Here is a 144,179-nt window from a genome sequence, read left to right as displayed (position 1 = left end):
TCAAACTTTCTTTGTCTACCAATCAGCAACTTTTAAATTAATAAATCAAAAACTTAAACACCCTTACTTAACACTAAGTAAGAGAGTTCCCAAATCACTTACTAAAGTGGGTGACAACTCCAGAGACCACTGACCTGCCCCTGAGCAGTGTTAGGCAAATTGAAAGACAACAATTGATTCCCATAAAGTGGAGGAAGGGACAGGAAATGACATGGAAAAAGGACTATAAAAAGTCCTGAACTTCCTGTTGAGGGGAGCTTCAACCTGACTTTTGGACTGCTTCTTGGAGGACTGCTCCTGGATCTTCTCCTTTGGACTTTGGTGTTGGAGGACTTCACCTTGGGACTTGGTTTTTGGTCTTCTCCTTTGGTGATTGTCTTGAGTGGGTAGCAGGCCTTCCTTTCCTGGCTTCTGGAGAGATTAGTTCTGGAGATTCCTGCATTAGTTTTGGAGGAGGCTGTGTTGGTGGACTGAAGACACCACCAGATGTGGGGAAGCATCTTTGGGGCTGAGCCTTACTTCACCGGAGAAGGACTAGTAGGCTTGTTAAAACCTGTCTCTTTGGCTACCTTTTTCCATTTTCACTCTTTCTACCTCTTTGTAAATAAAGCTACTAAAAGTCATTTTTGACTTAACTTATAATATCTTTAAATTGGCAACCACAATATTTCTATAGAATTCTCATTTTTAACATAAAACCTAAATTTAATTTCTTACAATATGAAACCTCGAATGTCTCTTTGACACTGACTGATTTTATAAAATATATTTTTATAGTGCTCTGCCTCCCTTTTCTGTACCTGTCTCTCACTTCTTAGCTCCCTTACCTTCCTTCAGATAGGAAAAATCATAAATAAGCTCTCAATCCTTCCTATATTTTACCTGCCTCTCTCCCAGGATATGTCCCCTAAGAAAGGTGGCCTCAGCTTGAAAGAAAAGATATAATTAAATTAATTCATAGTAGAGTGGTAATGACTGACAGTTTAATGTGTTAATCTTTCTAGGGTAGTTGAATTTTAAAAGCAGACCACGTTAATTTAGAGGAATACCTTTAATAGTTTAATTCCAGACTTTGCAATAGGCTTATTTGGGGACATATTTTAGGTAAAAGGGAGGCCTTCTTAGTTTCCCTCAAATTATACTACATAGCCTATTGCCTACTCTACTGCATGTGTGATTGTTTAAATACTTGAAGATCAATCAATCAATTAATAAATATTTATTAAGTACTTAATGTATTTTAGATACTGGGGTTACAAAGACAAAAAAAGTCTTTGCCTTCAATAAACTTGTAATAATTTTTTTTATATTTTAAAAATTCTGAAATTAATATAAAATAAAATAAACAATAAGGTTTTTCCCCCCTCTATCTCTAATTTTTTTTGCAGTATAAGTCTAATAGTAGTATTTCTTGGTTGAGGAGTATACATAATTTACTAACATTTTTGTCCATAGTTCCAAATTATTTTCCAGAATTGCTGAACCATCCACTGCTCCCACAGTTCTCAAATGTACCTGTTTTTAATAGTTGTCATTTAAGAAACTTACAATTCAATAAGAGGAGACAAAAGAACTATATAAAAGTATTGATCCTTTCTCTGCTATGGCTAATTAAATCTGCTTTTGTTAAATATAGAATGATCTATTGAGTATCTCATTTTGTTCCAATGCTGAATGTCAACTAATAGGACTAGCCTGAGCCAAGCCTGCCCTGGCAGTTGGATTACATCTACTCTAGTTCTTCATGCCTCTCATACAGAGTACGAGGTTGCGTACTTTCTGGGATAACTTGTTCCTGCTAATGTGCACATTACAACTATATTCAAATTCAACTGTTGTTGAGGGAATAAATTTCTTTACACACTATTTGGGGCTTTTGAGCCCCAACAAATGTGCTTCCATTTATACAAAATCAATTATATAATGACACTTTTAGATTTCAAACATAACCATTTGCTCTAATAATAAGGAAAAAGAAATAATAATATCACAGTTCCTCATATATTAAAGTAAATTCAGGAACAATACATCATAATCTATCCATAATCTTAGTTCTACTTTCCCACCAGTGTACTCGGAATCAGTGAGAGAAAATAGGCAATAGGAACCTGGAAGGAGAAATTAGTAAGGAAAACCCCTTTACTTAGGTAATATAACTCTGGAACTATCCACTTTTGTGCCCTATTTCTGTTTCAGAAACTGTGTATAAAAGTTCCTCAAATGAACTAGTGTGTCACTTCTTTGATTCTCTGTTTCATAACTTTCTTTGCTCAGCTGGACTCAACATCAATTGTATATCTGTCACCACTGGTTTATCTGATACAGTTTGAATCTGTCCTCTCTCTCTTTCTCTCTCTCTCTTTCTCTCTCACTCTCTCTCTCTCTCTCTGTCTCTCTCTCTCTCTCTCTGTCTCTCTCTCTCTGTCTCTCTGTCTCTGTCTCTCTCTCTCTCTTATTCCTTTATCTTTGTGTCATTCATACTTTAGTGGTGAACCTATGGCACGCATGCCAAAAAGGGCACTCAGAGCCCTCTCTGTGGGCACACCTGCAGTCACACACGAGAATTCATTACTAGAAAGCCAGAGGGACTTGGGGTGGAGCTGCTCCCCTCCCCCTCTCCATGCACCTGAAGACATTCCTCACTCCATGCCCCCTTTGCCCAGCAGCCCAATGGGAGCACCTCCTCCCTCCTCTGTCTAGGGTGAGGGGCAGTGGGCTGGGGTGTGGCACTCAGTTTCTGGAGGGGCGGGGCCCAGCACTCCATCTCTAAAAGGTTTGCCATCACTGCTTTAGATGTTCTCTACAAAAATGTCCCTACCTTAGCTTATGATTTATGACCAAATTCTCAATTTCTATCTATAATCAAATAAATTACATTTATGCCATAGTCATAGAAGAGTCCACCTGTCACTCTAAGATCCTGCAGATTGTCACATTGAAAACAACTGTCTCAGAGGTCTGAATTAGAATAATTTTTTTTCTTTTAGAACTCTGAGCAAAGCAGAATAAACTCAGCAATAAACTGCTTTATATGAAAGGGAAATTGCAAAGAGCCCATTCTTCGCTTGGTTGGGTCTCTGGAGGTGGGATGGCGTGGTGAAAATGAAATGAAAACAAGCCAGAGTGCAAGTCAAATTGCAGAGGCCGTTCCTAAATGCCATCTGCTGGTTTTCATTTTTATACCTTTTTTTTTCTTTATGCTCTCATACATTCAAAATCACATGTTAACTTTTGAAACATCATATGATTGGCATTTACTAATTATCTTACTATGGTTAAACAAAGAAGCAAGCTTGTCAAGAATTATTCATTACAGCATGGCTTAGTTAGAACTTACTCTTTTCAGCCATCCGTAAGGTACTAGAACATCAGTTTCTAGCTAAGCATAATAGTTAATTATATTTTAACTAATTAAATCATGTATATAGTTATGTTATACTATTCATTCCCATCATCAATCAAGGGAGATAGTTATGGTAGTTGATTACATCCAATAAGATGCAATAATATCAGTCTGGTCCAAATTTTGTTCCCATGCTGTTCCTTCTGCTATAGGGTCAATAAGAATGCAGTTCTGGTAGGGTGATTCTGTGCTAATTTGTCTTTCCCCTGTTTTCCTTGTGTTTCACTGTTTCTTTGGTCTGTGGGAGTTTGGGAACAAACTTGGGCGCCAGGTATTTTCTTGCTGGGACTTTAGAAACTTGCATAAACTCACTAACTGCTGGTTTTTTTTGCTGGGCTGATTCTAGGAGAAATTTCTATACTCTGGGGGTTTGTACAGGGGTTTATTTTGGGATAGTGGGTAGTCTGTGACTGTGATTGTTCTTGCCTTGAACCTGTATTGTTTTTCTGTGTCTCCTTGGAGCTGAATAAGGATATTAATTGTAATATTTTCAATGCAAGTGAGAATGTCACTGTAAAAAGAATCACGTAGGGGAAACAGTGATTACTTACTTGCTCTTTCAAAATGTTATTTCTCAACACAGAGGTATTCTCTCACATACTTTTTCCTCGTTCCAAGATTTAAAATGTTAAAACTGTACTTGAACATTTAGATATTTGATTTGTTTAAGCAGTTCTAGGTAAATTATTTAGTAGCATCTCTTTACCACTAGTCACTTATACCTGGGTGGAGCAAATAACCAGAACATTTTTTTCACTATCTTAAAGTTTAATCAAAGAAATGAACTTCTTATTTTTATGGGTTTATTATTTTTCTAGGCCTCATATATTTATTGATCCCCTGTTTTGTGCTAGGCATTGTCTTTTTTTTTTTTAAACCCTTACCTTCCATTTTGGAGTCAATACTGTGTATTGGCTCCAAGGCAGAAGAGTGGTAAGGGTAGGCAATGGGGGTCAAGTGACTTTCCCAGGGTCACACAGCTGGGAAGTGACTGAGGCCAGATTTGAACCTAGGACTTCCCGTCTCTAGGCCTGGCTCTCAATACACTGAGCTACCCAGCTGCCCCCGATACCACAACCTTTACTTGGTCTAAATATTAAATAATCATGTCACCCAAAATACAGAAAGTATCTTGAGAGAAGAATAGATATTCTATAATGCAGAGGTTGACAATCATGCCAATCATAACAATCTCTCATTTGTTCTTTGCTTTTGCCCTATTACAATATATTATAGATTATATATACCTAGTTAAGTGGGTTTATGGATTATGCTACCTAGTTTTAACTAAAGGAATCTTCACAAAATTGACAAATGTCTTGAAAAAGATTTCTTCAAAGAAGCAATTGCAGGTGACATGAGCATAAGCAAACAGGAGAATGGTGTGGCTGACACTTCCACTCCTTAAAGTCTTTATCAGCTACATTTACAAAGTAAAAATGATGATCTAATGAGATTGGACAAGAGTTCAAACAAAAAAATTATTACTAAGATGACTTAAAATATGGATTTATATCCACTCTCATTAACTATAGACCTTGCCATAAGTATGTGTATTGTGTTTTGAGGTACTAGGTAATGATAATATGAAGCCATCATGACTGATAAGACATTTTTTAAAATTCAATTTTATTTAATTTTTCATTCCACTCTGAATAATATTTTGAAATTAAGCTTTTTTTGCCCCAAACAATTCAAATATCTCATTTTAAAATCTCATATCCGCATACTTTGAAAAAATATTCACTCGATCCATCCATCTCCACTAATTATCACCTTATATTTCTCCTTCATATATAAACTAAACTTGAGAAGACAGTCTACAAGAATTGCCTCTATTTTCTTTCTGCTTACTCTTATCTTTACTCTTGTCAGTCTAGCTTCCAACCTCATAAATTAATGGAAATTTCAGTCTTCAGTGTTCCTGATGATCTTTTAATTGCCAAATCCAATAGCCTTTTTACAAACATCATACTTCTTGATTTCTCTGTGACCTTAGAAACTATCGCCCTCTTCTCCCTGACATCCTCTTTTCTCAAAGGTTCCATGGCAATGTTCTCTCCTGGTCTTGCTCCTATTTATCCATCTTTTTTGCTGGATCTTCATCCAGGTCATACCGAACAACAGTAGGTATCCTCCAAGGCTCTGTTCTTTTCTCTTTTCCCTCTATAGTATTCCACTTGGTAATCTTATTAGCTTCCATAGTTTCAATAACCATCTCTATTCAGGTGACTCTCAGATCAACTTGATCAGCCCTAATATTTCTCTCAACCTCCAGTCTCATATCTCCACATGCTTTTTAGACATCTTGACCTGCATGTTCTATAGACTTCTTAAATTCAACATGTCCAAAAATGAATGCATTATCTTTTTTTCTAAACCCACCTTCTAACTCCCCTATTACTGTTGAGTGTATCACTATCCTTCTAGTCCCCTAGGAACATAACCTACGTGTCATCCTCAATTCCTCACTCTCTCTCTCATCTCTCATCCTATCAGTGAAACCCTATTATTTCTATCTTCCATATCTCTCCTGTAAGGCCTCCTAATACTATTAAACTACCTAAGAGGTTGGTGTGAAGTTTTCAGGGGACAAAGAGGTGAGAGTGAAAGCAACTTTCTCAGTCTTCTTCAAATGAATAGGAAACATTAGAAAACTAAGGGAACTGTGGTAATTTGAAACCTAAAGAGCTAGTCTTGCTGGTGGGGAAAACAATGAAGTTATGGGATGCAGGATGAAAAGAATTAGAGGTAAAGTAGAAGAAATTGGTTGTATCTCATAGCAAAAAAAGCACCTTATAGGCCTCCTGTAATTTCCAGAATGTGAGGATCACCAGGAGAATCACTTTTTATTTCCAAGGTAATTTCCTGGCTTCATTGTTGGTCATTACCTTGTTGTGGGACCTTTTGGATATGAATTATGGCATTGTAGTTAGAGCAGTCATTCTTTAAGACTTCTACCCAAGTGAAAAGCAAAATAGAATAATGTTTTCCAAAGAAAATCTTATCGCTGGGGAAGTTGCTCTGAGCAGAAGGAAAGCTGCCCTTTAAAAGAAACATTCTTTTGTGTGGATGAACTGAAAAAATGAGAATGTTAGCAGTCAGCTTTCATTTGAGAAGGGTCCTTCAAGTTATTCTTGAGGCTGAGAGTCCAGATCTAGTGTCTCCTGTCGACATGCAATCTAGAGACCCCAAATTTGTGGCCTAGTGAAATCTGATGAACCCCAAGTTTTAAGAATAGCTTGTAAGTTGGAGATCCCCAAAGCTTGCGCTTGTTCCCTGTTCCCATGAGAATCCACCCTGAAGGGAATCTCAGGCTAGCAGTTGCAGACTGAATAATGGACCCTGGGGTAAATGAGTTTGGAGACTCTAGATTCCATGTCGTCACTCCCCACCTTCACATCTCACTTGAGGCTGCTGGAATTGGCAGTCAATTTATTGTCAGGTTTTCAGTTAGGTGATATGGGTTGAATTTCCTTTAAGGAACAAAATGTTGTTTAGCATCACTTAGCCCCATAAAGAGCTTCTGTGATCTCTCCCCTTCAATTTTAAATAATAATACCATACATCTGTATAGCATTCCTTTTTACTACAAAGCATTTTTTGGATATATGATCTCATTCAATAATCATATTCTGTAAAGTAGGCACACCAAGTATTATTAATTTCCATTGTACAGATAAGGAAACTGAAGCCCATAAAAGTTACATAGGTAATAAGTCTTGGAGATAAGACCAGAATCCAAATCTTCCATTTTCAAGTTCACTATTACTTCTACTAGACACTTTATTTAAAAAAATTTTTTTTTATTCTTACCTTCTGCTTTAGCATAAATTCTGAGACAGAAGAGAAGTAAGAGCTAGGCCAATGATGGGCAACCTTTTGAGCTTGGTATGTCAAAATTCACCAAAAAGGGGGCAGCTGGGTAGCTCAGTGGATTGAGAGCCAGGCCTAGAGACGGGAGGTCCTATGTTCAAATCCGGCCTCAGACACTTCCCAGCTGTGTGACCCTGGGCAAGTCACTTGACCCCCATTGCCCACCCTTACCACTCTTCCACCAAGGAGCCAATACACAGAAGTTAAGGGTTTAAAAAAAAAACTAAAAAAAAAAAAATTCACCAAAAATCCAAGCATAACTCGGGTGGTGTGTCACTTCGAGAAAAAAAAACGTAATTTTGTGATATTTATAGTTTAAATAACAAAAATGTATAATTGTAATATCTAACTGTATTTAATAAACCAAAATAGGTAAATTAATATAGGTAGATAATAATAAATAAATTGTCATCTATAGTGCACAGAGTGTCTACACTATACTACAGCAAATGTTTCATCCTTAGCATGTGGGCATGTGTCATCAAAAATGGCTACGCATGTCAGTGCTGACATGTGTGTCATAGGTTTGCCATCAACAAGCTAGGCAAATGGATTTCATTGACTTGCCCAAAGTCATATAGTTAGGAAGTATCTGAGGCTAAATTTGAACCCAGATCCTCCTGACTCCAGGCCTGGCACTCTATCCATTGTGCTACTTAGTTTATTAGACATGTTGTAGACTGCCTAGTCCAGGGGTCGGCAACCTTTTTGGCCGTGAGAGCCATAAATGCCACATTTTTTAAAATGCAATTTTGTGAGAGCCGTACAGTGCTCACAGTGCGCGTTCCTGTAACAGCGCCTGAAAAAAAAAATTGATTTTATGGCTCCTGCAGAAAGAGTCATATCTGGCCCTCAAAAGAGCCAGATATGGCTGGAGAGCCATACGTTGCCAACCCCTGATCTAGTCTAATCCTAATATTTTATATATGAGGTAAAATGAGGCAGTTACACAATTTTTTTAAGGTCACATAAGTAGTAAACGATGAACTTGGGACTAGAATAATGACCTCAGCTTTCAGTCCAATATTATTTCTATTATATTAAGCCACTGCTCTTTGGTCCAAATTTGGTCTATATTGGTCTAAAATAAAAGAATTGCCTGGATTGTCTAGGGCAGGAGATGAGGTAGATCCATTACTATAATGCAGAATGAATTAATGGATTTCTCTGATTTGCTGAATAACTAAATTTGCAGCTATTGCTTCAAAAGACTGAAATAGAGTTTTGCTCATTTACTTATACAAATATGTGTAATAATCTCTATCAAGAGAAATGGTTTGTATTAGTGGATGGCTTGTTTTGTTTGTATGCAGTGACTTGAGCTACAGAAAACACTGAAGTACAAAGGATTACCTACTTCCATTATTCCATTTGAGGAGTGGTTGTATTTTAAGGCTCTGGATCACTTAACTTCCTTTTTTTTCTTTCTCTCCCTTTGTTTCTTTTCTCCTTCCTTCTCTTTCTTTTTCTTCCCTCTTTCCTTCCTCCTTTTTTTTTTGGAGATGAAGTGAATGGACACGTATTTTCATACACATATTATAAATGCACATCCACATCACATATTTATGGCTGGGACAGCTAAGACAGTAGACACGGTACTTGGCAATTCCTTCCTTATTAATCGTGAGCTCCTTGAGGGCAGGGACTATATTGTCTTTCTTTGTGTGTCCATAACTTAGCACAATCTCTAGCACATAGTAAGTGCTTAATAAATGCTGGTTGGCTTGACACTAGGCTTTTAGACCTAGGAAGAGATCGTGAAGAAATGGAGCAAGAAACATAAAATGATTATACACGTTTATGTGTCAGAGCCGTGAAGCTGTGAGTCAGGGAGACAGGTGCTTTGAATATCTATCCTCACTAGCATTGAGACACTGGGTTAAAGTGACATTTACCTTGACCCTGTCCAATAATTACCAGGAACCCGTTCAGACAATTGTATTCAAGGCAGGCTTTGTTCCTCCCTGGCCACCTCTCCCTATTTATCCATGAGCCAGCTTTCTTGGCCCCTTAGGAGCTGAGAGTCTGGATGCTTAAGGAATGAGGAGGAGCCACAGTTAAACATCTCCAAGAACTGGCATTTCCAGACCAGCGGCCTTGCAGCCACTCCCTGTCCCTCAGGGAATAGGTCCTTTGTCTGTCTTTCTGTTCTAGCCCTTTTATCACAGGGTTGGCTTCTATCTCAGGAAAAACAGGGTACTTCATGTGTCCATGATAAGCATGCTCCCACATTCCTAGGGGCTACCCCCTCAGGTACATTCTAGGCTTAGAATCAAATATAGATGAGAAATAAGGATAATCAGAAACAAGCATCCATACTGTGCTTCTTGATCATCTTTCTCTGGTCCTGATACCTGGAGGAACTTATTCCTCCTAGACCAGAAGCCCTAAACCTTACTTTCCAGGCAACCCTTAATGGGTTCAACATACCACTCTGCCCCTGGCTTAAACTCACATCAAACAGCTGCTTTACAGCAGAGTTTATCTTTTTTAAAGGCATGTGATTAAGAGCCAAGAGATTTTCAAGTGGAAACTCACACAGCATCTTAGAGAGCTGGCTCATCCAATTCACACATTTGAAAGGATAAGGAAATAGATCGACAGAGGTTAAGTGACTTGTGTAGGGTCACACAGCTATTTAGTGACAGATATAGGAGTAGAACCCAAGTCTCTTGTATCTTAAAAGGAATAGGTCAGGAGCCAAGGCAGGAGCTCATTTACTTGAAAGAACATCCAGCACAGCTCCACAGAAGAAGGAAGGGCAAAGGCAAGGCTTAACAGAATCTATGAAGAAAGGGTGGAGGGAGGCTTTTGAATTTTGCACAAATCAATTCAGTTTCTTCTCCCTTTCAAGGATTCTTCAACAATACCTTTGAAAGAAGCAAAAGCAGTAACAAAATAGCAACAAGCCCAAAGGCCAGACTTCACTTTATCTTCTTTCCCAAACTCAATAGACTCAGTAAGCCCAAGGATGCCATACCTATCATAAAGGGATCTTTTCCTCATTCTTTCTCACCTTGCCCTGGTTCAGCCAGATCACATCTAAAATATGTCCTCAAAGAAAGGAGAAGCAGTCTGTTCCTCCCTGCCCCAGCCTGCCTTCCAAAAACTAGTCAGAGATTATGCTGAAAAATTTCCAAACTGGGTATTCCTTTTGACTTATTGATATCACCAATAGGCCTATATCCCAAAGAAATCAAAGAAAGAGGGAAAAGATCTATATGTACAAGGATATTTATAGCAACTTTTCTGTGTTAACTAAAAAACTAAGGGGGCATCCCCCTACTGAAATGGCTAAACAAATTGTGATCTATAAATGTAATAGAATAATATTGGGCCAAAAGAAATAACAAAATGGACAGTTTCACAGGAAATGGGGAAGACCTCTGACCTAATACAGAGTAGAGTGAGCAGAACTAGGAGTACAATCTAGACAATAGTTGTTTTTTTTAAAACCCTTAACTTCTGTGTATTGACTCATAGGTGGTAGACAATAGTTTTTTTTAATAAAGATATTTTAATTTTACAATTACATGTAATAAATTTCCACATATGTTTCCCAAAGTTATATGATCCAGATCATCTCTCTTCCTCCCTTCCCTCCCCCTTCACAGAGCTAGAAAGCAATTTGAACTGGGTTATACATGTATCATCATGTGAAACATATTTCCATATTTGTTCATTTTTATAAAATAATGTTATGGAGGAAAAAAAATTGGAAAGACTTTAGAACTCTGATCAATGAAATGACAAAACAGGAGTCCAAAAGACTAAAGATGAAACAGGCCACACACCTCCTGCCAGAGAGGTAATAAATGCAGAGAGAGGCATAGATTTTCAGACTTGGCTAATGTGAGATTTTTTCTTTTTTGCTCGATTACATAGCTATATTTTGAGGGCTTTCTTTAACAAATAAAATGGATATAAAAGGATAGATTTAAAAATATTTAAAAAATTAAAAGATTTATTGGTAGCCATAGAAAAATGAAGCCACATGCCATGTTAGCTTGGGCTGTTTGAAAGACCCTCCATTACCTCTGCTACCATGCTGCTTCACCCAGAAAAAGAGACAGTGCAAGCCCAGCCACTCATTTTTAACCTCTGGTCTATGCCATTACGTAAGTGCCTATGTCATTATGTAAGCCAGGAATCATGGAAAATGTAGTTCAGAGATCTCAAAATTTCAATAACACATTACCCCCCTGTGATCCTCTTGGGGAGGCCAGTCTCCCTAAAAGGATCATGAGAACGTAACTAACTTATAGATTACAGAAATTTGGGAATAAAAGAAAAGAGAACAAAATCAATGATCCAATGATTGCTAGGTGCATTGACAAAAAGCCAGTTGGGGGCAGTCCCCTTTGGCATAAGAGTGTACATTCAAAACAAATGCATTCAACTCCCCATAGTTCAATCAATTGCACCCCAAAGTTCATTCTGGATCTTCTTGATGCAGTGTAGGTTCTTCGAGCATCTTCATGGTGCCTTCTCTAAACTGGTTCGTTGTCTGGATTCTGGGGAGATGGCAAATTTCTTATCCTGAAATTACTCTCAAAAGAATTTAAACTTTACATTATAGATTATAATACATACATTCTGATTATAAAACATGCATACCCCACTGAGGAGAATTAATAACACATTCTCCCCTGAAGAGGATTAAGTCCAATGCCCAGATCAGCTAAGGATACACGGCTGAGTTATGGGGTTGTGTGAATCAATTGGCAAAAGGAATTTTAAAAAGATTTTTAAAAATCTAAATAAAAGAGAAAAAAACTCATGAATGAAATGTAAAATATCAAAGTCTTATGTGCAAAAATGTAGGGAAAAATAAATTTATAACAGGTCCTTGAATCAAGGTCCAATTAAAATGATTTAAGCAATTGTGTAATTACCCATTCAGTAGCCATGACTACAGAAAGTTGCCACACTTACAAGAGAAAGAAAAGGACCAAAATTTCGTGTGAAAAGGGAATTGTCTTTCCCTGGTCTGATTTGCCTGCACTTCTCAGGGATAGGGTGAGCCAGGTTGATGGCCAGCCTTCGGTACTTGACAGGCAGTGTAGTACAAAGCGTCCTGTGTCTTAACATATGTCAAGCATTGCAACTTCAAGTCTCACACTAAGTTCAAGCCCTTTAGTATTGGCATGGAAGTTCCTCAATCCTACCCGGATTGGTACAGTCTCTTTGACCTTGTGCTCCTTGGCACTGTGCAGTTTCTCATCAATCCCAATGGGATTGGCTGGTCTCCATGACCTTGTGCTTTTTAGCACTCTTATCTCTAACTATTGTAGTTAGAAGACCTTTGTGGGTACAAGATGATTATGTAAAGTGATCACTTGGAGTGACTAGGCACCCAATGAGCATCAGGGGGGATTGTATAAATGGAATTAGCTCACCCTTACTCATTCTTTACTTTACCTACCAGGAATATGTTACTCCACCCAACTTAGAATTAAGTGGGGAAGGGGGAGGTCTATGCCCCACATATGCTAATAAGTGACAAATTAGAAACAAGTGACTGCCCACTGGGCAGTCCGAAGCAAGGTTGAGACTGTCATTTGTCCATGTAGAACTGGAAGGTGGACACAGGAAGTGACAAAACGAACTATCTTTTAAATATGATGGTAACTTCCTGTGAGGGAGATTTAACATTTTGAACCTGGCCTTGAAGGAGCTCGGGTGAGACTTCAGACTGCTTCCTTTTGAATTGTCAGGTGGGTAAGTTAGGCTGACTCCCTCTTTCTTTTCCTTGGCGTTTCTGGAGGCTCTACCCTCAAAAAAGGCCTCTCTTGTTAGAGGAGGCCTCGTGGCTAGAAGCCTTGTTAACCTCTGTGCCCCCTTTGTTGGAGCCCCTAAAGCCTTGCCTGGTTTGGGCCTCTGGACCAGGCTAGAGTTTCTCTCTCTCTCTCTCTCTCTCTCTCTCTCTCTCTCTCTCTCATTTTTTCTACCTTCCCTATTCCTATTTGTAAATAAACCACCATAAAAGTCATCCTGACTTGGGTCTTTTCTTTTGGAATTGCATAATTCAATTCCTTTGCGACCATACCTTTAAATATTAATATCCAGTCCAACCATAACCCCTTTCCCCTTCTTACATTTCTTAGTTTTCTTTTTCTTCCTTCCTTCCTTCCTTCCTTCCTTCCTTTCTTTCTTTTTTTTTTGTTTAATTGGGAGGATTCTAGGAGGGCTAGAATAATTTTTAAAGTGTTTGTTAATTAGAAAAAGAAATATAATAAACTATTTAAAAAGATGTTACATCATTATCTAATAGCAGACTCCTTTACTAAAGAGAACTATCAAAGACTGCAAGTGATACCCCTAAAAGTCTTCATTGTTAGCAAAAGCAAGAACCTCACCTTCCTCTTTCAACAGCCCTCAACTACAAATGTGGTCAAAGTCAGATTCCCCTGATTTGCTTGCTTATGTGATAACTGTGAAGGTCTGAATAGCCAGGTGATCGGCATAGTCCAGCTCTGATCCTGAGAAATCTATCGATAGGCATTTGAGAAGGAAAGGATGTGGGGGTACCCCACCAGCTTGCTGGTGAGCTGTGTGTACTTTCTCTGAACCAGGTCTAGTTGCTTGGGGATGTGGGCTCCTGTCACCAAAGTCTTGCCTATCTCTGCAGATTTGCCTATTCTTTACTTTACCACATAGAATCTCCAAAGTCAGAATGGTTTTTGCCCCTTCTGGACCCTCTTCAAGAGGGAATCTGGACTACCAGGATTTTGCCCTGGCCTCATACTTGGTCCTTAGTTTTGCTTCCTCAACTGTCTCAGAGATAATGCCTGTTTTTTTTTTCCTGCCTGTCTTGCTTTTCCTTTCTAGGGGTCTCAGTTCCTTGTTTCTGGGACTTGGCAGGGCCTAGGAAGCAGGGGTATGAGGTATGGAGGTAGGGATGGGAGAAAGAGATAGAAGGGGGCTAAGTCAGAGGGAAAATTGGAAAGAGTTACAGCTGCCCCCCTCCTCTTGTCACTGTAAAAATGCTTCCACCCTCCCCCACCTCTGGATGAAATTTTGAGATTCTTTGGTTCTTGCCTATAGAGAGACTTAATAAAATAAAGGGAAATAGTTCCCAAACTTAGGGGAGAAAAAAAGTAACAGTCTCAACATAAAAGCATTAGATATGATATCTCTTTACCATCCACATATAAAAGTACTACTTCTATATATGCATGTTAGGAAGCTTTTCACCCCCTAGATTCTGCCTCCTCCACTCTTCCTTTTCTTGGATTCTCCTCTCTTATGGTTTCCTTTCCATTCTGGAAACTTGTACCATCTTAGCATAGTTGTTTGCTATTTTACTTGACTATAACTTGAACTTTCCTCCTATTTATTCTTTTCTTCCCCGTTCTGATGCTTTATTGCATTTGAATAGGCTGTGGCTAATTACTTGTTAAAATAGAAATAAATCTTTCACCATTAATGCAACAATTTGAGTAAAAATGTCACAAATCAGTTTTGTTGTTACTTTGTGGGTTTATCCATTCCATCTCTAAGCAAAAAGGTTCTCCCAGTGATGCTTTATTGGCTAATTAAAAATCTGGGACCATGACAGTATCTGAAGACTAAATGTTAAAGTGAATCAAAAGTCAATAGAGAAGTGTTTGGTACAAGTTGTGAGTGTGAATTTGGGGTAAATCAAGGATCACTAAGCACCCATCTTTGAATTGGACTGGAAGTTAACCCCATGGAACTCTGAGAGAATTCCCTTTGGGACAGGCCAGTGAAGGAGGGAGTTTGGTGAAAATTCTGAAGATTCTAAACTGCCAACGACCAACTGCCAAAAACTCCTGAGAGGACATTCAAGCTCTCTGCTGGGCTTGGGCTGGATGGTTTTGGGTGGCCGGGAGGATCTGGACAGGAATTTAGCTCTTCTGAACAAAAAATTCAGGGGTAACCTGGAGATTTCAACAGCAAAACCTTTCTACTGACTTCATTGCCAATGAAAAAGATACTGAGAGTTGTGCTCCATAATTGGCCTTAGTGCCCAGACTCCAGAGGGAGGGGGCCCTTGGGGGACCCTTCCTTGATCCCTCTTATACCCCTTCCTTGCAGTTTATTCCCCTATTTGTTAGATAGTGTTAAGGATCAGATATTGTGAAGAGAGGGAGAGTGAGCTTGTCAAAGCTACAGAAGAAACCAGAACTGCTCTCTTGTTGTGGGGTTCACAGTTGATAGAGAAGTTATCCCTGTACCCTCCTTCTTCAAAAAACCCTCAAACATCCCTCACCCTGTTATCCTGAATTCCCTCATCCTTAAAATAAATCTTTATTAGTTTATTAGTGGTAGTTTGGGGCTGTGACTTGGAGGGGAGGAAGACTGATCTTGTGGCTGAGGGGAAGACAAATACCAAACAACATTTTGAAGGGCAAAGCTACTAGAACTTAGGAGTGGGGGAGGCTTGTCTCCATAGTGCTGGCTCTGGGGGGTGGGATCCCATCCATTGGGGTCACAACTGATCCCCAACACCTCCCTTCAACATCCCCACTATAGCTTTGCCAGTTGGGAACCTTTTTGACTTTATTCCCTCCTAGGTCTTCCTTGGGGTGGGGGTGAACGATTAGCTGATTTGGCCCATTGAAAGCTAACAAGGGAGGAGTCTAGATACCTCCCCCCCCCCCCATTTACCATTAATACTCACCCACATACATTTGTGGCGAGCCAAGACAAAACAAAGAACCTGATTTTTAAAAAGCCGTTTTTTTGGAACAAAATACTGAAAAACAGTCGGACAGCAGCCATTTTGGATGAGTCCCTCCTTTTAGCTACAAAAGCCTCAAAAAGACAAAAAGCAAAGAACAGCAGAGCAGAAAACCTGACTAGCTAAGCAGATACAGTGAAGCAGATACAGTGAAACATAGCGTGGGAAATGGGTAGAGTTTTGTTTGTGGTACTGAGTAGCTCTATTGTGCTATATTCTTTGATGTATGGACTATGATGTATGGACTTTGGACAGAGACTGTACTGAATTACATATTAAGCTTCATTCATTTAATAGATTCTTACAACTGGTTAAAGATGGAGATAGAACAACTGATAGCATTTACTCCATCATTTATGGCAGTTATTGCTTCATTCCTGCAACTGTATTGGATGATAAAAAAACTGATGGGAGAGTTATTGGGACACAAGGCTGAGGAACAAGTAACTTTGGCAACTCCAAAAGCTGAGTTAGCTAAAATGATACAGGAAGAAATAGCCAAAATGCGGGGAGAAGATGGGGGGAAAGACCAATGGCCAGGACAATATATTAATTAATTATCTAATTTGTAATTAGACTCTAATGACAAAGAGAATACAGACAAGCAGGGCAATGACACTGAAAGCAAAGACACCACAGTAAAAGGGGCAGAAGCAACCATTCCTCTCATTCCTTTACATGATAAAGCAAGTTTAAAGCCAGACCAGGGTATCATCCATTTAAAAACACATACCCCATTTACCAGTAGTGACCTAGACAGTCTAAAAAAGAGATTTGGTGATTAGAATGAACAACCACAACAATGCTTAAGAGAGTTTAGGTGTGTGGTAAAGATTTACAATCCTTCTTACCATGACGTTGAAATTCTTTTAGGAGAATTATTTAGCCCAGCTCAAACCCAACAATTTATTAGGAAGACCCAGGAAAATAATCACTTAACATCATGGCCTAAAGTGTATGATGACATGGAGTTGTCTAATCCACACAACCATGTTTATCTAAAATGCTGTAGACAGGCTTTAATGGAGGGAATGGCAAAATTAGCTAAAAGACCAAATGTCTGGACTCAGTTTGAGGCACTTAGGCAGAAAATTGGATAACACCCCAATACCTTTCTTGACTGAGTTCTCGAAGCTGGGGAACTCATTCTTGGGTTCACTGATCTGGGGGACCAAAATTTGCAGCACATTCAGAGACATCAAGGGAAGTAGTTTACCCCTCAAGTCTTACTTGCAAACTCAATGTTTTGGTGGGAGGAATTGCCTTTGGAGGAATTGAGGAAAATAGTAAACTATATCCAGTCAGGATCACAGGGAATGGAAGAAAATAAACAGAGAAGTCTAAGGATGAAATCATTAGTGACCTTAAAAAGCAACTGAAAACGGCAAAATCTACACTTTAACAAAAAGAGAAGAAATAAAAAATTTAGTCTGTACAAGCTAAGAACAACATGAATAGGTCACAATACCAACCTAGACAGAGCACTGACATAAAAAAATGCTACCTTTGTGATAGAAGGGGCCATTTTGTGAAAGATTGTTGGTATAAACAACAAATTAACCTCAAAAACCCAAACAGTTCTAATAACCAAAGGAAAACTTACTCTAATAGCTATTCCAACTCAAAATACAATCAAAATAATTCTTATGCCAGGAAAAATGACAGATGCTGCAATCATGAGTGTGGGGGTTTGAGAAATGCACATAGTAAAAGTCCAAGTGTTCAAGAAATGGAAAAGTACCTATCACAGGAAGCCAGACCTAGATATTCAAGTACACAAGCTAGTGCATGATGCCAGGCCTCTGTGTTAGCACTCAAAATCATAGGGGAAAAGTGCAAAGGCAAAGAAGGGACAAAAAGCCAATTAGACAAAAGTTGGGATTCTAAAATAAGGGATGGGGATGGTGGAACAATGACTGAAAGCAAAGTTAAGTTTGCAGCATTTTTTTTTCTCCTTCCCTTTTTCCCTCACCCCTCCCAGAGCTGGCAAGCAATTTAATCTGGATTATACATGTATTATCATGCAAAACATATTTCCATATTATTCATTTTGTAAGCAAATGATCTTATAAAACCAAAACCAAAAAAAAAAATAGTGAAAAATCATATGCTTTCATCTGTATTCTGACTCTTAATACTTCTTTCTCTGAAGGTGGATAACTTCTTTGTCATATGTCCTTCAGAATTGTCCTGAATCATTATATTGCTGAGAGTAGCTAAGTTTATCACATTAGATTGTCCCACAATGTTTCAGTTGCTATGTATAATGAATGCCTGGTTCTCCTTATTTTACTCTACATCAGTTCATGGAGGTCTCTCCATCTCTTTCTGAAATCATCCTGTTCATCATTGCTTATAGCATCCATCACCATCATATACCACAATTTGTTCAGCCATTCCCCAAGTGACGGACATCCCCATAATTTCCAATTCTTTGTCACCCCAAAAAAAGCAGCTATAAATATTTTTGTATAAGCAGCTCCTTTCCCATTTTGCAGCATATTTTTTAACAATGAACTAACCTAAACCCTCTGAAGGGGCAGCAAGGCGGCACAGTGGATAAAGTACAGGCCTCTGAGATCACAAAGACTCAACTTCCTAAGTGCAAATCCATCCTCAGATACTATAACTGTGACCTTTGGCAAGTCTCTTAACTCTGTTTGCCTCAGTTTCCTCATCTGTAAAATGAGCTGGAGAAGGAAATGGCCAACCACATCTTTGACAAGAAAACTCTAAATGGGATTACAAGGAGCTGGACGTGACTGAGAAACAACTGAACCATAACAACAGCAAAACTCTCTGAAATGAGACTGAGTGTTCCTCTCTTTGCTCAGGTGGCAGCAGCAATCATCGCTGGGGTAAGAGGTGGAGTGTGGCAGTCCAACCTCTCCTCCCACTCATACCAGGAACTGTTTCTGCCTTTGAGGTCACCTTTACTAGGGATGTCACATCCTTCTTCCAGATCCACCTTCCCTCCCCCGTCTCCCCAGAGTGTAATGGGAGCCTCTGGTCAGTCTATGCCACTGAAGTGCTGATTTCTCCCTTTTGTTGTGGCACCCATCAGCTCCCAAAGCTCCTCATGACCACCCCCAGTTTTTCTGAATTCTTCATATTAATAGTCGCTGTTCCATAATTTTCCAAAAGCATATAACCAGAAAACAAGTTAGTCTCTGGTCACATACATGTCTGCCTTTGTGGACTATGGGATTAGCTAAGCAATGACGAGTTCAAGTGGTAGAAAGTTACAGGAGGAATGAATAAAGTTACAAAAAGCCAGAGAAAACAGTTGAGCTATGAGACTAGGAAATGAGTAATATCCCTCTAAGAAGGGCACAGCTTACTTCTCACTCTGAAGCTGCCTATTAATAGGGGAGGGAGCTCAGGTCTAATCAGATCCTTACATTATCAGGGTAGAATCCAGTATGCCAACTGGTAAGAGAGTGACCAAGAGAGCCTGGCAAAATTTCTTTTTGATAGAACCCTTCACCTCTTGGGAATGGTCTCCTGAATGGTTTTTCCCTCGTGTCTTTGATTATATTCTCTTTGGGGGAAGGAGGTGAAAGTGTCTGTGTGTGTGTTTAATTGGGGAATTTCGTACATCCGGCTATGTGGCAATCTGCTTGAGGACTAAATTACAAAGTGCACTGAAGGGTTGGGTCATGATGTTTCTCTAACAAGATCAATGATAGCCTTGTCCTTAACAATATATTCTGAATCCTTCTGTGTTTCCTGGGCTGTGTCTATGCCAAAGGAAGCGGGACCTCGGCAATCTACCAGAGTTCTTAGGAGCATGAATTACTGAGCAATGCTAACTTAATACTTTTTCAATTGGCAACAATAGCATAAAAAATAAATAGAAAAAAATTCAATGTTGGTGGGACTGAAAACTTTTTGGAAAGCAATATGATTTGTTGGAAAGCAACATGCTTCTTGTCCAAAGGCAAAGAGATGATAGGCAATGGATGAGGATGTATATTCGGACATGGCTCATGGGTTGATTTATTTTGCTTTGACTCTATTTGTTATAAGGCAGAGTTCTAAGAGGAAGAGTCATTGGGAAATAATGACATGTAAAAAAGAAAAAGAAAACCATTAAAACATTTTGTTTTTAAAAGAAAGCAATCTGGTGCTACAAAAGTAGGGTCATAAGAGTTCTCAGAGTTTTTGTCCCATTACTAATGTTATCACAAATATATAATTAAATTTTAAAAGGATTTATCTGTACAAAGCTCTTCATACTTTATTTTTTTTTAAACTATTACTTTCTGTCTCAGAATTGATACTAAATATCAGTTCTAAGGCAGAAGAGCAGTAAGGCTGAAGCAATTGGGTTTAAGTGGTTTGCCCAGGGTCACAAAGCTTGGAATTGTCTGAGGAGAGATTTGAACTAAGGACCTTCCATTTCTAGGTCTGGCTCTCTATTCATGGAGCTACCCAGTTACTGCTGCTACTTTATTTTTTACAGTGAAAAGCAGGCTAGAACTGATGTGTATAACAGTTAGGGAATGGCTGAATTAGGGTATTTTAATGTAACCAAATAATTTTTCACCAGAAATAGCCTATGTTTATATAAGTTGGGTTTTTTTGAGTTCTTTTAAAATCCTTACTTTTCTCGTAGTAACAACTGTAAGACATAAGGGCAAAGATTAAGCAAAGTTAAATGACTTATCCAGGGTCATGGAGCTAGGAAGTATCTGAAGTCAAATTTGAACTCACATCCTCCAGGTTCCAGGCCTGGTGCTTTATCCATTGTGCTACCTACCTGCCCTTATATAAGGGTTTTTTTTTTTAACATTTATTAATATTTATTTTTTAGAAAAGTTAACACGGTTACATGATTCATGCTCCTACTTTCCCCTTCACCCCCGAGCTCCGCTCCCCCCTCCCCCATGGCTGATGGGTATTTCCACTGGTTTTTACATGTGTCATAGATCAAGACCTATTTCCAAATTGCTGATAGTTGCATTGGTGTGGTAGTTTCGAGTCTACATCCCCAATCATGTCCGCATCAACCCATGTGTTCAAGCAGTTGTTTTTCTTCTGTGTTTCCACTCCTGTAGTTCTTCCTCTGAATGTGGGTAGCATCTTTACCATAAATCCCTCAGAATAGTCCTGGGTCATTGCATTGCTGGTAGTAAAGAAGTCCATTACATTCGATTTTACCACAGTATATCAGTCTCTGTGTACAATGTTCTTCTGGCTCTGCTCCTTTCACTCTGCATCAATTCCTGGAGGTCTTTCCAGTTCACATGGAATTCCTCCAGTTTATTATTCCTTTTAGCACAATAGTATTCCATCACCAGCATATACCACAATTTGTTCAGCCATTCCCCAATAGAAGAGCATACCCTCATTTTCCAGTTTTTTGCCACCACAAAAAGCGTGGCCCTTATATAAGGTTTTAAAGTTTACCATAGTCAAGTTATTTACTTTCTTTAAGCCTCAGGGCACTGTCTAAAACTATAAATGATAAATGATTATAATCTCCATCAGTGGAGAGATTTCTTGAACTCTGAAGTTTTAGATCCATGATGTATTGGTGGATTAAAATTTACAAAACTCTTTCCTCATGACACACCTGAAGGGAAGGAGCACAAACATTATTAGCTCCAATTTACAGATGAGGAGCAGTGACTTTCAGTCACACAGTGGGGATTTAAATCTAGATTTCCTAACTTGTCTTCTAATGTGCTACACCACATCAAACTGGTAAAAAAAGAACCATAGAAAGATATATGAAGTTATACAGAATGAAATTAGTAAAATACAAACAGTATGTAGATTTATAATGACTTTTAAAAAGTTTCATAATTACAATTATATGTAAATTACAAATATATACCATTATTGTTACATATCATATCATACATATTATACTAAAATATTATTACAAATTACATATATTATAATTATATATTAATAGTAAATTAAATTTATAATCAAATTTGGAAGGAGCCATAAGCAAAATTTTGGTGGTGGTTGTTGAAAATCTATCCCTTTTTTTGGTAACCTAAGTTTGAAATGAGAAAATTGGAATTTGAATCCAAGATTTATTATTTACTCAATGTTCAAGCAAGGTCAATTTTCTTACAATAAGGTCAACTCCTCTGTACCTTAATTTCTTCATCTGTAAAGATGAGATGACTTTATCAGATGATTGTCAAGGACCCTTTAATTCTGATCAGATGAAAAGATTACAATCAAAATGTCAGAATGTAAAAGTTCAAATTTTAGAATTTTTGCAGAGATTTGCCTCATTTATTTTATTTGCTTATTAATATTTTTGTAAATATTAAATTTGTAATAATAATTTTTAAAATTATTGAGTGACAGGAAAAAATCCTGAAATTATGCATGAAATTAAGAAAAATTCATCCAAGTTGCATGAATGCATTTGAGAATCCAGTTTCATTTAGACCTTCTCTATGAAATTTATCAGTGATATAATTAAGTAAGATAAGGGAAGGTAGTTGATTGTAAATATCCTAAGGGGTCATTAGCTGGATTCCCCAGTAAAAAGTAAATGGCATTCCAGTAAATATCCTGCATATATTTCTTGGCAAATTTGTCATTAACAAAAAGTAAATATGCTCAGTCTTTACCCAGTCATCATCTCCTATTCTTCACCCCAGGAAAGTAGCAATTCAGCAAGCACTTATGAATATCCTACTATGTTTGTTTGTCTCTCTGAGATATTAATCTAGATGATGAGAATAGAGCAAAAACTATAATTAAGTAAGATAAAGGAAGGTAGTTGATTGTAAATATCCTAAGGGATCATTAGCTAGATTCCCCGGTAAAAAGCAAATGGCATTCCAGTAAATGTCCTGCATATGTTTCTTGGCAAACTTGTCATTAAAAAAAAAAAAGTAAATATGCTCAGTCTTTACCCAGTCATCATCTCTTGTTATTCACCCCAGGAAAGTAACAATTCAGCAAGTACTTATGAATATCCTTCTCTATGTTTGTGTCTCTCTAAGATATCTCTCTAGATGATGAGACTAGAACAACAAAAACCAGCATAATCTCTATCCTCAAGGAACTTATACTGTAAAAGGATGAACACCTGAGACACAAATACGTTTGATACAAAAGAGATGTGATAGGGTTACGGAAAGATCTCAACAGAATGGTATAAGAAAACTGGAAGAAGAAAAAGCCACTTTCAGTTAGGAAGATCAGGAAAATTTTGTGGAGGGGGTAACCAAAAGGTGGACCTTAAAAGGAAAGGATTTCAATATATATATAAAAGGAGTGCCTTCTAGAAGCAGGGCACAACCTGCATCCTGCATAAATACTTTGAGGTGGGAAAAGTGACAATAAGCCTAGGAACCAACCGATAATTGAATTTGGCTTGAACCTAGGGTAAGAGAAGTAGTTAGTCTTAAAGGTAGAAGTGTGAGGAGAAGTCAGATCATGACTGCTTCTTACTGGGAATCCAGCTGATGACCCCTTAGGATATTCCCTTATCTTACTTGACAGACTTGAATGCCAGGCTAAGGATTCTTGTATTTTACCTTAGAGACATCTGAGGATTTATGAGAAGGGGTTAGAGGCAAACATTGGTGAGATCAATTTGGCAGCTGTGTAAGAGGACAGATGACAAAGTGGAGAGACCGAAGGTAGAGAAACCAGTTAGGAGGCTAGATGGGGCAAGATTGTATTGGCCCCAATGGGGCTATGATGGCCATTACACATCCCTTAATGTCTAATTTGTAGTCTTTTTCCCAATGTATATTAGAATCTCTGCTTTTTAAAACTTTTAAACTATAGGAGCTATCCTTTTCTGTGAATATAACTGAAATAACAGTGATAGAGAATGTATACATGCATACCTGCATCTAGCTGAAGCTGTAATGGTAAGTTCAGGTCCCATTTCCCCTTTATTAGGGTTACTGTGAAACAAGTTAAAAGAGAATAGTCCCATGAAAGGGGAATCCCATCAGTAGGGGATTTCAAAAAGCCCTGAACCTTGCTGCAAGAGAAAAGACAATCCTAAACAGCATTCCATAGAAGATGAGTCATTATAAGAGAAAGGATAATGCACATTCACATAATGTAGCCTAGAAGGAGCTGCCTCGTCCTCTTATCTCCACAGAGATCTTCTGGGCAAAGGAAATAACTCACTGAGGGAGGCTGGTGGAACAAATTGGGGTTGTTGTTGTTTTTAACAATCCTTACCTTCCATCTTAGAATCACTACTGTATATGGTTCTAAGGCAGAAGAGTGGTACGGGCTAGGCAATGGGGGTTAAGTGACTTGCCCAGGGTCACACAGCTAGGACATGTCTGAGGTCAAATTTGAACCCAGGACCTCCTGTCTCTAGGCTTGGCTCTTGGTCTACTGAGCCACTCAGCTGCACCCTCAATTTGGGGTTTTTGGCAGAAGATAAAGCTTCCCTTTCGTACCTCTAAGGTCAGGTAGAAATGGGAATGACTCAACAAGTTAAAAGGGTCCTAGTAAAGAACATGAATCACATAACCATGGGAAAATATTCTAAATTAATCAAATAAAGAAAATTTTTCAACTCAAAAAAATTTTAAAAGGAATAAAAGGGTCCTAGCTATCCTTTTCATTTTCTCAAGAAGCTTTTCTTTTCTCTTGAAATACAGACATTCAGAAAGAAGAAGGCAGTGCTGGAGTCAAGAGACAAGTAGAAGCAGCATGAATTATGACCAGGAACACAGGAAATCAGGAACTTTTAAAAGCAGACCAGAAGAGCAGAAGCTGTGAAGCAACTAGTTTCATCCCAAATCATCTGAGTATTATAAAAGATAACTTAGTTAAGCTGTTTTAATTAGGATATATTCATTGTTTTATTAATATTTTTTGCATGTATAACTTCTGCACATAATCCTCTCAGATGGCCAAGAGTTTAAAAACAAGTTGTGATCCTAGTAGAATTAATGATAAGGAAAACCCCCAATTATTATTTGAGTAATTGTGTGTGAGAATCACTAATCCTATTGTCAGTAAAAATCACAAAGAAAACCCTCTGAAATGCCTCTTGGTAAGAAATCCTTGCCAAGGGGAGCTGTGCACATGCATCCAGGATCCTGGAAGGCGTCCAAATAAGATGTGAACTCAATTGGCTTTGAAGCTCTTGGAAGTGACTTTGGCTTTTGACGTATGTGGAATCGATGATTACTTTATGGAATAGACCTTCCTGAAAAAAAATGGACCTTCTCTGGTCACCTCCTCTGAGAGAAGGTGCTCAGAGGGCGCTCCCCTTTTAAGGGGGGGGGGTAGGTCTGTGTAATTTGGCTCTCAATATACCAGTGACCCCAAAGCACTGTGCCTTTTGGTCGAGCTGGGATGGGCTGGACTCTGACATTTTGTAATTTACAACTATATTACTATAATAAATGTCTATATGGCTCAGATAACTGCTTCCCAGTATTTATTTTCCATTTTTTACAATATCTCTTGCAATTATGTATCTTGACTTAGGAGGAGATTTCATTTTTGCCATTTTCCTTTAATTTATCATCTGGGTGGATAGAATTTGCTTGCCAGGACTCATTTACCCAGCATCCCATTTGCATGCTTACGCTGCATGAACATATGGAGGATATAATTTTGGTGTGACCCTGTCCTGCTCTCTCTTTTCCCTTAATGAAACTGCTGAAGCTGGTTTCAGTCAGGCAGAAGAATTTATACATGTAGTTATACATTAGTTAGATTATTAGGCTTTGAACTTCTATTTCTTTTTTTTTATTTCTTCTACTTCAACTGATTATTAATACTTTATAAAAATAATACTTGGAGTTATTGATATTAATTTAAATCTTCCACATCCTAAAACAAGAGTGAATGACTCTCTTTACATTCTTATTTTATTTTTTAAAACCCTTAGTCTGTCTTAGAATCAAAGAACTAAGTATCAGTTCCAAGGCAGAAGAGTAGCAAGACTAGGCAGCTGGGATTAAATGACTTGCCCAGGGTCACACAGCTAGAAAGTATCTGAGGCCAAATTTGAACCCGGGACTTATATCTTGAGTCTTGGCTCTCTATCCAGTGAGCTACCTAGCTTTCACCCTCTGTGTTAAAAAAAAAAATAAAAAATGCTTCAGATGTGCACAGTCAGGAAAAAAGGAGCATATCTGATGACAGGAATCTATATTGTCTTGTGTTTTAATTTCATGTTGTTAAAACAGGCTCATGACATCCTGAATATCTGACTTAATGAGTATTAAACCAGCTCATATTGGCTTCCAATCCAAGAGGACTCCAAATCCAAGAGGATTTGCTATTTTGTCGATTGTTCTGATTTAAGAAATTGATGGAGAAAATCTTATAATCCAGATTATACTTAAAAGTATATCTATGTGCTTTTTTTGAGAGCTAGTAATTACACTTTTACCAGTAATTAATGTTTACTCTTGGTCCCAAGGGAAGAGACCAGAGAGAGAATGAAGAGCCCCTAAAAATGGGGGCCATGAACCAAAAATACAAATCCTAAATTTCCCAGGCTAGGAATATCTTTCTTTTTGCTTGTATTTGTATCTCTGGTGTTTAATATGATGACTTGCACATAGTAAGTGTTTAATAAATGCTTCTTTTCCTCTTGCTAGAAGGTGTCTATCCAGGGTAATATTAGTTTGCCACAAAGGTTAGCCAAGAGAAATTTTACAATACGAGGTTAAGAATGAAAGATCTAATTCGAAATAAAGCAACCTACAGAAAGTGTTTAATGTGGGTATTTTTGCACTGGTATACATTGTGCACAAATTGCACACACACACACACACACACACACACATATATATATATATATATAATATATTTTGTGGGGGTAGGGAGGGAATTGATCCTTAACCAAACTGATTTCCCCCATATAATAATGGAATATAATTATAGATAATGAAAATGTTAAACTGAGTATAAGAATGGATATAATTATAAAAAGTAAAGGGCAAAATAAAAAGTGGTAATGTGTTAACAAAGCATTAACACTCTGATATCATTTTATGACATATGTGAAGTTCTCTTTGCTGGAATTAGGGGGCTGTGGCCAATAAAAGAAAGATCATGTCCTTGATTGCATTTTAAAAATTATCTAGTCATGCAAGGTAGGCAGGAGGTTCAAGGAGCAGATCTCTGGGATATTAATGCACTGTTGGGGGAGTTGAGAATTGATAACTACTATTCTGGAGAGTGTAAGAAATAAAATGAATATAAAAAGATAGCTTTAGAAACATTAAGGTTTTTGTAGATTTATTAGTAGCCATTAGAAAATGAAGCCATGTGCCATTCTGGTTTACTCAGTTTAAAAAGCACACTGTTACCTGCCACCACCATGCTGCTGGATTGGAAGCAAAAGAGAGAGAGCAAGTCCAGCCACTCAATTTTATCCTCCTGTCTACGTCATCACGTAACTGTCCTCGTCAATTCGTATTTATGCTCAAAGAGTTATAAAATTATATGTACCCTTTGACCTAGCAATACCATTATTAGGTCTGTATCACAGAGATTAAAAACAAAAAGGAAAAGGACCTATATGCACAAAAATATTTATAACCCTTTTTTTGTGGTGGCAACGAATTAGAAAGTGAAGGGATACCCATCCATTGGGAAATGGCTAAGTTTTAATATATAAATGTAATGAAATACTGTTGAGCTATAAGAAATGATGAGCAGGAGGATTTCAGAAAAATCTAGAAAGACTCACTGTATACAGTAACAATTACTGTACAATTAACAACTGTGAATAACATGGCTATTCTCAGCAATACAATGATTCAGGACAATCCCCAAGGGCTCTTGACAAAAAATACCATCTGTTTTCAGACAAGGAACAGATGAGGGGCAGCTGGGTGGCTCAGTGGAGTGAGTCAGGCCTAGAGATGGGAGGTCCTAGGTTCAAACCCGGCCTCAGCCACTTCCCGGCAGTGTGACCCTGGGCAAGTCACTTGACCCCCATTGCCTACCCTTACCACTCTTCTGCCTTGGAGCCAATACACAGTATTGATTCTAAGATGGAAGGTAATATATATATATGTGTGTGTGTGTGTGTGTGTGTGTGTGTGTGTGTGTGTGTGTGTGTATAATTGGAGGGAAAATAGTAATTGGGCAATGTTTAACAAAATAAATAAAAATATACTGCTACATAGATAATGTTAATTTGTGATTTTCTAAGTCAATTTGAATCCACAGGAATCTGTTTCTATTCTAACACTACTTCTAGAACAGGGGACAACTAGTCACACCCTATTGGCCCAACTTGGAAGCATCAATGAACACTTGAGGGGAATAATCCACAAGTGCCATATCTCTGTATCTTCTTTATATATGTTGTTTCCCCCAGTAGAATACAAGCTCCTTGAGGGTCGGGATGGTTTCATTTTTGTCTTTGTCACCTCTTGTCAAAATGGCCTTCTGACTTGAGTGCTTTCTTGTATTTCTGTATTAGAAGTTGAAAAGACCACAAAGGCATCTGCTGTAAAGGGGATCAATCATCCAAAGTCATTCTCTGGCCAGATTTTGTTAAGACTTGGACAAAAAGGCTGAATCTGGTGCTTTGGGGGACTTGCTCTCTGACCATCTGCTACCTATGGGGAACTGACATGGAGAACAAGCCTGTTGGACGCAGGGTACAGAACTTCAGGGTTTCTTCGCAGTCAGATTGCTGAGGTATTAAACTTCTGGATCTGCCTGTTGGGCAGCCAAGAGTTGGGTTTCAGCCTCTGCAGAAGCAGCACCATGCCTGGAGATTGTGCCCAGCCACTGGCTAGGAAAGGAGACGCTGAGAGCTGCCCTCTGCTAGGCTGAGGTTCCCTCCAGGAAAGCCTGGGCACTCACCCCTTTCTCTGGGACTGAGAATGTCTGATGATAGTAGTCATTTAGAGAGAGGTCTTGGCAAGGTAGCAGACAAGGGGCAGCCCCCGGGGAAGCTGGATCTCCGGGGGGAGGCCAGCTTGTACCAGCAGAGTGGAGGTGGAGATGACACCTGTTGCTGTGGCCCTTGCAGGAGGCAAGAACATGAGAAGGAAAGCTTGCATCATTCGGTCCTTGGAGGAGGAGGGCTGGTGCTCCATCATGGGCTGAGCCAGGCACCACAGCTGGGAGAAGGCTCCCAGAGCCAGAACAGATAGGGCTTAATAGGCTGTCCACAGCTTTGCCACTATACCAATCACTGCCACGAGATCCCTTCTCACTTACAAACTCAACAAGGGGCAAGCTAACTTTTCCTGTGGTCTGTAGGAGGGATGAGGCTCAGGCTGGAACTCTGGGATGCAGATTCTTGTGAGCCTCCGATCATACCTGGCTTCCTTGTGTCAAAGATTGCAGGAAGACACGAAGCCTTCGATAGGACTGTCCTGGCGACCAAAACATTTATTTAAGACAGCATGGTGGGAAGGCCAGGAGACCTCCATAGGATTCTCAGGCAAGGGAGACCTTTCTAAAGAAGCAGGGCCAGAATGGGGGCTTACAGAGCACTGCTTTTCAACAGAAAGTTTGCGTTTGCCAGGATGGCCAATGGAGAGCTGCTTCATTTATCTCTCAGAAGCCTGTGTGGACATGCTGGAGGATCTAGATCCGTCCTTAGGGCTTCGTGCTTTCACTGCATGTTAGCTGTTTAAAGGAGGGTGTCTTCCTTAGGGGTCCTTCATTACAATATCCCAATGGGCCTTGTCTGGGATGGAAGCCAGGGACCTCTGCTGCTAGGCTAAGCAGGGATTCTTGACAATCCCGCTCTATACAGTGGCAATTTAAATATCCATAGTTAGGCCATGTGATATTGTAAATATTCACAGCTGGGCCATGTGATATTGTAAATATCCACAGCTAGGCCATGAGATATTGTAAATATCCACAGCTGGGCCATGTGATATTGTAAATATCCACAGCTGGGCCATGTGATATTGTAAATATCCACAGTGAATGCTGGTCTTCTAAGGATATAAAAAGATCCATTCATAAAGGTTGGGGCCTTCCAGATTTATCCCAAGACCACATAAGTCACCAAAATGGGTTTTGGCATATCAGACTGAGCTGAATACTACTTTATACTTGTTAAATATTTTTTCTATATCAGGGCTAAATAAACCTTCTTTTGTTTATTGTAGGATGACAACGAATGGCTGACCCTAACATCAAACCTGAACTTACAGGGTGCTAGCCTCAGTCAGGCTTGCTCTTAACCCCAATCCTCTCTGCCTATTCACATCTTAGCATCCTTCAAGGTTCAAGTAATTCCCACTTCTTCCACAAAGCTCCCCCTTCACCCCCCCAATTATCTTTCATCACAGGGATCTCTTCCTTTGCTGACTATAGCATATTTAAATATAGTATAATTCACTCAGCACTTTATCACACACTGCCTCACAGGGGTATATTTCTTGGAAGCAAAGACTTTATTTTCAGTTTCTTTTCATCTGACAATCCCTCAAAAGCTACCCTGGTACTTAACAGAATTAAGGGCTTAAGAAATATTCTATAAATACTTGTTGAATTGAATTTCACTTAATGGCAGGGAAAGTCCTAAGAGGGAACTCAAAATATTTAAAAACTACAGCTTTACTATGTCATCTCTCTCTTGTATAGCAAGATTTTTGCTTCTGTCTACTTTGGTGAATACTCATGAGGAAAGAACTTGAATTTGGAAAAATATGTTACTTAACACTAACTTATAGTGTTAACATACTGTCTACTACGAACATTTTCAACTGATATTGGAAGGTTTTCAGGTTTAATTATTATGATTTTACTTATCCCATGTTGGTTTAATACAACTTGGACAAAGAAGGAAGTGGTTGGGGGAGAATATTAAAAATCTTCTTTTCAGCTTATCAAGAAATATTTTAAAATGCACATGTGTCAAAATGCAGTTTGCCATTGATTCTACTTCCACAGATAAAATAGGCATTTTATAACTACTCAGTTCCTTCCTAACTACTCTTTTCAAGGACTGAAAGAATGTGCTTTTCTGTGATCAGTATTATAAAAAAATTTCTAAATAAGGAAAAGGACAGTTTCCTTAAATGGACAGAAGGCAATCACTTTGGGAAATGGGAAAAGCAATAATTTAAAAACACATACCTTTTCACTCAAGGTTTGGTTTTGACTGCATTTATTTCCCTAAGAAAGGTCTTTTGTTCTTATCCTTCCACATTCTTTAAAACAGGGAAAGGTCAAGAAAGGACTTTAAACTAAAGAAATATGCATTTTACACTAGAGATAATTTCATGGAGGAAATAAAGTAAAGAATGATATCTTCCAATCAGCATTCAGATTGTCTGTTCCTTTTTTTGCTATCAGTCCCTTAGAGTTATCCTGGATCCTTGCTTTGTTGATAATAGTCAACTTATTCACAGTTAATCATCATACATTATTGTTGTTACTGTGTATAACATTCTGGTTCTTGCTCACTTCACTTTACATCACTTTATATAAGTCTTTCCAGGTTTTCTGTGATCATCGTCTGTCATTTGTTTTGGAACAACAGATTTCCATTATAATCATATACCGTAACTTGTTCAGCCATTCCCCAACTGATGGACATTCCTTCAGTTTCTAGTTCTTTGCCACCACAAAAAGAACTGCTATCAATATTTTAGAATACATAGGTTCTTTTCCTTTTTCCTTGATCACCTTAGGAAATAAACTTAATAGTGGAATTGCTGAGTCAAAAGTTATACACAGTTTTATAACTCTTTGAACATTTCAGATTGCTTTCCAAAATGTTAAATCAGTTCACAGTTCTACTATTAGTGTCCCTATTTTTCCACATCCATCCCAACATTTGTCATTTTGCCCTTATATCATTTTAGTCAATATGATAGGCATAAGATATCTCAGAGTTGTTTTGATTTGCATTTCTCTAATCAATAATGATTTAGAGCAATTTTTCATATAGCTATATGTAGCTTTGATTGTTTCATCTAAAAATTCCCTGTTCATATCTTCTGACCATTTATCAATTGAGAAATGGCTCATATTCTTATACATTTGACAAAGTTCTCTGTATATTTTAGATATGAGACCTCTGAGAAAACAAAAGTTTCCCCCAAGTTATTGCTTTTCTTCTAACCTTGGCTACATTAGTTGTATTTGTTCAAAACCTTTTTAATTTATTAAAATTATATTTTACATTCACAATGCTATCTCCTTTATTCATAAATTTGACAGTTAATATGTCCCTGTTCATTTGTTTATAATATCTCCTTTTATACCTAGGTGATATATCAATTCTGATCTTATCTTGGTAAATGGTATAAGATATTGATCTGTATCTAGTTTCTGCCTAACAGCTTTACAGGTTTTCCAACCATTTTTACCAAATAGTGAATTCCTATTCCAAAAACTTGGAACTTTACCATTATCAAACACAAAGTTACTATAATCTTGTATGATTGTTTGTTTTATATCTAATCTGTTCCATTGAACAGTACCAGATAGTTTTGGTAATCACTGCTTTATAATATAGCCTGGCACTACTAGACCTCCTTCTTTAGCATTTTTTTCATTATTTCCTTTGCTATTGTCTATTTGTTTTTCCAATGAATTTTATTATTTTTTTCTAGTTCATCAAACATTATCTATAATGGAGATAAATTAGAAGCCTTCCCTATAATATCAGGAATAAAACAAGGATGCCTATTATCACCAATATTATTGAATACTGTACTTGAAATGCTAACAATAGTAGTAAGATAAGTAAAAGTAGTAAGTAATCCTATTTGGTCAGAACATATAATCTCTTTGTAGTTTCCTAGCTAATACTTTATTCAGAATTTTTGCATCTATAGAAATGAAATTGACTTATCATTTTCTTTCTGTTTTTGCTCTTCCTGATTTCTATACCTCCTGGTTCCATATTTATTTCATAAAAAGGGTTTGGCAGAATTCCTTCTTTACCAGTTGTTCTGAATAACTTATTTAATATTGGAATTAGATGATCTTCAAGCATTCAGTAAAATTCACTTCTAAATCTATCTGGTTCTTATGTTATCTTTACTAATCAGGTTTTATTAAGGGAGAACATTCTTCAGAGTTCCTAAGAAAAAAGGTAATGTAAAAGTCAACAGACTAATTGGAACCTCTAATTAAAAATCCAGATTATAGTAAAAATTCAGTACATATAAAAAATAAATACTCTCGGGCCATTACTCATGTACAAAAAGAACAGGATCTTCCCTCCTTCACAATCCCCCCCCCCAATGGATTTTCTGTCCTTTTCAGTTGTCAAACCATTCCCATGAAAATGGGGCAATAACATTTGTTGGTTTTTCTTGCTTAGCCAATTTGGTTAATCTACTTTTCTGTTGTTTTTGTTTTTTAAAAGTACCAGAGTTTTGATAACTATCATTTTGTAGTATGGTATAATGGTTAGAAGGCTGGAGTTGGGAAGACCTGGGTTCAATTCAAATTTCTGGTCCATACTAGCATTTTGACCTTAAGTGGGTCATTTATTTGCTCCATGACCAAAGGAATTTTTCTAAGTTTCAAGGGAGGGGACAGCTTGGCTCTGTGGAAGGAGTCTTCATACCAGAAATTCCTCATACTGATAAAATCACAAACTTTCCTCCCTACTCCCTCTTCCTCAATCCTCCCCTTACAATTTGAGATCCAATAGAGAAAAGCCCTACTCTTCTTATGTTTCATAACCTTTCATATTCTTACTTTTTGTAAATTCAAATGAATGCATTTGGTTGTTTCAATAACTGAATTTCTTTACTTATCTCCTTCTATTAGGTTTTGTTAGTAAAACAGAGAAAAGCTGGTGATTTTTGTTGGTTAAATTAGATTCTGCAGGTGACTATCATGATTCATTTCTTTGTAAGATATGCATAAAGATGTTTGCATATTAGAATTTTACAACTGAAAGTTAATTATATTGCTTACCAGAAAGTAGATATATATGTATGCGTGCACACATACACACACACATACACATACACACACACACACACACACAATGCATGTGAATTAAGTCCCAATTGAATTTTCCAAAGTGTAGATCAGGAAGCCAAAACATCAGATGATACCTTGACCTCCATCGATTATCATCCTGGGACTCCTGAAAAAGAGGGTGCATCCCTAACACATGAGATGGGACTTGAAGCCATTGGAGAAGCTAAAACAATTTCCAGCCAAACTCTGACTTTGATCAGCTCTCGCCTTTAATAAAATTTTTTGTGAGGTTATTCTTTTTTTCTCTTCTCCAGGGTGATGCCAAGTTGTTACTCAGTGAGATGGAAAAAATTGATCAGGTCTTTCATTCTAAAAGTGCTTCAACTCTAACAATCCTCATCAAAATTGCTGCAGTGAATGACTCAAATTCACCTGCCACTTAAAAGAAGAGGTGGGGGCAGCTAAGTGGCTCAGTGAATAGAATGCCAGGCCAGGAGTTGGGAAGCCCTGGGTTTAAATCTGTCCTTAGGCACTTCCTAGTTGTGTGACTTTGGGTAAGTTACTTAACCCCATTTGCCTTTCTTAGAGTTGTTACTAAAATAGAAACCAAGGGCTTAAGGAGAAAAAAAGGTTTCAATTTTTAAAATTGCTTTTTCTTGAGGCTCTTTATGTAAATCACTATAGCATCTACAAAAAGAGATAATTTTGCCTTCTCTTTACCTATGTGTAGGCCCTCAATTTCCTTTTTGGTTTTTATCGTAGATAGCGTTTCTAGTACTATGTCTAGTAACAGTGGAGATAGTAGAAAGCTTTGCTTTATAGGATTTAACTGGAAAGGCTTTTGGTATCTCTCCATTACAAATAATTGCTACTTTTTGGATTTATGATTGCTTTAATCACATTAAGGTAGTTTTTATTCCTATGTTTTTTGGCATTTAAGAAAACATTAGTTAGTGTTGTATTTTGTTGAATGTTGTTTATGTATTTATTGATTATAGATCTAAAATTGGAAACCATATGTTCCAAACTCCCCTAATTTTATAGAAAAGAAAACTGAGGCTCAGGGAGGCTAAATGACATCACACAGTGAATATAAGAGGTGGTATTTGAACTCTGATTCTATGATTCCAGCATCAGTGCTATTCTTTTTTCTGATATTAAGCCATCTTTGTATTTCTAGTCCAAAGTATTAGATAATTTAAAAAATATGTTGCTGTGGTATTTTACAATTTTTAAAAAACTTTTTTTCAATTACAATTTACAGTTACAATAGAAGAAATTTTTTTACAATTGTTTTCTGACATTCTGCTTTTCAGATTCTCTCCCTCCCTCCTACCCCAACCCAACTCCTGTATTGCAGGATTTATGCAAGACCTCTTGCATTTGCAAAATTACCCTAGGTAATCCTGTCAGGAGAATGGAACTCCGGCCCAGTAGGTGCCAGTCCCAGGAGCTGACAGTTTGAGCTGGGACTATAAAAACCCCTGCAGAACCAACCTGGGGGTTCTGATTTCCTTGACCTCACCCAGACACCCAGCTGCTCCTGACTTCCCCTTGGGGACCCCAGGAGGTTGAAGGGAGGTTTGGGTTGTAGAAAGTGGGCAGGATTTAGATTAGGGCAGCCTAGCAACAGGGACACCCCTAAACCAATTCATCAACTATATCTGTCTAGCTGGTGGACCAAACAACATCAGGGCAGTGTTAAACTGTCTCTGGCTGAGGGCTGGTTCCCTTAGCCTGACCTTACCTTCCAGGTCCATAGCCAACATTTGCCAGTTGCCCCTAGCAACAGCCTCTCAAGAGCCCTAAACCCTCTTACCTCAGTTTTCCTTTCCGAGTTAAAAAAACAAACAAACCCTTAGCCTGAAAAGGAGAGTTTCTATAATTATTACAACATCATCTTGGGCTAAGGGGCTGAGGAGAGGGGAGAATAGCAACCACTTGACTTTAAAGAAAGTACTGGGCAAGCATCTATTGTATCCAGGAAGTGTGTGAGCTTCACTTCCTGTTGAGTTCAGCTTTCACTCCAGCAGGCTAGACATCACTGACAGTCTCAAATCACCTGCTACTGTAGTTACAGGCTCCCAGGCCCAGGTGACTCACTTGTACCACCAGCTCCTCTATTATCAGCCACATTACCCACCTATTACACTCCCCACGGTCGTAAATGGTCTGTTATAGGTTTTATTAGTGTTTCCATGCATATTCTCCATGTTATGACAGAAGATCACAATACAATAAAAAACTCATGAAGGAAATAAAATGGAAGATGGTATGCTTTCATCTGCAATGATCAGACTCCAACAGTTCCTTCATTGGCTGTGGACAGCAGCCCTTGGGGTTATCTTGGGACCTTCTTTTGCTGATAATGGTTTAGTCCTTCACAGCTGATCATTGTATAATATTTCTGTTACTGTTATGTACTATTCTCCTGGTTCTGTTCATTTCACTTAGCATTAGTTCATATAAATTTTTCCAGGTTTTTCTGAACTTGTCCTGTTCATTTCTTATGAAACAATAGTATTCCATTATAGCCATATGCCACAACTTGTTAATCTATTTCCCAATTGATGGACATCCTTTCAGTTTCCAGTTCTTTGCTACTACAAAGAAAGCTGCTAAAAATATTGTGCAAGTCCTTTCCCTTCATCTCTGATTGCTTTGGGTAGGGGCATTGCTTTCCAGAGTGGTTGTATCATTTCACATCTAAATCAAAAACACTGAAATTGAGTAGTGATATCAATCTATTGTTTTCTATTGCCCCAGCTTCCCTCAGTTGAATATCAGAACCATATTTGTCTCAAAATGAGCATGGCAGAGCGTTTTCTTTGTTACTTGAAACAGTTTTTATAGCAGAGGAATCATTTGTTCTGTTGTGAGGAAGATGATTTAGTATTAGTTACCTATAGTTTATATGGACCTAGCAGGAAGGGCTGGAGCATTCCAAGATGGAATGAAGGAGCAGGAAGTAGGGCTTGTGCTCTGAGAGAGACTCCATTAGTGGTGGGCACAAACTGTTGCTAGCCCTGGGAGATCTCAGACCTGCATCCTGATTCCCTGGGCTCCTGAGTGGTGGTGGCTTTCGGCAAGTGGACAAGACCTGCAGAGTTGCACCAAGGGGAGGAGGGGTTTGGGATCTGGTGGACAGCATCTCAAGCACACTCGCTCTACTTGGATACCTTGGACCACCTTGGCTTTTGGCATTCTGTGATCATCTTTGGATTACCGTGAGAACCCTCAAAGCCATCCTCAGCCCCTTTAGCCATGCTGGTCAAACCTGGCTGGAACCAGGTTTGAAGCAGCCTTTCCCAGTGACTCCAGAACTGCTCCTTTGAGCCCAGCCTGGCCTAGGTCAATTAGAATTAGATTAGAGAAGTCCTCCCCTTGCCCTGTGGTTTTGCCCATTAGGTTTTTAACTATAGAATCCCCTACCCCACCTTTATTAGTAAATCATAATTAAAACTGTTAAAACCCTTTACCTTGCCTGCTGGTTCCAAAGACCCTGGCCTAGGGTGAGCAGAGTGACAGTTGGGGCTAACTGCCATTCTTGATTCTTGGTTTCCCTATCCAGGCTGGTTCTGTCTCTCCTTCAACCCAGTGTGTGTACCCACAAACCATTAGGACACATTCATATCCCTGGTGCCCCCATCTTTTTACAGTTTGTCACTCTCAGATGGGTGGGTGAGAGAGACAGACAGGAAGTGTACTCTTGGGCTGCTAGAAACACACAGGAAGCTGAGGAGATCCAGACATTCCGAGAGGGAGCTCAGCCATTGGGTGTGAGCTGAAAGTTCTCAACCAGTGGTGAGCTGCTCAGAGTTGTTCAGCCCCCAACCCAGGTCATTCATAAAATCTCTGTGGGTAGGCAAAATACTATTAGACCCGGAGTAGCCCCAGAGAAAAGGATTTGTACCAATTTTTTTGTTTTGTTCTCTGTTGTTTGTACTTGATTGTAATTGTACTTGTGATTGTTTTATTGTTATTAGTCAATAATTGTGGCTAATAATAACACTGATTTTGTGTATGGCTGGTCAGTTTGGGCAATGACAAGAACAATGTTATTTGAAGATTGGATTGATTATGTCCTTTTGACATAAGGGAAGCCTTCTTCTGGAAAGAAGTTTTGGCTCTCCCTTACCTGTGGTTCAAAATCATACCCAGGTATTTTAGGGGGATGATGGATGTTGAAATAGCACAACCTATTTTAACCATTAATATCCTGGATTTGTTATCTCATATGCCAATTTTGATCCTTACTGGTTATTTTGTGTATAAGTTAAGGTGGATGTTCTTCCACATTATGTATTGTTTTAAGATCATAGTGACCTGGTGTTTTAGGGATTCTGAAACTAAGCAGATGTTAAGATTATTACAGATCAAACTAATTTGGAATTATACATACAGAATGGTAGTGTTTCTGGTCAACCTCTTGGTTCTCCTAATACTGGCAATGTGGCTGAATTTTCAAACGGGAAATTCTGGCAAAAGTGTTACATCTAAGGCTGAGTTGGAACAGCAGGCACAAAGCAGGGGTGAAAAACCCATTAATCTTTTTCCCCTTTGTGATCTTCTGATTGTACGTGACAATGGCATTTTCCATGTGAAGCAACATAGGAGGTTTAGATCTGAAGATGTTGAAAATTTAAAGAAAAGGATCCCAAATTTCCACAATGATTCTGGGAAATTTGTTAAGATTTTTAAGGCATTTGTAAAAGCCCATGATGCAGACTTTGAAGATTGCTGGTATGTGTGGGGGAGATCTTGTCACATCATGATAGGGCTAAATTTGTTGAAGAGACCAGGAACACAGAGGGGATGACACCATGGCCAGTAGACTGGAGGAACTGGACCTCAATTCAGTTCCAATACACTAAATGTTAAAGCAGGCAAGAAAATCACTAATAAAAATCATGGAGAAAAATTCACGGCTTCCAAATTCATGGTCTAAATTTGAGAATATAAGGCAAACAGCACAAGAGACCCAGGAACATTTCTGGATAGGATAATTGAGGTTGCTGAGATGTATTTAAATACGAACATATTGGAGGATACCATCGTGGGCCATGTAAAAAGAATTTTTGTTAGGAATTCTGTTCCCCAGGTAAAGAAGTTCTTTACAGATAATTATCCTGATTAGGAATTTTTGAGCCTGGATGAGTTAAAACAAAAAGCCACTAATGTGCTTGCATAGGAGAAAGTAAGGGGAAGTGATGAAAAAGATACCATAATTGAAAGCCTTAGGAAGCAGTTAAGGGGGGCAAATTCTAGAGCCAATGAGAAGGAGATAAATGAAATTAAGGCAGTGGCAGCATTAAGGGCAGCAGAGAGGAAGAATAATGCCAATAGTTATAAGACCAGTGGTAATGCAAACACAAAGAATCAGAGGCAGCAATCTTGCTATGTTTGTGGCTGTATTGTACATTTTGCAAGGGAGTGTAGATACAGAAGGAGATCATATGGGCAGAGATATAACAATAGTAACAATGGATTTAATCGGTTTAATAATAATTATGGATATGGGAGAAATAACTGGAATAATGGTTTTAATGATGGAAATGGCCAGCAAAATGTGTTCCAATGCCAGAATGCATGCTGTCAAGGTGCTCAAGCTCCTAATTTGGTAACAATGCAGGATTACATTCGAACTGGAGGACACCTGAACTTTAGCTGTGTTGTACAGGGGAATGTTAATAATGGTAACATGAATGGAGGGACAGCTTTATTAGGAAGGTGTGCCCGAAGTTCGGAAGTGATTGATCAAGGTAATGGGACTAAAGTGAATGTTGATGAAATTGTATGTGTTAAAGATAATGATGATGTAATTGTGAATAATGGAAATGGTGCACTTGGTGTTAATATTGATTTGATTGGTGATAAGAATTTAATTAATAATGGTGATGAGTTGATCAGTGTTAATTTAAATGGAATCAATGATAGTTTAGTCAATGTGAATGATAATTTGATGAGAATTAATGATAATTTGAATGGTGTTAATGTTAAATTATCTGAATTAACTACTGATAATGGTGTAAATAGTACTTTAACCAATGTTAATGGTAATTTACCCACTGGTAGTAGTAATTTAACTAGTGTTGGTAATAATTTGATTAAGATTGATGATAGATTATATGGTGTTGATAATAATTTGATTAATGTTGTAAATAATTGTGAGGAAAAGAGAAATGGTGTTGTAAATGGTGTTAGAAGTTCTAGTAATTGTGGAATTAAGAATAATAATAGAAATTGTAATTTGATTAAGGATAATTTGATTGTAAATAAGAACAATGATACCAGAATAGAGGTGAAAAGGACCAATGGTTTAAAATCCTAGGAAAATTCTGTAATTCGAGACGATGTTAACTTGGATGGGCAGGAAATAGCTGAGCTTTGTTCTAATGTTACTGTTTTAGTTCCTGTGTTGGAAACTTTCCAACCTCCCAATAGTACTGAACCATATGTGTCTGTAACTATTGGAGATCAGATTTACATCCTTCTTGTGGATACTGGTGTGAGTAAATCAGTTTTGCAAAGCTTTCCTGAGAATTGTAGAGCTGTTGGAACAATGGATGTCGTTGGTGCTACAGGTATGACTCAGAAAGTAGCTAAATTGCAACCAAAAATGGTAACCCTAGGATCCCTTTCGGTGGAACATGCATTTTTGTGTGTTCCAAAGTGTCGAATGAATCTTTTGGGAAGGGATCTGTTGTGTAAATTATGGGCTACTATCCAATGTACTAAATCTGGTGATATTTCTTTGCATCTCCCAGAGGAATCTTTGAAGGCCTTTCCATTGCTTTTCTTAGATTCCAGAAGTACAGAGGATGACTTAGGTACTATCTATCCAATACCTGAGGATATACCTAAGGATTTGTGGTCAAAATCATCAACAGATGTTGGGTTACTAAAATCAGCTACTCCAGTCAGGGTGAGGACAAAGGAAGGACCAGTTCCTTGTGTGCCTCAATATCCCTTGACTAAGGAGGCAATAGAGGGTATTCGTCCGATTATTGAGTCCCTAATCCAACAAGAGATAATAATACCATGCTTTTCTGAGTACAATACACCAATTTAGCCCATAAAGAAGCCAAAACCAGATGAAAATGGCCAACCTGTTTACCAATTTATTCAAGATCTAAGAGCGGTAAATGATTATGTCATCAAGACACATCCAGTTGTTCCAAGTCCAACTGCTATAATTTCTTCCATTCCAAGTCAGGCTAGATATTTCACCATGGTAGATTTATGTTCTGTTTTTTTCTCGATACCAATTCACGAGGATTCTCAAAAGATCTTTGCTTTTACTTGGGAGAAGACCTATGGACCTGGACTCTTCTCCCACAAGGGTATACCAACTCATCTTCTCAGTTCTCTCAAATTCTAAATCAAGATCTAAAAACTATTAAATTTAAAGAGAGTAAATTGGTGCATTTTGTGGATGATATTCTTTTGGCATCCCCAAATGCAAAGGTGTGTCTTAGGGATAGCAAGATTCTTTTGATTGAATTGTATAAACGAGAACATAAAATCTCCAAAGCAAAATTACAATTTGTTTTGCCTAGGGTGCAATATCTCGGATTCGTGTTGTCAGAAGTATTACACAAAAGAGAATAGCTGACATACAGAAATTGAGTGCACCTAAAACTAAAAAACAACTTAGAGCTATTCTTCGAACTACTGGTTTCTGTAGACAATGGATTCCTGGATAATAGTGGGATCACTAAATGTTTAACAGATCTGACCAGGAATACAAAACCAGAATCTCTGAAACTAAAGCCTGAACATCAATTAGCCTTGGTTAAGCTGAAAGAAGCCATTCTATCCGCAACTGCGTTAGGAATCCCAGACTATGAGAAACCTTTTCAGCTGTTTGTCAACGAAACAAAGGATATAGCTTCTGACTCTTGGGCAAAGTTATCATCAGATTATACTTCATACCATTATCTAGAATTTTTCCCTATCTGTTATTTCTTAAAATCATTAAAATGTTTTATATTTATATGTTAATATATTATAAAGGTCTTATCCTTTGAATCTGGAAAAGAGAATTGCCATAAGAATTAGGGAAAAAGGGAAATCTGATTTATCAACCGCTACTCATGAGTAGTGGTTTTTTATCTTTCTATAGTGAACTCAATTCCATTAAAGGAAGGTCTGAAATTCTAAAACGCAACAGAGAATCAGAAACCAGTTTACAAACGTGAACGTCGCTATGCATTGTTTAAGAGCAATCTAATGAGCCTCATAACAATCTGAAGACTCCCAGGATACTTTATGTTTGATCTTGTAACCAAGTAGAGTCCCTGAAGTTCTCTACTGTCTAGAGGCCTTTAAAGGAAGGAGCTATAACTGTATTACTTATCCTCCTAGGCTCAGGTAACAGGCAGTAACTCTTCGTTTATCCACTCTCATCCCCAACCACATAGACACAGATATCAGAGCTTTTCATATTTGAGACCAGAGAGTTTAACAACCACAACTACAAACAGTATTCTCTAATACATATGCACCATGGCTTTAATATTATAGGTAGTCAATTTTCTGTTTGTTTCTAAATTTTCATCTTGATCACTTTGCAGCATCACGAAGGGGCCAGAATTCTCAAGATTTTCAGGATCAGAACTGAGGAGATCACTTCTAATTCACACATAGAAGGATCCATTATGGTCCCAGATTTTTTGGTAGACAGTTAACTTCCCTCAAATCTTTTGTGAAGCTAAAAGGCCAAGTCTGAAAAATTCAGAATTTGGGGAACAAGGATCAACCCAATCCAACTCACTCTTATACTTATAGAAGCTACTTTCTAATAAGACTTATGCTTTATTAAAGGGCTAGAAATGTTGGCAAGCAGAATTAAACATCTAAAAATACTTTTACAACATCCTACAGTTCATGTTTATCTGTTTATAAGCAATAGTTCATGTTATTTACATGTCTATATATATATCTTTATATTGAAAAGGATCAAAAATGCAATAATAAGGGGGCAGCTGGGTAGCTCAGTGGATTGAGAGCCAGGCCTACGGACAGGAGGTCCTGGGTTCAAATCTGATCTCAGACACTTCCTAGCTGTGTAACCCTGGGCAAGTCACTTAACATCCCATTGCCTAGCCCTTACCACTCTTCTGTCTTGGAACCAATACACAGAATTGATTCCAAGATGGAAGGTAAGGGTTAAAAAAAAAAGAATGCAATAATAAGATGTAAAAAGAACCCCACCAAAACTCAGACCAAGCCCATAGTGGTAAACCAAAGTAATTCACTCAAAAAATCTAAAACCACATTTTAGAAACTGTTTTCTGGAAAACTTTTAAATACATTTAAAAACATCTGTTTGGCATTATCCATGACTGATCAGGTCCTAATACTTTGTATTAGGGAGGGGAAAGGGAGATAGATAGGAAGTCTATTTTAAATGATCAAGGCAGGTCCTGAAAAGGAGAAAGCAATTACAAATCTCAGGGTACATTGAGATTGTTATGAAGGAAACTCTAATGCTGCCTCTCCACTAATAATACTTCCCTATCATTATGTACTATAAGTGTTGTAGTCCCTAAAAAATATTATGGAGCTTGAGGATGCCCATTCAATTATTTTTACCCTAGGGACAGATCTATCCATTAACTTTCATACTAAAATACTTACAAAAGACAGCTTTGGAGACAACCTCTTTTTCTGGTTGGTAATATATGATAGTAACTTTAGGAGATTGTTATATATGCTCAGCAACCTTGGTTCACCCTTGGTAAGAGTCATAAAAAATAAAAATTAAAAAAGGATGGGATCTGAAAAGTAGAATAGTCCAGAAACTTACTCTGAATGAGAAAAACACAAACCACCATTTTCCACTTAGCAATGAAAATTCATTCTTTATACAGTGATCTCTTTATATCAGTATTTCCTCAAACTAAGTAGCCAGAACAGTTAAGTGGATTTTTTTTAAAGTAACATAAAAGCAAGAGGAAGAGTGACAAATAGAGAGCTAAATAAGTTCCTAGTAAGGTTTTGTTTTTCATAGAATATAAAGCAGGAAAAGACTAAGAGATCATCTACTTTAGTTCCTTTATTTTAAGATGAGAATAAATGAGAACCATGTGGCCAAGGGAGTTGTCCAAAGTCAGAAGTATACTGATAAATATTTAACAATTGGCTCTCTGGGGAAAAAAATGTACCCACGATACACTTTTTTATTTTAAACCCTTAACTTCTATGCATTGGCTCCTAGGTGGAAGATTGGTAAGGGTGGACAATGGGAGTCAAGAGACTTGCCCAGGGTCACACAGCTGGGAAGTGTCTGAGGCTGGATTTGAACCTAGGACCTCCCGTCTCTAGGCCTGACTCTCAATCCACTGAGCTACCCAGCTGCCCCACCACGATACACTTTTAAGTTTAATCTGCATTATTAACATTTTCTCTACCACTTTCTTAACTTTAAACGATACAAAAAATATTAAGTCCTGCTTTGTAGTTTGCCAGTTTCTGATGTGTAAATGTTCACTACAATTGGCTCTCCAATAAGAGCTGAACATCTTTGTTTAGAAGTATTCTAATAGGCCTCAAATATGAACTTGTGTATTTTTGCCTCCAACTTCAGTGGATTACCTTGTCTGGTTAAGAAGGGCAAAGGGCAACATAACATGACTCTGGTGGGGATGAAGGGGGTGGTATGTGTCTGTGTGGACAATTTTCTTTGTTTTTCAAAACACCCCAAACTGCAAGAGATAACAATACAGAATGCATCACACAAAATATGGTGTTATTTCAAAACTGTGCTTTAATTCCTGCAATCAGACATGATGCAGTGTGATACAAGTATATAAACTCTAATTGTACATACAATAAAATAAAAAGCAAATTTATACAGATTTTGCCCAACAGCTTATTCCTCAAAAAAAAAAAATTAAAAAAAAGGTATGTTTTAAATTCAATTAAAGCTAGCTTGTATTCAGTGTAAAAACTTGGAGGTATAAAGAGAAACTCAAGATATTATATACAGTAAATTAATGTACATTTCTAAACTTGCAGTGCAGCATCTTCAACAAGGTTTTAAATGGTTTCATTTCACTCTTACAATTAAACACTTCTGATGTTTCAATCTTTAATAAAAATTTCACAATATATAAACCCATTTGATAATTTTGTACACAAATACAAGTTATAGAAATCTGATTTCAAATATAAATACATAATCATCATGACTTTACATGTTATAACAGCTTATTCTTCTTTTCCTGGGCTGCAATTTTCAAAAGTATATAAAAATATTCCAATGTACATTCAACTACTATTAGCATGGTCACAAATTTGTGACTCTGACCCAAGATTTCTGGAGCATAAGCATCACACAAAGTACTTTTTGGAATGCATGTTTACTAAAAATCCAAAGTTTTTATAGGCTACTGTATAAATATTCACTTTATAATAATATGGTAACAAAAATAGTTAGCTCCATAGTGTATTTGGGGTGGGTGGGAAGGGGAATGAGAAAGTAGAGCAATGTGGAGAGGTTAGTGCTAGTTTAAGAAAGCCCATGTAACAGAAGGGAGCTATGGAACTAGTGTCCTTGTAAAAACTGCTATTGAAAGCTTCGCACTGTCTTCACTTATAAGGCAACCTAGACTTGGAACTTTTTATTTGCGAACCTCCCCTCACTCCCATTAATCCTATTCTCCCCCAGACTCAACATCTCTCAACTAAATAGATTCAACCTGGCTCATAAGTTAACATGGAGATGGGAGAACGGTCATCCATTTACTATATATATAAAGATGATTCAGTGCAAACTTAGAAACTCTTCTAACGACAGTTTCAACATTCTTTGTCATTGTCCTTGAGCAAATAAAGGTTTTTCCCACATCAAATTACAAGAGGCTCTATTATTAGATATCAAACACGTACAAGTACAAAAAGAAACATTAAATTAGAAACCTCAACAAATGATTTTTCTTTCTCATGTAGTATTTGACAGGCCACATCAGGAGCAAAATGACTAGTCCTTACAAAGTGTATTTTTTTTTGCATAAAAATATATGATTCACACAGCAGATCAAAAAGAGGTGTCAGGCATAAAATCACGTTTCTTCTATGGCTTTTAAAATCACTGAGGTACTATAAGATATTCAGCAATCTTGATTCTAATGTTCTAATGCTTTCCTAGATGTGAAAGACACATTCAAAAGGATCATATTCCATCAGTCTGCGCATAGGACAAACACTATCAAAGGACAACTCTGGGGTTGCCACAGAAGGCTACGGTTTGTAATGCTCTAGTAACAGAGCTCTAGAGAATCAGTGCACACTAAGAAAAACATTAAGCTGTTAGCTTCAAATACTGGGAGGCTCAGATGAAAAAATTAGCCCCATAAGAATGAATTGGAGGCTCTTCTAGCAAGCTGAAGAAAAATTCAGTCTGACTAGTAGGATTAGCAGCAAGCAATTAGAAGTATATCAAGGCATCCAGAAAGTGGAGGAATGCTAATTAAGTGCAGCTTAGATAGTATCTTGCACACAGAAGGTGCTTAATACATTTTGCTGAATGAATAAATGAATGAAGGAATCAGATCTAGAGAAGGATGCACAGCTTAGCATAAACAAGTGTGTTACTAAATCTACTCTTTCTAGCATCTACAAAGCTAAACAATGGAAGGGTGAAAGTAATGATCAGAAAATCAAGGATCTGGAATCTTCTCAAGCTTTTTAATGCCTGAGATGTAGAGAACAATGAACTGTTTTGTATAAACATATACTATAACACATCTTCACATCCTTCTCATTCCCTAAATGAATCTTTTGATCCTTTACACAAATGCATTTTTAGAGGTATCTTTAAATGACTTGGATAAGAAAATTGACTCTTCTTACTGACTGGGTAACAATTTTGGCACAGAAAGAATTTTAGCAAAGTGTTAAGACCAAGAATAATTGACCAAGTCCTTTAGCTGTAATCCAAACATGAAAACATCTTCCTGACAGTTACTTTGTAAAAATTACATAAAAGGACATGATCCTATTCAAGTGTCAAGTTATAATACCTTGAAAGTAACTCTCCAAGAGATAGTTTCAGTTGCATAGTTTTTCATTAGCCACAGTAAACAAAGAACCATCCATTTTCCTGGCCGCTAGGCTAGTGATGACCTAGCTGAAACCACAAAAACCCTTTGCTAATGTATTAGGCCACACTATGATCCATTTTAAGTGCCTAGAACCAAAATGTATGATGTCCGTGACAGTTTTCGGTGTTCTCCTTCTCCACAGTTTTTGAGCAACTGACAAAAAAAAAAAAAACATTAAGTCACAAGTCACCTAGATCAACAAATTCATCTTCTTGTTTGGCCAAGTCTTCCTCATCTCCCAATGTTTTCCAACTATTGGTGGGCAAGACTGGCTTGGAGGAATGCCTCTGGAGCAAAGCAAAGGGAAACAAAGAGGACAGGCGGGCAGGCTTCCTTAGCAGTGACAGGCCATCCAGAGGAGGGGTCATTAGGCTGTTGTGCTTCTCATCAATTTTCTTTTGCAAGCTCTGAACCTCTTCCATCATTTCTAAGACTTTGTTCATAATGGCCACTGGGCCACCTCCCAGGATCTGGGCTTCTGGAATCCAACGCAGGCAGCGTTGGGCCCAAACTTTGATTTCTGGACCTTCTATGTGAGGAAGCAACAGTCCATGATAATCAACAATTTTGCTGTGCCAGTTATCATAGAATTCTCGAAAATTGTCATGAAGTTCATCAGAAGAATTAATTAGTTTGCTAATTCTCTTGCCTAGAAGGTTCTTGATTAAGTGGTCTGTTTCAAAAAATCCTCTTTTAGGAGATGATTTATTTGGGTTAAGTGGTAGAGAAAGCTGTCGCTGATGCTTTAAAAGAGACAAATACTTTTGTTTAATAAACATCACAGTTATTTGATGCTGTAGAATACAAAAATATTGCAAACGTCTGTTTTAAGATGCATCAAAATTGCCATTTATAGCTAAAAGTTATTAAAATTTAATAGCACAGAGAAGTTAGTTTAACTTTTATTTGCTTACATAAAAACAATATTAGATACACAATGGGCTCACAAATGCAAACAATGGGGAGGGGAAAAGATGGAGGAGGCTGCACAGAAAGTGGGGTTTGACTTGATTTGGTAAATAACATCATCCTCTTCTCTCCTGAATTAGAGCAAAAGCAAACAATACTCCTGGCAAATTGGCTGGGAAAGGGGAAAGCCGAAATATTAAGTCAGAGGTCTAAGATGGCCAAAGGAGGATCTGGGATCCTCAACACCTTGAATGACTTCCTCTTACTTTTCCCCTATGTAGAAACAGAAGTTCTTTGGTGAGTGGAATTCTTATGGGGATAAGTTAAAAGGAGCCAGGCTCTGGTTCTAAATTACAATTAAGATTAAACACCCAGACAATGTCTAAATGAATATATTTTGTGAATTTATTGTTAAATTAACTGATACTTTTTTTTTTGGCCAATTTACAAAGCAGACCATGGCACTTTGAATTGTTTATCTGCAACTAACTTGGAGTCCCTGCCAGGGCCTGCTCAGGGACTACCTGTCTAACCAGTGTATCTTGTTTTTTGGTTTGTTTTTTTTTAAAGGATGTATATGTGGGGAAAGGGGGAGAAAAAGGGCTCTTCAGACCACATCTACAGTACTATGCTTAGTTCCAGGCACCACATTTTAGGAAAAGTATTGATAATATGGAAAAAGTTTGTAGGGCAGTGCCCAGTATGGAAAAACAGTCCTGTGATATCAAAGTGTTGAATTTGGGACCAGAGGATCTCCCAACTCTGACATGTTGTGTGACTTGGGGTAAGTTTCTTAACCACTCTGGCCTGAGTTTCTTATCTGTAAAATGAGGGGGTTGGTCTAGAGCAGTGATTCCCAAAGTAGGTGCCATTGCACCCTCGTGGGTGCTGCAGCGATCCATGGGGGTGGTGATGGCCACACTTTTTTTGTATTACATTCTATTCTGAGTTCAATAAATAGTTTCATAATTTCCAGGGGGTGCTAAGTAATATTTTTTTTTCTGGAAAGGGGGCGGCAGGCCAAAAAAGTTTGGGAACCACTGGTTTAGAGGAGGGATGGTGAACCTGTTAGAGACTGAGTGCCCAAACTGCAACCCTCACATAGGACATGAATGGAAACACTCCCACTGGCTGCTGGTGAAGGGGCAGGTCATGTGAGAAATGTCCTCAGGCACATGGAGAGGGTGAGGGAGACAGCCCCTTCCAGCATGCATGCCATAGGCTCACCAACACAGCTCTACATGGTCTGAGGTCCCTTCTATCTCCTAGACCAGTGATGGGCAAACTTTTTAAAGAGGGGGCCAAAGGAAAGGAAATGCTCATCTGTCAGTCTGTTCCTAAGGCAAATCTTTCGAAGTTTCATTGTATTGTATCCTACTCATTGTATTCGTCAGATTAGGAATAATGTCACCTGGTGGGACAGAATATTTCTGGCCCCCCCCTGCATCTGGTCTGCAGGCATAGTTTGTCCATCACTGTCCCATATCATAATCCTAGAGTCCAATGAGGAATTGGGGATGTTTAATCTCAAGAGACGAAATGGGGAAGAGGAGGAAAAGAAGAAAGCATGATTGCTATCCCCATTTAAAAGGCTATCAAGGGAAGAGGTTTAGACTTGTTTCATTTAACCCCAGAGGAAAAACCAAAAGATCAATGGGCTGAAATTATGAATGGACCAATTTAGGCAGTAAAGGAAAGAAAAACTTGCTGACAACCAGAGCTCCCCAGAAGCAGAATGGACTGCCTCAAGGGGATGGTGAGTTTTCTCTCACTGGATAACATGAAGTAAAAGTTTGTTATGTACCCTGAAGAGAGAATTCCTATGGGGGGGGGGGGGTACAGCTTGGACTAGATCTCCTCTTAGGTCCATTCCAACTTGAAGATTCAATGATCATCTCAGAGCAGGTGGTGTAATGGGACCAAAAGTTGACAAAATAGAAGTCAGGACATCCAGAAGCTAATCTTGGCCCTCCCACAACTAACTAGATGGAGGCTTTAGTTTTCTTGTCTGTAATAAGGGGCTTAAACAAAATGATCTCTAAACTCTCTTCTCAATCTAGAGTTCCATGCTTCTGTGTTTATCTAAATACCTTAGAATCCTGTTGCTTGACTAATCCCTTTGCCCTATACAACTTGAAAATTCTTCTATTCGCTCACCCTTTCTTCTAGTCAAATTCTAAGTGCCTCAGATACTTGAACACTCACAGAGGTGGTGAAGAGAGGCATTAGAAAAACAAGATCTGGATGAAATTCTGAATTACCATCTGGCCTCAAATTCCTCTTCTGTAAAATGATGGGGTCAGACTGATCACTCCATGGACCTTCCTAACTCCCACATTCTAAGATGCTATCATTCCAAGGCAGCCAATGATTAGAGGTGTCTATGTGAAGCCACCAGGGGGAACAACTAATTTCTGGCAAAATACCAAATGGCTCAGTTAACACTATTTTGTATATTTTACTTCCATAGATGAATCTCCTTCAGATTCAATTCTGGGGGCAAGAGTTTAAGACCATGGAAGCATAAGAAGTACCATCTCCAGTCTAATAAGATTCTTGAAAGGCCTGGCAATTAAAAGGTGCTTAATAAATGTTTGTTTGATTGAACATAGACAGAACACTGGACTTGGGAGTCAGAAAGACCTCAGATCGAATCCTGCTTCCCATATGTGTGATTCTGGGCCAGTCACAACCTCAGAGTCTTGATTAAAAGGGAGATAACAGCATCCATAGCATTTACATTCCTCTTCCTCCATAATTACTGTGAAGATCATTTAAGATAATGTATAGAAAGCATTTTACACATCTTAAAACATGGTATAAAGGTCAGTTATTATTACTGAAAAGGCAATGGAACAGTTGGCATTTTTAGACTTTTAAGTCTAATCTCAGCCTGGTCCAAACTAAATTCTTATTAAAAATTAACCCAAATTTTCAGATAGGCCACTGAATGACTTCCTATCACAAGAGCAAGGACAATCATGACAGTCAAGTTCCCTCATCTTGGACTAAACCAGAAATATATTTTCAAAAGAGACACAAATATTTTATTAAGGGATTTGTGACAATGACTTCCATTTCTTTGAGGCACTTTGTGGAGCAATTTCCTGTGATGATGATATAGCTATGATTCCACTCACCTTTTGGGGGAAATGTTTCAATGATGAATGTAGTAGAACAATTACGCATAGTCAAATTGAAATGATTTGCAGGGAGAAGGGGTACACTCCATTTAAAGACACACTTAAAAAAAGGAAATAGTCTTTTGAATGACTAAAAAATTTTGGTACCTTAATATAATAGAATATTATTATGCTGTAAGAAATAACAAAACAAACACAGAAAAGCCTGGGAAGATTTACATGAACTAATGCAAAATAAAGTAAGCAGAATCAATAAAATAATATGTGCATAAAGACTATGACAATGAAGTAGAAAGAATTACAAAAAAAATGTTTTGACAACAGAAAATAAAAAAAAACAGAATTCAGTGAAATCTTAATGAATAAGCTTGACCCTAAAAAGAGATATGAGAAAGTACTTGCTTCTTTGGATGGTGGGTCAAGAATATTAGAATTAATCCATACTTTTTCAATGTTGGTTTTTTCTTCTTTGTTATAAGGTATGGCTCTCTAGGAGAGGAATGTATTTTGGAATTGTAGAAGCAAAAGTTATCAATAAAAATATATTCAAAGAAAAAGAAAACCATATACTGATTATAATCTACTACCTTTCCTTCCTTAGCAAACCCTAGTCTTTGTTCATTCCATGGCCTCCCCATCTCAATTCTTCTCAGGCCATCTCCCCTTCCTAGTCACTCTCTACTCTTCCCCACAGCTTGACCCCTTAAGTGAATCAATTCAGCTCTTCAATGTCCTCCTCTGAGTCCATGGCCCCCAATCGACTATCTGTTATAAAACTTTAATTGTGCCCTTGCTGCTGTTAGGCGATCTTATGATTTCCTCCCTGGTTGATACAATCCCTGCTCCCTCCACAGCAGTTCCTCCAAATCTTTTTATTTCTCCTCAAACTTCCTGTGACTCCCCTTCCACCTTCCCCTCTTCGTTGAGAAAATTGCCTCTAGTTTTGCAGAAAAAATTCCCTCTTTCTCATTGTAGAATACCTTCTGCCAATATCTCCTCCTTCACTCATCTCATATGGTGGGGTAGCCTTACTCCGAAGTGAGGCTAACCACTTGCTCTGGAGGTTCAAGTGATCCCATTCTATTCTGTTCAATAAACATTCCTGGTTATCATCACTCTATCATTGCTGCCTACAGATGTCTCCCCTATCCTGAAAAAACCCTGTACTTGACCTTTCTATCCCCATTAACTATTGTTCTATGTCTCTTCTGTCCATTGTGGCTAAACTCCTTGAACTAAAGGCCACATATGTAATAGGTGCCTCTGCTTTCTCTTCTCTCACTCCTTTCTTAAACCCTTAAAGTTTGGCTTCTGACCTCCTCATTCCACTGAAACTTCTCTCTCCAAAGTTACTAATGATCTCTTCACTGCTGTTCCACAAACAAGACACTCCATCGCTCGGCTCTGGGTATTTTCCTGTCTGTCCCCCATGTCTGTAATACTCTACCTCCTCTATTCCAACAATATAATTATCCCTTGTCTTTTAAGACCCAATTAAAATCCCACCTTTTATAGGAAGCTTTTCCCAATTTCTCTTAATTCTAGTGTCTGTCATCTGTTACTTTTCTTCTATTTATGTTTGTATACATTTGTTGGCTTGTTGTCTCTCCCATTAGACTGTGAGCTCCTTGAGTGCAACGGCTGTCTTTTGCTTCCTTTTTGTATCCCCAATGTTTAGCACACAGAGTCTAACCCACAGCAGGTGCTTAATAAATGTTTCCTTACTGGTTGACTTACATTTAAAGTCATGGGTATTCAGGAACTTTAGAAAAATTTAATTTAATTTTTGTTGCCAAAATAATGTACCCAGACAGTGGATAAGCTTACAATGACCCCTTGTTAAATATGGGTTTATTTGGCATTACCTGGCAGAATCCCATCTTCAATGTCAAAAGACTATGTTTCAAAGTAACTTTGACTTTGAAACATAGGACAAAGTCTGATCTTCAAAATGCAAACAATTCTAATGCAGTCTTATATTTGGCTAATTACAAATGCCTCTGGATATGAAATGGTAACACAGTTATTTATATCAATTATATCAATTATATATAACATAAAAAATCCTTTATGACATTACACATGGCTGGGCAGGCAAGAAAGATCAGAAATATAAATATCTTACTTTAAAATGTAGTGCTCTCCTTGGGTTTCTGTCTGGTTTTGGCTTTTCCACATAAAGAGGATTGTTGAGCAAAATCTGAGCTTTAGATTCGAACTGCACAGACCAATCCCAAACGGTTAGAAGACTCAAAGGCTTGTTTTGTGAGTCCTGGCTTTCCTTACCCTGCCAAGACAAGCATAGATCATACTGGCTCCAAGGGTGGGACAGAACATGGCAAAACTTTGAGAAGAAAGGGCATGTTGTAAGAATCTCAAGGCTCCCTTTCCAGAAATGGATATTTATCATTCATTTGTCACTTACATATGTAAGAGAGTTTGTTTTCATTAAGTTATTCACTGAAAAAAATTTTGCTAAAACAGGATGAAATTGTGTTTCTTTTGTGAATTTGTGGAGTTTTAACTAAAATGAAGTGAACACTAGAGTATTTACACAAGATTACAGTAAATGCAGAGATGAGAAGCAGGGCTTTTACATTTTTTTTTAAAAATCCTTGTCTTCTGTCTTAGTATCAAGTAGCATCTTAGCATCAAGTAGTAGCAGTCTTACTAACTAGGCAATGGGAGTTAAGTGACTTGCCCGGAGTCACACAACTAGAATGTGTGAGGTCAAATTGAATCTCAGTCCTCCCAACTCAGCCTAGGATCTCTATTGACTCTATGACCTAGCTGCCTCCTCTTTTATATTTTACAGAGAAATAGCACAGTGTAGTGGAAAAAGAACTAGAACTTAAGAGTCAGGTGACCTAGCTTCAAATTCTAGCTATGATACTTGTTATGTGCTCCTAAAGCAAATCACTTTACCTCCAAGCCTCAATTTCCTTTTCTGTAAATTGGGGACAGTACTTCAACCACCCACCTTCATAGGGTAGGAAAAAAAAAGCTACAGTAAAAAAGAAAGAGATAAATGTAAATCATTATGGGAAAAACTGACTTTGGGGCAAAAAGAGTGACATACATGGAGTAGGTTGTGGTCTAAGATTATAATGGGCAAGCTTTAAGATGCATTTAAGTCTTGGGGGCAGCTCGGTGGCTCAGTGGATTGAGAGCCAGGCCTAGAGATGGGAGGTCCTGAGTTCAAAGCTGGTCTTAGACATTTCCTAGCTGTGTGACCCTGGGCAAGTCACTTAATCCTCATTGCCTAGCTCTTACCACTCTTCTCCCTTAGAAGTAATACATAGTATTGATTATAAGACAGAAGGTATGGGTTAAAAAAAATGATACATTTAAGTCTTATGGACTTTATTGTTATGTGAGACAAAAACTCTAAAAATGGAAAGTTAAAGGGTAGTTTGAAACTTGTTCCTACTTTCTTAATTTCCACTCAGCGGATCCAAGTATGGAAGTACTATTTATGTAATGGTGCTATGCTTTCTGAGCAGTTTCAGAGCAGAAGAAGGAGGGAATGACAAACGTTAGGCAGACCTTTTTAATACCCATAAGAAAAATAAAGAGTTTTAATGGCACAAAAAATTGGCTAGATAAGAACTAGCAAATAAGACAATAAAATTCTAATAGAGGCTCTTACCACATTAGCATCTTTCTGATATGGTGAATTGAAGAAGAAAGTACTAAAGATAGGTATGTACAGGCTATCTGACAAAACAGTCAAGTAAGTCTCCGTGAACTCAAAAGCTGGAGGATATTGTTGTACCAACTGCCAAACACAGTCTAAGAAAAGTAGGAAAACAGGAACCTAAAATAAAAAGAAGATTAAGTTACTTGAAAGGCCATGTAGCAGATGGGAGCTGTCATAAGTCCCAGAAAAGTGAAAGTTACTTCTAATGTATAAGTGGTTCAGTATTTTAATGTAGATCAACTAAGGCATGATGGTATAAACATAGGGTGAGAAAGACATTAAGACAGGTCTAAAGAGACAGAGCTATAGATTCTCCAAGATAGCAAGTCTTCTTAAAGGCAAGAGGTTTTGTGTCAATGCTTCTTTTGGAATTGTGTAGATAACTATGAATGGTACAGGTACTCAGTAAAGCTTTTCTGAACCAAGTAAGAAAAATCAGAGGCTAGAAGCCACACAATTATTATCTGCTTTGCAAACTAAAAAAAAAAAAGGCTGAGAATTAAGACTGGCCCACACAAATTTTGCCATTTCTTTCCATAGGATTAGATCATCTGATTACACTGCATATCAATATTACAGAAAAGAATAGTATAGTTTCTAAGAATTGTGTTTTCCAATTTTATTAAAATTCCTAGGCCACCCAAGGCCTCTCTTTGCTGAAACCTTATTTTGAACTATTCACTGTTATTGCATTAAAATGAGATGGTGATCTAAAGTTAATATTATGCTTTTTATGAGTAAGGCAAAATTTTATTCATTGCTTTTTTTCTGTAAGATTCTCTGAATTCTAATTTTCCCCCCTGCAAATGAAAAATCTAAAATCGGCAGCAGTGCCATACCTATCAAATTACCAAAAAACTTTTTTTATAGAAATAGAACAAATTATAACAAAGTTCATCTGGAAGAACAAAAGATCAAGAATATCAAGGGAAATAATGAAAAAAAATTATGAAGGATGGGGGCCTAGCAGTACCAGATCTTAAACTGTACTATAAAGCAGTGGTCATCAAAATAATATGGTACTGGCTAAGAGACAGAATGGTGGATCAATGGAATAGACTAGGGGTAAATGACCTCAGTAAGCTAGTGTTCCTTAAACACAAAGACCCCAACTTTTGGGACAAGAATTCACTATTTGACAAAAACTGCTGGAAAAATTGGAAAACAGTATGGGGAAAATTAGGTTTAGATCAACATCTTACACCCTATACCAAGATAAATTCAAAATGGGTAAATGACTTAAATATAAAGAGGTGAATAAATGAGGTGAACATAGATTAACATACCTGTAAGACCTGAGGGAAAGGAAAGAATTTAAGACCAAGCAAGAGATAGAGAACATTGCAAAATCTAAAATGAATTATTTTAAAAGTTTTTGTACAAACAAAACCAATGCAACCAAAATTAGAAGGAAAGCAACAAACTGGGAGAACATTTTTATAATAAAACTCTCTGACAAAGGTTTAATTTCCAAAATATATAAGGAACTAAGTGAAATCTACAAAAAAATCAAACCATTCCCCAATCAACAAATGGTCAAGGGACAATAATAGGCATTTTCACATGATGAAATCAAAACTATCAATAAGCACATGAAAAAAGTGCTCTAAATCTCTCCTGATTAGAGAAATGCAAATTAAAACAACTCTGAGGTACCACCTCACACACCGAGCAGATTGGCCAATATGACAGCAAAGGAAGGTGATAAATGTTGGAGAGGATGTGGCACAATTGGGACACTAATACACTGCTGGTGGAGTTGTGAATTGGTCCAATCATTCTGGAGGGCAATTTGGAACTATGCACAAAAGGCTTTAAAATGAATGCCTGCCCTTTGATCCAGCCACACCACTGCTAAGTTTATACCCCAAAGAGATAATAAGGAAAAAGACTTGTACAAAAATATTCATAGCTGCGCTCTTTATGATGGCAAAAAATTGGAAAGCAAGGTGGTATCCATCGATTAGGGAATGGCTGAATAAATTGTTGTATATGTTGGTGATGGAATATTATTGTGTTGAAAGGAATAATAAACTGGAGGAATTCCATGTGAACTGGAAAGACCTCCAGGAATTGATGCAGAGCGAAAGGAGCAGAACCAGGACAACATTGTACACAGAGACTGAGACATTATGGCACAATCGAATGTAATGAACTTTCTACTAGTAGGAATGCAATGACCCAGGACAATCCAGAGGAACTTATGAGAAAGAATGAAGTCTACATCAAGAGAAAGAACTGTGGAACCTGAAATGCATTAGAAAAATATATGATTGATCATGTAGTGTGATAGGGATGTGATTAGGATTTTGATGTTAAAGGATCACTTTACTGTAAATATGAATAACATGGAAAAAGGTTTTGAACATGTATATATGAACATGTTATACATGTATAATCCAGTGGAACTGCTTGTTGGCTTTGGGAGGGGGGAGGAGAAAGCAGGGGGTAGGTGGGTGGATCATAAATCATGTGACCATGGAAAAATATTCTAAATAAAAATTTTTAAGAATCAAATAAAATCAGCAGCAGTTTTAGGGTGGGAGGGGGTCACCCAATAAAATGAATTTTGAAAATTGGAAACAATCAAAGTTGATCTGATGAATACAGAGGACAGGAGGTTCTAGAGGATCTCTTTAATGTCTTTCATCTACAAATCACTTTATTAAAATTGTTCAAATTTTCACATTAACCAGGAAAAGAGCTAATCCTTTCCTAACTCAAAAACTTTTGTTAGTAGTGATCTTATACTAGAATTGATGTGCTTTCACCAAGATCTCACTCACTCAAGGGAAACCCTGAAATAGTCAGCAAGAAATTTACCTCCTCCTTATCATTCTGGCGTAGATGGTTGCATCGATCCAAGAAACAGTGCCCTCCCATTATCCACTCCTTTTGGATGAGACTCTGAAAGCCAAACCTGGTTCTACAGTATGGGTCCATCATCACTTGCACCAGAGAGGAGATTATGCAGCAGAGGTCAGATGCATTCTCCTCTAGGAAAAATCATGGCAATAGTACAGAGAGACAGTATAGTACAAAATATTTTAAAATTGCAAAGGATGTATTCATTTGAACAGTAATGTGAATATTAATGTCAAAGCACTTACGGGCAAGAGTTGCTATTGCCAATGGTTATACTTAAAATTTTTCCAAAGGTGAGGAGCAATATTTAAAACTTGAGAGTTTCCAAACTGTTAGACACATCCCATTATCTAGCACTTTAAATCCACTTACTTCTTAGAACAGAGGAAAAATACCAGCATAACTGAAATGAAGAATCTAAAACATAAAGGAGCCTCTCGATAGCAAATCCCATTTGGTGTTTTCATGCTTTTAACTTTGACTATCTTATTTCCTGCTATTTGTTCATTCCAGGTTCATCTCAGCCTTTTTTTTTTTTTTTTTTGGCATATTCGTACTATTCCTATCTTTGCAATGCTTTAGAGTGGTCTTCATAGGCCTGGAATTCCTGTATTTTTATACCAAATGATTTATCCCTGATCTAGTGGCTAGAGAGCCAGCAGTGAAGTTATCATTAACAGGATCTGGTTGAGTTCCCATGCTGTCTCTGACACAAACTGGCAGTGTGACTAGAGGATGTTCACTTAACCACTGACCAATCATCTTTCTATGTATACATCAGGTCATGCTACTACTTTACTCAAAAATCTTCAGTGGCATCCTGACTGACTGTCCTTATAGTAAAGTCTAAGACCTTTTTTCTTGGTGCTCAAGGCTGTCCATCATCTAGCACCATGCTCTACTCTTCCAGGTACATTTCATTTCTAGTTTCTAGACACTATACTACAGCCTGTCCCCTAACCCTGTTCCACCTCCTTCAGCTTTTCTTTGATCATATGTTGTTTCCTGTGCCTAGACTACCTTTTTCTGTCCCTCTTTGCCCAGTGAACTGAGCTTTGAAGAATGGGTAGCAATTCAAATAGCAGCTTTCCTTAACTTGCCTCCTGCTTCTGACCTCACATGCTTTGTTTTTCAAACCTTTACTGCACATTTTCCACACAGTTGTGTGGTAGAGTTTCTTATCTTTCCATTAGACACTATACTCTGTGAAGGCAAGGGTAGTCAATGTCTTACTCTGAATTTGTATGTCCTTTAACACTTTTTATAGTGTTCTGCACAAAACAGGTGCTGATTAAATATTTACTGACTGAATGCTCCACATGTGTAAATACCACATTGTCTATTTGAGTATCTGTTTAATGTATATGACAATAGAAGAAAATAAAGATAAACATTTTTAAGAAAGAAGAGTTAAAGACAGCCCCAAGATTTCCATCCTAGAAGATTGGATGAATGGTAGAAAAGTAGACTAAAAGTAATGAATAAGCAAAAAAATGCATATTTTCCCTAAACTTTAAGCTCCTAAAGAGGAGTCCAATAATCTATATTTTTTTCTCTGTTGAGTAATAATAAGTGGTACTTAAAAACAGCTTGAAGAATGTTTAAGAAAATGACTATTACTACTGGATGGAATAAACTCAAGATAAGGTGCCCAAATCAACAGACTTTTTTTTTTCCCCCAGAGAGTAATTACATTTGGCCAAAATTATCACATTAACATCTGAGTCAAATCTTCTGCCTCTTTTCTTCTCTAGGACAAAAATAAAACCAAAGAAATGGTCAATTTTAAAGGTACGGGTTCCTGTCTTTTATATTCCAGCAGCAATTAAGCAAGTTATACTTTTGAAAGTACATGGAAGACCTGACAGCAAGATTAAAATTCCTACTCCTTTACTTAGCCTAAGCTAATATTTCTTTTAGGTAATGTAAAGGAAAAGGGATAGAGGCTAAGATTTCAGTTCAAACAATGGTATCTATTCAAGTGAACTCCTCTACCAGTCACTTAATGTTCCACATTCACTAGGGAGTGAACTAAAATTCCCCATAGGGCTCCTCCTGATCAACAGTCTGGCCTGAGGTGTTTTAGACTTTCCAAGGCTCTTCATTATTTATTCTTCTCTCATGACAAAACAACTCCAGACAAAAATCTCTGTACTGCTTTAGCTGGTTAGATTATATAGTGATGTTTCAGTAAGGTCTTCTGTGTTTCCCTTTAATCTGCAAGGTCTCTGAAGGCTGAGACCTCAGAGATTTTCCATGTAATTTCTTATTTAAGTCAGCTACAGTTCTCTGAACATAGCAGAAAATAATAATGGTATTTAATATTTAAACAGATTTTTTAATAATGAAATATGTGAAAGATAGACTATTTAGTCTGTCTTTAAAAATATAGGTTAAAATTTTATCTAAAGTACTCCCTTGGACTCTTGACTCCTTGAGAACAGGGACTGTTTTTGTCTTTCTTTATATCTTTTTTTAAAATCTCATCTTCTCAGAAATAATACAGTGTTTCACTGGGGGTAGCTGGGTAGCTCAGTGGATTGAAAGCCAGGCCTACAGAGGAGGTCCTGGTTTCAAATCTGAACTCAGACACTTCCTAGCTGGGTGACCCTGAGCAAGTCACTTAACCCCCAATGTCTAGCCCTTACCACTCTTCTACCTTGGAACCAATACTTAGTACTGATTCCAAGGCAGAGGGTAAAGGTTTAAAAAAAAATACAGAGTATCAGCTCAAGGCAGAAGAGTGGTAAGGGCTAGGTAACGGGAGTTAAGTGACTTGCAGTTAGGCAGTGTCTAAGGCCATATCTGAATTCAGGTGTTCCCAACTCTAGGCCTGGTTCTCTATCCACTGAGCCACCTAGCTGTCCTTGCCTTTCTTTATACTGGCAACACTTAGGGCCTAGAACATATTAAATACTTATTAAATACTTGTTGAATGAGTAAAAGAATCACAAAAGCTTCCTTAATTACAGAGAACAAGTTAAATAATTTCAATTCTGGTTATATGAAACACTGTTAAGGAGAGTGCTTTAGCTCTGTAACCAACCTTTAGTTGTGAGTTAGAGATATATATGATCTTTTATGTTAAGAAGAGATTATAGATTTTTCATTTCAACTAAGCTGAAGTAGTACTAGGAAATTCAAGGATGTTAGTAATTTCAAGTTTTGGTATCTGGTTGAATGAAGAAAATCTACCTCCTATAATTTAAAATAATTCTTTCTTAGGCTGAGAATATGTCTTACTGCCAAAGGGTCAGAAGCAAGACTTTATTTTTAAAGAGCTACATGAAAATCCTGGGCAGAGAATTTTAGGGATCTAAGGAAATAGGCAAGAAACTTATGAACTATCCTCAGCTGTCACATAAAACTAGATGAAGTTAAGTGTATCCAAGTAAGGTAAAAAGGAGCAATACTTTTTTCTTCAAAAAGCATCTTACCTATGAGAAGAACATTTGTGTTTTGTACTTCCAGACATTCAATTACTTCTATTGCTTTTTTCAGACAGCGTCTAAAGAGAGAGACAAGAAAAAAAGGAGTATTAGTGCTTATGTGCAGTACTTTCAACAAAACATTCAACAGATATCTTTCAAAGGGTCTACAATGAATATATGCACAAGACACCATGCTAGCATGGCACTGGAAATATGAAGACACAAATGGAATAGTTCCTACCCTTATGGAATTTTCATTCTTTAACACACAGATAAAAGCTTTAATATGGGGTTAGGAGAAAGAGACAAAGGAGACATCAAATAGAATTCTAGGAATATCTGGAGAGGAAGAAAACACTAATCAATGGGGGGACTAGAAAAGGTTTCAAGCTTAGGCGTTGTCTGAATTGCTTTCAGATTCTGAGACTGCCATAATGAACAATCAAGTCCGCCATAGAAAACAAAAGACTCAATAAAATATACAAATGATAAGAAGAGACATAGAACAACACAGAGCTTTACCATATACCAAGTACAGAATATTTGCAAATTGAAAGTTAAATATTAGAATATTCTTCAATACTTAAAAAGATCAATGATTTTATAGGTATGGGTAGGGATTTGTAGGAATTATTATATAGAGGCTAGTAAACTGGTGAAGAGTGGATAAGGTAACTGTGATTCCTAACATTCCTCACTTATGTAAACTATTTAATTTAAAAAATGTTCAGTTGGTCTTTTTGGTTAACAGCTTCACAAAAACTAGTTCTGGTTTATAAACCAGGGTATTTATTTTCTTTCTCTTTTTGATTATTTTCATTACTGTGTAGTCGCATATATGTGATTAAAAACCAAACTAGAATAAAGAACTATATTGCATGCAAAAAGAAAAAAATCTCCAATTATATAGACTATAACCCCTATATGCCTGTTTAGATAGAAAACAAAATGAGTTAGCTGGTATGGCTCAAAAAAAATCATTACCCAATAGTCAACTTTCTTTTGAAGAGCCTCTTTGAATTTAGCTAAGCTGATCTTGGGAAGACAAATAGTCTCGTTTTTGAATTTCTCTTGGCTAATATTGTTCCAGAGATCAAAAGGCTACTTTCACTTTACAATGTAGACATAGAATAGGGCTTAATGGAGATGAGAATCTTAACATTTTCAAAAAGCCCTTGGAATTTTAAAATTCCCATTAAGAATTTTCTTAGAGGTATATCTGGACTAGATATCCATATTAAAAAAAACAACACCTTATTCCTAGAAAAATGTAACAATTTAACATCTCTTCATGATGGGGGCCTATGGATGTGGAATGCTGTCAGATTCAGTTATTGTGTAAATTTGTCCTAAGTCATTTTTTGTTACAAAGGAGGGTTCAACACAGAGGTAGACGTGTGTGTGTGTGTGTGTGTGAGAGAGAGAGAGAGAGAGAGAGAGAGAGAGAGAGAGAGAGAGAGAGNAGAGAGAGAGAGAGAGAGAGAGAGAGAGAGAGAGAGAGAGAGAGAGAGAGAGAGAGATTGATTGATTGATTGATTTAAGGAAATGAGCAATGAAAAAACAAAAAATTTTTTTAAAGTTTTAAAACCAAAATGCCAAGAACCTTCTGTGACTCCTTTTTAATTTTGGATTTATTTCATTCAAGCATCAAACAAAAGGAGAACTTTGTATGACACAAGGCTGACTATAAAGAGATTTGAACATGAAACTACCCATCTCCATCATATATAGCTTGCTTTTCTCTTTAAGTATATAACAAATTCAACACATGACTTTCAAAGCTAACCTGCTTGTCTATGATTTCTTCTGGCCCTTTTTATATTCTATCTGTACATTAAAAAATACTTCAAAGAATCGCTTTTGTTTTCTTTTTTTGGCAACCCTCTCCCTTCTATAACTCATCTATCCTTCCCCATTCTTAAAAAAAGAAAAACAAAACTATAATAAATATAGTCATACCAAACAAATTCCCACATTGGCCATTTCTGAAAATGAATATCTTATTGTGAAACTTGAGTCCATCACTTCTTTATTATGAGGAGATTACTTGTTTCTTATAGGATTTTTAAAAAAGCCTTAGATCTACTAAGAGAACAGGGGAAAAAGGACTTACCTTATCTAACAGTCTCAGATTCTTCCTTTTCTGTGTTAAAGGTCTATTTTTGGTCTTCAGAGAGTTAAAAAAAAGTTCACTGGGATAGGGAATATAGCTGTAAATTCCATATATTCCCAATATAGACACAAATATTAAATAATAAAATATAATTAATAATGCTATCAAATATCAAAATGCAAAAAAAATTCCTGAATAAAAATTTATCTGGTGGGAGAAAGTTTAATTGTTCATAAGCTAGAAGATATAAAACCATAATATTTCAAGTAATCTGAATACCTGATAATGTCCAGCCAGTTGCTATTTTCCAATAATGAAAACCATTTCACGTCTGTGTCCCAAAATTCAGAACTATTGTCTGCAATGGTAGGAAAAAAATTACATCAACATTAAGTAACACTTATGAAACCAATGTTACTTAACAGCCTGATTTGGGACTAAGTAAGGACAATATATTTGGGAACTGACTTTACAATTCAGAATGTAAACATGAAACTACCTCATGAATTAAAATTTTTAGTTATACTGTTTTTTAACTAAGATGCTTAGGAAATGCCTAGAAAGAGTGATGGCTTCTACATGTGACATAAGAGAAAAATATGAGAAATCTGTTAGTTAAAAAAAAAATACAAGGGGCAGCTGGGTAGCTCAGTGGAGTGAGAGTCAGGCCTAGAGACAGGAGGTCCTAGGTTCAAACCCGGCCTCAGCCACTTCCCAGCTGTGTGACCCTGGGCAAGTCACTTGACCCCCATTGCCCACCTTACCACTCTTCCACCTATGAGACAATACACCGAAGTACAAGGGTTAAAAAAAAAATACAAAGTAGCAAAGGAGCATTAAACTACTTTTTTTTCTTAGTTTGAATATATTTCCACTTAGAAAGAAATTTATTAGAAAGAAATGGCAAAAATGCCAATATTCTGCTGGATCCTTTGCTGTGCAGTAAATAAAATAAAGAGAAAAAAGCTCTACAGTATAGATTTCAATTCAGTTAAAATCTAAAATCCTTCAGTCTATACACAGTGACCAACAATACACTTTCCCCTAATAGTACCTTGAATTTTATGAGGCTAACACATGTATTTTAAAATATATTTTATTGATGTTATCTGTCCTTATACAACAAATCATTTTCCATCTTTCCTCTCTCTAGATTTAATCCATATGAGATAAAGAAAAGCAAATAAGCAAAAACATCTGATAAACCCATATGTTTAGATACAGCAAATTCATGACTGTGATAAATAAGAGTAAAAATAACCAGTGAAAAACCTTTATATACAAAAAGAGGCAAAAGATAGTCTCTACCTTCAAGAAGCTTACAATCTAATTGGGAAGACAACATGTAGTCATCATTTATCATGGTGTAGCAAAATCTTATCACTATACCACAATTAGGGTCAGTCAATCTTTCAGAAATGGAGTGTTAAGATGCCAGTCATACTTTTCTGATGACTCTTTTGCCAATTCTTTAAAGGTGATTAGCAATCATGTTAATTTTATCAAGATTTTTTTAACATTTCATTATTTAATATTTGATATTATTAATAATAAACTCTCATTATTTAATATTTATGTCTATGCTGGGAATATACAGAACTTACAGATATATTCTCTAACCCTCCAAGGAACTTTTTCACTCTCAAAAGACCAAAAATAGACCCCCAAAACAGAAGGGAAGGAATCTGAGACTAGAATAAGGCAAGCCAATGGGAGGCCAAAATTATATAAATTATATCTACACATCTTTCAGTCCTGATGGCAAGAAGCATCTGAATGTTACCAGAATGTAAGGCAAGGATGTTGTCTGCCATGTGATCCAATTAGCATCTTTTTCCCCATCTGAAGAAAAGTTATTTTTGTGTTGTACTCCTCACCTATTAGAAACAGCTGTTTAAATTTAGAGTATGAGGTCTGGATTTCCTGTAGGGATATGAAACTGTTTGATAGGTCCTCAGTTTTTAAAGTTTCATAAGGTGGGTTGTGGATTGTCTTGTAAATTCTGGATATAAAAAAATATCAAGAGATTAGAAGAAAAAACATTAATCAAAAGTAAGCTACAAGTATTTAAAACCCAAAATCCCTTAGGAAGAAGATATCAGCATGGCAAAAATTAATATATTATTATGTATTCTCATTTATGTCTTTGAAGAAAAATTTTAACAAATATAGGCACTTTTCATAAAAATTAGTTTAATAAACATGAATCAAGATCTAATCTACAATATTATAAAGTATAAGTCCCTATAATAAAAGGCTATCAGCCTGTAGGAAGAAATCAATGTTTTATTATTACTGTCTGAAGACTATGAGTAGTTTTCATTTTTAAAAGAAGTCACTTGTAACATTTGTACAGCTCAGTAAAATTGCTTGTCGGCTCTGGGGGGAGGGGGAAAGGGAGGGAAAGAAAATGAATCATGTAAACATGGAAAAATATTTAAAATTTTAAAAAAAGTCACTTAAGAAAAAAAGGAATACAAATATAAGAAATTACTGACCCATCCAAGAAGGCTTTTTGTATTTGTAAATTGGACTCATCCTGTTCTTTGGGGAAAGCTGACATTTTCAGAAGGGCACAACCATTATGGCAAGACCAACACCAAATCTAGAGAATGAAAAAGGACAGTCAGACATTCAAACTCACATAGGGGATATTGGATATCTTCAATGAGACAAACATTTGTTATTAGTTAACCAGCAAGTTCCAATATGGCACAGAATTTATTTATGATATTTTCTCAATAAATTCCACAAAGGCTAGGGAAATTTGAAAATTAGGGGTTTTCTGGATTCTCACTTACTTTGATCATTAAGTATACTTCCTTGCCTGACTGGGGTCTGTAACACAAGAAAGCAAGCTCTGTACGTCACCATTTTGTGAAAAATATCCACTGAATTAACAAGAATTCCTGCCACCCTTATAGAAAATGTTTCAGATGACCAAAAATGATTTCTTCTTTAAACTAGACCTTAAATACTTGATGTTAGAAACACAGTGTAATAATTGAAAAAAATATTTTCATAATAGGTTGGCATCTTTTCCGCAACTTTTAAGTTTTGGGGAGTTATTTGGAGCCCTGAAGGTTAAGATACTTGTCCAGGGTCACACAACTAGTATTATGTCAGAGACAGCTTCTGCCCAAAGTGCTTGCAGTCAAACTAGGGTAAATCCTTCAGAAAATGGTCTTAGGCATGGCTAAGTTAGCCTTCTTTTCTAGAAACAGCAGCACAACCACCTCTGGGGAGTACCTAAGATATTTTCAAATCCCTGTTGGAATGAGGATAAACTACTAAGTATTAGAAATATAAACCTAGAGCTTTAAATAAGGTAATTTTTCTACAAATGACAAATAAAAAAAAATTTTAAGGAAAATGACATGAGCAATTGACCTTCAGGATTCTTAGGGCCTCCATAGTTACTTACAGGTATACCTCGTCCTTGAAAACATAAGATGTCCTCTTCAGGAAGAGAAACAGGAACAACAAAGTAGGCTGGCAGTCTACAGAGAAGAAACAATTTATTCTACTACCAAAGGCTGGTGTTAATTAAATCAAAAAGCTGAAATTCTAAAACAAAAATTTAAGCACAGCTGAGGACACAGTTCCCTGATTAATGGACTAGTTCAAATGCATTCTGTCTGTCTTTCCCTCTTTTTCTCTCAGTGTAGAAAGAGCACTCATTGGATAGGAAGTCACGAGACAAGGATTCTAACTAACCCCAGTGGGGTGTCAAAAGCTGGTATAATCTCAAAAATCCCTTTATTTCTCTGGTTCTCTGTTTCTTCATCTGAAAATGAATGTCAATTGTGTTCTCTGATGGCCCCTCCAATTCTCAAATTCTATGACATTAGAGAAAGGAAGGAAGACTGGATTTCAGTAGAGCAGGGAACTCTCAGGTAAGGAAAGTCCGTCTATCAGTGTTCTCTTTGCAATCCATACCCTATATAACCTGGCCCCCTCCTGCCTTTCCAGTTTTCTTAGACTTTACCCCTGACACATAATCTTCCATCCAGTGACACTGGCCTCCTGGCTCTTCCACAAACAAAACACTCCATCTCTAGGCTTCCAAGTATTTTCCCTGGCTGTCCTTCACACCTGGAACACTTTCCCTCCTCCATGCCAACTACTGACCCCTCTGGCTTCCTATAAATTCCAACAAGAATTCCACCTTTTACAGGAAGCCTTTCCCAACCTCTCTTAAATTTAGTGCATTCCTTCAGTTAATTATTTCCTATTTATTCTGTATGTAGTTTACTTTTTATCTATTTGTTTTGCATGCTGTTTTCCCCATTAGATTGTAAGTTTCTTAAGGGCAGGGACCATCTTTACCTCTTTTTTGTACCCCCAGTGCCTGGTATGTAATAGGCACTTAGTAAATGTTGATTGATTGATTGGTCAGCATCTTCTCTCCAATTTATTGTCTTAGAGACTTACCTAGAGCAGAGATCAACAAACTAGGGCCTTTGGGTCAAATGGGAACTGCTGCCTGTTTTTGTACAGTGTAGGAACTAAGGTTTTTACATTTTTAAACAAAGTTTCGTTGTATTTTAAAATGTAAAAAACTACTTTTAGCTCATAGGTTTGTACAAAAACAGGAAGAAAGTCTAATTTAATCCTTAGGCTGTAGTCTTGCTTATCCCTATCCTAGCACTGGGAGACATTAAAATGATTTTGCCCAGGGTCACAAAAACTGCAAGATTAGGCACAAACTAGATAGGCAGGGTGAAGGAATGAGGAAATGAGTATAATGATAATGCTAAAAACATGGGAGAATGGTGGTGCTTTTTAAGAGAACTAGAGAACAGAGGGATGGGTTTGGAAGGAAAAGTAAGTTTTGTTTTTGAGTTTGGATGTTCCTAAGACACACTGTTTGTAAAATACCATGGGGTAGCTAGTGAGGAGGGAGGAGTTGAAAAGAAACAATGGAGCTAGATATACAGAATCTGAGTCAGTCATCTTGGACTCTTCCCTATTTCTGATTTCCTTATCCAGTAAGTTGCCAAAGCTTGCAGATTCTATCTCCCCATCTCTTGCCTCCAGCTTGTTCTCTCTGCTCATAAGACCACTCCCCTGGACTACTACAATGGTCTTCTAATAAGGTCTCTATCCTCCCCATTCCATCCTTCATATAGCTACTACATTAATAACCTCCAAAATACAAACCATAGTGTGCCGCTCTCCTATTAAAAAATTAAACAAAAAATGCATGTTGAAGTTCCCTATTACATCTCAGAAATAATGCGAATTTCTCAGGCTGCTAGGTAGTGTGGTGGAGAGAGTGCTGGGCTTAGAGTCAAAAGACTCATCTTTATGAATTCAAATCTGGCCCCAGACACTAGCTATGACCCTGCGCAAGTCACTTAACCATGTTTGCTTCAGTTTCCTCATCTGTAAAATGCACTAGAGAAGGAAACAGCAAACCACTATGGTATCTTTGCCAAGAAAACTCCAAATGGGAGCTAAACTGCCTTTCAGATTTATGCCATTACTCCACCTTATGAGATGTTTGTTCTGTCTAAAAGGACTTAGTAGCTACTCCCCACTTGGCACTCCATCTTCCGTGGCTGGGTCTTTGCCACCTAGACTCTATCTGGATTTCACGCACCCTGTACTTCTGACTCTTAAGACTCACTAGCCTACTATAAAGTTCAGTCCAGGTGTCACCTCTTCTGGGAAGGTTTTCCCAATACATTCATTCTAGTTAATAATTCACATTTGTATAATGCTTTAAGCTTTGCAAATCACTTTATGTCATCTCCTTGATCCTATGAACAACTCTGTGAGGTAGGTGCTAATATTTCTCCATTTGCAAAGATATGGAAACCAGGGCTAAGAATGACTGCTGAGTCTTTCAAATTTCCAAGCTGAGTCTTCCAAATGGCAACTTCAGGACCCTATTCATTATGCCACATTACAGCTGTTCACAGGCCCTTTCTCACTTCCAGTTACCTTGTATTTTGTTACATGTGTACATAAGCAGAATTATCACAATAGAGAGACTTCCATTTTGTTGTGTCATCACAGAGTACATGACCTTGAAGAGGGGCAATACAAGTTATGGATGGAGACACTCTTGGAAGCTGGCACACCTGAGGTTCCAGTCTGGCACGTACTGGCTGTGTGATACTGGACAAGTCAATTCATCTCTGAAGGCTCTCTAAGCCACTCTCTAAGACTAGAAGTTGCTGAGATGATGATGACCTGCTTCAGTAGAAAGAGTTTCCTCATCTGTGAGATCCTTGTACTAAGAAACCACAGGTCTGGTTCCTGTCCTTATTCCCTAAAAGAGGGGCTTAAAGTACCAATCTCAACAGAGCTATTGGGAAGATAAAATATGATAATTTACATAACTTTGTAAACTTAAAATATTATGAAAACTTCTGCTTATGACAGGGTCTATCAACAATAACTACCTAAACTGTTCCAGCAATTCCAGCTTGCCTTCAATATGCAAAAAGGAACTTCTGGAGATTCTAATCACTTTTACTGAAGATACAGTCCCTCAGCAAATAGCTCAGGGGAAAGTGACATTTTGTTCCAAACCAAAAAATACAGCTGCCACAATTCTAGAATTCAAGAACTTTAAAAGTAGTGTACTCTTTTCCCCCCATGTACCAATATCCCTACTGTACAGCAAATGTATCAACTAGTTCCAAACATGAGATTTTCAAGAGAGAAATTTAAACAAAGTAAGCTTATATTGGACTGAATTTTAAAAGTGTCTCACGTTAAATGATTATTTATTGAACATCTACAAACCAAATGCTCTACAGAAAACCATAAAGCACACTTAAATGGAACCAGGTTTGAAGCCCCAGTTCTCAGAAACAACCTTGACTTCCAACAAAGCAGCTCTTTGCGTCTTCCTCTTAAACAGTCCCTTTCTTCAAAAGAAGAAACTAAAATTATTCAGTGGTATGAAGAAAAATTTAACCATGAGCTAAGTACGAAGAATTCCATTTGAATGGAGAGTAGGCTCTTTGTTAAATGCCAACACCTGCACTGTACATTTACTTGCAAGCCCACTAAAGAAGATTTCCAACAGAAATGTTTCAAAATTTCCCTTTAAGCTTCTACCTAAGTCAGAAAAGATCTGGCAGTTAAAGGAATAAAACAGGATATATGCAAAGAAAATAGCACAAAATATATTGTTTTTATTTCGGGGATTTCAGATTTATGAGTAGTCTGTGAGAAATTCCATACACTAAGATATTACTGATAGGAATTTTGGGCAGTCTGCTCAAGGAGCTTACCAGAATGGAGTGAGGACCTGACATGGATTTTTGCTGCTCTGGGGGTGATGTGCCAGAAATTAGAAGTTCTGGCACTATAGGTGGCCAAATTTATAACTATAATAACTTTTTTTAGTCAATCAAAGAAATTCTCCCAATGGTATTATCTGTGTTGGGAAAGATTTTCAAGGTATAACTGTCAAGTTCAAACAACCCCATTTGCAAACATTAAAGCATTACTTTAAATATTGGTTATTATTATGAGCTGATTAATGCCCAAAGAAACTCACAGCTGTTCATATTAGTGACCTCTGACATTAGTACATAAAGACAATTTGGCAAAATGTGATATACATCTCAACAGATGAATAACTCACTATTAAATCCTTCTGTTTATCTAATAATCTATGGCTTTAACACTCTTTGGATGTTAGGCAGAAAGTTCTTGTAGCAGATATCAAACTGGGAATGCCTACAAAAGATTCTAATATAGATATTAATAATATTAATAATATATAATAATAATGATTATAGAAATATCATCATCAGCTAACATTTTTATAATATTTTAAGCTTTGAAAAGTGTATCATCTTATTTGATTCTTATAGCAACTCAGGTGCTATTATTGTGCCATTTTACATATGAGGAAATTGTAAGAAAGATTAAATGACTTTCTTATAGATTCCTCAGAATAATGTTTTTAATATACATAAAATAAAATGCACAGGACTACAAAGAAAACCAAATATATTAATTTATAATAGCCAGCACTTAAACAGTGCTTTAAAGTTTGCAGGTGTTTCACACTCATAATGACCCTGGGGAGTAGATACTATTATCACCCCCATTCTACAGATAAGGAAGCCAAGGCACAGAGAGATTAAGTGACTTGCCCAGAGTTGCACAGCTAGTGTTTGAGATTCCAAGTAAAATGTTCTAACCACTGAGCAGCCTAGCAGCGTCTAACTATAGAAATATTATGGAAAATCAATTCATGGATCTCAGGTTAAGAATTCCTGCTACAGAGTCAGGGTCTCTGAACAAGGGTATGCCTTAGAAAGTAAATTCTGCATATGGGTATTTAGTGTCCTCAGTGCTTTGCAGATAGTGAAAGCTTAATAAATGCTTGGGGTAGCTATCCAACAAGTACCCACATACTGAGAAATAATAATTTGATGTTTTAACCATTCTTTTTTACTGCCTTACTCTTGCTTCACTTTAACAGTTCCCTTAAAGATTTGCATCTGTCCAAATGAAGAGCAAACCCAAAGAAAATCTCCCTTTGTCAGTATTTACTTGCTAGATTAAGCTATGTTCCTTAGCATTTATTACAGATGCTATGTTTTTACATGTATTTTAGATGACAAAAACAGTTACTTTAAAAATTTCACCGTCAAGCTATTTAACTGAAGAGGTTTTAGAGCACAAAACAGGCCGGAAAACAATGGGGCAAATCAGATGCAGACACTACTTAATACCTTCATCTCCTTCTCTGGACAAAAGGTCACAGTTCAGGCCAGCAGCTAACTCAAATGCTTGCATCGTACAAGCACAGAATCAACTCATTAACAGATTTACTTGATGGGGAAAATTTTTTGAGCAAAGAGAAACTACTGGACTTCTGAACACTATAAAATGCTACAATGATGACAAGGAATTTTAGGAGACATTTTTAGCAGAGTCCTAGAGACTCTCAAATGAAGTGCAATAAGGACCAAGTTTTCAAGGGGTGCTAAGCTTCTAGAAACAAAAAGGCTTTAGAGCAGGGGTGGGCAACCTTTTTGGCCGTGAGAGCCATAAACGCCACATTTTTAAAAATGTAATTTCGTGAGAGCCGTACAGTGCTCACAGTGCGTGTTCCTGTAACAGTGCCTGAAAAAAAATTGACTTTATGGCTCTTGCAGAAAAGAGCCATACGTTGCCGACCCCTGCTTTAGGGAGTAGCTCTGACAGCTTCAAGAAGATTCCCAGTCCAAGGGAAAAGAAGCTGTACACTTAAATATTTGCTTAGTATAGTTTCAAAGTCTACACCAGTGATAGTGAACCTATGGCACAGGTGCCAAAGATGGCACGCAGGTGCTCTCTGTGGGCGCATGGCAGCCCTCCTCACCAAGTTTGTTACTAGAAAGGCAGAGGGACTTAGGCGGAGCTGCTCCCCTCCCCCTCTCCACAGTACTTGATGACATTTTTCACATCCCCTCCCCTCTACCCAGCAGTCAATGGGAGCACACAGGGGGTAAGGTGGGTAGCTCATAAGCAGCAGAGTTGGAGAGGAGCAGAGTTTCTCTAGCCACTCCCTTCCCCCCCTCTAGACTTGCTGAGGACATTCCTCATTTCACCTGCCCCTCCACCCAACAGCCCAATGGGAGCACTTCCTCCCTCCCCAGTGTGGGGGTAAAGGGGACAGGGGCAAGACACTAGGTCTGGGAGGGAGGTGAGGGAAAGGTCCAGCACTCCATCTCTAAAAGGTTTGCCATCACTGGTCTATACAATAGCACCTTTGGTATTCAAGGTTTTTGTAAAAATCACAATATTAAAACCTTACTTTTCACAGACTTTATAGTCTTCATTGGCATTTACTGCTTTGTATTTTATGTTTCCTTTCGTTCGCTCCAGTTCCCAATGCCAGTCCTTAATTGTGTCAAACATCACAGTTTGGTGGGGGGGGCCTGTGGCTAACAAAACAAAGATAAAGGGATTAAAATGAGATTTTTCATGAGGCACTGATATCGCAATTATATGAAAGTGAAATCACAGATACTAGCTTATTTCCTTTATCATACTCCCACATCAACAAAACTTTTAACACACTTTATGCAAAGCCAGTTCATTTCTTACTCTTAATCTTATCCTAAAGGACAGTACTGGGTAGTGAAGGGGTACCTGAGAAATCTGAAGACCTGTGTTCAAAGTAAAACATGTGATGTATACAAAGCTGTGTACCTCAAGGCAAGTTAAACTTCTACCTTCCATTTTAGAATCAATACTATGTATCGGCTCTCAATCTACTGTGCTACCTAGCTGCTTTCGAAGAGCAAGTTATTTAATCTCTTACTGGCTCCAGACAACTCTCTAAAACTATAAATGACAGAGGAAGTACATGGATGAAAGCAACTTTCACATCGGGAGTTTTTATACCAATGAAGAAGTCAGATCCAAATCAAAAAAGTAAAATTTATACTAGTTTCTTCATTAATGATCAATTGTTATTTCACATGACACAAAGAAATACTTTGATTGCTATCCTTCACAAAGCCACACATCCAGCTGCATTTTTAGCCATATTATGCAATAATTTAGCTCCTAAAAGAGCAGGTAAAAAACTGGAAGAAAGGTTTGGTACACATGCTAAAATAATAAATGCATTTTTTTTAGCCTTACCACAATGTACAGAAAGACAGACTGCTGATTTTGGCAGTGTCAAATTTCACTGTTTTTATTTAAAGAGGGACTGCCACCAAAAAAGAATTTTCTAGTTTAGGTGATAAAGTAGTTATACAATAGCATGTGTCCTTTCATTTGAAGTGGAATCAAGCTTCTTGGGGATAGGTAAAGATAAAGTAACTATTAAAGTTGCTGAGACAACAGATGATCATCCCTCTGCTCATCTGACTCTGCTCCTATTTGAGAGCTGTCAGGAAAGGACTAGAGGAGAAGAAGTATTTGGCTGTGGCTGAAGACAGGTAAAGACACTGGCCAAGCCAGTCTCAGATGTTTTACTCAAACAGAAGTGAGCTATTCGATTCAAATATCTATCACTGCATCCTTGCATATCTGAAAATAAAGATGCTATTAAAGGTTACCTGTTTGATAAAACCTGTGCCCTTTACTTTGAATAGTGCCAGGCCATAAGTGCAAATCAAATATCCACAAAATAATATGGAACTTTGCCCAAAACAACAACAACAAAACCTTCAAAAGCTTGAACTGAATCAATATGCCAGTGTCCTTCTGCTACCCTGCCAGTAAAGTGAAACTTGTAAAAGGTGTCAAAGACTATGTCACTCAGGTTTAGTAGTTAAATCTCTAGAAAGGCAAGTCTTTCAAATGCAGTTTTAGGAACTCTCTTTTTAAGGACATTAATGAATTGTTAGGACAAATAATGGTTTCAACATGTTTTCCTGACCAGCGTCAAACTCACACTCAGCATGTGGCAAGGAATGCAAGAAACCAGATAAAAATGTGTTTGGGAAATGTATTTTATTTATTTTGTTCTACAATACAGATAATGGTAATTTATGGTTTTCCATGTCAATAAGCAGGGCAGGGATCTGTTCCTATTTGAGTTTGTCACCAAATGGTCCAGACTACAAAATTTTCATCTCTTAAAATTCCTATATTTGATTTCTAATTTAAAGTTGTTTCAAATTTCAATTCAATTGCTAAATTCAACATCTATTGGTATAAAATTCCTCAATGAGTGTGAGGGATGAGGGAAGAGGAGGGTGGGAATCAGCCAAGGCACTTAAGTTACTGCAGATGAATAAAACTTGGCAAGGTCAATCAGGGTAAGGTTCTTGGCATGCTGATCAACATATGTTAGGGTGGAGAGAAAGTTAAAAACTGGCTAGGCGAGAAATATTCAGATTATGTCCAAATTCCAGGAATCAGGACAAAAAAAGCTAAAATTAAGCCAAGAAGGGCATAGAATTAATTCAAGTAGAGCATAATTTTTCAACCAGCAAACTTTCTAATTAATTATAATAATTGAGAAGAAATTAGCATCTCATATGTAACTATTTCCACATGAGAATTATAATGTTAATTGGCATTTAAAAGACTAATTCTGAAAAACTTTGTAATCTTTGAGTGTTTTCTGAAACAAATACAAATTAAATATTTAGCACAGTTTTGGTGGATGTATAAGGATGTACAAGAGTCAACTGTTAAATTTTCAGTGTGAGCATTTATATCTCAGAAACATCAGCAAATGCTACAAATCAGGGCTTGATTTATTATTCTGTTGATTGTCTAGAATTAAAAAATGATGGAAAAAATTTAATAATACAGGTTACCTCAGACACTTCCTGGGTGTGTGACCTTGGGCAAGTCACTTAACTCCCACTGCCTAGCCCTTACCACTCTTCTGCCTCAGACAGAAGGCAAGAGTTTTTTTAAAATACAGGTTAAACTTTAAAATTGTCATAGAAATTTTTTCCCCCTAGAGAACTAGTTTGGGGAGGGGGAGGAAGGAGAGAGAGAGGAAGATGAAGAGTTCTTCTGGTGCAGCCTCATTTTTTTTAGTAACTGATAAGTGTTCTGCAACTTATAAGGATTTCATTGGTTTATTGAATGTCTGGTTTGGAAAAACACTCTCTATTAAAGCAGGCTGCCACATTGAAGCAAAAGGCTCAAGTTCACCTAGTTAGTATGTGTCAGAGGTGGGACCTGAACCCAGGTCATCTTGCCTGAAAATTGGTCATAGCCTGCATAATCTATATGGCAGCTATGTAGTAGTCAGAATATTTGACTAATGACAATACCTTAAAACCCAGGTACTTTACAAGCATATATACTACTACCTTATAGACTGCTCTTGAAAGTACCTTTGGAAACTTCCTATTCCATTTGTCACTGCCTCATGTTGTGAGGAAGATTAGTTAGTAATTAATTATTAAGGATGGACCTAGCAGGAAGGACTGGAGCATTCCAAGATGGAATGAAGGAGCAGGAAGTAGGGCTTGTGCCCTGAGAGAGACTCCATTAGTGGTTGGCACAAACTGTTGCTAGCCCTGGGAGATCTCAGACCTACATCCTGATTCCCTGGGATCCTGAGTGGTGGTGGCTTCTAGCTAGTGGACAAGACCTGCAGAGCTGTACCAGGTGGAGGAGGGGTTTGGGATCTGGTGGACAGCATCTCAAGCACACTCGCTCTACTTGGATACCTTGGACCACCTTGGCTTTTGGCATCCTGTGATCATCTGTGGATTACTGTGAGAACCCCAAAGCCACCTTCAGACCCATTAGTTGTGCTGGTCAAACCTGGCTGGAACCAGGTTTGAAGCAGCCTCCCAGAGACTCCAGAACTGCTCCTTGGGCCCTGCCTGCTTAGGACACTAAGATTAGAGAAGTAAAATCCTCCCCTTGCCCTGTGGTTTTGCCCTTTAGGTTTTAAGTATAGAATTCCCTATCCCACCTTTATTTTAGTTGAACATAATTAAAACTGTTAAAACCTTTTACCTTGCCTGCTGGTTTCAAAGACTCTGGCCTAGTGGTGAGCTGGGAGACCGTTAGCTTAACTGCCATTCTGACTGTTAACAGTTAATACCAGCTTAACTGTGTACTCTGGTCTCCCCATCCTGGTCCTGTCTCTCCTTCAACCCAATGTGTGTACCCACAACCATTTAGATTATATTTTAACATCCCTGGTGCCCCATCTCTTTTACACTCAACATATATCTAAAAGCCTCTGGGGCCAATTTGAACACAAGCCACCTCAGGATAAAGCATGGCAAATAAGCTAATTTAGGGGCCAAGAGCCTGTGCCCCAGCAAAGCCTAAGGTTGCCAAGGTATTCATGTCTTCTCATTCTGCTACCACACTAGCAACAAAACATAGATTGCCCTCAAGGGAACTAGACTCCACTGAGCTGACACTCTGTCATCTTTGATTTCCAAAATTTCTTTGTTTTGGCTTCCTTTATAGAAAGACACTAGGGCAAGAGTTCTTTGGAGTATAAAACTTGTTTTCTTAAAAAACAAAACAAAACTATATTTCAATACAGCTGGTTTCTTCATTGTAATCTTATACATTTAAAATGTTATTCTGAGAAGGGTTTTACCAGACTTTCAGAGGGGTCCATGACACAATTAAGTATCAATGTACTACAGTGTATGGCCAACCTGTGGAAATAAAGTGGCTTTTCATACCAAGCCAGTTTTTTTAATGTGCTTATATTTCTTATCCTATAAAAACTTGTTCTGATTATTTTTAAGACTTTTAGCATGTAACATATGCTCTAGAACCTCCTAGATCAAGACATTTAAAAAGGAAAGAAAATTTAGAAATGAACATTTCATTTTGTGTTTTTCTAAACTTTGAGCACAGAGTTACAATTTACAGAGTCTATCTTCTATCAATCATGTTAAAAATCTAAATGTTAGGATTCAGTTGTCGACACTTGCAGCCAAACACCTATTTTCCATTAGGCTTAAGCAATTTACTAAAACCAAAAATGAAGACAGAAACCAGAGGAGAAGGGAGAGAGCAGAAAATAAAGCAAGGTAATTCTGAGGCTTATTTCCCTTCCTGACCTATTTCCACCACAGTTTGGGCCACTGGAAGAAAAATGTTGCTTATTTAAAAAAAAAAAAAAAAAAAGATGAGAGATCACTTACCTGTACTGTTTTGCTTAGCAGTTGCATAGGAAAATAGAAACAATCGTTTAAGTAGTTTAGGAGCCTGGGTATGATGAATTATGCCACTGACAATCTAGGAAAAAAGTAGCCACTGTCAAGTTATTAAGTACTAAAGAGCTAAGCATACTTTAATTTTGTCCAGGAAAATCTCAGAGAAGAAAAAAGCTCATAGTTTTTGACTAGGCTGCTAGAAATACACTTAAGGGAAGATAGCTTTCATGATCCCCTATAATAGCTCAATTAGGTATGTAATCCCAAACTTTAATGACAGCTCTTGGAGCCATCATAAGTGGTCAGATTACTAAATTATAGGCAGAAGTTTTCTAAATAGTGCTTTTTTTTCCTTAAAAATTGGATTTAAGTGTCAACTCAATTATTAATCAAATTTTAAATAAAATCTCAAACTCCCAAATATATTCTAATAAAAACATTACACAGTTTAATTTAAAAAACAAATTTTTTTGTTCTATGTCTCCTGATCCTTTTTCCTGTCTCTATACATATGAAATTAGCATGGAGTGGTAAAAGGAGTCATGAATCTGGAGTCATTCAATAAACATTTATTAATCATCTACTATGTACCACACACCATGTTAAATGATGGGAATAAATAGAAAGATCAGTCCCTGCTCTCAAGGATATAAGGGTCTAATAGTGGAGACAATAAGCAAACAACTATGTATAAACCATCCTTATACACTAGATTAACTGGAAATAACTAACAGTGAGAAGGATAGGTTCAAATTTCATTCTGACACTATCTAAATGACTTTAGGCAATAATAACAACAATAATGATAGCTAGCATTTTGTAGTGCTTTATTTATATGATCACATAATACTCCCATCAACCTTGTGAGGCAAGTGCTATTATTGTTCTCATTTTATAGATAAGGAAACTAAGGTAAAAAAGAGGTTAAATGGTCTTCTCCAAGGTCAAATCAATCCAATTACAGCTAGGTTGAAACAATTTACTATAGTGATATTTTGGGGCTACCTAGGGTTTTTTAGTATCAAAAACTATCTTCCCATTCCAAGCCCACTTAGTATGGATAACAGAGCTTACTACAGAAGTTAGTTTGAAGTTGTAAAAGTGAAATTTGGGAAATGCCATCTAAAAGTGTATATATTTCTATGGACATGGAAAATGTATCAAACTACATTTCCCGTGATCTAACGTGGTCCAACTGGTTTCCGTTTCCGGGTTTTTGGGCTTGGGGAGGCCTACGTCTTGACGCAGGGAAGAGTTTATAATCTCCTGGGTTAGGAGGGAGTGCTCTCTTGGCCAGTAGACTCAGGTAGATACGGGAGACAAAATGGGAGCGGCAGTTTTGAATGCTTACAAGAGCGTGGTCTAATAACTTATCTATCAGCATGGCTTTAATTAAAATACTAATATATATATTTATACCAGCCTTTATCATTTTTAATATTTATAATTTTGGCAACCTTATGAAGTTTGGAAATCGAATTTTCAATTTTCTGGATAGTCTAAGAGGAAGAAGCCATGTGGCTCTGGGACCCAGTCTCAGAAGCGATTTTTTTCCTTGCCCAGTCCTCTCCCGATTTTCCCCAGCCTAGAGGCTGTTTTACGGGGAAGAGAGACAATGGTTTTAATTGCCGCTGGGCTGCGAATTATTTTGCTCAATGCCCCGGGCCTGGTGGCCCTTGCTGGCACTGATGGACTGCCGGTGCCCAGCCAGTTTCGTCTCGTAGCCCATCTCCTGACTCTTGACTTGATCTCCATTCCTGCCTCGCCGAAAGCCTGCAAGCCTCCCAGTGTCTGTGATCTCCGATCCTGACTCGCTGGTGCTGCTGGAGTCCAGAACCCCGGAGCCCCAACAGCTCACCCAGTCCTGACTTGCCGAGATCTTGACCTCCAGAGACTGCTTCAGCTCTGCCGCAAACAATTTGGGTAGTATTCCCCTTTTCTCCCTATTTCTAGCCTTCCACGTGTTTCTCTAAAGACCTAATTTAGCCACCCACACAAGCTCTACACGTCGGATTTTCTACAAAACTGTTTTTCTCTAGCCCTGAGTGTGGCTGCCAGGAATCAATAATTCAGGTTGATTCCTGGTGGCCACACATTTTAATATATATATCTATAATACTTAAATTTTCTTCCTTACAAAGTTTAGATGTATTTGTCCAGACTTGGGTATCAAAATAACCAGCAAACAACTAAAGAGCTGGGATAACACATGTATATTATTTGCCTTAGTCAGAAAAAGCAAACAAATTGAAGTCCCATCAGACTTCTATTGAAGTGGTTAATGTGAGATTAAAAAAAAAAAAAAAGTCTCACAGTGTGTCTTGCATTTTGTTCATCAAAAGCACAGGAACTGTGATGAAAGTAAAATAATCCCAGTCACTTTTCTGAATTTGCCTATTTATTCCATATCACTTTATTCTGGCCCAAAGCAATTAAGGTTTACTCAGTCAGCAAAAGCACAGCTCTTTCTGTAAAAGCCAACTTCCCTCACTGAAACTAGAGTTTGCTCTTCCTCACCTCAACACTTTCTTTCAAGACTTTGACTTTTGCTTTTCCTTAGGTGTCAAAGTCACTGATCTACTGGTTGAGAAGCTAATAGCTGCAGGTGAAGATTGCTTCAGGCCTTCTCTCTTCAATCCCACCTCCAATGCCCCTCACTGTCTTTCCATAGACAGTTTCCTCTGTTTACTATTCTTCTGTATGGTGAAGGTCCAGAAAGCAAGGCATAAAATGAATGAAGGGCCTCAGAAGGAGCAGTATGCTCTCTGAAAATGCATAGGCTGGATTAATTCAATTTTGAGTATGGCCCAATAATACATTATTGTATTATATTAAAAAAAAATCTGGCAGCATAAGCTGCTCTTTTCCTTACCTTTTTGGCAATATAAACAAAATAAACACTCACTCCTAACCCACTTCTCCAGGATTCCAAGGGGGGGGGGGAATCTAAAGGGAAATAATTTCTCCAAACAGATGCAAATAGTTACCCTTTTAACTTCCTCTTCTTTTGTGTACCTCAGACAGAAGTGAAATACTCGGAGATCTTTGCAGTGGATGATGAGCTTTTCAGGGTATTTCTTTAATTGTCCAAACAATGGTTTCTTTTTCTCATCAAACACTACAGGAGGAAAAAATCCAAGTCAGTAGATCAGATAAGAAAAGAAAATTGGGTTACTAAGGCATGAGGGTGATAAGCTACAGTTTAAAGAATCATAGCTGTCTTCTTAAAAAGTGAGAGTTAAAACAGTGCTTGTTCCCTAGGACTCATTCAGCAAGAGTTCGATACATGCCCCAGTCTATGAGCAGTCCTGTTTCTTCATTATACTGGCCACAACACCAGCAATTAAATAGGCCAATTATTCTCAGGAGAATTAAATTTTACTGAATTGAAGAAACCAGGACCCTAAAACTAAAAATCACCAAGCAAAGAGTTCTCCAGGGGAAAATCTTCTATTAGAGAGAGCATAGTTCTGGAGTGGAGGGAATGTATGAAGAATTATATAAGGTAAGCTTTTTAAAATGGGACAGCTAGGTGGTAGAGTAGATAGAGTGCAAGCCTGGAGTCAGGGAGAGCTAAATTCAAATCTGAGCTTAGACACTTACTAGCTGGGTGACCCTGGGAAAGTTGCATAACCCTGTTTGCCTCAGTTTTCTCAACTGTCAAATGAGCTAGAGAAGGAAATGGCAAACCACTCCAGTATGCTTGCCAAGAAAATCTGAGATGGGATTATGAAAAGTTGGACTCAACAGAAAGGACCATCACCATCACCACAAAGCTTTTTATTTTTTTATGAGCACACACATAAATACTATGTTCTAGTACATTCCATAACTCTGGTGCCTTTCATAGCACTAGAATCACAGTAAATGTTTAATAAATTCCACAGCTGTAAACTGTTTAAATTCTAAGTAAAATTTATATTGTGAACAGTAGGAAGAAAGAAAGCCCTACCACAGGCAAGTTCTAGTATGTTGGATTGGAATTAAGTGCCCTTGGTTCCTCAGTTTAAAAGACTTAAAAAAAAAAACACCCTTAAAGGACAGTAATGGCACTGGACTTGGACTAAAAAAGCTCAGACACAAACTAACTGTGTGACTCTGGGTCAACCACTTTAACTCTCTGTACATCAGTTTTAGAATGAATGGGATGAAACAGATGGTCTCAAAGGTCTCTTCCAGTTGTAAATCTATAATCTCATGACACATTTGACAAAATTAGTTTTTGGTGGGCAACTCAAATAGCCAAGGTTGTTACTGAATATGGAGTTGATGCTATTATATAGAACATATTTTCAAGATTTGCTTGTTTGAGATACCTTAAAATTTGACTGTAAAATACATACTTACCTCCATAAATTTGGTCAACACAGTGCAATGTAATATCATTTTCTCCTATCACCTTATTCTTAAATTGAGGCTCCTAAAAAAACATGAACAAAAAATAATTAAGAGGCCTTAATGAACAGGATTGAAAGATTTATAGGTTGGGTACAAGCTGAGTTATCTCCCTCTTAAATGATAGGAAAAAATAACCATAACTCTGAGTAAGATATTATGTAGTTACGTGGCACAAATAACAAGATAAAGAACTCTACACTACCCAAATATACATGATCAGCATCATGCTCCTCATTTGTTCTACATAAGGATGTACAGGGCCAAACAACATCCACTCAATTTAGTGGGAAGCAAAATAGACGTTAACATCTCTCCTGTATAAATTCTAGAAGCTACAGAAATTCTATTCACCTATAAAAGTAAGCAAACCCAAACCTGATAAAAGGAGAAAAGATCAAATGATTCAGCTTCTGGTAAATGTACTCTTCATGGATTTCCACAGAACAATGGAATACTTTTAACAAGAGGAGAGAAGAGGACACAATGGTACTAGAGGACCATGGCCCTGCTATTTAAAATGCAAGCTTGATAAAGGGCAAGTTTAAACAGGAACCAGGAAGTGATCTCTGCTCCCAACTTAGCACTGGTCACATTTTTCTACTATGTAGATTTCATTTATTCATGCTATTGACTCAGAGGGCCTGCTCCATTGAGGGCAGGAACATTATCTTCTCTCTTCTGCCTCCCCTAGTGCTTAGCACATAGTATTCTATAGAAACATTTAAATTCTAAGGGAGGTACTCCCTCATTAGTGTTGAGTATTTTGCCTACCAATGAAGACAACAGCTTCTCCTTGCCACACACAATGGTTCTTGTATACACTATCCCATAAACCTATATATAATAGTGTGGAAATCTTCCTCTGTCTTCTAACGTCTTCATGTATATTTGTGAAGTATTTAGGTTGTCCACCTATTATCCTTCATTGTCACTATACCTCAAATCCATCTCCTTTTTTATTCATATACATTCTGAGGATGGCTTTTATTACCAAGGCATTATCAGTCACAGGCTATAGCCTAATTACCTGGACCTGGGAAATTCAAGCAAGTTTGTAAACGATACTACTAGAACACTTCACAGGGGTTCTGCTACTGAAAGGAAGAATCAGAGGCTAAAGACTGTGCCTTTCTTTACATGCCCAGTGCTCATAGTAAGAGCTCAATAAATACTATCTGATTTCTCAGTGGAAATAGGGAAGTAGAAAAGAAATTCTCTATATGTGTATGAACATATGATAGCGATAGAGACATTCAAACACAGAGAATATGTTTTGTATATATTTGTAAACTAGAAGCTGGATGACCATTAAAGAATTATTGCATAGTCTGGGTAATAATATTTTCATACATTATCATCCAATGTAGATTCCTCTCCAAGGAAGGCAATCTTGAAGTCTGTGCAAACGAGTTTCCCACAGATTCCATGCTGACCTGAATCATCCTGGATACACTTAAGTACCGTGCTGGCTTCACAAAGCAGTTGTTCACCTAATCAAAAAGCAAAATACGTACATGGATTTTTTAAAAATAGTAAAAAAAAAAAATTAAAGGCTTACAGTTTTACCTTAACTAAAAACAAAAATAAGCTCACAAGTATTTTTGTCTCTTTATATGAAAAGGCTACCAACCCTTTTATTGTTTTAGTGCAGTGGTATGGAATGAAAAAATCTTTTGAGAGACTTAATTATAGCACCAATAACCAAGCACTAAGATAAGATAAGCAAAGTCAAAATAGACTGACTAGATCTATGATGAACATTTTTCTGGATAAACCTGACTTTGAGAGATGGAAGTTTCTAGGGAAATAGTATTCATCAGGCCTCCACCATCAAGAAGACATGGAAGCAAGATTGTCAGTACCTCCTTTTAGACTAACAGGTATTCCATAAAATCTTTCCCCTGTATGGCTGACAGGTAAAGTGAAATCTTGCTAATATTTTTAAAATATAGAATCTCTCATCAGTTTTATAGCCACTGACTGAAGTCACAATTTCTCATTTGGGCAGGGGAAAGGGGATTTGATAGAATCTGCCTGGCTCCTTGATTGCAAAGTTAGCAGCTGAGTAACAAGAGGTATGAGGCAAAGAACTTTTTCAAGATCATCCTAATCACATGGAGCAGGGCTCGAAAGACAAGCAGCAGTACATGCCCATAATATAAAGGCAGGGTCTATATGTTCCCAAGAAGAAAAGCTCATGTTTTTTCTGGAAATCCATCATAAATGGTAGGAAAAGGGAATGATATGGGAGAAAAGACTAGAGATATAGTATAAGGAAGAAAAGGAGGAAACTATTTCCTCTAAAAAAGCAAATCTAGTATAGAAATATGCTCTCCCCCACCCTCACCCCCCCAAATACACATACAAAAAGGTTGAAGGGAAAAAGAAAATAAACACTCCTCTTTAAAAATTTCTTATAATATCATTAAAATTGTTCCTTCTTGGAAAGTAGGAGCATGAATCATGTAACCATGTTAACTTTACTAAAAAATGAATATTAATAAATGTTTAAAAAATAATAAAAAAAATTGTTCCTTCTTCATTCAACTCTCCATGTTAGATCAGAGACAAGTTTCTGATGCCTCAAGATTGGCAAGAAAACATAGATGGGAATTAATTTATCTTCTCTTTTTAAGAACTTAAGTAATTGCTTTAGGTTTAAAGAGTAAGGTAATACAGGAGTTGTTTATCCAATGAAGGTTCATCCAATAGTTCAACTTCTAGAGACAACAGTGTTTGGGGAAAATACACACATGTACACAACAGTTAAGCCAGGAATTTATTCAGTGTTCAAAATAGCTTCAGAAAAGGCTCTTTAGTTAAGCTAAAGGGAGATTTGTTTTAAAAAGGTTTTCTGTGATTTAAACTTCTTGCAATGCCTTTAATGAATTTTCCAGCTACATTTCTCTCTCAGATATATACCATCCTGTAGCTGAAACACTTTAAGTTAAAAATTAGTGTAAGGCAGCTAATAGGAGATCTTATAATTTTTATACTAAAAAGCAGTAGAAGGAGATAACATTTTGAAGCAAAGTATACCACTTCAAGTAGCACACTAATTTATATGAACAAGGCTAAAATTCTTTCCAAAGAGGGGTATGGCACAGTATACAGAGTACAGGTTTCAGAACACACAGCTTCTAACCCTAACCCTCTTCCTTTAAGAACAGATAAACCACATCCTGTGACCTGAAACACTTGAAATTTAGGTCTCTTTGCTGGGTGGGTCCTCAAAGACCCTTAGAATATAAGAGGGCCCACATGATTGCTAGACTGCGATATACCACTTCCTATTTCCTGGTTTAGGTTTCTGGAGTGCCTCAGGACATCACATAGCCAAGCTATGCTTGTCAGACAGTACATTTATTAAGTTCCCACTATGTGTCAAGTACTAAGGTCACACTTTAAGGGGGGAGACAACATGCAAACTAGGTACAAAGTATATGGAAGATAAATTGGAAATCTTCTACAAAGGAAAACACTAGAATTAAGAGAGATTGCTAAAAGCTTCCCATAGAAGACAGGATTTTAGTTGGGACTTGAAGGAAGCCAGGAGGTGGAGATGAGAATATTCCAAGCATTAGGGCAGAAAGCCAGTGAAAATGGCTGGAGTCAGGTAATCTTGTTCAAAGACTAGCAAGGGGGCCAGTCTTACTGGAGAATTCAAGGGGGAAGGAAATAATGTAAGGTATAAACATAAGAAGCCTGGAAAGGTAGGGGACACAATACCTCCTGCAACCCTACTAGGTTCCCAGGGTCACAACATCCTGGCTGGGGAACTCCCAAGATCTAGTAACACTATCCATTGCCAAGGAGAGGGGCCAGGTAATTGAGGACTGGCAGTGCTGAGAAGTAGATGGCCTGATTCTGGAGGAAACCCTGAATTTTCTTATCCCTTTCTTTCTTCAGTAGCTATCCTCCTCATTTCCCTAACAGTATACTCCTAAGTCCCTCTTATTTGCCCTACCCCAGTGTGAATTCCCAGCCACTAAGGAACAAACCCTCATCCTGCTCCCTTAATCCTATTCACCTTGACCCTATCCTCCTGAACGTCCCCATTTCAGATCACTCAGTCCCCTCCTCTGTGCCATCTGGAACTCTGACTGATTTAAAGCAGCCTTTCATTTTAGCCTCCTTCTTTTCTCTAGCGGTAATTCAGAATTGGCTCTTCATCCCCCAGGATGGCACACTTCCCTCTCCATCTTTCCAGCACTGGTTGCATCTTCTTTCATTCCCCTGTCTCACTACTTCTAGTGAGAGAGCTCTTAATACTCTTTGCTTTCATTGACTCTGATGCTTGAAGGCTCACACCTTCCGGAACTCCAACCCTGGACTACTACTCCCATCTACCTCCTTTGCTCTTATTTGCATCCCAATGAACAGAGCAGAAGTCACACAGCATTCCACTCCAAATTTATATTATCTAACCCTAATAATGCCACACTATATCAAAGCAATTCTACTCTTACCTGACTTTTTATCCCACTCACCATAATAGCTGTTCCAAACCTTCTGATCTCTCTTCAAGCTATCCACAAATACCCCTCCCTTTCACTACTCTCTCAGTTGAGAAGCTCACCTGCTACTTCACTTAAAATACTGATATTCCTCTTCTTCCTTTCTCTTATCTCCTTGAGATGGCCTCCCATCACCTTCTCTTTACTCCTGTCTCTGATAATTCAGATCTTCTCTTTAGCACCTCCTCCTGCACCCTATTCCATCCTGTCTTCTCCAAGACATTGTCCCTTCTTTTATACCCCTCAATCTTCATTTTATTTCCATTGTTTTGTTCCTTAATGTTTTTAAGCCTACCCAAGTTTTCCCTTATCTTAAAAAAAAAAACAACACTGACACAAATTCCTACCATCCCCTACCACCTTCCATTCTCTAGTTCTCTACTTTTCTCAGATAAACTTAAAAAAGCCATCTGTACTGATACTCCCACTTACTGTGCTCACTCTTGTCTAAACCCACTGCAATCTGGCTTCTGACTCATCATTCAACTGAAAATACTTTCTCCTAATTGCCAAGTCCAAAGGCCTCTTCTTCCTCCTCCTCAGTCCTGGTCTTTTTCCACCTATCTATAATATCAGACACTGCTGACACTGTTTCTTCCTGGATATCTTTCCTCTGAGGGTCTCAGTACCATTGCTTTCTGTTGATTTTCCTCCTTCTGTCTGACAACAGCTAGATTTCTTTTGCTGGATCTTCCATGTCGCCCTTGACAACTCTAAATGTCCTTCAAGGATCTGACCTGGTCCTGTTCTCCTTTTTCTCTGTACTATCTTGCTGGGTGATCTTATCAGTTACTCCAGGGTCAATTATCATTTCTGGGCAGCCGAGTCTCAGATCCACAAACAAATAACCCCTTTCTCTCTCCTGAGTTCTGCCACCACCAAAGGCCTATTGAACATTTTAAACTGAGTGCTCTGGAAGTACTTCAAATTTAACATCTCCAAAAAAGAACTCATTACCATTTCTCCTACAATAATTTTCCCCTTCCCAAATTCTATATGCCTATTAAGGGCATTACCATTCTTCTGGCCACCAAGCTTCACAACTATTATCATTTTTTAAAAACCCTTACCTTCTAGGGAAGAGCAGCAAAGGCTAGACATCTAGGGTTAAGTGACTTACCAAGAAATCATCCAGTTAGGAAGTGTATGAGGCCACATTTGAACCCAGGCCCTCCCAACCCTAGGTCTAGTCTTCTATCTATTATGCTCCCTAGCTGTTCCTTTTATTATCATTCTTGACTCCTCACTCTCACTCATTCTCCAAATCCAATCAGTTGCCAAATCTTATTGTTTCTACCTTTGCAAAATCTCTGGTATATAACTTCTCTATACTCTACTCACATAGCCAGCTGGCATCACTTTGTGCCTAGACTATTGCAATAACCTTTTGTTTTTAACTTATTATTATTTTTTAAAACTCTTACCTTCTGAGTTGGAGTCAATACTGTGTATTGGCTCCAAGGAAGAAGAGTGGTAAGGGATAGACAATGGGGGTTAAGTGACTTGCCCAGGGTCACACAGCTAGATTTGAACCTAGGACCTCCTGTCTCTAGGCCTGGCTCTCAATCCACTAAGCCACCCAGCTGCCCCCACAATAACCTTTTAATTGGCTCTCTACCTCAGATCTTTCCCTATACCAATCTATTCCTATATCATTGCCAAAGTATTGTTCCTAAAGTACAGATCTGATGACCTTCCACTCCACTTCCATTCTCCTCTGCCACTCCTCCAATACTTCTAGCATAAAATTTAATGGTTGTCATTTAAAGTTTCTTATAATTTGGGTCCCTTCCTATCTTCCCAGTCACCCTTCCATACTCTATGATCTGGATATACTGGCTTACTTGCTATTCCTCACACATCACATTCCATTTTCCTGTTTTTACGCCTTTAAACTGGCTGTCCCTCCTGCCTAGAATATTTTTTCTCTTCACCTTCCACCTCTTAGAACCCCTGGCTTCCTTTCTTCGAGACTTAGCCTACCTTCTGTATGAGGTTTTCCTGCCCCTCTCTCATGTCTGTTGCTAGTGTCTTCCCTTATAAGGTTCTCTTGTATCTACACTGTATACAATGTGTTTATGCATATTTTTTATTTATATCTATAAAAGTTTGTATTACATAAGTTATATCTCATATATACACACCTAAATATGTATTTATATGTGTGTGTGTGTGTGTGTGTGTGTGTGTGTGTGTTGTTTCTCCCTTAAGAATATAGACTTCTTGGCTTAGCGTAGAAAGTGTTTGATAAATGCATTATTTTGGTGGGCATTTAAATCCTTCTAGATACATCAATTGTCCTAAATGGTACAGGAAGTAAAATAAGGATGGGGAAAAAAAACAACTAGATGGAAAGTTGGTATACACTAGGTAAAGGTTTTCAGGGCAATGGGTGTTTTTGTTTTGCTCTGTTCAAATTGTAAGTCAGGAAAGAAAAGGGTGGCAAAAAAAACTCTGCTAAGATATGTATGGTGAGAGGGGCTAGCTGATTAACCAATTTATAATTAGGTGGTGAACAAGAGGGAAGAGAAGCAAGAGGCTTATAGTCTAGGCTTGGTATATATATATATATATATATATATATATATATATATATATATATATATATATAACATATATGTAGAGCCAGGTATGTGGTTACTGAACTAGCTATCTCTGCAACTCAGCTGTGTAACCTCATTCAGGCTGCAAACCTTTGGTTGAAAACAAAGGAGTATATAAATAGTAACATCAGAAATGAGGTAATTTATTTATTGACCAATTGCATATAATGTATAATGTTCACATAGCCTGTTACCTGGTAACAAGTGAAGAGTTACTTCCTTCTCTGCTACTTCCTTTTCATTTGTGTGTATTTCCTAAAAGAAAGGAAGAAAAAAAAGAAATTTTTAAAAAATGTAATGCTTGAAAAGAACAACACCAAGCCGTACTGTCAAGATACAGTCCACAATATAACAAACAACATATTAGACCATTATATTATTTTGTTTATTAGGCCATGAACTACTGAGGTGATTTTGGTTGATAAGCATCAGGCAAAAAGACTGAACATCCTAAACCTACCCCAATGTGTTAAAATGATTTGTTTTGAACTGAAAAATCTTAACATCTGTCTCTCTAAAATTATATGTGCTTAATAAGTGTAAATGCAAAATTTCTAAAAGAAAGGAAGTAAACCTAACCCAATTAATGTGGCATGGGTTCTGGACCCAAATATAATTGCTCTCAATGTGTGGTGCTGATGTCTAGGGAATTAAATATCCTTTCTGACAGTGAAAGAATGTCCCTAAGAATATGAAAGCAAATTAATACTGCAGGGAAAAGCTGATGTCTCTAAGAGTGCATGTGACCTCACCATAACATGGTAAATTTGCCAACCAATATCTTTTCTCAATGACAATAGCTATAAAAGTCTAGCCTTTATAGGTAACAGGTATAGAAGGAGCAAAAGGAGCTATTTAAAAGAAAAAAAAAGAAGAGAATAGCACTAAGATTAGAAGCAATGATGGGAACTTTGAACTACAGACAATGATGATGGAAAATTATAACATTTTGGATATGTTAAGGATTTTTAAAAGAGATCCCCGAGATCATCCAGTCTAATACCCTCATTTTATAAGCAAGTTAGTAGTAAAACTAGGATTAGGACTCAAGGTCTCTTAGTTCCTGATCTAATGTTCTTTGTGCAGAGAAAATAAAAGAGCTATATGTGGGAGGGGGGAGTAGAGGGGCACTGTAAGTATATATCTAACACCTACTATATGCTTGGAGCCTTTCTAGTATTATCTAATTTAATCCTCACAACAACCCAGAGAGGCAGGTACTATTATCATCCCCATTTTACAGTTGAGGAAACTGAGGCAAAAAGTGCCTTGCTCAGAGTTACACAGCTAGCAAGTATCCAATGGATTTGAACTCAGTTCTTCCTGACTAAAAGCCTAGTGCTCTTTCAATTGTTCCACTTAGCCTCCTCCTTTAGGGAGAATAGGCAGCATTCATTTATATATATATATATATTATAGCCCTTCAAGGCATAAAAAACATCTTCACTTGAGTAAAGGGAAGGCCTGGAAGAACTGGGAATTTTGGGTAACAAGAACCACAAGTACCTAAAGAATATGAATTTTATCTTAGATAAGTGAAGCAATCTAAAAGGACCAGTATCATTCTCATTCATTCCTTCATTTTCTCTCTCTCTCTCTCCCTCCCTCCCCTGCTTCCCTCCACTTCTTCCCCCCCCTCTAGTTCTACTTTTCATATATTTATCCACAAGGCATTTACATCTTTTTTCTCTAAACATTTTAACATTCATTTTTTTATAGTTTTGAGTTCCAAATTCTCTTCCTCTCTCTAGCCTCTCCCATACCCACTGAGAAGGCAAACAATATAATACCCATTATATATGTATTACTATGGATATTCAAAGTATTATGTATTAGTCATATGTATAAATGAATGAAAAGGATTTATTAAGTGCTTATGTGTGAAGCATTGTGCTAATAACTGAAATTATAAATAGAGAAAGAAAACTGTGTTCTCAAGGAGTTCACACTAACTGCAGAAGCAACACATAGTTGGGATGGTTCATCGGGAAGGTAGAAAAGAACCAGAAGTCCTACAGATGAAGCCCAGGAGTGGGTGGTAAGGCCTGGGATGTCCATGAGAGTAGTTCACTGTCACTGGGAAGGAGGGAATGAAGAGGGATTCTGGGTTCTCTCTGACACTGAGGGAATGAGGAGGTCATAACTAGTCATGAAAGAAAGAGGAAAGGGGCATTGGCATGCAGTTTGGTGCCACTTCTAATGGGGTCTGGAGGGGCCTATAGTTGGGGAGGCTAAAGTTGGGTCCAGGAACTCACTGAAGTTAAGTATACTGTACAACTCATCCTAAGACAGTATTCCATTTTCTTCCAGGAAAAAGAAAAGAGAAAAAGCATTAAAAAACATTATGTTTTGGGTATGGGTACATCCATACCCAACTGGAATGGGCAAATGTAGAGGAGTTCAACATCAACACATCTATGTAAGGCTCAGAAAGCATGACTGAAATTCCTTTGAGTTGGCTTCTAAATCATCTTTAAGTTGCAATATGCAATATGAAGTAGGAGGGATGTCTCTGGATTTGGAGAAAAAGGACCTGGGATCAAGTCCTAGTTTTGCCACTTAGCAGCTCTGATTTTGGGCAAGTCCTTTAATCTTTGATTCCTTAGGCCACCATCCCATTATATCACCCTCATTAAAACATAAGTTCTCAGCTGTGTGACCCTGGGCAAGTCACTTGACCTCCATTGCCCACCCTTACCAATCTTCCACCTATGAGACAATACACAGAAGTACAAGGGTTAAAAAAACAACAACAACAAAAAAAACAACATAAGTTCCATGAAGGCATTTTGCTTGATTGTATTTCTATCTCTAGTACTTAGAACAGTACATAACAAAATAAATACTTAACAAATGCCTTTTCTATCCATCTATCAAAGACAGAAAAGCAAAGTAATCTGAAGATTAAAGTGGGGGTGGGAAGACTTAAGTCGTTTCTTTAATAGATACATGGGTTGTGTGACTAAAGGAAAATCTCTTAATCTTTCAGTGTTCCCTGCAACTTTCAAAGAGTAAGTTGGGGGGGCAGCTGGGTAGCTCAGTGGATTGAGAGTCAGGCCTAGAGACGGGAGGTCCTAGGTTCAAATCTGGCCTCAGACACTTCCCAGCTGTGTGACCCTGGGCAAGTCACTTGACCCCCATTGCCTACCCTTACCACTTTTCCACCTATAAGTCAATACACAGAAGTTAAGGGTTTAAAATTTAAAAAAAAAAAAAAAAGAGTAAGTTGGACCATCTGCCATTCTGCATGAGTGGAGACAAAACCCCAAATATTAAAATCACAGGTCTGGACCCTCAACCTTCCTCCAGAAAAAAAATGCAGATAATATTTATGCTACCTATTTCACAAGACTTTTATGAGGAAATAACTTTTAAAATAATTTCATTAAGAATTAATGAATTCTGGGGGCAGCTGAGTAGCTCAGTGGAGTGAGAGTCAGGCCTAGAGACAGGAGGTCCTAGGTTCAAACCCGGCCTCAGACACTTCCCAGCTATGTGACCCTGGGCAAGTCACTTGACCCCCATTGCCCACCCTTACCACTCTTCCACCTATGAGACAATACACTGAAGTACAAGGGTTTAAAAAAAAAAGAATTAATGAATTCTTAACTAACTAAAAATGTTAACATGAATAATAGCAACATATGCACAATTAAATCAGAACAGGGAACTATGTTATATTCAAAAGTTTCTCAACTAAAAGCCAAAGGTTTCTTTATCTTTTCTAAATGAAAAGTTAAAAGACTGAATGAGCAAATGCAATTGACCTAGTCAAGTATTTCTACAGCTATGAAAAAAACTAAACCAAATCAACCACCAAGTGTTGGTAAAAAGTTTTATAGAGATTTTTTTGAAGGACTCATTTCTGAAACATCTAGATCTCTTTATCAGTTTGACAATACTATGTAACAAGTCTATACTGGTGATGCTTGTTCACTTTTATCTTAGAAGGAGACTCAAGTCTAATTTTTCTTACCTGAGGTAATGCTATAGAAAATCATAGAGTAAAATTGTTCGTGACTATGATGTAAAAATGTTGCACTGAAAATTTAACACAGGACCTAACCTCTTTTTATAATTTTGGTGAAAGGTCAGAACTATGGACTTAACCAAAGATGGCAAAGCTATACTACTATCTTAACTATCAATTCTCAATCTTTGTGGTCTTGGGATCCCTTTACACTCAAACATTATTGAAGGCTTTTGCTTCTGTGGGTTATCGCTTTTGAAATTCACATTAGAAATTAAAACCTCTTAGGATTATAAAAATAATTTTTAGTTAGGACTTACAGGACACCCAGGAAGGTCAACCTTCCTGGGTGTCCTGTAAGTCCTAACTAAAATCCTTTCTTTTACAAGAAGCCTTCCATAAACCTTAAATCTAGGCATGGGGAGCAGCTAGAAAAAAAGCCTGAAGCCAAGAAACAGAGTGTCTTTGGAACAGCCAGGAAGCCAGGTGTCACTAGATTGAAGAATAAATATTGCAGGGTAAGGTGTAACTGTAAAGGTAGGAGAAGACAGGTTATAAAGGGCTTTGGATACCAAACAGAGTAAGCAACAGGAACTCACTAAAGTTTATTGAATAGAAAGGGTGATATGGTCAAATCTGTGCTTTGGGAAAATCATGTTAGTAACTAAATAGAGGATAGATTGGAACAAGGACAGATTTGAGGTGGACCTTAGATAGGCTATTGCAATAATCAAGAAATTAGGTAATGGGGAGCAGCTAGGTGGCTCAGTGGATTGAGAGCCAAGTGTATAGATGAAAGGTCCTATATTCAAATCTGACCTCACTTCCTAGCTGTATGACCCTGAGCAAGCCACTTAACCTCCATTGCCTAGCCCAGAGATGGGCAAACTTTTTAAAGAGAGGGCCAAAGGAAAGGAAATGTTCATCTGTCAATCTGTTTCTAAGGCAACTCTTTCGAAGTACTCATTGTATTCGTCAGATTAGGAATAATGTCACCAGGCTGGATAAGCCACACCTGACCCGTGGGCCTTAGTTTGCCCATTACTGGCCTAGACTATAACACTCTTCTGCCTTGGAACCCAGTATACAATATTAATTCTGAGATGGAAGGTAAGGACTGGAAAAAAAAGGAGGGCATGAGAGGAGATGGGGGTATATTCAAGGCACAAAAGTAAAATCAATAGGCCTTGGCCATGGATAGGATATGAGGGGCAAGAGATCATGAGGAATCCAGGACAACTCCTATGTGCACAGCCTGAGGAAGTTGGACAATGGTGTTGCCCTAAACAATAATAGGAAAGGGGTGGGGATGGGGGGGGGGAGGTTTAGAGGGAAACACAGTAAGTTCTGTGGACATACTGAATTTAAGACATTTCCTGGACATCCAATTTGAGATGTCTGATTGGTGATTGGAGGACAGCAGGGTTTGGGGCAGAAAAGGCAGATTGGAGAATTATTAGCATAAAGACAGTAATTAAATCCCCAGGAGCTGGTGAGATCACCAGGGGAAGTAGTCTAGAGGCAGACAGAACCCTGAGGGGCACCTCTGGGTAGAGGGCATGATCTGGAGGAGCACCTCACAAAGAAGACAGAAAAGGAGCAGTCAAACAGTTAGGTGGAGAACCAGAAGAGAACAGTGTCCTGAAAACCTAGAGGAGAAAAGAGTTAACAAAGAGAAGAGATTTAAACCCAGATGCTCTATATACATAGATGGCTAAGTGGCAAAATGATTAAGAGTGTTAGATTTGGAGTTAGGAATATGAGAGTTCAATCTGCCTCACAGATTTACTGGTTATGGAACCTAGAACAAGTCATTTAATCTCTTCTCAGCTTCAGTTTCTTTTTATGAATTATGAGGGTCCAGTAAATGTATGGGTCTTGGTAAACCTTAAAGGGCTATATAAATACTAGTTATTATCATCATCATTATTATTATATTTATTTTTATGACATCTTTGGCTCATTAAAGTAACTGTTCTCAAAATAACCATCATGTTGGGGGCAGCTGGGTAGCTCAGTTTGAGATTGAGAGCCAGGCCTAGAGATGGGAGGTCCTGGGTTCTAATCTAACCTCAGACACTTCCCAGCTGTGTGACCCTGGGCAAGTCACTTGACCGCCATTGCCTAGCCCTTACCACTCTTCTGCCTTGGAACCAATACACAGTATTGATTCCAAGATGGAAAGTAAGGGTTTAAAAACAAACATTCAAATCCGGCCTCAGACACTTCCCAGCTGTGTGACCCTGGGCAAGTCACTTGACCCCCATTGCCTACCCTTGCCAATCTTCCACCTATAAGTCAATACACAGAAGTTAAGGGTTTTAAAAAAAAAATTAGAAAACAAACAAACAAACAAAAAAACAACCATCATGTTGATGATGACCTTTAGTTAAAGAAAATGTTAAATTAGGCTCATATAAATCTGTTTAAATAGGTAACAAAGTATACTAAATACATTACAGGAAAACTGTCCATTAAAAAAAGGCCAGTTTAAGAATGTGGAACTTGTTAAGCTTTTTTACTGTCTGGAAAGTTCAAACTAAAATAATTCATCTCCAAAACAATAGATTACTTCTTCAACTCAGGACAAGAAGCCTACTATAATATAATTTAAGTGCCTACTATATTTAAATTCCTGGAGACACAATGTCAAAAGAAAATAGACTGAAGATAAATAGAAAGCAAATGGATTATCAGAGTACCTTGGCCTGGGAAGTAGCACTTCAGGTAAGATTATGAATTGCCCCTCTTTTTGATCTGGCATAAGGAGCCATGTATGTTCTTCACCCTGGCTCAAGTTTCTACTTATAACCTTTTTTCCAACTAGTTTATAGCAAATTAACACGCATTTATTAAGCATATATATATATATGATATTATGTGCCATGGGCTAAGTGCTGAGGCTATAAAGGAATGCAAATCCTTCTCACTTTTTTCAGTCTTTTGGGGAGGAATAACATAACTCTGTAGAAACTAGATATATACATGACAAATGGAAGGTAATCTCAAAGGGAAGGTCACTGAAACCTTTTTTTCCCTTCTCAAATTACTCTGTCCCAGCCTGAGTAAAAGGTGTTAAATCAGCATAGTCAAACAAAAAGCTAAAGAAGTTGAGAGGTGGAAGAGGACATTTTCTTACATGTCAATTCTGAAAAAATGTTTAACTGAGGCTGAGAGATAAATGCAATTGGGACTAAATCCTAAGTATTGATGAAAAGGGGGGGGGGGTCTGTACAAATATATTCATAGGAGTTTTACTGACAACAACAAAAATTGTAAACAACTTAGATGTCCAAAGACTGAGAAACAACTGAACAAACTGTAGCATGTGAACATAATAAATAATTGCAAATAAAAAATAACAAGTGTTATGATAATTCCTGATGTTATAAGAGTCTGAAGCTGGGTATAGTGGGTGAGCCCCAAGTGAAACACTTGATTGTAACAGTGAAACACAAAGGACCCCACTATAATAGTTGTTAAAATATGGTGAATCTGCTGAACCCAACTTCAGATATAACAGTGTCCCAGAATAGCCAGCCAGATAAAGAACCTGTTGTTAAAATTATACAGCTACTTCTCTAACTGACTTTCGGGCCTAAATTGGATAATGCTAAATTGATTGAGAATTATACTTTGCTATAACTGGTACAATTCTCCTCTTCCCACAAATATCCCAAGAGGTAATCATTAAGCCCTAAGATTAGAAATGACACCAAATCTAAGGTAAGTTTGAAGATTTAATGTTAACAGGCTTAGGAGGGGAAGCAGGGTAACAGCTGGGAAGAAGGGAAATAGGAAGTCCTTAAGTAACTAAGGCTAATGATGCTAATGATGGTATTTGAATTGATGATGGTCAGGCTTGCCAGTTGCCAGTCTGGTTGGGCCAGACTGGCTTCAACCTAAATTAGGTTACTCTGCTGTTAGATGCTGTTGTTTCTTCTTGGTGATTAAATCAGAATCAGGTTATTCAATATAAGATTAACACAGGATCAGGGACGGTGAAATTGGTTGGTACAGGTTGCTGGTAAATTAAGCTGACCTACCCTTACCAAAAGAACCACCCACTCCCCAAACCCAATCTCCAAATTGAGGTAGCTTTCTCAGTTCAAATCCCTCCTTATATACCTGAGCTGCAACTGCCATGGCACATGCCACCTCCTGCCAGGCTCGGTTCGTTTTATGTTCTAATCGGGTAACTGCCCATCATCTTGATTTCCATATTGCTGTGCAATTTATCATTACACAAGTGTAGAAGAAAAAAGGGACATGGGAAAGCTTAAAGTGATTGAGTGAAGAAAACAATCAAAGAAACACATTGCTAGTCACAATAGCTAGTGCTTCTAAAGCACTTTAAGGTTCTCTCATTTCAAATTCACAACAACTCTTAAGAGGTAGGTTTCACAGATAAGAAAACCGAAGAAGACAGAGATTGAGTGACTTGCCAGTCATATAGCTAATAAATATTAGGGACAGGATCTGGACTCATATCTTCCTGACTCCAAGACAGGAGCCCTAACCATTTTGCAGACAATACTGTTGACTACAATAGTGTAAATAATAGAAACAGCCAAAAAATAGCTGGGGGGGGGGGGGGAAGGGAGGGTAGAAACTACAGAAGAAAAAAAGTTCAGCAGAGGACTTAGAAACAAATAAGACAAATTTGTTATCACTTTGTTAAAGGTTTTTTGTTAAAAATGGTTTTTTAGACGTCTATGGTCTCACACAAAACAGGTTTTTTTTTGGGGGGGTTTTTTTAAACCTTTACTTTCCATCTTAGAGTCAATACTGGATATTGTTTCCAAGGCAGAAGAGCAGTACAGGCTAGGCAATGGGGGGGTGGGGTGGGGGTGGTGTTAAGTCTTGCCCAGGGTCACACAGCTGGGAAATGTCTGAGGCCAGATCTGAACCCAGGACCTCCTGTCTCTGGGCCCGGCTCTACCCAACTGCCCCTGCAAAAACAATTTTGTTGCCTTTTTTTGTTTATGTCCATAAGTACTACTCATTACTCCTTTGCATGAGGGTGATCCTGGTTCCTGGGTTCTCAAAAGGTGAGACCAGTGAGCTCTGGGTACAGTCATCTTCCAAGCTGGAAGGCTTCAAGGACAGCTCATTAAACTCACTGCCTGTGGTTGCTGTCCAAGCTCAAAGGGGCTCAATGTCAGGCTACTGGGTAACAATATTCTCTTGATCATCTATACAGTTATAGAAAGGTTCTGATCAGCTCCAAGGAACTGCTAAATCTCTGAAGTACAAATGTAAGCTATTATGCAGCAATGTAAAATGGCTGATTTGAAAAAGCGGTTTTACAAAAACCATATTGCTCATTCAGCAACACTTGGTCATAGCAGCTACTTGGTCAGCGAAGAGAGGGGGAGGGGAGTTTTCCTAAAGGGGCCCAATACCTTGGGAAACAATCTATAGCAGCGTTAAGTATTAGCAATTAGAAAATGTTACAGAGAGCTGAGAGCTCACTCATGTTCACCTCTGCCAAAGGTCTAGAATCTCAGTAGAATGTTACATTTTCAAGTTACCAGCTTGTTCTGGACTGAAAACAGGCTGAAATTGGGGTCAAACTGTGGAACAAAGGTACCTGTCAATTAGGAAAAAGGGGGAACTTAGTAGGTCAGCTAGGAATCATGTACTTCATAAGAGAAAGGCTGCTCTCAATATCAGGATAAGACAGAGAAGCTGTTAAAATCCCTGCAGTGTCTAGCTTCCTACGGCAATTCTTATCAGACTTCCTTCTGTACTGCAGCTATATAATGAAGTCTATCAGAATTCAGAACAACAAAATCTTCAGTGCTGAAATGCAGTGTTAAAAGAAAATAGTCACTTAACCACAGAAGAGTACTTGTACCCCTTGAATATACTCAGTAAAATAAAATAAGACCTTGTCTATCTGGAACTCAATTATCTTGCAACTTCCCAATTTAGGGCATAGCTGAGAAGCAGAAAGGAAACCTCTGAGCAGCTGACATCAATATTAATATATTAAAGCTCAGGTACTTTACTCACATTAAAATTCTTCAGAAAGAGTCTATTTGTTATCATACGTAATTCTAACAAGGTTGACAATATGGTTTCCTAGCCAAAAAGGGGAGCAAGCATTTATTAAACACTACTGTGTGTTGGGAACTGTACTAATAAGTGCTTTACAAATATTACGTCATTTGATTCTCATGCCAATCCTGTCCATTTACAATTGAGGAAACCAAGGCAGACATGGGTTAAGTGACTTTCAGGGACAAATAATTAGTATCTGAAGTGACATTTGAACTTAGATTTTACTGACTCTGGGTCTAGCTCTCTATCCACTATGGCACCAGTTGCCCCCTATCAAAAAGTATATAAAAGCAAATTTTAATACACCCCATTTTCCAAAAGAAGAAGTTAGGTTCTTTTTGTGGGAAATAATTTAAAAGAAATGGGAAAGATCACTACCTATATGCTTCTAAACTTTAAGTAGCATTAAAAAAAAGGAAATTATTACCCAGGGATGAGTTAACTATTTTTACTGAGTATTGAATTTTGTCCTGAGCTTCCTAGAAGCTAAAGCAAAAAGGGATAATAACTTCTGGATTATTATTATTAATATGATGGATTATGCTTATCTGAAGTAACTCTTGTGGTGGTAGTATTTAAGTATAAGCAACAGGGTTTCTTCTTAGATTCCTAATCTTGACCATGTAACTGATTAATCAGTTCAACATTACATAGTCTTCTGCTCTGGACTTCCTGCCCTCCCTTGTCCTGTCCCTTCTCACACTATGACAAACGCAACTCTGCATTATTCTCACAGACCACTGATTTGCTGCTGATGGATGGAAGAAGTCAAATATTAGTGCTAACATAGTGCCCTACAAATTTATGTTATCTAATCTCAACTGCAAAATCCCTGCAACGAAACAATCTTTTTTATTCTTTTCTAATTGATTCTTTATCCCACCCCCCCACTGGAAGTTCCAAAATTCTTTCCCCTCGGGCCATCCACCAGACATCATCTTAGCCCTATCCATTTTGCTCCCCTGCACTACTCTATATCTCTAAATCCCTGCACCCTTACTCCTTCATCTTCTCCTGTTTTAACTGATTTCTGATGGAGAAGTGGCCTTTCTTCACACTAAGGTCAACTCCTTAATCCCACCTCTTCCTGCCTGCTCTAAAATATCATTTATTCATCCCCCCCAATCTTGAATACCCCCATCTACTGATTCCTTGGCAGTCCAAGTCTTCTACCTCCACGCCTGACAGTACCATCAGGCTAGAATCCTTGCTCTTACCTGCCTTTCACAAACTAAAAAGGCCTGCTTTCCTTACCTCTGCTCAATGCCTTGAAGCCTGTCTGAAACTGCTCTCCCCAAAGTTCCCAACATTTCTTAGTTACCCAATCCATCTCCCAATTCTTATCCATTTTAGCCCCTGCAGCACGGGTCGTTGTTGATGGCCAGCATCCGTCGGGCTGTTCTCCCAGGGTTCTCCACCTCCTTCTCTTGGTTCTTCTCTCCACTGATCACTTCTCTTCCTGGCCTCTTTTGCTGATTCTCATCCACAGCCCGCCCTATATGGGTATGCTAAAAGGTCTGACCTCAGCCTCCCTATCAGCCACACTTACAAATAATGCTTGTTTTTTTTTTTTTATTAGGACCTTGACAAACAAACACTATTTTCTGTGTCAAAATTAGAGCAGATTTTGTGCTTTACAATCTGTTATCTAATCTCAACTGGTGGCTTGAGCACCAGTGTCTGCTTGTTAGTTGTTGTGCTCACTGTTGTATATACACTAATGTTTCCAGTTAGTGTGCTACAGCTAGTTAGCTAGACTTTGTTAGCCATGCTTTGATTTATTATTTTGTGTAAAATGAATATGCTCATAATCTCGAGCTGTGCATGTGCTCTCCTCTGAATGTTATTTAGGTATGTTATCAATGATGAATCCTATAGGTAATGCTCTTTTTATCGCCATGCCAGCTGGATGTACTAGGCATTTAGGTAATTAAATGAAGAGAGTGCTGGCCTTGGAATTATGAAAACTCAAATTCAAATCCTACCTCAGGCACTTATTAACTCTTTGACACCAGGCAAGTCATTTAACCTCTCTGCCTCAGTTTCCTCATCTGTAAAATGGGGACAGTAACAATAATAGCATTTACTTCTCAAGATGTTGTGAGGATCAAATAGGATAATTTTTGTAAAGTACTTTGTAAACTTTAAAGCACTATATGAATGCTGGCTATAATTACTACTGATAGTATTGTCTTTTTTGTTTTTTCCCCAGATTATATGTGGATACAATCATAATAATCATTTTTCAATATTTTGCAATCTATATCCTCTCTTCCCCTCTCAACCCTCCTCCTTCCCTAGGAGGGCAGGTAATATGATATATATTGCTCACATGCTATCAGATAATACATATTTCCAAGTTGGTCATGTTGTAAAAGAAGACATATATTGCTTACACTAGAGAAAAATTCATGGAAGAAATAAAGAATGGTATGCTTCAATCTGCATCCAGCCACCATCAGTTCCTTCTATGGTGGTAGACAGCTTTTTTATTCATGAGTCCCTCAGATCCTAGCATTGCTGATAATAAAATTCACAGTTGATCATCATACATTATTGCTGTTACTGTGTGTAATGTTCTCCTAGTTATGCTAACTTCACTTTGCATCACTTTATAAAAATCTTTCCAGGTTTTTTTGTGACTGTCCCTTTCATCATTTCTTATGACATAATAGTATCCCGTTACACTCAAATACCACAATTTGATCAGTCATTCCCCAACTGATGGGCACCCCCCTCAATTTCCTATTCTTTGCCATCACAAAGAGCACTGCTATAAATATCTTTGTGCAGGTAGGTTCTTTGTCTCCTATCTCTAATCCCTAAAGGAAAAAGACCTAGTAGTGGAAGGGCTGGTCAAAGGCTATGCACAGTTTTATGGCCTTTGGGCATGGTTCCAAATTGCTCTCCAGAATGGTTGGATCAGTTCACAGCTCCACAAACAGGGTAAATCTTAGTGTCCAATTTTCCTTTCTTAATTTTATCATTTCCTTTTTTGTCCTATTAGTCAGTTTGCCCAGAGTTGTTTCAATTTCATTTCTCTAATTAATAGTGGATTTTTTCATAAGACTAAAGATAAAGCATTTTCATATGACTAAAGATAGCTTTAATTTCTTCATCTGGGAACTGTCCATATTCTTTGACTGTTTGTCAACTGGGGAATGCCTTGTAGTCTTATAAATATGAATCAATTCTCTATATATTTGAGAAATGAGGCCTCTGCTATAAAACACTTTTTCCAGTTTGTTGCTTCCCTTCTAATCTTCATTGCATTGGGGTTTTTTGTGCCAAACCTTTTTAATTAAATATAGTCAAAGTTATCTATTTTATATTTCATAATGTTCTCTATGTCTTGTTTGATCATAAATTCTTCCCTTATTTACAGATCTGACAAAACTATTTTGTGCTCCCCTAATTTTTTCATGTTATCACCCTTTATTTCTAAACCATGTATCCACTTTGACTTTATCTTAGTATATGACATGAGGCATTGGTCTGTATCTAATTTCTGCCATACTGTTTTCCAGTTTTCCTAGCAGTTTTTGTCAAACAGTAAATTCTTCTTCCAAAAATCTGGATCTTTGGAATTGTGAAAGGCTAAATTATGATGGTCATTTACCACCATGCTTTGATTGCCTAATCTATTCTATTAATCCACTGCTCTACTTCTTAGGCAATGCTCAATTATTTTGATGGTTGCTATTTTATAATATAGTTTTTGAAATCTGGTAGTTAGGTCACCTTCCTTCATGTTTTCCCCCCATTAATTCCCTTGATATTTTTGCCCTTTTGTTTTTCTAGATGAATTTTATTATTTTTTTCTAGCCCTATGAAATAATTTTTAGGTAGTTTGGTTGGTATGACATTGACTAGGTAAATTAATTTAGGTAGAAATAATTTTTTATAATATTAGCTTAGCCTACCCATGAAAGATTAATGTTTTTCCAATTTTCCAATTCCAATTTCAATCTGACTGACTTTGTGTGGAAAATGTTTTGTAGTTGTATTCATGTTATAAGTTCTTGGGTTTGTCTTGGCAGGCAGACTCTCAGATATTTTCTATTTTCTACAGGTTTTTTTTTTAAAAATGGGATTTCTCTTTCTATCTCTTGCTGTTGGACTTTATGTAGTTTAAAGAAATGCTGATAATTTATGTGGGTTCGTTTTATGTCCTGCAACTTTGCTGAAGTTTTTCATTGTTTTGAATAGTTTTTTTGATTGATTCTCTAAGTATACCATCATATCATCTCCAAAGAGATAGCTTTAATTACTCATCTATTGTAATTCCTTCAATTTCTTCTCTTATTGCTATAGCTAGCATTTCTAGTACAACATTGAATAGTAGTGTTGACAATGGTTGCTTCACACCTGATCTTCCTGGGAAGGCTTCTGGCTTTCCCCCATTACAGATAATGCTTGCTGATGGTTTTAGATAGATGCTTCTTATTTTAAGAAGTGACCCATTTATTTCTATGCTTTCTAGTGCTATTAATAGGAATGGGTATTGTATTTTGTCAAAGGCTTTTCCCACATCCATTGAAATAATCATATGGTTTCTGTTGGTTTTGTTATTGATATGGTCAATTATGTTGATAGTTTTCATAATACTGAACTATCTCTACATTCCTGCCATAAATTCCACCTGGTCATAGTGTAGAATGCTAGGGATATATTGCTGTTTTCTCCCTGACAGCATTCTATTTAAAATTTTTGCATTGGTATTCATTAGGGAGATTGGTCTACAGTTTTCTTTCTCCCTTTTTACTCTTCCTTGTTTAGGTATTAATATCATATTTGTGTCATAAAAAAATTTGGTAGATTTCCTTCTTCAACTATTTTTCCAAATATTGTATACAGTATTGGAATTAACTGTTCTTTAATGGAATACTACTGTGCTCAAAAGAATAATAAACTGTAAGAATTCCATGTGAACTGGAATGACCTCCAGGAGTTGATGAAGAGTGAAAGGAGCAGAACAGGAGAACATTGTACACAGAGACTGATACACTGTGGTAAAATCAAATGTAATGGACTTCTGTACTAGCAGCAATGCAATGACCCAGGACAATTCTGAGGGATTTATGGAAAAGAATGCTTCCCAGTGGAAACACAGAAGAAAAACAACTTCTTGAATGTATGGGTTGATGTGGACATGATTTGGAAAGTAAACTCTAAACGACCACCCTAGTACAACTATCAATAATATGGAAAAAGGTCTTGATCGATGACACATGAAGAAACCAATGGAAATGCACGTTGGCGGGGGTGAGGAGGGGAGAGAGGAGAGTAAGAACATGAATCATGTAACCAAGGAAAAATTTTTTCTGGAAAAAAAAAAAAAGAATAACTACTCTGGGAAAAGTTCTATGTAATTAATTTTGAAAAGTATGAACATGTAAAATCCAGAAGAATTTTGTGTTGGCTATGGGAGGAGGTTGGAAGGAGGGGAGGGAAAAAAATGAATCATGTAACCATGGAAAAATTTTTTTAATTAATAAAAAATTTTTTTTAATTGTTCTTTAAATGTTTGGTAGAATTCGAGTAAATCCATCTAGTCATTGGACTTTTTTCTTAGGTAATTCATTGATAGCCTTTTCAATTTCTTTTTTTGTGAGATGAGGTTGTTGAAGAATTCTATTTTCTCTTCTGTTAATCTAGGCAATTTATATTTTTTAAAAATATTCTTTATTTTGCTTAGATTGAGAGATTTATTGGCATATAGTTGGGGAAAAAGAACTAATAATTGCTTTAATTTCTTCTTCATTGGCTGAGAATTCGCCCTAATAGCTATTATTCTTAATACATATTTATTTTCTTTAGTTTTCAACCACACAGTAGAATTGGTTACTTGGGCTGGCAGAAAAATAATTACTGTTTTAGTTTTAAAGCAATGATGTTTGTATTTATGCTGAATAGGTTAAGGATTTCAGGTACTACAGAAAGTTTCTGCTCTAGAAGAGGAAAGTAATAACATCCCCATTCTAGGTGGGTTTGGGGCAATTCCCAGAAGGAAGTATCTAGAGGGAGAGAAGAGAGAGGCAAGGTGGAAACATAGAACAAATGATATAATAGGACAGAAAAATCCAAAATTATAAACGAAGCATACAAAATACTTTTAATCTTTGGCTTAACAAAACATAAAACAATGTGGCATTCAATAAAAATCCTTGAGACAACCAGATAGTAAAATAAGTGAATCAGTTATCCAAATAGCTTAAGTACTGGGAGAAAAAAAAGAATCACATTATCTTAATTGTAGAAAGAAAAGAGTTTTCGTCAATAAAACAAATGATTGGAAACAAGATGTTTCAAAGAGAAGAAATCTTCCTAATTGGGGCTTTTGTTTTGTTTTCAAAATTATTTTTTTAAATCAAGTAAGTGTCCCACTTCAATGGTACTTCCCCATCCTCTAGTTAGCAAACATTTCCCCTTCTAATCCCTGATATTCAGAGTCTCTGAAAATTCTCTTTTCCTGCCACTAACCTATTCCTACCCTCATTCATTCATACCTCAGTTCTACCATTCCAGAACTCTTAACACTGTGCTCTTTCATTCCTTCTCTGAAACTCCCATTCTATCATTAACCAGTTTCTGTTCATCTTAGACATCTTCCTCTTTATTTTTTCAGTTTTGAATTCACAGCAGCCTAGCTCCCTTCTCTGCTGCCCCAGAAACACATGTCATCCCAGATCATCTTCTCCAGCTCCATGACTTCTTTCCTGTCTCTTGTGTGTAGCTATTTCAGTTATGTTCAACTTTTTGTGACCACATTTGGGGTTTTCTTGGCAAAGATACTGAATTACCATTTCCTTCTCCAGCTCATTTTACGGGTGATGAAACTATGGCAAACAGGGTTAAGTGATTAGACACAGGAAGTGTCTCAGGCTGGATTTGAACTCGTTTTCCCTAATCTATACTGGCATGCTGCCAGCACGCAATAAATGCTTGTTGAATCTAATTTAATAAACACATTATTTGATCTCAGCACTCAACTGTTCTAGTTCTGGGATCCAGAGAGCTGAAATTCTTCTTGATCATCAACTCTCATCCTTCCATTTCTCCCACCTCACTCCTGCTCTTCACCCAAATGGGATCAAAAGTGACTCCACAAGTGAAATGAGCAGAATCAGAACATTATACACAGCAATTGAAATATTGTGGGATGATGCTACTAACAGCAATGCAATGATTCAGGAAAATTCTGAGAGACTTATGACAAAGAATGCTATCCACATTGAGAGAAAGAACTGTGAGAGTAGAAATCTAGAAGAAAACATGATTTATCACTTGTTTGTATGGGTATATGATTTGGGGTTTGAGTTTTAAAAGATTACTCTATTACAAAAATAAACAATATGGAAATGGTTATCAAGTGATAACACAAGTATAACCCAGTGGAATTGCTTGTCAGTTCCAGGAAGAGGGTAGAGAAGAAGGGAGGGAGATAACAAGAATCATGGAAAAAAGCTAAAAAATAAATAAAATGGCAATATTACCTAAAAAAAAAAAAAGTAACTCCACACAGTCCTTGCTTTATCAGTCCACCACTCTGCACTGTCCTGACTTTCTTCCCTTCAGAGTCTTTAACCATGGACTTAACAGGACTCCTTACTATCCTCTCCTCTCTCCTTTAATCCCTACTTACTAGGGGTGTTGGGGCCACAGCAGGATATCAGGAAGAAGAAATGCCTTGCATCAACTTCCTTAGAACCTGGTGGCAAAGAGGAGTCTCAAGGTAGTGCTGGTATACAGCAAATGAATCGTGTTCCCCTCCCATGTTTGGGCCTAGAGTCACTCTCCATGCCTGTTAAGGTGAGATACTAGATTTGAAAGTTGATCCAGTCATACCTGAGTTTGTATCCCAAAGAGATAAGGAAAAAGACTTGTACGAAAATATTTATAGTCATGCTCTTTGTGATGGCAAAAAAAATCAAAGAATAAGGAAGTGTCCATCGATTAGGGAATGACTGAACAAATTGTGGTGTTGAAAGGAATTCTATGTGAACTGGAAAGACCTCCAGGAATTGATGCAGAGAGAAAGGAGCAGAACCAGAAGAGCTTTGTACACAGAGACTGATACACTGTGGCACAATCGAATGTTATGGACTTTTCTACTAGCTGCAATGCAACGATCCAGTACAATCCAGAGGAACTTATAAGAAAGAACACTATCCATATCCAGAGAAAGAACTGTGGGAGCAGAAACTTAGAAGAAAAACAAGTGATTGATCACAGGGTTTGATGGGGATTTGATCAGGGTTTTGATGTTAAAAGATCACTGCTGCAAATATGAACATGGAAATGGATTTTGAACAATGATACATGTATAACCCAGTGGAATTGCTCCTCGGCTCTGAAAGGGGAGAGGGTTCGGGAGAATCACGAATCATGGAAACCATGGGAAAATATTCTAAATAACTTTTTTAAAGTTAAAAAAAAAAAAAAAGTTGATACCTTAATGTCAGTAGAGTTTGGAGAAAAGTTCCAGTTGCCCTTGCCATGCTCAGGCCATGGCTCGCAAAACAAGAATTGTTATCTCCTTCCCTTCCTCTAAAACTTCCCTACTGGGGAAACCATTCTGTTTCCAACCAGGTTCACAACTTCAAAATTAATCCCAGATTCTTCCCTTCCCCTCCCCAACCCCTGCCTTCTGTCTTAGAATCAATACTAAGTATCAGTTCCAAGGCAAAACAGTATTTTTAATGGTTAGGCAATGGGGGTTAAGTGACTGCCCAGGGTCACACAGCTAGGAAGTGTCTGAGGCCACATTTGAACCCAGGACCTCCAGTCTCCAGGCCTGGCTCTCTACCCACTGAGCCATCTGGCCATTCCTCTTCAATCTCTTTTAATTTCTATATCCAAATTAATTGTCCTGTCTTGTTTTGAGACTTATTTTATTTTTTCCTGATTACCTGTTAATATGATTTTAAAATTTTAAATATTTTATTTTCCCAATTATGTTACAATTTTTAATAATAATTTTCTGACATTTTTGGGTCCGTGTTCTCTCCCTCCTAACCCTCCCTCCACCCCAAGAGGACAGATAATATGATATAGATAATATATATGCAATCGTGCCAAACATATATCCATGTTTGTCATGTTGTAAAAGAAGCCACATATTGCTTATAAAAGGAAAAACTCATAAAGGAGATAAAGTGAAAAATGGTATGCTTTATATTGCATTCAGACTTCAATTCCTTCTAAGTTGGTAGACAGCCCTTTTCCTCTCAGAATCTAAAACGAATGAAATTATTCACAGTTGATTATCATACATTATTGCTGTTACTGTGTATAATGTTTCCCTAGTTCTGTTCACTTCACTTTGCATCACTTCATATAAGTCTTCCTAGGTTGGTTTTTTTTTTTTGTGATCATCTTGTTCATCATTTCTTATGACATTCATAAAAGTATTCTGTTACAATCATATACCACAATTTGGTCAGCCATTCCCCAAATGATGGACACCCTCTCAATTTCCAATTCTTTGCCACCACAAAGAGCCATCAAAAATATTTTCCTATATGTCCTTTCCTCCTATCTTTGACCTCTTTGGGATACACACTTTGTAGTGGTATGGCTGGGTCAAAGGGTATGCACGGTTTTATGGCCCTCTGTACACAGTTCCAGCTTGCTCTCCAGAATAGTTGGATCACTTCACAGCTCTACCAGAGGTGTATTAGTGTCCCAATTTTCCCACATCCTGTCCAACATTATCATTTTCTTTTGTCATATTAGCCAATTTGATAGGTGTGAAATGGTACCTCAGAGTTGTTTTAATTTGCATTTCTCTAAGTAATAGTAATCTGAAGCTTTTTTAAATAATACTACAGATAATTTTAATTTCTTCACCTGAGAACTTGCCTGTTTATATCTTCTGACCATGTTAATTAGGGCCAAGTCTTGTTGATTGTAATTCCTCAATATCTTTCATATCTACTCCTTTCTCTTCGCTTACCAGACTATCTTTCCAAGTCTGGCCCTCATCACCTCTTGCCTTGACTATTGGAACAGGATTCTAAATATATTTCCTGCTTCTAGGCTCTCTCTCCAATTTTTTTGTCCACATTGTTGCCAAAAATAACCTTAAAAGCAAGCACAAGTATGACCATTAGACTGCCCTGGTTCTGTTACTTCTAAGAAAAATATAACAACCTGGCATTTAAAGTCCTTCAAAATCCAGCTTCAGGCAGCCTTTCCAGACTCATTCCATATTGCTTCCTTCTCTTGTGCTGCATGATCTGGCTGATTCGGCCCACAGATCTAACACCTGCCTCCACATCTTTGCCCAGGTTTTCCCTGTGCCTGAAATACACTCCTTGCTCATACCCCACACCTACATCTTCAGAGCTCTCACCTCAGATACCACCTATTAAACAGGAGGAAAAATACTTTGCTGAATACCAGATACACTATATCTGTGACACTCTCCTGAGCTAATAACCCTATCCAAGAAATTAACATAACTTGTTCTTAAGGAACCCATTATAATGTCCAGATATCAATACTTCCTTTCTTAGGTAATAAAACAGCTTTTTAACATTGTGAAATTATCAAAGTCAACAAGCATTTATAAAGCATTACTACTAATGAGCCAGATATTGTGGTAAGCCCTGAGGATACAGAGAAAAGGGGGGAAAAAAAGACCTTCAAACAACAAACCTACCCTATTAGTCATTCCCAAAGGAGCTTATAGTTTAATAAGGGAGAGAAGATACAAACAAATATACTCAAAAAATACAATTATGAAAAAAAATTGGAAATAATCTCAGAAAGAAGGCACTAAGATTAAAGTGAACTGAGAAAGGTTTCTTGCCTAAAATGAGATTTAGTTGAATCTTGAAGGAAAATAGGAAATTTAGGAGATGGAGAGGAGGAAGGAGATTGTTCCAAACTTGTGGTATAACCATTTAAAAATACTCAGGATCAGGGGCAGCTGGGTAGCTCAGTGGATTGAGAGACAGGCCTAGAGATGAGAGATCCTAGGTTCAAATCTGTCCTCAGACACTTCCCAGCTTTGTGACCCTGGGCAAGTCACTTGACGCCCATTGCCTAGCCCTTACCACTCTTCTGCCTTGTAACCAATACTCAGTATTGATTCTAAGAAGGAAAGTAAAGGCTCAAAAAATAAACAAACAAAATAAACGAATGAATGAATGAATGAATGAATGAATGAACAAACAAATAAACAGATGGAAATGCTCAGGATCAAGAGATCTAGAGGGTGATATATGAGGAACATCAAGTATGTCAGTGTCACTGAGGAAGGAGAAAAGGTATAAGAAAATTGGAAATGTAGTATAGGGCCAGGTTATGAAGGACTCAAAAAAACAAAGGATTTCAATATTTGATGATAAAGGTAACAGGGAGCCATTGGAATTTATTGATCAAAAGTTAGGAAGGGGGAAAGTTATGGTGGTGGAGGAGGGGTGCACACAAGAGAATGATGAGTCAGTATTCCACGTGAAGTCAGTAGAACAAAGAGAACAATTTATACAATAACAAGGCTGCAAGAACAATTTTGAAAGACTCCAAACAATGACCAATCATGATTACAGAGAATGGACGATCAAGCATGTGACACCACCTCTCAACATAGAGAAAGGTTACAGACTCAAGGTGCAGAACTTGACTGTTTTTTTGGCAATGGCCAGAACAGGAACCACAAACTACAAACATTTTTAGAAAGATTTTGTTTTTCTTTTTTCCAGTGGTGGGGGGAGTGGGAGACAAATAAAAACTATTTTTGTTGACTAAAAGAAAATTTTTTTTAATTCTGTCATTGTTCTATGTGAAGAACAGAATTCTACAGTTTCCATGACTGACCTTGCTTTTTTTCAAAATCAGAACAATGTTCTTTTTCTTTTCTCTTTTAAGAAAAATGTGAAATTAAAGAATTCTCAAACACCACTCTTCAAATACACAAAACAGTATATATGTCAAATAATAAAGTTTCATAATGACAAAATATGTAAATGACTAACAAATATTAACCTTATATTTTTTATTTACATGTCCTCACCCATAATTTCCTGTATGTTTTATAATTTCTATTAATATTATTTATAATTACAATCCACAAATCTACTGTTTGCTTGAATAACCTCATCAATCTCTCAATTGGTCTTCCTAGCTCAAGTCTCCACCTACTACTTCAATCCAGGCAGCTTGGCGGCACAATGGATAGAATGCTGGACCTGGAGTCAGCAAACCATTAATTAAAAGCCTACCTTAGACTCTTAACAGGTATGCCCCAATGTGTCTTGGACAAGTCATTTAACTTTCCCTAGCCTAAATTTCCTCATCAGTATAAAAGCAGCAGTTACAATGGGGGATTTGCTTAAGAATATTATTTTAGTATAATGCTTACAATAGATGATTGTGAGAAAGGTTATTCCTTTTAACCCATCTTTTGAATGTATTAACATTAGAACATGGAAATGCCTTTAATGTTTTCAAATGAATTAAAATAAGTCATTTTGTTTAAAAAAAAAAAAGAGAGAGAGAGAGAGAGAGATGATAATAGTATCTTCCTCATAAGGTTGTTGTGAGGACCAAATAGAATAACACAGTTGGTTAGAGCATTATTCTTCTTTTCAGCCATCTTTATATTCTTTCCTTCTCTTTCCCTTTAACTCACCATAATCTAGAGAATAATGTATTGTCTGTTGTATGTATTGAAAAGCATTTTGTGTTCTTTCTAAATTAGAAACATTTACATATCTCTTTTAAGAATCCTCACTAAATTAGTCTTTTATTTATGTGGGCCTGCCTTGTGCTACTAAAAGAAATGGTCATTTATGTTAACCTTCATTTTTCTTTAGATGGCTACAAAAGAACTATTAATATAACACTAAGCCTTATCTTTCTCTACACACCCCACAACACACATACATAAAACCTTACACTAAAGACGTATTTAAATGGCTATCTTAAGCAAGGTACAAATGATTAGGCATGTGACAGAAAGGAAAATAGTTTTCCAAACAATGGCTTTTAATAGCAATTCCTATTCCATTATAGAAGCTTCAGTTAGGGGAAAATTCACAATGGACACTTAAAAATATTGACATCAATGTGGTACATTACATCCAAGCACCAATCCATTTAAAACTTTTAAATTACCCCCTTAAAAAGAAAAAAAATATATATATATATTCAAATTCTTATGGAATGTGTATGTGTATGTTTACACACATGTTCAGAACTGGAATTTTATTTACAAAGGAAACTCCAAGTGACAAAATTTTCTCTAACTGCAGATCTGAATTGCCCTAAAATTTATGATTAAGAAAGTGACTTGCCCAAGGTCACACAACTATGTGTCATAAATGGATCTTGACTCCAAGGTCTTGAAAGCAGTTCTTCCTGACTCTCTATTCACTACATCTTTCTACCTTTCACTTTATATACATATTAAACTTTTTTTTTTCAATTAACAAGTATTTCTTTTCTTTCCCTTCCATTTCTCCTCTCCTCTCACTGGAAATGGGGGAGGAAAGAGGGAACTCTTGCAACAAATATATAGTGAGGCAAAACAAATTTCTGCTTTGGCCACATCTAAAAATATATTTCATTCTGCATCCTGAGTCCATCTGTCAAGAGATGGATAGCATGGTATATCAGTCCTCTGGAATCATGATTGGTTGTGACATTGATCAAAATTCTTAGGTCTTTCATTGTTTTTCTTTACAGTGTTGGTTTCCTTCTGTAAATTGTTCTTTTGGCTTTGCTCACTTTACTACTTCAGCTCATACAAACCTCATACAGGTTTCTCTGAAGCTGACACTTTTAACATTTCTTACATATCACGATAGTATCCACTACATTCATATACCATTATTTGTTCACTCATTCCTTTGACAGGTACTCTTTAGTTTACAGTTCTTTGTTACTCTAAAAAAAGAGCTGCTACAAATGTTTTTGTATACATGGGTTCTATTCCTCTTTCTTTGACTTCTTCAGGATATAGGCCTTCATCCTCCTCCTTTGCTCCAGCTCTGGAGGATGATGTGGTGCCTCTTCGCAATTGAACTTCAACCCATCTTCTCCAGTCACTTGTGTAATATTTAGAAATTAGATATTATATAGATTTAAGGTATGGTCGCCTGGTATCAATAATTCAGATTGATTCCATAATTAAAATAGACCCAAGTCAGGATTGGTTTTATGGTAGTTTATTTACAATTAGGAAGGTAGAAGGTAGGGAAATAGAGAGAGGGTTAAAAGATTAATTAAACGAGGCTACAAGCCACAAGGCCTTAGCAATCAGAGAGGCAAGAAACCTACTTGATGTAAAGAGTCTGGAAATGCCAAGGTAGGCCAAGAAGTCAGCCTAACTTACCCACGTGACAATTCAGATGGGAAGCTGCCTGAGGTCTCAGCTGAGATCCTTCAGCACCAAGTTCAAAGCGGGAATTCCCCAACAGGAAGTAACCAACATACTTGAAGAGATAGTGTCTTTCGTCACTTCCTGGGGGTCCACCTCTAATTCAAGTGGACAAATGGCAGCCTCTACACTGACTTGGACTCCCCAAAGGGCAGTCCCTTGTTCTTGATTTGTTACTTATTGTTACATGTGGGTAACTCATCTCCCCTCCCCACTAAGGGAGGTGGGGATGACATTATCTCTGGTGGCTAGAGTTTTAACTATGAATGGGCTTGAGCTAATTCCATTTACATACTTGTCCCTTTATTCTCCACTCTTCCTAATTTTCAACTTTTCCTTATCTTTTGGCTCCGGACCTATGGCTTTAAAACATGCAAAACTCCCCTATTCTTAAAAAACAAAATGAAATACACTCTTTACTATATCCCATCATCCTTCCAAGCTATTATTCTATACCAATCACCTCATTTTTCATTGCCAAAATGCTGCAGTTATTTATACAGGATACTTCCAAATTCTCAGCTCTAACTCACTTCTCAAATCCTTACAACTTGGCTCCTATTCCCATCAGTCAACTGGAAATACTCATTCCAACATCATAAGTCCAATGTCACTCATTTTTGCTAAATTCAAAGGTTTGTCAAAGTCCTCATCCTCTTTGAACTCTTGTTTTTTAAAATTCTTAACCACACCCTTCTTCTGGATACTCTCTCCTTGGGCTTTGAAGACAGAGCTTAGTCATGGCTATCTTCCAACTGTCTAACCAATTCTTTACAGTTTTCGATACAGGCTCATCATCCATGTCCCACTCTTTATGCCCTCTCCTTCTCCTCTCCACCCTCTTGGTGATTTAATCAACTCTCCATGAAGATGACTTTCAAGTACTGCCCACATCTCTTTTCTGAGCTCCAAATATCTATTGGATAGCTTTACCTGATTGTCCCACAGGTTTCTCAAAACCAATACTATGCCATGTCTGGTCATTCCATTTCCTAAACATCCCTTAAATCCATTATCTCTTTACTCTCACCACAACCACCCAAACCATGTCTTCATCATTTCTCATTTAGACTCACAGTAAGTAGCCTCCAAATTGATCTCCTTTAATCCAGTCTCTCTGCCCCCTCTAATTTACTCTCAACACAACTGCAAAATTGATTTTCCTGTAGCACAGTTCTCACGTCACTCCTTTGAGTGAAAAACTTCAGTGACTCCCTATAGTGCCTTGAGGATGAACTACAAAAACTCCTGTTTGTCACTTGACATCTTTCACAATCTTGCTCCATCCTATTGTTCCAGATAGATTTCACATTATTATCTTTCACACACTTTATTCTGCAGCCAAACTGGACTATTTGTTCATTGTATACAATATCCCATTCTCTGTATTCCAACCTTGGCACATATTGCCCAACCTTTTCATCTCTGCCTCTTGGAACTCTCAGCCCCCTTCAAACTCAAGTTGAAGTTTGGCTCAAGTGCCAGATCCTCCACGAGGCCCTTCCTGTTTCCCGCAGTTGTCAGTGTACCCCTACTTACCGACCCCACCATTATTCTTATGTCTGTCTTTAGCAATTAACATGGTGACTTAAATAGAGAGGGTACTGACAAATGCTTCCTCACTAAATGAGAAACAGGGTTAGAATAAACATTATGGAATCTCCTACCGGGAAAGAAGTTTTGAAGAAATGACATCCTATGAAAGATTGCCCCTTATTTGGTATTAACCCAGCAAGTTGGAAATCATGATGTCTATTGAGCAAGCCTTCCAGGAAGTTCAGGAATGGAACAGCTGTTAACTCAATTGGAATATTACCAAGTTTTCCCAAGCCATTCAACATGTTCAATGAAGCAGCAGTTTCCACACCACTGCTGAGAAATCAGTGGCTTTGCAAATATCTACTATGTTCTAGCTCTTAAGGATAAAAATCCAAGCTTTCCCATTAACCCACAGATTTATTCTTCAATCCTCCCAGTTTAGTTTCCTTATCAGTAAATGGTGGAAATACTACTGCCACGTTAAGAAATCAACAGTTAAGATGAAATTTTCACCTCCCCCCATTCAACTATCATGTTCATGTATAGACATGGGTAGGAAGACTGCCATGATTTTTTTTTAAACCCTTAACTTCTGTGTATTGGCTCCAAGACAGAAGAGTGGTAAGGGTAGGCAATGGGGGTCAAGTGACTTGCCCAGGGTCACACAGGTGGGAAGTGTCTAAGGCTGGATTTGAACCTAGGACCTTCCGTCTCTAGGCCTGACTCTCAATCCACTGAGCTACCCAGCTGCCCCCTTGCCATGATGTTTTAATATCAAGCCTAACAGGTCTGACTATAAAACTTCAATCTAGTGTTCCCTTATTATTCTCCAAATCTTAAAAATAAAAGTACTGAATAGCAATTTTTAATGAATTATTTTAATCAAGGATAGCAGCTATATAGCTCTCCCATATATGTTATATATTACCATTTATGGTTATCTTTGGATACAGTCAAAAGTTTGCTATTTTAGCTCAAGACAATAATAAATGCTGCTGAGGCCAGAGGATGTCCTGGTTTTTCATGCCAGGAAACTTATCAAACTTCCCCAATCCAAGTGGCTCAAATTCAGTTAGGATAGGAACATGAAAACCAGGTCTTCTAATTTCCCCAAGTTTATACCTTATAGATCAAAAATAGTACTTGAGTAGTTTACCACCATGTAAAATGTGAATTATATGGAAAAAGAAATCCTAAGCTATACTTGATGGGAGGGTGAAAAAGGCTTTTATCACAGAAGTTAGTGTTTCATGGATAGTGTTTCATACAATATATAGTGTTTTTCCATTGAAATATTCACAGTTGTTTCTTTATTAAGTTCATAATAAAAAAAGAAAATTTTAAATAAAAAATGAGGCCTGGTTACATCTGCTTAGACTCCAACCACAAGGGATAGTCACCTACTGCTAATTCTGTCTCTCCTTATGAACAGCAGTTGATTTATGTCAAATGAGAACCAATTCTCAAACTGGAGAACTGTAGTGTGGAATTTGCTATGAAAAGGCACCAGGCCTTAAGCAAACTTACCACTCCAAGACAATACAGCAATTGGGACCTAAAGAATAAGCCTATTTTACAATGCAAAGGTTACAAGCAATGTGTAGCCAGAGGGAAAGTGCTGAGGTTAGAGACCAAGGGCTTGATTATGAATCCTAGCTACTTCATATACTATGGGCCTTAGTTTTCTTATTTGTAAGTGGAAGGAGGTGAAATTAGAAGACCTCTGAGGCTTCCTCCAGCTCTACGTTTATCATCTCAAAACCCTAGGTCATCTGCATAAGCAATGAGCCAAATTTTAATAAAAACTACTTTTCAGCAAATATACACATACAAAAAAGAGGACTCTAATGAAATTAAGGTGTGAACCTAGTAGATCATCTCTCAAACCAAATAAATGCCTGACTTCCTCTCATGTCTCCTTCAGTATCAAGATAACCCTCAGTTCTTAAGGGTAGGTCAACAGGACACAAGCTCTGACACATTACATCCAGCTGAGGCAGGCTGGGCCTGCTGCTCAAGACTCAGTCTAAGTCCAAAGAAGTCTCTTACTCTGTGACTAGCCACACCAAGTGATGAAACAAAGAAAAATCTTCCAGTAAAAACAAACCCTATGTAATAAATAGAAATACATTGAAGGGCACTGACCTACTTGTGAAATATTACTTCGATGTCATTTTTCAGGCATTTCCAAACCATGCCAACTGTACTCCAGCCATCTTCCTCAATCCCCTTCCACTGGAACCTGGACACTGTCTCTGGGACAAGGGCTGTCTTGCTTGGCTTTATTTCCCAAACCTTAGCACAGTGTCTCATACAGAGTAAATACTTAACAAATGTGTTTTCATTCATTTCTGAACAAGTGACATCTTTACATGGCTATTCATTCATGAAATAGTAAACCTACAAGATTTCAATGGAGTCACATTCACAAGCACCATAAACACAATTATCTACAGGTAAATTATTTACTTTCTTTAATAATACTTCTTCCAACCCAACTATACTGCCTTCCTCATCACAGTTCAAATCTCTTGGTTTTATCAGGACTAACAGGTTAATTAAATGTAGCATATAAATCTTTTAGTAATATTGCTAGAAGATTCTGAGTCTTACTGCTATGCTAATCTATATCTAATTATGTGCCAAATGTTGCTGTAATCTAGTCTGCATTCCTTTTGTTCAGGTGAACTTTTTACAAATGAATTCAAAGTGTGGGTCAATCTCTGTTAGGTAAAATAATCCTTATTCTCAAAGATATTATGATAAATGGGGTGGGGAGAAGAGAGGGTAAAACAAATATAGAAACAACTCTAATACAATTTATACTGATAAGTATATAGAAGAGGTCCAGAGCAGCATGAAATTCAATAAGAGAAAGCTGACTGGGGGAGGGAAAATGAGGCAAGAGTTCAAGGAAGTGGTCCTCAAGGGAAGGCAAAGATTTTAATTGGCAGAGAAATCTTTTCCACAAAAGGGGGGAAAAAACATTCCTAAAATCATAAATTTAGAGCTAGAAGGGTCTTTATGAGAGGTGATTTAATTGAGTCTTCTCATTTTTTAGATGAGGAACTGGGACCCACATAAGCTAAACAACATGCCCAAGATCACCTATGTAAAAATAAGTGGCAGAACAATGATTCTCTTTGTGGGGTATACTGCTTCTCTGCATAAAGCTACCCCACGTAATTCTATTTGGTTGATCACAGATTGTAGAAAGGAAATAAAAATGCAATCATGCTGGAAAGGTAGTCTTGCAGTCAAAATTGTTGAGGGCTTTTGGATGCCAGGCTAATTCCATGTCAGTAAATAACCACTGACAGGCTTTGAGTGGAGAAGTGAAAATGTCAGACTCTTATAGCAGAAAGCAGCAACACGAAGGAAGGAATGGAAGGAGAGTGAAGACAGAAATACTGGATATTAACAACACTCTAAAGCAAAAGGCATTAAAAGCTATGAATATAATGAAATATTATTGTGTGATAGGAAATGACAAAATGGATAATTTTTTATGAAACTTGAGAAAACTTTGTGAACTGATGCAGAACAAAGTCAGTAGAACTAAGAGAATAACATACTTAGTGATGATAAGATTACAGTCAAGAACAGCTTTGAAAAGCTTTAGAATTCTGAAAAACATAATGATAAACCAGGCGTCCAAAAGAGTAAAAATGAAACACATCTACTCAACTTCTCACAAAGAGATGAACATTTTTAGACATGGCTAATGTGTTTTGCTGTAGCTATATATTGAGGCTTTTGGAAGGGAGAGGTATTTTCTAAAATTTGCTCAGTGGGATGGAAAGTATGTAGTAAAAGGAACAGATCAATTTTTTAAATTGTTACTAATCTTAAAAAGTAATAGACTTTTAATTAAAAAAATTTTTTTAAACCCTTACCTTCCATCTTGGAAGCAATATTAGATACTGGTTTCAAGGCAAAAGAATGGTAAGGGCTAGGCAATGAGGGTTAAATGACTTTCCCAGGGTCATACAGCTAGGAATTGTTTGAGACCAGATTTGAACCTAGGACCTCCCATCTCTAGGATGGCTCTCAATCTACTGAGCCACCCAGCTGCCCCTAGTAATAGACTTTTAAAAAAGAGGTGATAAGGCCTTGAACAGGATTAGTAAATGCAAAAAAGACAGTAGCCCAAGAGATATTTCAGAGACAGAAGATGGCAACTGATTAAATAGCAAAAGAGAGGCAATGAGGGGATAAAATTTAAAATGACAAACTTTAAGCCTGAATAACTGGGCTACTAGAACCACCAGAACAAAGAATTCAAAATTAAGGAGATGCCCCTCAATTGGGGAATAGTTGGACAAATTGTGGAATGGTGATGGAATACTATTGTGCTGTAAGAAATGATTAAAAAGATAATTTCTGAAAAGAATTGTAAAGACCTGCATGAAATGATGCAGAGTGAAATAAGCAGAATCAGAACATTGTACACAGGAACAGCAATATTGTGGAATGATCAAATGTGAAAAACAGCTACTCTCAGCAAAACAAAAATTCAGAACAATTCTGAAGGACTTAGACAAAGAATGCTATCTACCTCCAGAGAAAGAATTGAAAGCAGATCAAATCATACTATTTTTCACTTTAGTTTACCTGGGTTTTTATTTGGGGGTTTGGTTTTATATGATTATTCTTTTACAAAAATAAACAATATGGAAATGTTTTGAATGATAATATATGCAGATCAAATTGCTTACTATTCTGGGAAGGGGGGAGGGAAAAGAGGGAGGCAGACAGTTTGGATCATATAACTTCAAAAACTTATGTGGAAAACTGTTATTACATATAATTGATAAAATAAAACATTTTTATAAAAAAAAAAACCACCAGAAATAAAGAAGTTGGGAGGACCAAGGGTTTTTTGGTGTGTGTGTGTTTTTTTTTTATTTGTTTGTTTTTTGAGTGGGGAGAAAATAGAAGAGTTCAATTTTGGATATGTTGAATTTGAGGCTATGGCAGGGCATTTATGTGGAGAGCTTTAAAAGGTAATTAAAGATCAGTACTGCTTGGCCACATGGGTCGATGAGGATATGATTGGGGATGAAGACTCTAAATGATCACTCTAGTGCAAATATCAATAATATGGAAATAGGTCTTGTTCAATGACACATGTAAAACCCAGTGGAATTGCATGTTGGCTATGGGAGGGGGTGAGAGGAGGGGAGGGAAAGAACATGAATCATGTAACCATGGAAAAATTTTCATAATTAATCAATAAAATTAAAAAAAATTTTTTAAAAAGATCAGTATTGAAAATTCTATATAAATCTGAGAATCTTCTGCACAAGTAATACTGAAGCCACAGGAAAAGATAAAGCCAACAAAGAAGGGAAGGTAGAGAGATTTTTAAAAAGGATTAAGTTATACACATCATCCCCTTCACCAGACTGAGCAACAGAGCTTTGAGAGGATATCTCAAGTAAGTGTTAAAGCCTCAAGACAACTAACAAGGGAAAAAGAGCAGAAAGCAGAGGGTCTTAGTAAAAACTTTCAGGAGTTTAAAGATTCATAATAATCTCTTTTAAAAGTAGTTGCTGGGGGCAGCTGGGTAGCTCAGTGATTGAGAGCCAGACCTAGAGATGGGAGGTCCTAGGTTCAAATCTGGTCTCAGACACTTCCCAGCTGTGTGACCCTGGGCAAGTCACTTGACCCCCAGCCTAGCCCTTACCACTCTTCTGCCTTGGAGCCAGTACACAGTATTGACTCTAAGAGAGAAGGTAAGGGTTTTTAAAGAAAGAAAGAAAGAATAAAAGTAGTTGTTGAAATTTAATGTTCTTGTATGGAAAATTATATGGTATAGAATCAATATTAGGAGTCAGTACACTAAAAATTTTACATATGTCACAAAATAGCCTTTTTGGAAAAAGTAAATGATATAAAAAGAAATAGTATCTTATTTATATTTAAATGGTTTATTGTCTTGATTTTTTTAAAGCTTGATTTTTTAACTCTTTTAAGTAGAGTCTCATCAACGAAACAAAAAAGATTAAGGGTTGAATAGAAGCCCTCCACTAATTCTAATTCCTAGGTAACTAGAATTGAGTAACAGGAATGAAGGAATTAACTGCTGTCAATTCTAGAACACCTTTTGTTGACAAATTATTAGGTTAGATGTACTTTCCAAGTGTCTAGACTCTAAGATCAAGACCAGTTGTTTGTGTCTCTCCTCTACACACCATCTTGGTAATGTAAAGGATAGACTACTCTTATAACAAATTAAGAGAACAGATCCAGACACCTGGGAAGCAGACACAAAGGACTGAGATAAGTAATCAGATGTCTAGTCAAAAGACGGGTTCCAGTTTTCTAAAGGTAAGCAAATCAGACAAAACCATATTGCCAGTTCCTGGTCTTTAAATTCCTCTTGATTTCTCTCCTCTCTCATTACATAAATTAGTACTCTCTTCCAGTCATTTTCTCAGACCTCTAAGGATTGCAGTCATAAGACTAACAACTAGGAACCAGTTAGATTGATTCCTAGAGCCTTTTCTTTCAAGATCACCACATAACAATTAGAAAGCCACCATACTGTCTATATCATTATAGCTAAAAGGTCCTTACTTACACTAATGCACAATCTAAACTTCTTGTGAAACAATTTCAAACTTAGTTTCTCTTCTGCTGACCTAAAAGAAGTGGAGGGCAGGGAAACAGCTGCTCTAGAGCATCACCAAAACTCCTTCCTATGCTGAGACAGTTCATCTTTAATTCAACTGTGATGAAATTCTCACACAGACCATATTAACAAGGAAGGAACACAAACTCAATTTTTAAAGTGTTGCATTTGAGGTGACAATCATACAAGGTATTAATACCCTTGCCCCTCTACTCTGTCTAAATTCTCCACTGGTGGTGGAGAAACAGAAGAGAAGTGGTCTACACTACTAATGGAGGTGCTTTTGGATAAGCAAAAACCACTACACTGGGTCTCTCTTAGAGCTGAAGAAGCTAATTCACCCTGGTAACAACTAATCAGAAAATTCACAGATGCTCTTAAAAGCAATGATATGTAAGGAATGTGTAAAGAGAGTGATTTCACTGTCAATATACTCTAACTTTTACATATTGAATACTAGCCCTTATATAAATAACTCTATACAATTGTAATTGGCTATGTTTATGTGTCTGTACTTGAGTAAAGTAAGAGAAGCCCAAACACGTTCACAAGTACTGCATTTCTCTTGTTTCTCATTTTAAGTGTGCCATCTTTTCCACAGAATAGGGATTCAAAAGTTAAATGGCAATGAAAGGCCAGATAAACCTACAAAAAAGAAAATTTCGCCAAAGACAAGGGTAATATATAGAGAAAGTCAATGAGAAGGCTATAATTCCAGCACAAGCAAGAAAAAACTGGCGGTGGGTACAGGAGAGCAAAGAGATCCTATTTTTGGAATACAGAACTGCCAAATAATGTTTTTTTTCAACCCAGGATCCTCTGTGAGATAAAGACATAAGTGCTTCCTGTTGCCAAGTGACTGATCCACAGTTAACTGGGCCCTAGACTTCTTTAAGTACTGACGTCCATAACACTGTGTACTGGTCCAAAGGGAAAAATGGTTTTCATAACAGCTTGGAATATACAGGAAGAGCATATTAGTTAAAAAAAAAAAAGTAATAATTAAAGGGGAAGGGAGAAGGGAAGACAGTGTGCCAGAAGAGACAGAAGTAAATTCTTTCTCACTAGTCCAGCAGTACTTCACAAATTTTACTTGAAAGATTAAAGAAGAGTGATAATTCTTCTATTTGGAGATAAGATGAAGTACACTAAAGTTCTTAGTCTCATAGAAAAAACTATGACATCTTGAGGCCAAAAACTGGTTACCTTAGGGTAGGCAAAGGAATTTTTAGGTTTTTAAAACAAAAATCCTTATCAGTCCTAGAAGCATGGAGTAGAAAAGGGGTTGGCAAACTTACATTTTTGCTAAAGTTGGCTCTTTACATGTGTGGCTAGGCAGTCGACCTTAATCAAAATGGAAATAGACAAGATTTGCTGCCTTCTTTTCCTTATTCAGGCCCTCCTTTTTCCACTATGAGAAGAATAAATGAATATCTTACATGTTGTCTCTGAAATGTTATAGACCCCTCTTCTGTAAAATTAAAGTCACATTTAAATTGAAGTAATATAAATAAAATTTCAGGATAAGCACTATTATGAAAATCAAGATGGAAGGCTTTTACAACTAAACTTTTATTAAAAAAAAAAACCTCCAAGAATTTATTTTATTTTTAAAAGCTTTTCTCAAATCTCAATGAATCGCTGAACTGATGTAATCAGGCAACTGGATATTAAAAAACTGACTTAGATAAAAAAGATCATTTAAAAATGGGTGTGGTGAAGAGAAAAATAAGCCCAAAGAATGAAATGTTACCAAAATGTCAGAAGTCAACTATTAATTTTTTAAACATTTATTAATATTTATTTTTTAGAAAAGTTAACATGGTTGCATAATTCATGCTCTTACTTTCCCCTTCACTACATCCCCCCTCCCATGGCTGATGTGTATTTCCACTGGTTTTAACATGTGTCATTGATCAAATCCTATTTCCAAATTGTTGATAGTTGCATTGGTGTAGTAGTTTCGAGTCTACATCCCCAATCATGTCTGCATCAACTCATGTGTTCAAGCAGTTGTTTTTCTTCTGTTTCTACTCCTGTAGTTCTTCCTCTGAATGTGGGTAGCGTTCTTTACAATAAGTCCCTCAGAATTGTCCTGGTCAACTATTAATTTTTAAAAATTTCAACCTAGTGTTAATTCACTGGTTTGGAATTCTAAATACAATCAACACATTTCCATGTGTATAATAGAATAGAGAAAAAAGAAATGAAAGTGATAAAAACATGCCATCCCTTTTTATTTATAACTCACCTGGGAAAAGTCCCAATATGCTAAGATTATATAACTGAAAACCAAATAGCTATGAACAAGTTGAAGAAACATGAATAATAACTCCCTAGATTCTGAAGGTTTGTTCCAAGCTTCCCACATTTGCTCCTCTTAGAGCTTAAAATGATAAATGTTTGCTGAACTGAACTGTTCTGCTTACTTATTGTTTTACACAGATATAAAAGCCTAATATTCTTCTTTCTCTTCACCCCTTCCATCCAAATGGTTATATGACTAGGGATTGATTATGAAAACCACTGCAGTTTCCTTACTTCTAGATACTTTCCAACATCTCAAAGATCTCTTTCAAAGGCAATCCTGTCCCTGCCAAAAAATTATTTCACAGAGCATACATACCCACAATGGTTAATTTTGATTCTGTTTGAGTTTTTTTAAATGTTGGTTTGTATCTGTTAGTAAGAAAAAAAGCTTTATGTAGACTGTTAAATTCTTCCTCATTTTTCTCATTGTTTAAAGGCTCATATGGTTGAAGCAAAGGAGGCCAAAGTTTCAGATTTATACCTTGTACCAGTTAGTTACTTTCATGTCTGCCACAGGCTGCAATTCTAAAAACTAGTTAAATACAAAAAATGCACTTAATGATTACAAGAGGACTGGATGAAAATCTGGCAATAGCTTGGGGACAAATTCACCCTCCCTATTTAAAAAAATAACTTCAAGATTATGTTCCATTGATCAGGCTTGGTGGGGGTCATCTCAGCTACAATCTGGGAAATTTGGAAAAACTTTGTAGAAAGTAGAAATGGATGACCTTCAATTTAATCCAAAAGATCTTTAAAATGAGGCACCATGATAAGGAAGATATAAAAACGAAATAAAACAGTCTCTGCCCTCAAGGAGTTTACAGTACTTGTTAAGAAGTCACAAGGAATCCTAAAGCAGAAAAGTAACTTGGTCTTTCAATACCACTTATGCACTTGAGTTCTACTTTTTATCAATGGGTATTGGTGTATATATTGGTGCACAAGACTGTAAACTTTTAGCTAAAGAAGCTTTCAGAAATGTTTATTGGAATTGAACTATATTCATAAACAAGGAGGACAACAACTGATATGGTTTAGTGTGAAGTCAATGAAATAAATGCCAATGAAGTCACAGGCCCAGTCACAATCCTAGAGCTACTAGACTTGCATATCAGAATAATCATGTAGACACAATATATTGTGTCTTAAAATATATTGTGAGTTAAGTTCTAATAACTTCAGAAATATAAATGCTACTAACTTACAAAAAAAGTCTGACAGGTTTAATTAAAATTTTAAAATACTGATATTTCTTATTAAAATTCAACATAACCATCATCTTGTGCTATATATCACCCTAGTCAACTTTCAAATTTTATCTGCTGCTCAGTGACTAAAAGGATTGTATTTGTAATTCTAGTCTTAAGATCACCCAAAGACCATGCATATACAACAGAGTTGATGTGACTCCACAAAAAAAAGCCTAATGGAGACAGATGAGGTGACTGAAATGGCTAAGGACTTCCTTTATTGATCATTGTTTAAGAAAGTGTCACTGTCATCCAGAAACTGTCATATATCCAGGCATAATGACAAGGTACTTGGTCTTTTTCAAATTAAAATGAACAATTTATTATTCAAAATTCATAAAGCTAAATAAATGTAAAAGAAATGTAAACAATTAAACTTTCAAGTTTTTTTTGGAGGGGTAAATTTACAGAATTTATACTTCTCAAGTTATTAGTTTCAAATTGTACTAAGACTTCTGGGACATCCTGTATATCTGTATTCTTGCAAAGCAATTCACAAAGTTTCTCATGAGAGCCTTAAGGATAAGATGGAAAATGGCAGTTTATAAGTCAGGTGTCTTCAGAACTGGTAGGACAATTGGATCCAAAGAATAGATATTAATGAGTCAAATGAGGGACAACTAGGTAGCACAATGGATAGAGTACTAGGCCTGGAGCAGGAATGACCTGGGTTCAGATACAGCCTTAGACACTTCCCAGTTGTGTGACTCTGGACCAGTCACTTAATTCTGATTGCCTAGCCTTTGAGGCTCTTCGGTCTTAGAACTGATACTAAGACAAAAGATAAGGGTTGGTTGGGTTTTGTTTTGTTTTGTTTTGAATGTCTTTTTAGAGAGAGGTCTCCAATTGATATGCTCTATTGGTGGTTCCAGGGCTGTTCAACCCTTAAATTCTTAAAAAAAAAAAAAAAAAAAAAAAAATTTTATCAGTGCCACAAACAAAAGCATAGATCTAAAGGTAATCTGATTTTAGAGTACAAAAAGTTGAAAGGGATAGAGCTAATGTGCTGGATGACAGGGCCAGGATCCAAAAAGCCCCTGACAGACTAATGACAATTATAGGCTGAATGTCAAGAGGGGAAATTTAATAGGTACCAATGTAAAGACCTTTGCCTGGGTTCAAAACAATCCACAAGTTAATACAGGATAGAGGAGCTATGGCGAGGCAAAAGTAAAGTTTTACCTAAAGAAGGTTTAGTAGATGAGGATCAATGACTCAAAATTGTGGTCTGTCATGCAAGAAAGCTAACAATCTTCAGGCTGTGTCTTGAGAAGCTCAGCATTCAGAACTAAGAAGGTGATGTCCCACTGTACCATGCCCCCACATCTAGAGCATGTTTAGTGGAAGGTGCCACATTTTAAGAAGGTCAATGAGAATGTCCAGAAGTTAATGAATGACCAAGATGGCCAAGACCAAAATAGGCTAGAGACTAAGCCATACCATACCAAGGCTAGCTAAGGGAATCAGGCATGCCAGTCTTAGAGAAGACACGGGGTGGGAAGTGTTGGGGATGGTGTGTGGAACAGATAGGCAGACACCCATAATAAATCTGTCTTTAAGTACCTTAAAAGATGTCCTCCTTTGTCACAAGGCTAGAAGCAAAATACAGAAGTTAGAGATAGGTATCTTTTAGTCCAATGTAAAGAAATATTTTCTAACAATTCAAACTATCTAAAAGTGTAATGGACCACCTTGAAAAGTAATTGGTTGTCCCCTCATTAGATGTTCTTAAACAGAGCCTGGATAACTATTTGTCTAGCATACGGTAGAGGAGATTCCTCTTCAGTTTGGGGTTAGACTAGATAATCTGTAAAAGTGAAATCTCCCTTGCACTGCATTACTTTTATTTAGGGCTCTGAAAACTAAGGTTCCATGATCACAGGACTACAAATTTAGAGGGAAGAGAAGGAAAAAATTATAATATAGGACATACCACATGCAGCACTGTTCTAAGTGCTTTACAAATATTATCTTATTTGAGATCTGGAAAGGACCCTAACAAATTATCAAATCCAACATAAAACAAGCTACTCAAATACTTATATTAAATCTACAGAATTTCATAATTCAGATTATTTGTCATTATCTGAACTTGTTGATATCGAAAGAATCACAGAATCTCCCCCAAATGCTAAGCTATTGGTGGGCAGTCAGTATTAAAGAAGCTAGTATTCTGTAATAATTCTCTCATCTCCAAAATGCCATTTGAGTTTAGGCTTCTTAGCATCTCGAACTTCCAAAAGCATTATCTATTTTAGTATGTAAAAGAAAATGTAGAATTTGCAAGATAAATCTCAGATGTGTCATCACCAACAATTCTGATGCTGGCTGAAATTTTACCAGAGCACAGGAGCTAAACAAGGAGAGAGAGAATAGAAGAAAAGCCTAGGACTTAGAACACTTTTGCAACAGTTATCTATTTTATCAGGCTTAAGGAAGTATTTACAAGAGCTGTATTCAGTCTCTGGCCCAGACTCAAGCTATCTTCTACTGCTGTCTACACAGGAAAAACTTATGTAGTACTAGACTTAACCCAGGGAGGTGCCCCAGGAATCACATGCAGAAAGAGTCAGAGAAAAAGCAGAAGTTCAAGGGAGAAGAACATCGAGCAAAAGCCACAAATAAGAAAGTGATCTTTTGAAGAGAGACTTTCTTTCTTCTCTGCCTTTAATGGCAAACATTACTGATAACTATCAATACTCTTAAATCATTAAAAACAAACATTTTTTTAAAAAGTTAGAATAGCACCTAAAGCAAGGTTGGAATTGAGGGGGAAATGCCGATGACTATGCTGGGTATATATTACACTTTTACTTTCTTAAATGTACATATATTCACAGCATGGACATATTTTGTTTCTGGACAAAATCAGCCAAGGGTTTTCTTAAAGCGAAGGTTTAAAATAGTCCCACCCATCCAGGACAAAAGGGAATTCTCTTTCAAATGACAACGTTTCTAAGAACTCAAAGTCCAAATGGTTCCAATAAGAGTTTAGTCAGCCTCTCATTCATTTACTAACAACCACAGATGGCCTGGTTCTAGAAGCCAGGAACTTGCTACTAAAGAATGTATTTTTTCCTTTATCAAATTAAAAATAAAAACACTAGTGCAATGGTTCCCATTTTGAGGTATAAGAACCTCCTTTTAAATGACAAAAAAGTTCCTTGACCCCTTTATTATAGTAGCTTTCCTATTATGTGCTGCTAAAATCCATGAGGACAGTTACTCTGAATTGAACAATACCTTTAAATGAATTTTGATATGACAATGTCTCAGGAAACAAAGGAGATAGAGGCTTATCTTTCTTCTCTCACAACAGCTTTCATATATATTTGAAAAGACTAACTCCTCACTCAGTTCCTTCTCAGTGGCCTTCATCTAAGGTGTTACCATTAACTTTGGGCAGTGTCAGAAGGATCTGTCCTAGGATCTCTTCTGTTGTCCCTGTACTTGTTTAGTGATCTCATCAGTTCCTATGGGTTCAATAGTGACCCTCGAGCAAATGATTCGCAGACCTACATATCCAGTACCAGACTCTTCCAAGCTCTAGTCCCAGATTACTGGCTGCCTTTTAGGTATCTTAAACTGAAAGTTCTCTTGTTGTTGAGGTTCAGGCATTTCAGCTGTGTCTGACTGTTATCCCATTTGAGGTTTTCTTGACAAAGACACTGGAGTGGTTTGCCATTTCCTTCTTAAGCTCATTTTATAGATGAGGAAACTGAGGCAAAAAGGGTTAATTAAGTGACTAGCCCTGGGTCACATAGTAAGTATCTGAAGCCAGATCTGAACTCAGGAAGATGAGTCTTCCTGACTCAAGCGCTCTATCCAGTGGGCCACCTGGCTACCCGAATGTCCTCTAGGCACCTCAAACTCAACATATTAAAAACATAATTGATTATCTTTTCCACATTACTCTCTCCCTTTCTCAATTTTTCTATTACCAAAGGTACCACCACTATTCCTAGTCAACTGGGCTCATAATCTTGGTGTCATCCTCAACTCCTCATTCCCACCTCCACCCTCCATATTTTATTTATCAGAAAATCTTACAACATCTTTTGTCCAAGTCCCCTTCTCTCCACAGCCATACTAGAGTACAGGCTCTCATTACCTCTTGCTTGGGCTACCAACCAGTCTCCCTGCCTCAAAGATCTCCCACTCCAAACCACCCTCCTTTTAGCAGCCTAGGTAATGTCTTTTAAAATGATGATTGATTGTCACCCAATTTCTGGCTAAACTGTTATTAATATAAATAAAACATAAAAGATTCTGCTTGGTATTTAAAGCTCCTCACAACTCAGTCCCCTCCTACCATTTCAGTCTTCATAGACTTCAACCTCCTCCATATCTCAGAGATCCAGCCTTTTTGTTGTTCTCTCAGATACTCCCATTGCAACCTTTAGGCCCCTGCACTGACTGGCCCCAATGCCTGGAACATTCTTCCCCCTTACATCAGCCTTTTTAAAAATTTCTCTGACTTTTCAGATCAGAGCAAATCCCACCATCTCCAGCAGACCTTTCCTAAGGCTCTCCTCTCCTAAAGGTTCTACCTACATCACTCGTCTATACATTATGTCTCCTCCCCTACACTGTGAATGATTAACTAGTTCTCTCCTCACATAAGATCCCAGATCTAGAGCTGGAAGAGACCTCAAAAGTAATCTAGTGCAACTCTCCTCTTTTGAACCCAGGTCCTCTGACTTCAGACCCAGGGCTCTTTCCATTGTACCATATAGCTTCAAGTCTCTGGGAAGAGAGCTGTACTCAAAAGTCTGTATACCAATAATGTGTGACAAAGTGCCCACCATGGCCCAGACAGGAATGGCTATCCAGTGTCACTGCTGATTGAGTAATGCATGCCCAAGGCTATCCACCCATTGATCTCAGTTCTGTTCTCTGGGACTAAACTTAATAAGTAAAATGTATCCTCTGCATGACAACAAATACTTGAAGATAGCTATCAAGTCTCTTCCATTCTCTCTTTCACTCCCTCTTCCAGGCCTCAATTTTTCAGACTAAAAATATACCCAATTCCTTCAATCAATCCCAATTGATGTAGATTCAAGGCCTTAAACTATACCAGTTGCCCTAGTTATGACAAAAGGTCCTTTTCACTCTAAATTCAAGAACATATTAATCATCACTTTGTGCTTTTATCCCAGTGTGGTAAAAGACCAGAGATTACAACTGGTCAGGGTCCTAGTCCAAACAACATATTTTATTTTAAATTTCATTTTAACTCCTCTAGCACAGAGCATAATAGATTTTTATTAAAACACAAATCTCCCTAGTTACCATTTAATAGTAGTCCCTTCTTACCAAGCTTCAGGGCATAGTAATTTAATGTTACTAATCATTACTTTGAATTATATAAACTATAGCTCATAACTTTCAAGTAACTGGCAAATTGACTCTGGAGAATCTGAATTCCTACAGTGGGAAAGTCATATTTTTTTTAAGTCACTAAATTCTTTATGCCCTTTGACCAATGATACCACCACAAGGCATGTACTTCACATGGGACAAAGCTAGAAATAAAGGTCCCACGTATACCAAAACATTTACAGTTTTTGTGACAGTTAATAATTGAAAGGAAAAGTAATTAATAAAATAAAGAATTGGGGAAAAAGTGGTTGTCCACTGATTGATGACATAGCTGATGAAACTGTCATATGAATGTGATGGAATATTACTGTGCTTCAAAAAAATGACAAATATGAAGAATTTGGAGAAAGTTGGAATGACATGTATGAACTGATGCAGAGTGAAATAGGTGAAGCCAGGAAAGTAACTAACATGATGGCCTCAGAAATCCAAATAAAAAACACCATCAAAAGGCTTTAAAACAAATATCAAGAGTCACCTACAGAAAACTGATGGTAAACCATACACCACCCGGAAGTGGTAAATAACATACATGGAAGGGGATAAAGTATGCCCAGCATGGCCCATTTATTTTGGCAAAACATATTTTTAAAAAGTTTTAAATTGATTGCAATCTAGTTTCTATTCCTGCTAGTCTCTAAGGACCCCAATAATTTCTTTATTGTTATATCCAGTGACCTTTTCTCAGTGCTCACATTTCTTAACTCTGCCACATCTGGCAATGCTCTCCCATTCACTCCTTCTGGAAACTCTCCTGTGTACCTTGTTTGCAGGACATTGCTTTGCCATGGTTCTTTTCCCACTTGTTGGGTCAATCTTCAGACTCCTTTGCTGGAGCATCATCCATGTTTCACTTCCTAGTATGAGTATACCCCAGAGCTCTGTCCTGGGTCCATATTCTTTCTCTCTTGGTCACCCTGTCATTTCCCATTAATTTAATGGTCTCTACGTAGTAACTCCCCAAAATACATATCTAGTTGTCATCTCTCCCATGAGCTCCCATCCAGCATTTCCATATGTCTGCTGCACATCTTCTGCAGATGTCCAATAGCCACCTCAAATATATGTCCAAAACAGAACTCACTATTTCCCCCTCTAAATCCACCTTCCTCTCTCAATTTCCTTATTTTCGTGGAGAGCATCAACATTCTCCAAGGTACTCTGGTTTGCAACCTAGGAGTCATTCTTCATTCTTTTACCACCACCCCCCACCACCCCCAATAGCCTACCAGTTGCCAAGTCTTGTAAAGTTCACTTTATCATAAACTCTTGAAATTATCCCTTTCTTTCTACACAAATCATATCCAGGTTCTCATTATATTTTACCTTCATGACTACAAAAGCCTCCCAGATGGTCTCTTTGCCTCTAGTCTCTCCCCTCTTTAAGCTACTCTCTCCAGAGGTGCCAAATTGATATTCCTAAAATACAAATTAACATGTTTCTCCCCAGCTCAAAAAGCTGCAGGAGCTTCCTTTTTCCCTTTGAGGAAAAATATTCTATTTTCTTTAGCACTTAAATCCCATCATAATTTGGCTCCACCCTACCTTTCCAAGTTGATTACACATTATTTTTCCTCATTCATTCTGTGCTCCAGCCAAACTGGTCAACTCACCAACAAGTCAGCCCATCTTAATCAACAAGGCAGAAAAAGAGAGAGAGGGCAGAAGGTGCTGGACAATTCATACTACCAACACTATCTACCACTTCAGACCCTGACATTAATATTCTAGAATGAGCCTTGAGATTAGCAATGTTTTGTAATCCTTAACTTCAAGCATCCACTATGATAGCAGTAGCCTCTTCAGACTACTCAATCTGCTTTTGGCTTAGACTCTTCAGCTGTCACCAAGGGAAGCAATCACTATGCAAAAGAAGTCATATTCCTTACCATGTCCACCACCAACTGTTGACAAACTGAAAGCCCCAGAGTGCCAAAGTACTCTCCTAATCACCAGTCTTACTTCCAACTCAGCCCCATTCCCACTGTCCTAGGAAACAACCCCTGAGAATGTGGAGAGGAAACATGGCAACTTCTCCTATGGGTGCTGCAGCTCTTCCTCCTCAGCAACCACAACTACTGAAGATGGGGAAAAGAAAGTTATTACCATCAAAGTGCTCAATCTCAGTAATATATAATTTAATCAGCAGACATTATGCATATAGTGTCACATGTGACATACATGTCATACATACATAATTTTATCAGTAGAAATGACTCTAAAGAAGACACAACATCATCTACTTTATCATTACCTCCTAAGGACAACGGGACCTTTCCCTTCCACTTGCAGCTGCTCCCTTTTACCCCCATCAGAATGTAAGTTCCTTGATATCAAGGACTTTTCTATTTGGATCCCTTAATTTAGCATAGTGTCTGTGCATACTAAGAATTCAATCAATGTTTTTTCATTTCATACTTGCCATCCCTCACACCCACATCCCATCTCCTTCTTCAATGCCTGGGGCACCCATGCCTGACACAGACTACCTTCTAGAGACAACATATCAAAAAATTAGTCCCAAGAGGCAGCTAGGTGGCACAGCAGAATGAGAGCCAGGCCTGGGGTCAGGACGATCTGGATTTAAATCTGGTCTCAGATACTTCCTAGCTGTGCCTAGCTGTGGGCAAGTCTTTTGCCTAGCCCTTGTCCCTTTGTCTTAAAGTTGTTGCTAAGACAGGATGTGTTATTTTAAAAAGAAATTCTCATGGCACTCTATTGGTTTATACTTATTTTAAGCTTCCATTTTCAATAATCAATTCATATTAAGAATGTGTACTTACATTAAGTATGAAGTAGTATGATTAGGTAAAAGTTTTGTTCCCAGAAGCAAGACAATAACTGAAAGAAATGTGTTTGTGGGATTAGTATATTCACAATATTGGATAAAGTTAAGAGCTGAAAGAGAAATAAAAACTTTTACTCAGATAAAATAATTGATAAAGCCAGGGTCACAACTAGTACCTGGAAGAGTATGGCTTTCTGATTACAAATCAGAAAATTACTGGGCAGTGACAATGATGCTTTAAAATAATGAACAATAAAAATTTTATTAAAAAGAGTCCTGAGAAAATGTTGATATTGATCTACTCTACTATCCTTTTTCTGCCTAATGATTTCACCATCATGGGCATGTACTTTATTCTTGTTAAAAAAGGTTTTATGAGGCAACTGGGTAGCTCAGTGGATTGAGAGTCAGGCCTAGAGACGGGAAGTCCTAGGTTCAAATCTGACCTCAGACACTTCCCACCTGTGTGACTCTGAGCAAGTCACTTGACCCTCATTGCCTACCCTTACCACTCTTCTGCCTTGGAGCCAATACACATTGACTCCAAAACAGAAGGTAAGGGTTTAAAAAAAAAGTTTTATATCCTTTCTAAAAGGCATCATAAACTTCTTAAGAGCAAGGGCTATGTTCTATTGATTCTGCAATGTTATAAGGAATTTTATTCCTCTCACTAGCCCGCCTCTCCTGATAATAAATAAGGGTTGTACCTAACTATTTCAGGACGTTTATCAACCGCCTGCACAATAATTTAACCTTCTAACAACATCTACAAATAGTTTCATAATAACAACTATTATTTGGATATAATACCAGAGACCTTAAACAAGGTATGTAATAATAATAATTATTATTATATATATATGCATATATGTATATTTGTTTGGAGCATGAATCTATTACCTTTATCCTTTTAGCTACACACAAGTCCAAATGACTTTAGCATTCAACTAAAATAAGCACTAAATTCTTCCTAAAGAAAGTTCCTAAATGCTTCCTTTCAATATTTTTTCCCCAGTTATATTTTCTGCTATGGTGCAGAGAAAAAAAGCCTTCAAGAAGGGAATACAAAGCCCACACTCACTACTCATGATCTAAGCTCTAGGGCTGTTTTCAGGTGACCACCCAGGCACCAATTCTGCCAACACATAAACCATCTGTTTCCCACTTTTCTGCACAACTGATTTTACTCTGAGAGCAAATTTGTTACTAAAAATGACTGAAGACTCTTAATCACAGTTCAGAATTTTAAAACTTATATCCACTGACTTGGGACAAGAAGACTCTTGGACTACTGACTGGTTTTTTCCCCCCACCCTAAGCATTTTAAACAGCTAGTCACTTACATACAGCCAAATCCTGTTAAAGGATAGAACCAAATTCTATTCCATCCAAGTCCAATGCCAATAGCGTCAGGGCAAAAGAAAAACAATGCAATATGAAAAGTATCTTCAAGCATTTTGGTCAGTTTAGAGCTTCTGCTTTTATTAACATAAGGCTATTAAAAAACTAGATGTACAACCTTAGACAGTGTAGCAGCATCGGTCATGGAATAAGAAAAAAACTGGGTTTGCATTCAACTCTGACACTTACTAGTTGCATGACTGGACAAATCATTTGGTCTGTTTTGAGCCACTGTTTTTACTCATTTGCAAAATAGGGTTAACACCCGCAGCACCCACCCAATTGTGTTGTGGCAAGGTTCAGAAAAGAATTGAGGGCAGCTGGGTAGCTCAGTGAATTGAGAGCTGGGCCTAGAGATGGGAGGTCCTGGCTTCAAATCTGACCTCAGATACTTCCCAGCTGTGTGACCCTGGCTAAGTCACAGTATTGGCTCCAAGACAGAAGGTAAGGGTTTAAAAAAAAAAAAGAATTATGTAAAATATTTTGTAAACCTTAACTTTAAACATCCACTAGGATAAAAGTAGTCCTACCATCATAGACAAGTCACAGCCTCTCTGGACCTTAGTTTCTTCATCGGTAAAATGAGAACATATTGGCCTATTTCCAAGATCCTTTTCAGTATGATATTTTGTGAAAGGAAAACTTCCAAGTTAACCTAAAAGCACTTCTGAAGGCTCAAATAATTGCCCTATTAAAAGCAGGTATCATTAGATCTAAAGATGCCAAAGCTATTTTGGCACTTCTGATCTGTAAACAAAACCCCCCCTGCAGTTTCCCAACTGACAAAAAATTATTTTTTTTAACAAAAAATAATTTTGGGAGGGATAATGATAGCAAAAAGCACTAGGCAAATAGTAAAAAGAGCTTTTCAGAAAAATATTTTGAAGCAGTTCTTATATAACTAAGCAATTTAAGGTCCTTGGCAGACTAATGTCATCCTCAGAGTCATACATGCTTTATCTGAATACCTCTTATTTGAATTTCTGATAGTATGATGAATACGAGAGACACATTAGCTTTACAGCCTTTAAAAAAATGTGAGAGAAGCCATAATTTTGGTTGGGTTCTCATAACTCACATTTCTCTAGATTAGAAGACATTATTTTGGGGGAGAGATTGGTAGGTACTTTAACACTATAATCTAAATTGTGTTGGTTCAATAAAAAGAAATAAGCCAATTAAAACAAGTTAAGGGGGAAAAGTTATTAGCATGGGTGTATTTTTTTTAATTAACTATGCCCATTTCCTAAATTCACCCAAAGGGAAAAAAATTAGCCTGTGGGCAGAATTAATACACACCTAATTAATTTAAAAGAGCGCACATGTACATGGAGGGTTCAGGGATTCCTGGTCTTTCCTACATTTCTCAGTGGACTCTACAAATGAAATTTTGACTCTCCTTGAGGAGCAAATGAAAAGATCAACAACTGCCCTTTGAGAGCATTTTAACAAAAATAGAAGCAGAAAAAAAACAAACTATTTTACTTATAAGTTAGTTTCCCTATCAGAGTGCCTTTGTTCAAAGTTTAGGAGGATGCTGACCCATTCTAAGTGTTTACAGAGGAAATGGTTGTTATTTATTTTAAAAATAAGATCTAAAAATAAGACTATCTTCTAGTATTCTACAGTCCACCTAACACCACAGAGTTTTCAATGTACCTTAAGAAAACTACACAAAACTTCTGGTCTTGCTTGGGGCCAGAAGTGAGGCCCTTGGCAAGATCAAACCTAGCTAATCACACAGTGCCACTCTAACTTTCAAGCTGGTTTCATGTGACTTCAAATCACTCAAACAGAATGAATGCATGTAGTGCCAGTTCACCTACATGGGAGGAGTAACAGAATGAGTTGTGAGTGACAAGGAAGGAAAAGAGGAGAGGAAACTTCACAAACCTAATACAAAACTGCACCTGCTTGAATCTGGCCTTGAAGTTTGATATGTCAAGAATCTATAGTTACAATGGTGGAAGTAGTTCCCATTCCAAATAAAACACAAATCCCAAACCCACCAACAACTTAGACTGCAAGATGCCAGGGGTGGAAAACGTATCATCTTGAAAGAAACCTGGTGATGAACTAACTTAACTAGAGGCTGGTCCTTAGACGACAGATCATTCAACCAAGGGAGGAACATGTATTAAGAGACTGATACCTGCAAGACACTTTTTGCTAGGTTGTGGGGATTCAAAGATGCTCTCCCCTGGCCCACTGTTCTCCAGGGACTGAGGTGTGGGAGGCTGACAATAATTTGGGGCATTTATATAACATTCAAAGATTTGCAAACTGCTCTATCTCCTTAGTTACAACATGATGAGGAAAGTACTATTACTATCCCTATTTCAGAGAGGAGGGAACTGAGTCCTAAGTGACTTGCCTAAGGTTACCTGGGAAGTGTCTGAGGCAGGATGTGAGATAGGGTCTTTCTTAACTCCCAGGCTGAGTTCAACGGCTACATAGATAGTCCATCACTGGGCAGTGCCAGATTCAAAGCCTTTCCAGCTTGGCATTATCTATGAGAGCCTCAGCTCCACTGGATTCAAGAGCCCAAGGTAACTTCCAGAGTCTCTCTGAGAGGTTGAGTTCGTGTGTAAAGGAAATCCTAAATTACATCTATGCTCTCTGGAAATAGGGCTTTCTAAAGAATTTGTGCTTTGAGAGGTGCAAAACAGGAAATAAATGAAGGATTTAGGAGACATGATTTGGGGGAGGGGGCCGAAAGGGGGTTTATTAAACTCTTATTGGGTATCAGGTACATTGCTAAGCGCTGAGGATACAAAAAGGGGAAGAAAAAAAAAGGACACAGAAAAGCGCATAGCAGAGGATGGACAAGGGGACGGGCAGGGGGACGAGGCGAGGCAAGGCCATGACAAGAGGCTTGTCCTGTACAGGAGTTAGTACTCCACCACATACTTGAAACTAGAAACAAGGGAGCCTGGAGTGTGCAAGGTCTGCAGAAACTACGGAGACATCGCAGACGTGCCCTACCAGGAGGGTAGAAAGCACCGGCTACCCGGTCTTCCTCCTCTGGGTTCAGCCCTGCGCTCAGCGAACCAGCAAGAAGGTCCTAGGCCACAGTCATCTCTCCGGCCACAGCGCCGCCCTCCCGCTCGCGGCGAAGCGAGATCCAGCCTGACACCTGCGGCCCCGTAGCGACGCCCCCTCCTCCGCCCGGGAGCCCGCCAGCATTTCAGCTCTGAGGCACCGCGCCCCGGGACGCCCGAGCCGGGAGGGGGCGTCCCCACACTCCCGCCCCCCCACCCCTTTCCCAAGAGCAAGCGGAGAAAGGGAGAGGAGAAGGTGGCGGAGGGACCGCTCCGCTCCCGGAGCCCCCCCCGCCCCGCCCCACCCCGCGCCCGGGCGCCTTCTGCCCGGGCCGGGCCGCTCACCTCGGGGCGTACGTAGGATACGAAGGAGGGCTTGGGCGCCTTGGAGCCGCTGCCGCCGCCCACCCCTTTCCCCAGCATCTCGCCTTCCTCGGGAGCTGGGCCCCGCGAGGGTAGTAGAAGCAGCAACAGCAGGGGCGACTCGTCTCCAGAGCTCCGGCTCCTTCAGCAGCGACGGCCACCAGCACCAAGCGGCGGCGCTGGCGGCGGCTCCGCCCATCCCCAGGGCCCCGGCGCCAGTATCCGGCTCCCGCTGTTGACTCCGTTCACCCCGCCCATGGTACTGTGGGCGCGCCCACAGCCTGCCTACGCCCACTCCCTCCCCACTCAGAACCCTCCGGATGTCCATAGACCACGCCCCATCCTTTGTAGCCCCGCCCCCTTAAGGGACCTGGCTTCCATGATAGGGCCAATAGGGAGTCCCTCCCTCAGAGCCCTCCCTGGTTGGTAACAAAGCTCTTCTCTCTCTTTGAACGACTACCCCCTCTTTAGTGAGTTTGAAGAGATGTCTCCACAGACCAATCAATGACTTATAGTCTCTGAGGCCTCCTCTGATTGGCTAACTTTCCCTCTCCAAGAGGATGTTCACTAAATTGTACCTAGTTCCTGGTGTGCTAAATTCTGATTTTACTATTGATGCTTGCCGGGTTTTTTTTTTCCAAATACAGCGCAAAGGAAGTTTCGAAATAGACTCCAAAGATTGGGGGAGCAGCCAGCTGTGTACGTATATTTTGCCTTAGGTTGGGTGTTCTTAGTTTTCGTGCTGCCAGCAAAACCGAAGCAGTAGTGTTCTAAGATAGCATCCACTTTTCTGAATTATATTCAGAAATTTGTAGTTAGGTTGCTTTTATTGTTATTTTTTAAACCTCTAACTTCACTCTTAGAATCAATATTGTGTACTCCAAGGAAGAATAGCAGTAAGGGCTAGGCATGGGGGTTAAGTGACTTGCCCAGGATCACATAACCTGGAAGTGTTTGAGGCTAGATTTAAACTCAGAACCTCCCATCTCTAGGCCTGGCTCTCAATCCACTGAGCCACCGAGCTGCTAAGCTGCCCCCTAGTTAATTGTTTTTTTTTTAATCTTTTATTTTACTTTATTTTTCAGTTAACAGTCCCCACCCCATACTACTTTGCTCCATTTGAAAGAAAAGGAAAGGGGTGAAACTCCTTTGAACAAATATGCATAGTTGAGCAAAACAGTCATATTGTCCATGTTGCCAAAATGTATGTCTCATTCTGCATCTTGAATCCATCCTTCTGTCAGGAGGTAGGTCGCATGTAACATCATGAATCCTTAGAAATTGTGATTGATCTTGCATTTCTCATTGTTCTTTTAAGTCTATCAAAAGATTTGTCTCTGAAATGTCACTGTAATTTGTGCTTCTGTTTCTTCTCACTTTACTTTCATAACAGTTTTTACAGGTTTCTCTGAAACCATCCCTTTTGGTCAATTCTTAGGGGGCAGCAGTATTTCATTATGTCCAGTATTCCATTATAGTTCAAATCCTGCCTTAGACATTTACTAGTGAAAGAAAAATTGTTTTATTGCCTTCATATTATTTATCATGAGCCAAGTGATCACATATAATCCTTTAGATAAGCAACTGCAGTTATAATTTTTAGAAAAAATTAGACCCAGTTATTACACTGTGTATAAGATGTTAATTAATTATAATAGAATATTAACCATAGTATAAAAAGGATATAGTTTGCAACTGACTAGATTAAGAGCTTCTGTTTGTTAGAGGAATAAAAACTTCAGGCCCGTGTAAGTATCTAGAGAAGCTGAAACCCATGCAGAAGGAGCCAAGCTCATTTGGAATGGTGAGTGCACTGCTGACCTGATGAGATCATAGGAAAACAACCTTGGCATATCCAGATATTGTTTGATCCTGTGAAAATGTATGCCAGCCACAGGCTCCACGGAGTATTGTCAAGAAAAGTTACTTTGACCTAACCCATCCCAGAAGTAGTATGATAGTTCTGGAGGATTAAATTTTCTTATCTTAACCTTGTACTGAAAATTATAACTTCATATCCATTTTCTAAACCCTTGTTACCAAAGGCTATAGCATGTTTCTTAACATTCTATGTACCTTCTACCTACTTAATGACTTGTGCTAATTAACTGTTAAAAACCTAAAAAAACCACACTGTTGAACATCTAAATGGGGGTTTTGCCACAGACTGAGCATGATGAGATCTCCAACTTTGATTTACCACAATTAAAGTTTGGAGAATTATGGCCCAGAGATTGATTTCTAACACTAGCTGCTATGCTGTAGTTAAAATGAGGGTTGTTGTAAGGGACAAATTAGACAACAGGTAAATGTGAACTTTTAAAGCAGTATAATAAAACTGAACTGTTTAAATTACATTGATGGACAACCCCTAGTTTCAAGTTCTTTGTTACTAAATGGGTAATTAATTTGGACAAAAATGACTAGAAAGCAGATGTGGTTATAAATCCCTTAAAGCCTAAGTCAAATGTTATCTCCTTTAGGAGTCTTTCTTGATTACTTAAGTCAATTAAAGCTCCCCTCACATAGCTCTTAGTTTTGTGCCTCTAATGCATCTATAATGTAATATTGCTTATTATAAATTATTGGCATTTTATTCATCTTTTTTAGTCTAATGAAAATTCCACCAGATGGGACCATACTTTATCTAATTTTTTATTTCCACCAACACTTAGCACAGTGCCGTTCACACTGTAGATGCTTTAAAAAAGTTTGTGGAATAAATGAATGCATGTAAGAGAAGTTTTTTTTTTTTTTTAAACTTTACCATCCATCTTAGAATCAGTTCGATGTGTTGGCTCCAAAAGCAGAAGAGTGGTAAGGGCTAGGCAGTGAGGATAAAGTGACTTTCCCAGAGTCACACAGCTAGGAAGTATCTGAGGAAATTTGAACCCAGCTCATCTAGTCCCTGGGCTTGGTTCTCAATCCACTGAGCCACCTAAGTATTAAGTTGAAGTATTTTATTAAAAATAAGCATTTATTAAATATTTCAAAGATGCCAGGTACCATGCTAAATTATGGGAGTAAAAAGAAATATAAAATAATCTCTGCCCTCAAGGAGCTTACATCCTATGGTAATCATGATTGACTTCTCTTTTTCAAAAAATTCAGTCTTTGGGGGCAGCTAAGTGGCTCAGTGGATTGAGAGCCAGGCCTAGAGACGGGAGGTCCTAGGTTCAAATCTGGGCTCAGACACTTCCCAGCTATGTGACCCTGGGCAAGTCACTTAACCCCTATTACCTAGCCGTTACCACTCTTTTGCCTTGGAACCAATACAAAGTATTGATTCTAAGATGGAAGGTAAGGGTTTAAAAAAAAAATCAGTCTTTGATATTTTCTGTTTATAAAGGGTCCTTGAATCTTTTTCCTCTCCTACCAGGAAAAAGGAAAAGAAAAGAAAACACCCTTTTCATTCAGTGTTTTTTATGTCTTATCTGTTTTTTGGGTTTTTTTTTTCTACTAGAAAAATTGTGTATGTATATGTAGGGGTAGCTCGGTGGATAAAGCTAGAGTGCTAGACCTCATCAGGAAGACATGAATTCAAATCTTACCTCAGATGCACTTTTCTCCCCCACTAAAGTCATTCTGGTTGGGAGGTGACCCTAGGTTCCTAAAATTCTGCCTGTCCCAAACTCTAGGAGTTCTTGCCAAACAGGAATCCTTCAGTACAACTTGATAACAGTGTGAGCGTGCCTGTCCTGGCTACCCTTGGAGAGCTTAAGTCGCCAAGTTGACCACAAGAGGATGAGTTTTTCAGTCACAAAGAAGAATACTCCATAACCTCTTCCAAGAGTTGAATTCAGGGATGAAATCATAGATAGGGGTTTTGGAGAACTGAAAAAAAATAGCATATCATTGTAATATACTTCATACTTTATAATCGTTTTGTTTGATAATTATATCACTAGGGTACGTCTTTTGCCTAGTTTATGAATTAAAAAAACTGGAATAGAGAAAGGTTATAGGAGAAAATCATACAGTGAATTTGAGGAGGATTAGAGTTAAAACATTTTCAAATTATACTAATGCTACATTTCAGGATGGCTGTCCCAATTAAGCCTTTGGGAAGGTCAGTCCTTTAAACTGGTAATCAAGACAGAATCATGATTTTATTCTCTCTCCAAATGACCTAGCACTGTGTTCCACACATAGGCCATAATATGTAATAATTGTGATTATCACAGTTCTCCAACAGACACAAAGCTCTTTCCCCTTCTCAGTGCTCCCAGAGAGAGAGGGAGCCCCATTCCCTCATTTCCACCTCTCCTGCTTTCCTCTCTTCTCTCTACTCACACCGTGGTCCACCCAGGCCGAGGCTTTAGCAGTTTTTGTCAGGACGATGACAGTGGTCACTCAGCTGGGAGCGCTGCCTCGGGTCTCTCGGGTCCATCCTCTACAAGGCCTTCAAAGGGATCTTCCTAAAGCCTAGGTCACACTATGACACTCCCTTGACTCTAGAATCAATGACTTCATCTTTGTCTTTGTCTTACCCTCTTAAAATGTCTATTTCTTTGTAAGTTTTATAATGTACATATTATTAGAGAAGTATATGCTTGTGATCAATAAAGAAGGAATATACACACATTGGGAGTGCGTGCTCAAATTTTTTTTTTATAAATAAAAATTTGTAAAATTGTTTTGATCAAAAACCAGTGGAAATGTGCATCGGCCATGGGTGGGGGGAGAGCCTGGGGTGAAGGGGAAAGTAGGAGCATAAATCATGTAACCATGTTAAAAATGATTATTAATAAATGTTTAAAAAAATTGTTTTGATCAAAACAGTTTGTGGAATACTGATCTAGACTACTCAGTGGATATAGAAGAGAATTGGGGAAATTAGACTATAGAAACCAAAATCTGGCTTTATCCTCTTCTTGAGCTGCCATCAGAATATCTGTTCTTGTTTCCCCTTTGTGTTTGGTCAACACCACAGGAGAATTTCCAAACTGCCTACAAAATTCCTGTTATGTAAAGATCAAAGAATTCATCTATTAATAAATGCTGCTGGTGGCTTGGAGACGGGGAAATTTTTCATTTGCACACAATAGTTGGGGAAGGGGAGTCACCGAGTCCTCTTTATGCTATTCTAGGGTTCCCTTTGTGAAATATAAACACCAAAAAGGAAGACAATACCTTCTCTCACACAGGAACACATTATGGGACTAAGGCCGTACAGGATTCCATTTCTTCTCCCAGATAATTGAATCTTAAATGTAATAATGGCCACTCAGATGAGGAGGCATCTCTTCTGATATCCGGTCCCTTGGCCACCCTCCCACACCCATAAGTCTGGTGGTTTTTTATAGGTTTCTTATCTGAGTCCAGCAAGACTAGGCATTGGGGAGAGGGAGCAAGGAGGCTGGACTTGGGTAACTTGCAAGGAGGGAAGATTCTCACAGAATTAACTAGTTGATACTCAGATTTTCCTCAAGGGGCCTCAGAAAGACTGCTAGTTCAGGTCAACCAGCATGAAGGACCTACTCAGCCAAAACACTGCAAGCTCTAGTGATAATAAGACAAAAACAAAATGATCTCTTTCCTTAAAGAATTTGTATTCTAGTGGAGGATATAATGTGGTCACAGATAACTAAATATAAAGTACATACAAAGTAATTAAAAGGGAGGCTCAGAAAAGGCCTTGTATAAGAAGTAGAACCTTAAGTGTGTTTTGAAGGGAGGGAACAGGCATGTCTGACACTGCAAAAAGCAAAGGAGATGCCTCCACTGAGGACAAAAAAGGAGGTGGTTTCCAAACACTTTACCCACGTGCCAGTTTGGGCTACAAAGCCTGAAATACAAAGAAAAGTCCAAAAGAGTCCCCACCC

General features: G+C 37.7%; 1 protein-coding gene across 3 annotated transcripts; it reads right to left on the bottom strand.

Moving 5' to 3' along the window:
* Nucleotides 1-46,907: 46,907 nt before the first annotated feature.
* MTMR12 (myotubularin related protein 12) lies at nucleotides 46,908-138,526 on the bottom strand. 3 transcript variants are annotated; one of them, XM_044664457.1, is made up of 16 exons: nucleotides 138,337-138,526; nucleotides 89,407-89,467; nucleotides 83,443-83,582; nucleotides 82,042-82,114; nucleotides 80,682-80,812; nucleotides 77,683-77,776; nucleotides 72,891-73,020; nucleotides 66,537-66,612; nucleotides 65,611-65,717; nucleotides 64,990-65,114; nucleotides 63,392-63,470; nucleotides 61,006-61,076; nucleotides 57,527-57,699; nucleotides 54,653-54,820; nucleotides 53,129-53,290; nucleotides 46,908-47,694 (listed from the first exon to the last, which is right to left on the bottom strand). In XM_044664457.1, the coding sequence occupies exons 1-16, from the start codon at nucleotides 138,412-138,414 to the stop codon at nucleotides 47,131-47,133; spliced, it is 2,232 nt and encodes a 743-aa protein (XP_044520392.1). In that variant the 5' UTR covers nucleotides 138,415-138,526; the 3' UTR covers nucleotides 46,908-47,130. The 3 variants fall into 3 exon arrangements, with proteins under 3 accessions (XP_044520392.1, XP_044520399.1, XP_044520408.1); XM_044664464.1 differs by lacking the exon at nucleotides 53,129-53,290; XM_044664473.1 differs by lacking the exons at nucleotides 53,129-53,290; nucleotides 54,653-54,820.
* Between the last annotated feature and the right edge of the window lie 5,653 nt (nucleotides 138,527-144,179).

Source organism: Gracilinanus agilis, chromosome 1 (genome assembly GCF_016433145.1).
Source record: "Gracilinanus agilis isolate LMUSP501 chromosome 1, AgileGrace, whole genome shotgun sequence".
NCBI lineage: Eukaryota > Metazoa > Chordata > Mammalia > Didelphimorphia > Didelphidae > Gracilinanus > Gracilinanus agilis.
The sequence above is the reverse complement of the archived record's forward strand: the minus strand, read 5'-3'. Positions and strand labels throughout refer to the sequence as shown.

What these genes read in the sequence shown, in the direction of transcription:
- MTMR12 (XM_044664457.1), bottom strand. Translation starts at nt 138,414, where the DNA reads ATGCTGGGGAAAGGGGTGGGCGGCGGCAGCGGCTCCAAGGCGCCCAAG. An exon ending in AACTGGCTGGACATTATCAG is followed by an intron (nt 61,077 to 63,391) that starts GTATTCAGATTA and finishes CTCTCTCTTTAG; the next exon opens with ACGCTGTCTGAAAAAAGCAA. An exon ending in CACAAATGTTCTTCTCATAG is followed by an intron (nt 57,700 to 61,005) that starts GTAAGATGCTTT and finishes GATTTTTCCTAG; the next exon opens with AGGAGAATGCATCTGACCTC.